At 39.4% G+C, this 130,542-nt stretch overlaps 1 protein-coding gene across 2 annotated transcripts; it reads left to right on the top strand.

Annotated features, from left to right (window-relative positions):
* The first annotated feature begins 56,829 nt into the window (after window positions 1–56,829).
* Window positions 56,830–118,749, top strand: IL6ST (interleukin 6 cytokine family signal transducer). Of its 2 annotated transcripts, XM_049863784.1 has the most exons (16): window positions 56,830–57,061; window positions 85,664–85,742; window positions 91,056–91,361; window positions 92,277–92,397; window positions 95,434–95,600; window positions 96,110–96,264; window positions 98,401–98,560; window positions 101,196–101,278; window positions 102,001–102,211; window positions 102,772–102,954; window positions 105,409–105,510; window positions 105,700–105,846; window positions 106,177–106,317; window positions 107,475–107,571; window positions 112,479–112,560; window positions 113,435–118,747. In XM_049863784.1, the coding sequence occupies exons 2-16, from the start codon at window positions 85,679–85,681 to the stop codon at window positions 114,173–114,175; spliced, it is 2,760 nt and encodes a 919-aa protein (XP_049719741.1). In that variant the 5' UTR covers window positions 56,830–57,061; window positions 85,664–85,678; the 3' UTR covers window positions 114,176–118,747. The 2 variants fall into 2 exon arrangements, with proteins under 2 accessions (XP_049719741.1, XP_049719749.1); XM_049863792.1 differs by lacking the exons at window positions 56,830–57,061; window positions 85,664–85,742; window positions 91,056–91,361; ... (2 more) ...; window positions 96,110–96,264; window positions 101,196–101,278 and having other exon boundaries at window positions 98,501–98,560; window positions 113,435–118,749.
* Window positions 118,750–130,542: the final 11,793 nt, after the last annotated feature.

Below are 130,542 nucleotides of genomic sequence, written 5' to 3'. Positions count from 1 at the left end.
GACAGTACTAAAATCTAAACGGGCTAAATGCATCCATAAAGAGACAGACACAGGCAGAATGGATTAAAAAAACACAATCTATCTATATGCTGCCTACAAGAGACACACCTTACACTTAAAGGCATAAACAAACTGAAACTCAAAGGATGCAAAAAATATATCAAGCAAACAACGATCAAGAAACAGCAGGAGTGGCAACATTAACTTCTAACAAAATAGATTTTAAAGTTAAATCCACCACAAAGGATAAGGAAGGACACTATATAATGATTAAATGGACAATATACCAGGAGGATATGACCATTTTAAATATTTATGCACCCAGTGACAGGGCTGCAAAATACATAAAACAAACTCTATCAGCATCGAAAGGCTCCACAGTTATAGTGAGAGACTTCGACACACCACCTTTGGTGAAGGACAGAACACCCAGAAAGAAGCTTGATAAAGACATGGAAGATCTAAATGCCACAATCAACCAACTTGACCTCATAGACATATACAGAACACTCCACCCAACGGCAGCCAAGTATACTTTCTTTTCTACTGCATATGGAACATTCTCTAGAATAGACCACATATTATGTCCTAAAGAAAGCCTTAGCAAAATCCAAAACATTGAAATGTTACAAAGCATCTTCGCTGACCGTAAGGCCGTAAAAGCAGAAATCAATAACAGAAAAAGCAGGGAAAAGAAATCAAACACTTGGAAATTTAACAATACCCTGCTCAAAAATGACTGGGTTATAGAAAACATTAAGGATGGAATAAAGAAATTCATAGAATCCAATGAGAATGAAAACACTTCCTATCAGAACCTTTGGGACATAGCTGAAGCAGTGCTCAGAGGTCAATTTGTATCAATAAATGCAAAAAGAAGAAAGGGCCAAAATCAAAGAATTATCTCTACAACTTGAACAGATAGAGATCAACAAAAGAAACCCTCAGGCACCAGAAGAAAGCAAATAATACAAATTACAGCAGAATTAAATGAAATAGAGAACAAACAATTGAAAGAGTTAACAAGACCAAAAGCTAGTTCTTTGAAAAAATTAACAAAATTGATAAACCATTGGTCAAAATGACAAAAGAAAAACAGGAGAGGAAGCAAATAACCCAAATAAGAAATGAGTTGGGTGATATTACAACAGACCCAACTGAAATGAAAAGAATCATATCAGATTACTATGAAAAATTATACTTTAACAAATTTGAAAGCCTAGAAGAAATGGATGAATTCCTAGAAACACGCTACTTACCTAAACTGACACAAACAGGTAGAACAACTAAATAGACTCATAGCAAAAGAAGACATTGAAAAGGTCATCAAAAAGCTCCCAACAAAAAAAAGCCCTGGCCGGGACGGTTTCACTGCAGAGTTCTACCAAACTTTCAGAGAAGAGTTAACACCACCACTACTAAAGGTATTTCAAAGGATGGAATACTCCCAAACTCATTCTATGAAGCCAGCATAACCCTGATACCAAAACCAGGTAAAGACAGCACAAAAAAAGAAAATTACAGACCTATATCCCTCATGAAGTTAGATGCAAAAATCCTCAACAAAATTCTAGCCAATATAATTTGACAACATATCAAAAATATAATTCACCATGACTCAGTGAGATTCATACCAGCTATGCAGGGATAGTTCAACATTAGAAAAACAATTAATGTAATGCATCATGTAAATAAAACAAAAGATAAGAACCACATGATCATATCTCAATTGATCCAGAAAAGGCGTTTGACAAAGTTCAACACACACTCATGATAAATACTCTCAGCAAAATAGGAATAGAAGGAAAATTCCTCAACACAATAAAGGGCATTTATACAAAGCCAACAGCCAACATCACCCTAAATGGAGAGAGCCTGAAAGCATTCCCCGTGAGATCAGGAATCAGACAAGGATGCCCTTTATCACCACTCTTATTCAACATTGTGCTGGAGGTCCTACCCAGAGCAATCAGGCTAGATAAAGAATTAAAGGGCATCCAGATTGGCAAGGAAAAAGTGAAAGTATCTCTATTTGCAGATGACATGATCTTATACACAGAAAACCCTAAAGAATCCTCAAGAACACTACTGAAACTAATAGAAGAGTTCAGCAGGTTATCAGGATACAAGATAGCATACAAAAACCAGTTGGATTCCTCTACACCACCAAAAAGAACATCGAAGAGGCAATCACCAAATCAATACCATTTACGGTAGCCCCCAAGAAGATAAAATACTTACAAATAAATCTTACCAGAGATGTAAAAGACCTATACAAAGAAAATTACAGGACACTACTGCAAGAAACCAGAAGAGACCTATGTAAGTGGAAAAACATACCTTGCTCATGAATAGGAAGACTTAACATTGTAAAAATGTCTATTCTACCAAAAGCCATCTATAGATACAATGCAATTCCAATCCAAATCCCAACGACATTTTTCAATGAGATGGAGAAACAAATCACCAACTTCTTATGGAAGGGAAAGAGGCCCCAGATAAGTAAAGCCTTACTGAAAAAGAAGAACAAGGTGGGAGCCCTCACTCTACCTGATTTTAGAACCTATTATACCGCCACAGTAGTCAAAACAGCCTGGTAGTGCTACAACAAAAGATACATAGACCGATGGAACAGAATTGAGAATCCAGACATAGATCCATCCACATACGGGCAGCTGATATTTGACAAAGGCCCAAAGTCAGTTAAATGGGGAAAGGACAGTCTTTCTAACACATGGTGCTGGCATAGCTGGATATCCACCTGCAAAAAAATGAAACAAGACCTATACCTCACTCCATGCACAAAAACTAACTCAAAATGGACCAAAGACCTAAATATAAAATCTAAAATGATAAAGATCATGGAAGAAAAAATAGGGACAATGTTAGGAGCCCTAATACATGGCATAAACAGTATACAAAACATTACTAACAATGCACAAACACTGGAAGAGAAACTAGATAACAGGGAGCTCCTAAAAATCAAACACCTATGCTCATCCAAAGACTTCACCAAAAGAGTAAAAAGATTACCTACAGACTGGGAAAAAGTGTTTAGCTATGACATTTCTGATCAGCGTCTTATCTCTAAAACCTACACAATACTTCAAAAGCTCAACAACAAAAAAGCAAATAACCCAATTAAAAAATGGACAAAGGATATGAACAGGCACTTCACTGAAGAAGACATTCAGATAGCTAAGAGATACATATGTAATTTTTTCCACATTCGGTTGGATCGCCTTCCTTGGGAATAGGCATAAATATGGATTTCTTCCAGTCAGTTGGCCAGGAAGCTGTCTTCCGTATTTCTTGGCATAGATAAGTGAGCACCTCCAGTGCTGCATCTGTTTGTTGAAACATCTCAATTGATATTCCATCAATTCCTGGAGCCTTGTCTTTCGCCAATGACTTCAGAGCACCTTGGAATTCTTCCTTCAGTACCATCGGTTCCTGATCATATGTCACTTCTTGAAATGGTTGAGTACCGCCTAATTCTTTTTGGTATAATGGCTCTGTGTGTTCCTTCCATCTTCTTTTGATGCTTCCTATGTCGTTTAATATTTTCTACATGGAATCCTTCACTATTGCAACTCGAGGCTTGAATTTTTTCTTCAGTTCTTTCAGCTTGAGAAACGCCGAGTGTGTTCTTCCCTGTTGGTTTTCCATCTCCAGCTCTTTGCCCATGTCATTATAATACTTTGCTTTGTCTTCTCGAGAAGGCTTTGAAATCTTCTGTTCAGTTCTTTTACTTCATCAATTCTTCCTTTTGCTTTAGCTGCTTGACGCTCAAGAGCAAGTTTCAGAGTCACCTCTGACATCCATCTTGGTCTTTTCTTTCTTTCCTGTCTTTTCAATGACCTCTTGCTTTCTTCATGGATGATGTCCTTGATGTCATTCCACAACTCATCTGGTCTGCGGTCGCTAGTATTCAATGCATCAAATCTATTCTTCAGATGGTCTCTAAATTCAGGTGGGATATACTCAAGGTCATATTTTGGCTCTCATGGACTTGCTCTGATTTTCTTCAGTTTCAGCTTGAACTTTCTCATGAGCAATTGATGGTCTGTTCCACAGTCAGCCCCTGGCCTTGCTCTGACTGATGATATTGAGCTTTTCCATCCTCTCTTTCCACAGATGTAGTCAATTTGATTTCTGTGTGTTCCATCTGGCGAGGCCCATGTGTATGTAGTCGCTGTTTATGTTGGTGAAAGAAGGTATTTGCAAAGAAGAAGTCGTTGGTCTTGCAAAATTCTATCATTTGATCTCAGGCATTGTTTCTATCACCAAAGCCATATTTTCCAACTACTGGTCCTTCTTCTTTGTTTCCAACTTTTGCATTCCAATCACCAGTAATTATCAATGCATCTTGATTGCATGTTTGATCAATTTCAGATTGTAGCAGCTGATAAAAATCTTCTATTTCTTCACCTTTGGCCCTAGTGGTTGGCATGTAAATTTGAATAATAGCAGTATTAACTGGTCTTCCTTGTAGGCGTATGGATATTATCCTCTCACTGACAGCGCTGTACTTCAGGATAGATCTTGAAACGTTCTTTTTTGACGATGAATGCAACACTATTCCCCTTCAAGTTGTCATTCCCAGTATAGTAGACTACATGATTGCCCAATTCAAAATGGCCAATGCCAGTCCATTTCAGCTCACTAATGCCTAGGGCATCGACGTTTATGTGTTCCATTTCATTTTTGACAATTTCCAATTTTCCTAGATTCATACTTCGTACATTCCAGGTTCTGATTATTAATGGATGTTTGCAGCTGTTTCTTCTCATTTTGAGTCATGCCACATCAGCAAATGAAGGTCCTGAAAGCTTTACTCCATCCACGTCATTAAGGTCGACTCTACTTTGAGGAGGTAGCTCTTCCCTAGTCACCTTTTGAGTGCCTTCCAACCTGGGGGGCTCATCTTCCAGCACTATATCAGGCAATGTCCTGCTGCTATTCATAAGGTTTTCACTGGCTAATGCTTTTCAGAAGTAGACTGCTGGGTCCTTCTTCCTAGTCTGTCTTAGTCTGGAAGCTCAGCTGAAACCTGTCCTCCATGGGTGACCCTGCTGGTGTCTGAATACTGGTGGCATAGCTTCCAGCATCACAGCAACACACAAGCCCCCACAGTACGGCAAACTGACAGACATCACATGCAAGCAAAATTTTGCTGAAGATCATTAAAAAACGGCTGCAGCAGCATATTGACAGGGAACTGCCAGAAATTCAGGCTGGTTTCAGGAGAGGATGTGGAACCAGGGATATCATTGCTGATGTCAGGTGGATCCTGGCTGAAAGCAGAGAATACCAGAAGGATGTTTACCTGTGTTTTATTGGCTACGCAAAGGCATTCGACTGTGTGGATCATAACAAACTATGGGTAACACTGTGAAGAATGGGAATCCAGAACACTGAATTGTGCTCATGAGGAATCTTTATGTAGATCAAGGGGCAGTTTTTCGGACAGAACAAGGGGATATTGATTGGTTTAAAGTTAGGAAAGGTGTGCGTCAGGGTTGTATTCTTTCACCATACCTATTCAATCTGTATGCTGGACAAATAATACAAGAAGCTGGACCATATGAAGAAGAACAGGGCATCAGGACTGGAGGAAGACTCATTAACAACCTGCGTTAAGCAGATGAAACAACCTTGCTTGCTGAGAGCGAAGAGGACTTGAAGCACTTACTGATGAAAATCAAAGACACAGCCTTCAGTATGCATTACGCCTCAACATAAAGAAAACAGAAATCCTCACAACTGGACCAATGAGCAACATCATGATAAACAGAAAAGACTGAAGTTGTCAAGGATTTCATTTTACTTGGATCCACAACCAACAGCCATGGAAGCAGCAGTCGAGAAATCAAAAGACGCATTGCATTGGGTAAATCTGATGCAAAGGACCTCTTCAAAGTGTTAAAGAGCAAAGATGTCACCCTGAAGACTAAGGTGCGCCTGGCCCAAGCCATGGTATTTTCAATCACATTATATGCATGTGAAAGCTGGACAATGAATAAGGAAGACCAAAGAAGAGTTGACGCCTTTGAATTGTGGTGTTGGTGAAGAATATTGAATATACCATAGACTGCCAAAAGAACAAACAAATCTGTCTTGGAAGAAGTGTGGCCAGAATGCTCCTTAGAGGCAAGGATGGCGAGACTGCATCTTACATACTTTGGACATGTTGTCAGGAGCGATCAGTCCCTGGAGAAGGACATCATGCTTGGCAGAGCACAGGGCCAGTGGAAAAGAGGAAGGCCCTCAACAAGGTGGACTTCATGCTTGGCAGAGTACAGGGTGAGAGGAAAAGAGGAAGACCCTCAACGAGGTGGATTGACACAGTGGAGCTCAAGCATAACAACGATTGTGAGGATGGCGCAGGACTGGGCAGTGTTTCGTTCTGTTGTGCATGGGGTCACTATGAGTTGGAACCAACTCGATGGCACCTAACAACAACAACAACAAAGAGATACATGAAAAAATGCTCATGATCATTAGCCATTAGAGAAATGCAGATCAAAACTACAGTGAGATTCCATCTCACTCCAACAAGGCTGTCATTAATCCAAAAAACACAAAATAATAAATGTTGGAAAGGGTTGTGGAGAGACTGGAACTCTTATACACTCTTGTTGGGAATGTAAAATGGTACAACCACTTTAGAAATAGATTTGGCACTTCCTTCAAAAGCTAGAAATAGAACTACCATATCATCCAGCAATCCCTTTCCTTGGAATATATCCTAGAGAAATAAGAACCTTTACACAAACAGATATATGCACACCCATGTTCATTGCATCACTGTTTACAATATCGCAAAGATGGAAGCAACCAAGGTGCCCATGAACAGATGAATGGATAAATAAATTATGGTACATTCACACAATGGAATACCATGCATCTATAAAGAACAATGATGAATCCTTGAAATATTTCATTACGCTGAGTGAAATTAGTCAATTGCAAAGGGACAAATATTGTATGAGACCACTATTATAAGAACTCGAGAAATAGTTTAAACACAGAAGAAAATGTTCTTTGATGATTATGAGAGTGGGGAGGGATGGAGGGAGAGGGGTATTCACTAATTAAATAGTAGACAAGAACTATTTTAGGTGAAGGGCAAGACAACTCACAATACAGGAGAGGTCAGCACAACTGGACTAAATCAAAAGCAAAGAAGTTTCCTGAATAAACTGAATGCTTTGAAGGCCAGCATAGCAGGGGCAGCGGTCTGGGGACCATGGTTTCAGGGGACATCTACGTCAATTGGCATAATAAAATCTGTTAAGAAAACATTCTGCATCCCACTTTGGAGAGTGGTGTCTGGGTTCTTAAACGCTAGCAAGCAGCCATCTAAGATGCATCTGTTGATCTCAACCCACCTGGAGCAAAGGAGAATAAAGAACATCACAGATACAAGGTAATTATGAGCCAAAGAGACAGAAAGGGCCACATAAACCAGTGACCACATCAGCCTGAGACCGGAAGAACTGGATGGTGCCCGGCTACAACTGGTGACTGCCCTGACAGAGAACCCCTGAGGAACAGGAGAGCAGTGGGATGCAGACCTCAAATTCTCAGAAAAAGACCAGACTTAATGGTCTGACTGAGACTAGACGGACCCCAGTGGTCATGGTCTCCAGACCTTCTGTTAGCCCAGGGATAGGACTATGGGATAGAAAATGATCCTGGTGAGGAGTGAGCTTCTTGGATCAAGTAGACACATGAGACTATATGGGTAGTTCATGAGATGAGAGACCAGAAGGGGTCAGAAGCTGGCTGAATGGACTCAAAAATAGAAAGTGAAATGAAGGAGTGTGCTGTCTCATTAGGGGGAGAGCAATTGGGAGTATATAGCAAGGTGTATATAAATTTTTGTATGAGAGACTGACTTAAAGCACAATGAAGTTTTTTTTTTAATTATACATTTAATTACCATATGACCTGGTGATTCCATTCCTAGGTATATACCTGAAAGAACTGACAACGGGGAATCAAGCAGACACTTGTATACCAATGTACATTGTGGCATTATTCACAATAACCAAAAGGTAAAGACAACCTAATTGTCCATCAACTGGTGAATGAATAAACAAAATGTGGTGTATATATACATCATATAAAAGGAACAAAGCACTGATACATGCTACAACATGGATTAAACTTGAAAATATTAAAAAAAAAAAAAAAATTGCCGTCAAGTTGCAACCTATAGGACAGAGTAGAACTGCCCCATAGGGTTTCCAAGGAGTGGCTGGTGGACTCCAGCTTCTGACCTTTTGGTTAACAGCCCAATGCTTAACCACTGTGCCACCAGGGTTCCATTTGAGAACATTAGGCTAAGTGAAATAAGCCAGACACAGAAAGACAAATATTGTAAAATTCCATTTAAGTGAAATCTCTAGAATAGGCAAATAGAGATGGAAAGTAGGTTAGAAGTTACCAGGGGTTGGGAGAGGGAACAAAGTGGAGTAACTGCTTAATGGGTACAGAGTTTCTGTTTGGGGTGATGAAAAAGTTCTGGAGATAAACGGTGATGACAGCTGCACAAAACAGTAAGTGTACTTGAAAGTGGTTAAGATGGTAAGTTTTGTTATGTATATTTTTCCACAGTGTAATTTAAAAAAAGAAAAAAAAATTGCCATTCAAGAATTACATATCCAACAAAATTTTTGGTCAAATACAATGGTGAAATTAGGACATTTGCAGATAAATGAAAATTGAGGGCATTTGTAAAAACCAGACCAATCTTAGAATAAATATTAAAGGGAGTCCTTTGGACAGAGAACAAAAACATCAGACAACAACCTGAGAATAGGACACAGGACAGCACCAGCCAGATATCAACCCAGATAAGGAATAATCAAAAATAAAACTAAACTGAAAACAGGAAACCAGAGACATCACTCTGTAAATAATAACATCAAAACAAAAAGGGGGAATAAATGGTGTAGTTATACAACTTTCATATGGAGAGGAAGTCAAGGGAATAGCAAGAAATAAAAGACTGCTTTAAACTTAGGAAAATAAAGATAAATTTCAAACCACAAAGAAAGTTAACAAACTACCCACCAAAATAAAAAAGAAGAAAAATACAAAAACTCAGGAAACACAAAATTAACAACAAAAGAAAATTAACAAACAGAACTCAGTACAGAAAATTAAGAACAAAGAAAACCGTCAACACCAAAAAAAGAGAAAAAAGCACAGCAAAATGGCTGCAATAAGCTTACACCTATCTCTAATTTACTGAATGTAAATGGCTTAAATGCACCAGTAAAGAGACAGAGAGTGGCATAATAGATTAAAAAAACGCTGCCTGTCAATATGCTATCTACAAGAGACACACCTTAGAGACAATGACATCAATAAACTAAAACTCAAAGGGTGCAAAAATACATATCAAACAAATAATAACCAAAAAAGAATAGATGTGGCAGTATTAATGTCTGACAAAATAGACTTTAAAGCAAAATCCGCCATAAAAGATAAGAAAGGACATTACATAATGATTAAAGGGTCATCCACCAAGAGGACATAACCTTAATAAATACATATGCACCCAATGACAGGGCTAGAAAATACATAAAACAAACTCTAACAGCATTGAAAAGAGAAATAGATAGTGCCACAATAGTAGTAGGAGACATCAACACATTGTTTTTGGGAAGGACAGAACAACCAGAAAGAAACTCAACAAAGATACAAAAGATCTAAATGCCAGAATCAACCAACTCAACCTCATAGAAATATACAGGATATTCCACCCAACAAAAGCAAAGTATACATTCTTTTCTAAAGCACATGGATCATTCTCCAGAATACACCACATTTTAGGCCTCAAAGCAAGCCTCAATAAAATCCAAAATATCAAAATAGTTGAAAACATTTTCTCTATTTAAAAAAAAAAAAAGCATTTTTGCTATAAAGTAGAAACCAGTAATAGGCAGACCAAGGAGAAAAAAATTTAGAAAATGGAAATTTAATAACATCTTGCTTAAAAATCACTGGGTAATAAAAGAAATCAAAGATGAAATAAAAAATTCCTAGAATCAAATAAGAATGAAAACACAACTTATCTAAAACTTTGGAACACAGCAAAAGCAGTGCTCAGAGGTCAATTTATATCAACACACACACCAAAAAAGAAGGAAGGGCCAAAATAAAAACATTATCCCTACAAGTCAAACAAACAGAAGGAGAGCAACAAAAGAAGCCCACAGTCATAAGAAGAAAGGAAATAATAAAGATAAGAGCAGAAATATATGAAACAGAGGACAGAAAGACAATAGAAAGAATCAGCAAGCCAAGTTGCTTCTTTAAAAGGATGAATAAAATCAACAAACCACTGGCCAAACTGAAAAAAGAAAAGTAGGAGGAGAAGCAAATAATCCAAATAAGAAATGGGATGGGTGGTATTACTACAGAACCAACTGAAATAAAAAAGATCATACCGGAATACTATGAAAAACTGCACCCCGACAAATTTGAAAACCTAAAGGAAATGGATAAATTTCAAGACCTACTACCTGCCTAAACTGACACAAACTGAGGTAGAAAAACTGAACAGGCCCATAATAAAATAAGAGATTGAAGAGGTAATAGAAAAACTCCCAACAACGACAACAACTTAAAAAAAAAAACAAAAACCCTGGGCCAGATGGCTTTGCTGGAGAATTTTGCCAGAAATTCAAAGAAGAGATCACACCAATACTACCCAAACTTTTTTAGAGCATAGAAAAGGAAAGAATACTCCTAAACACATTCTATGAAGCTTGCATAACCCTGAAACCAAAGCCAGGCAAAGATATGACAAAAGAAGAGAAAATTATAGATCAATATCCCTCACAAATACAGATGCAAAATCCTCAACAAAATTCTAGCCAACAGCATATCAAAAAAAAAAAAAAAAAATACATCATGACCAAGTCAGATACATACCAGATGTGGAAAGATGGTTCAACATTAGAAAATCAGTCAACATAATCCATCTACATAAATAAAAAAAAAAAGAAAAGAATCATGTGGTCATCTCAATTGACACAGAAAAGGCATTTGATAAAGTCCGATACCCATTCCTGATAAATACTGTCAGCAAAATAGGAATAGAAGGCAGATTCCTCACCATAATGAAGGGCATTTATACAAAACCAACAACCAACATAATTCTCAGCAGAGAAAGAATGAAAGCATTCCCCTTGAGAATAGGAACTAGACAAAGGATGCCCTTTACCACTACTGTTATTAAACATCTTATGGGAAGTCTAACGAGAGCAATAAGGCAAGAAAAGGGAATAAAGTGCAATTGAATTGGTAAGGAAGATGTAAAACTATCCCTATTCGCAGATGATATCATCCTATACATAGAAAATCCCAAAAATTCCATAAGAAAGCTACTGGAACTAATAGAAGAATTCAGCAAAGTAGCAGGATAAAGATCAAAATACAAAAATCAGTTGGATTCCTCTACACCAACAAAGAGAACTCTGAAAAGGAAATCGGGAAAACAATACCATTTACAATAGCCCCCCAAAAGATAAAATACTTAGGAATAAAACTAACAAGGGGCATAAAAGACCTATACAAAGAAAACTACAAAACACTACTGCAAGAAACCAAAAGAGACCTGCATAAATGGAAAAACATACCATGCTCATGGATAGGAAGACTTAATATTGTGATGTCAATACTACCCAAAGCAATCTTTACATATAATGCAATCCCAATCCAAATTTCAACAGCATTCTTTAACAAGATGGAAAAACTTATCACCAACTTCGTGCAGAAAGGAATACGGCCCCAGATATGTAAGGCATTATTGAAGAAGAACAAAGTGGGAGGCCTCACACCACCTGATCTCAAAACCTACTATACAGCCATGGTAGTCCAAAGAGCCTGATACTGGTAAAACAACAGATACGTAGACCAATGGAACAAAATTGAGAACCCAGATGAAAATCCATCCACCTATAGACAGCTAGAATAAATCTGTCCTGGAAGAAGCCACAATGCTTCTCAGAAGCAGGGATAGCAAGCCTTCATCTCATGTACTTTGGCCATGTCATCAGGAGGGACCAGTCTTGGAGAAGGACTTCATGCCTAGTAGATGAAGACCCTCAACTAGATGGATTGACAGTGGCTGCAACAATTGTGAGGGTGGCACAGGACTGGACGGTGTTTCATTCTGTTGTACATAGGATCACTATGAGTCAGAAACAACTTAACAGCATGTGTTATGGGTTGAAATGCCCCCAAAAAACTTGTATCAACTTGGATAGCCTATGATTCCCAGTATTGTGTGATTGTCCACCATTTTGTCATCTGATGTGATTTTCCTATGTGTTGTAAATTCTACCTCCATGATGTTAAGGAGGCAAGATTAGATGCAGTTATGTTAATGAGGCAGAGCTCAATCTACATGATTAGGTTGTATCTTGAGTCAATCTGTTTCGAGATATAAAAGAAAGCAATGAGCAGAGAGACAAAGGGACCTCGTTCTACAAAGAATGAAGAACCAGGAGGCGAGCATAACCTTTGGACCCAGGGTCCCTGTGCTGAGAACCTCCTAGACCACGAGAAGATTGGTGACGAGGGCCTTTCGCCAAGGCCAATAGAGAGACGGCCTTCCCCTGAAGCCAACACCCTGAATTCAGACTTCTAGCCTCCTAGACTGTGAGAGAATAGATTTCTCTTTGTTAAAGCCGTCCGCTTGTGGTATTTCTGTTATAGCAGCAATAGATAACTAAGAGAGCATGTAACGACAAAAATGGACTGCTAATCTTTGATGAACTACCAAAGTCCATTAAGCGTAGAAGAGACAGCCTCTTTAACCAATGGTGCTAGGGCAAAACTGGATGTCTATCTGTAGAAAAATGAAACAGGACCCATACTTCACACCATTCACAAAAACTAAGTCAAAATGGAACAAACACCTAAATATAAAACCTAAAACTATAAAGATTATGGAAGAAAAAATAGGGACAACATTAGGGCCCTAATATGCGGCATAAATAGAATATTAACATGACTAAATATGTACAACAGCAGAAGATAAACTAGGTAAATGGGAGCTCCTAAAAATTAAGCAATGAGGCTCATCAAAAGACTTCTTCAAAAGAGTAAGAGAACCTATAGGCTGGAGAAAAATTTTTGGCTATGACATATCCATCAAGGGTCTAATTTCTAAGTCATAAAAACCTTCAACACCTCAACAACTAAAAGACAAACAATCCAATTAAAAAACAGGCAAAGGATATGGACACTTCACCAAAGAAGACATTCAGGCAGCTAACAAATGCATGAAGAAATTCCCTCGATCATTACCTATGACAGAGATGCAAATCAAAACTACAATGAGATACCATCTCACCACAACAATAATGGCAATAATCGAAAAAACAAAATAACAAATGTTGGCAAGGTTATGGGGAGATTGGAACACTTACACACTTCTGGTAGGAATGTAAAGTGGTGCAACTACTATGGAAAACAGTATGGCACTTCCTTAAAAAGCTAGAAATACAAATATCATATGACCCAGTAATCCCACTCCTAGATATATATCCTAAAGAAATAAGAGCAGTGACATGAGTAGACATATATACATCCATGTTCATTGTAGCACTATTCACAATAGCAAAAAGATAGAAACAACCTAAGTGCCTATCAACAGATGAATAGATAAAGCAAACTGCGCTACATACACACAATGGAATACTACACAATGATAAATAATAATGACAAATCCAACAAACATCTCACAACACGGATGAATTTGGAGGACGTTATGCTGAGTGAAATAAGTCTATCATGAAAGGACGAATATTGTATGAGACCACTATTATAAAAACACAAGAAAGAGTTCACAACAGAAAAGCAAAAAGAAAAAAAGAAATTCTTTGATGGTTACCCAGGATGGGAGGGAAAGGGAGGGAAAATTAATAACTAGAAAGAAGACATGTGTTAATACTGGTGATGGGGAAAAAAAATAATAATATGAGAGAAGTCGGCATAATGTGACCAAGGCAAAGGAAGACACTGAGAAGAGAGCATTACTATGACATAGATAATCCTGCAACAATATTATTAACAAACAATAATCTGGGAATGGATACATAGGTATATGTATATGCTAAAGAGGTGTGGGAGGGTGTAAGGGAGCACACCTACCTGCAGATATAGGTTTGGTTATAGATATTTCTACATGTATAATTGGAGGTTGTTGTTAGGTGCTGTTCAGTCGGCTCCAACTCATAACGACCCCACCTACAACAGAATGAAATGTTGCTCAGTCCTGTGTCATCCTCATGATCATTGTTATGTTTGAACCCATTGTTGCAACCACTGTGTCAATCCATCTTATTGAGGGTCTTCCTCTTCTTTGCTGACCCTCTACCAAGCATGATGTCCTTCTCCAGGAACTTATTCCTCCTGATAACATGTCCAAAATATGTGAGATGAAGTCTTGCCATCCTTGCTTCCAAGGATCATTCTGCCTGTACTTTTTCCAAGACAGTCTTGTTCATTCTTCTGGCAGTTAATGATATATTAAATATTCTTCTCTGACACCACAATTCGAAGGCGTCAATTCTTCTGTCTTCCTTATTTATTGCCTAGGTTTCTCATGCATATGAGGCAATTGAAAACACCATGGCTTGGATCAGGCACACATCAGTCTTTACAGCGACATCTTTGCTTTTATAACACTTTAAAGAGGTCTTTTGCAGCAGATTTGCCCAACACAATGTGTTATTTATTGACTGCTCCTTCTGTGGGAGTTGATTGTGGATCCAAATAAAATGAAATCTTTGACAACATCAATCTTTTCTCCATTTATCATGATGTTATTTATTGGTCCAGTTGTGAGAACTTTTGTTTTCTTCATGTTAATCCATACTGAAGGCCGTAGCCTTTGATCTTCATCAGTAAGTGCTTCAAGTCCTCTTCACTTTCAGCAAGAAAGTCGTGTCATCTGCATAACACACTTTGTTAATGAGTCTTCTTCCAATCCTGATGCCCCATTCTTCTCATATAGTCCAGCTTCTAGGATTATTTGCTCAGCATACAGATTGAATAAGTATGATGAAAGGATACAACCCTGACTCACACCTTTTCTGACTTTAAGCCGTGCAGTGTCTCCTTGCTCATAGGTACTGCATGTATATTAATGTAGACAATAGAGTACACAAGGGGCACAGTCATGGAAACTTCTTAGACATAACCAAACACCTCGTAGGATGAAGCTTCTAGATCCAAAGGCAAGGGACCATTGACTCAGGGAACATCTAGGTCAATTGGCACAATATAGTTCATAAAGAAGATAATCTGTATCCTACTTTGGTGAGTAGCATCTGGGGTCTTTAAAGCTTATGAGTGGCCATCTAAGATACAACTATTGGTCTCTTCCCATTTGGAGCAAAGAAGAGTGAAGAAAACCAAAGACCCCACGGAGCAGTTAGTCCAAATGATTAATTGACCACATGAACCACAGCCTACACAACCCCAAGAACAGAAGAATTAGATGGTTCCTGCCTACACTTACCAACTGTTCTGACTGAGATCGCAACAGCAGGTCCTGGACAGAGTGGGAGAAAAACATAGAACAAAAAAGTCAAATTCACAAAAAATACCAGATTTCCTGGCCTGAGAGAGACTGGAGGAACCCCCGAGACCATGGCCATAAGCCACCTTCTGACCTAGTACTGAAGCCATTCCCGGAGACTGCCTTTCAGCCAAACAATAGATAGGCCCTTAAAATAAACAATAACACCCAAAAGGAAATTGTTCCTTAACCCAACCCAGTAACCCTTAGAACACTCAATTATATGAGATCAAAAGGACAACATTTGCCCAAAAGGAAATACGAGAAGGCAGGAAGAAGTAGAAAAATCAGACAAAAGGAAACGGGGAAACCAGGGTGAAAATGGAGAATGCTGACACATTGAGGGGAATGTAACCAACGTCACGGAACACTTTAAGTACAAACCATTCAGTGGAAGAGAGACCTCATTATCACCAAACAAGTGAAATATGCAAAGACCTGGAGTTAGAAAGGCAAAAGGGAAGAACATGCTCAGCATTTTTCAAGCTGAAAGAGCTCAAGAAAAAATTCAAGCCTCGAATTGCAATATTGAAGGATTCTACAGGGAAAATATTAAATGACACAGGAAGCATCAAAAGAAGATGGAAGGGATGCACAGAGTTACTATACCAAAAAGAACTGGTCAACATTCAGCCATTTCAGGAGGTAGCATATAATCAAGAACCGATGGTACTGAAGGAAGACGTCTAAAGCTGCACTGAAGTCATTGGTGAAAAAGAAGCCTCCAGGAATTGATGGAATACCAATTGAGATGTTTCCACAAACAGATGCAGTGCTGGAGGTGCTAACTGCTCTATGCCAAGAAATTTTCAAGACAGCTACCTGGCCAAATGACTGGAAGAAATCCGTATTTGTGCCCATCCCAAAGAAAGGTGACCCAATAGAAGGCAGAAATTATCAAACAATATCATTAATATCACACACAAGTAAAATTTTTCTGAAGATCACGCAAAAGCGATTGCAGCAGTACATCGACAGGGAACTGCCAGAAATTCAAGCTGGAGTCAGAAGAGGATGTGGAATGAGGGATATCATCGCTGATGTCAGATGGATCTTGGCTGAAAGTAGAGAATACCAGAAAGATGTTTACCTGTGTTTTATTTATTATGCAAAGGCATTCAACTGTGTGGATTATAACAAGCTATGGATAACATTGCCAAGAACGGGAACTCCAGAAAACTTAATTGTGCTCATGTGGAACCTGTACATAGACCAAGAGGCAGTCTTTCAAACAGAGCAAGGGGATGCTGCATGGTTTAAAATCAGAAAAAGGTGTGTGTCAGGGTTGCATACTTTCACCATACTTATTCAAACTGTATGCTGTGCAAATAATACAAGAAGCTGGACTATATGAAGAAGTGGCATCAGGATTGGAGGAAGACTCATTAACAACCTGCAATATGCAAATGACACAACTTTGCTTGCTGAAAGTGAAGAGGACTTAAAGCTCTTACTGATGAGGATCAAAGACCAAGCCTTCAGTGTGTATTACATCCCAACATAAAAAAAAAAAGAACAAATATCCTCACAACTGGACCAATAAGCAACATCATGATAAATGGAGAAAAGAGTGAAATTGTCAAGGATTTCATTTTACTTGACTCCACAATCAACGCCCATGGAAGCAGCAGTCAAGAAACCAGAAGACGTATTGCATTGGGCAAATCTTCTGCAAAATGCCTCTTTAAAATGTTAAAAAGCAAAAATGTCACTTTAAGGACTAAAGTGCACGTGACCCAAGCCATGGTGTTTTCAATCGCCTCACATGCATGGGAAAGCTGGACAACGAATAAGGAAAACCAAAGAAGAATTGATGCCTTTAATTACGGTGTTGGCAAAGAATAGTGAATATACCTTGGACTGCCAGAAGAACGAACGAATCTGTCTCAGAGGAAGTACAGCCAGAATGCTCTTTAGAAGCCAGGATGGCGAGACTTCATCTCACACACTTTGGACACAGTATCAGGAGAGACCAGTCCTTGGAATAGGGCGTTATGCTTGGTAAAGCAGAGAGTCAGCAAAAAAGAGGAAGACCCTCAGCAAGATGAATTGGCACAGTGACTGCAACAATGGGCTCAAACATAGATTCTGAGGGTTGTCCAGGACCAGGCAGTGTTTCATTCTGTTGTACATAGGGGGCTATGTATCAGAACTGACGCGATGGCAGCAAACAACAACAACAAAATTGAATGGGATACTAATTTGCTCTGTAAACTCTCACGTAAAGCACAATACAAAATTAAAAAAAAAAAGAGAACCTGGATGGCACAAGCGGTTTGCCATCAGCTGCTAATCTACAGGTTGGCAGTTTCAAGCCACTCGGCAGCTCCACAGAAGAAAATTCCTGGTGAACTTCTTCTATAAAGGTTCCAGCCAAGGAGACCCTCAGGAGCAGTTCTACTGTACGACACCTGAGGAATCCGGGAGCCGGAGGCCATGGACTCTGCGATCCGTGAGGCGGGGCCGAGTCTATGTCAGGTAACAACATCAAGCAATCATACTACACATACTGTAGAGGAATTTTTCTAAAGATGGAGTGGCCTTTTGATTTCCTCAAAGTGAACTAACTGGAACCATTAATTAATAGCCCTTCTTCCCTATAATGTGTGTGTAAATGAATGAGACCCATAAGCAAATATTTGTTGAGCACTGTCTTAGCTACCTAATGCTGCCATAACAGATACATCACAGATGGGTGTCTTTAAAGAACAGAAATTTATTTTCTCACAGCTCTTGAGGCAAAATGGCCAAATCAGGGTGTTGGCCATGTTGATTTCCCCTAAGGGCCTCTCTCCTTGTTTCTGGTGACTACAGGCAACCTGTGGTAATCCTTTGCTTGTAGATGAGCCTCACACCACATTTGTCTTCACGCTATGTATGTCTTTCTTTTTATTCTGCTCTTGTTGTAACTCAGAAGTAATTAGGTTTAGGGCCTACCATACTCTGGAGTGACCTTATTAACATAAGAAAACTCCTATTTCCACACAGGATCACATCAACAGGTATAAGGGCGAGGAATTCAACACATTTGGGTGGCGGGGCGGGGGAGTACAATTCACTCCATAACAAATGGCCTAGAGGGGAGCCATTTAGACAGTTACCGCAGGAATCAAGATGGAGTGCCTATCGCTCAGAGAAAGTTGGGAGCAGGGAAGGAGAGAGGTGAGGAATAGAATCAGGGCAGGTGAACTGAGAAGCAACCAAAAGACTTTTTTTTGGTGGGAACTTGACAACATGATGATGAAATAAATTGAAAGAATAAGCATTCAAGAATTTCTAAGAAATTTTTGAACAAGAAAGTCATTGCACTACCGAGTATTAAAACACAAAGCTAGAGTAATTAAAAGTGTTGTATTGGTGTAAAAATGTAATCTTTTAGGTAACCCCAACACAGAACTTAGAATATATAAAAATTCAATTTATGAATGATAAATTATATTTTACAAACTAATGTGGGATGAGGGCTGGATTTCTAAGCATAAAAGCAATAGAAGAAAAATATCAAAGAAGACATATTTTTTTACCACATAGTTATTTAATCATTTACAAAATAAAAATCATAAGCAATGACCAAAAGCAAATCACAAGCTATGAAAAATATTTGTATGTGACATGCCTAAGATTAATATCCTTAATACAAAAAGAACTCTAACAAACCTATAACAAGAAAATACTAACCTGAATTGCAACTAAGCAATGGACATGAATGCACAATTCACACGCATACACACACACATATAAAATAATTGTCAAAAAATAAATAAATAAAGGATGTTTACCATGACTAGTAATCAAAGAATGCAATTTACTGCAACAATGAGATATGCCTTTTCAGCTATCAAATTGGGACACTATTTTATTAATGATAATAGACTAGCATTCATTGAGTACTTGCTATGTGCTAGGCACTCCTCTAAGTATTTACTTATAACATGGCATTTAAACTTCATACTAGCTCTATGAGTCAGGTACTATTGCTATGCCCATTGAGAAACTGAGGCACAGAGCTGTTAAGCAGCATTTCCTAATCCACAGTGAGGAAATGTTAGAATTGGGATTCAATTCTAGACAGCTTGATTCAGGAGCCAGGCCCTGGTGCCAAACCATTAGTCAAGGTTCGGTGCCAGGGAAGATGCGGTGAAGCAGACTCCACCCTATGATGCTGACTGGGGAATAAATTGGTAATGTGTTTTGAAAATCAATTTGACTCTCATTGCTTAGGGGGCACTGAGTTTCTGTTAATGGTGGAAAAGGACAATGGCGATGGTTGCACAATGTGATGAAATAATCAATGTTACTGAATTATACACGTAAAAGTTGTCAAATGGGCAAATGTTTTGTTATATATATTTTTTACCAGAGTAATAAAAAAAAAAAAGCAATTTTACTCTAAGTGTAAAGAGTCTTAAAAGGATTTGTAACCCTTGATCCAATTACTCCACTTCTAAGAAATCAATCCTAAGGATATTCGAGATAGAAATAGAAAATCATGAATCATGTTAAGGATATTTACTATAGCATTATTTGTAAAACTAAAAAATTAGATGCAAACTTAAGTGTTCACAAAAGGGAAAGCATTTAAATAAATCGTCATATATCCATAAAGTAAAATTACACATTTTAAAAATATTTAATGACATGGGCACATGCATTAAAAAATATATAATGCTAAATGAAAGAAGCAAGCTATAGAACACTATATATATAATATGGTCTCAATATTTTAAATATAGAACAAAAGACTTGAAGAAACATGTCAAGATGTTCACAGTGATTATCTCTGGGGGAATTAGTGTGAACTTTATTTACTCTTTACGCTTTATTTCCTCTTTATCTACCTTCTATGTTTTCTACAAAGAAATCTGCAAGATTTCTTTCATAATCGAGAAAATGACAATAAGTATTACATTATCTTTTAATGGAATTATTTGGAACATTCTTTTGAATGACTTTTACTCCTTTCTGCAAGTAAACTCCAATCACGTCAGGCAACATTTCTTTTCCCCCTCCCTGAGCCATATTAAAGTCAGCCCCGTTTTACAGTGATCTTTTCCACATACAAATAGCCTGAAAGCAAGCCTATCTCTCTCATATACAATCTCATCCTTTCAAAGCTAAGAGCAGCAGCAGTGGCCCTTGACCATTTCTGTCTGAGGCAGAGCTGCAGAGGGAAAGGGAGCGTATTGGAGTACTCTGTCCTGGAAATAGAAGAGAGGGGTCTAGGGACCACCTGGACTGCCCAAGCCATGAGCAAAGAACATCTGCAAACTGGAAGAAGATGAAGTATACTAGTCTTCCTTCTTAAAATAATTCCGTCGTGTTTGATAAGCACAGCCAAGGTCTAAGTAAGAGATGTTCACACTTTCTGGTTGTTTTAATGGTTATAGCATGTTATAGTGGAAGTGGAGCCAAAAGATAGGGACTCAAGTCCTAGTTATCAGCTGTATGGCCTTGGACCAGCCACTTAATCTCTCTGAATCTCAATATTGTCAATTCTCAAAAAGAAATAATAATAATAACACACGGCCAACCAAGTCTAATGTACTAAAATGTGTGGAAGTCATTTAAAAATGAAAATATCCTGCATAAATATGAATTATTATCATCACAATTAGGCCTTTCTCCTGTTTGGAAAGGAGTCCCTGGGTGGCTCAAAGAGTTAAGCACTCAACTATTAACCGAAGGGTTGGCAATTCAAAGCCATCAAGAGGCACCTCAGAAGAAAAGCTTGGCACTCTGCCAAGTGTCACAGCCTTGAAAATCCTATGGAGCTCAGTTCCACTCAACAGCACAGGCCTACTCTGTAACACATGGGGTCACCATGACTTGAAATTGAATTGACACAGCTAGCTTGGTTTATTGGTTTCCTGTCTAGAAGGCCCATCCATGTCATTGGTATAATAAAAAATAGGTTGCCTATATTCAAGGAAAGGGCAGAGTTTCTTTAGACCACAGTCCTCTGAAGCTCCAACTATCTCCCTCCCAATCTGCTAGGCTCTCAGGAATGTGACGGGATATAAGCACCATTACTGACCTGTACCTTAGCTACCTCTTGCCCCTTTCAAAAGCTGCCTCCTTCACGTGACCTGAATAGACTTTTCGCTTGACCTGAAACAAACATTTCGTTTTAACCTCGTGAACTTTATTTGCTCTTTTAGTCATATGTTTGTCTGGTCAGGTCAAATAACAGTTTGTGAATATCCAAAGCCTCACTTCTTCAAAATGTTACTACACACATTTTCTTTGATTAACAAGTGAAAAGAAAAGCACTAATAAATAATTACACCATTGACTATATATGCTATTTAACCAAATGGTCTTGCCTCATCAAACCCAGGTCAAGCAGACATGAGTAACTCTGGCCTGCAAATGAGGCAAAAACTTGTGAAGCATTTTCCAAAGTTCTAGCAAATTCAGTAGGCCTGCCTCTGAAAGTTAACAAACAAAATGTGAAACTTTAATAACCTAATCAACAAAAGGGTATATACCTGGGATTTCAAAATGCCAAGATCTCAGAAAGGTTCTATGAGACCTTAGGAAAGTCTCTGGCCCTTATTTTTTATCCAACTGTACAATGAGGACTAGATGACACCTAAGGCAACTATCTAGCCAAATAGTCCATGATTGTTAACTGTCAATGTCCACTTAGTTCTTGGCCAAAATTCCCAAGGGGAGTCTCTACCTAGGCCAAATGCATATGAAATGAAATCAGTTTCTTTCCTTCCCCGTGAGCATCTTTGGGAAGAGGTGATTCAGTGGTAGAATTCTCACCTTCCACATGGGACCCTGGGTTTGATTTCTGGCCAATGTACTGCATGCGCAGCCACCACCCATCTGTCAGTGGACGCTTGCATGTTTTACGATGCTAAACAGGTTTCAGCAGTTTCCAGACTAAGATGGACTAGGTAGAAAGGCCTAATGATCTATTTCCAAAAATCAGCCAATGAAAACCCTATGGTTTGACCCACAACTGATTATGGGGATGGGGCAGGACCAGGTAGTGTTTCATTCTGTTGTGTATGTGGTTGCCATGGGTTGGGGTCTGACTCAATGGCAGCTAACAACAACAACCACCCTGGACTCAGGCTCATTGGGTTCCCTACTCTGAGTCCCGTTCTTTAGAGAGAATTCTAGCTTTTCTCTGGTTGCCTTTCCTCCACACAGAGATCAAGGAGTCTGCAGGGTCGATAGGCTGTGCCTACCAGGAACCTGCCCCACATTACCCCTCTAAACCATGTTCCTGATACCCAAGGCTCTGAATTTCCTTCCCCAAGAGCCCAGGCCAGCTTCCAGGGCATCTGCTGAGATACTATCAGGTGGCAGTTGCCATCACTGGCATGTGTATGGAATAGGGGGGTAGGGCTTGGTCACTGGGCTGAGTGCAGGAAGAAGCTGGGCAATGGAAGGGCCTGGGGGCCGGGGCTGGGCCCTGGCTCTTTGTACCTCTAACCTCTAGCATAGAACTCTGAGAATTCTACATTTGAACCTGCACTTGTAGGTTGTTATAAATGTATGTTTGTCAAGATAGGAGGATAGAAACTGTTTTCATTTAACAGATTGTTAACTTGGTGTGCAACATTTTGGTATTTAAAATATGATAGGTGGGCCTTCATTTATACTCTCTTTGAGCGCCCTGAAATGTTAGGGGCAGACCTGGTGGTGGGTTGTTTCAGCTCCCTCTGGATTTCTTTTTCAACTTCATCTCTGATGAATTAGCTAGTGTTAAACATGTAATTAAAAGCCCTGTTGGTACAATGGCTAAGTGCTCAGCCGCTAACTGGAAGATTGGTGGTTTGAACCCATCAACCACTCCATGGGAGAAAAGGCCTGGTAATCTGCTCCCGTAAAGAATATTAGTGCCTAGGAAACGCTATGGGGCAGTTCTACTCTATCCTATAGGTCCCTATGAGTTGGAATCCACTTGAAGACACACAATAACAACAACAACCAAGTAATTAAGTCCCTGGGTAATGTAAACAATTAGTGCCCTGGACTGCTAGGTGCCTCAGAAGAAAGGGCTGGCTCCAGCAACTTCTGAAAAATCAGCCATTGAAACCCTCATGTGGAATTGACTTGATGGCAACTGCTTTTGTTGTTTTGTTTTTGTTGTTGTCTTTAACCAGGCACTAAAGCTAAGGAGAGATCAGTAGTAATATTAGTCTGATTCTACCCAAGATCAGGTTCCTGAGCCATCACTGTACCTTGACAGGAATCCTATGCCATGATTCCTGTATAATAGTATTAGGTAATAGTCCAGGATTGCTATATACCAATTGATGTTCTAAGTACTTTACATTTACTACAGCAAATCATTTGATCCTTCTAGCAACTAGTGTGAGTCGTAATCGACTTAACAGCACTGGGTTTTTTTGGGTAGCAACTAGTAAAATAATATTATTACCATCCCCATTTTACAGATGGGGAAGCCGAAGCACAGAGATTTTAGGTAACTTGTTCAAGGCCATCCAACTAATAAGAGGCAAAGCTGGAATTCAAACCAGACAGTTTGACGCTAAAACCCTGCTCTTAACCATTATGCTATAACCTCCGCAAATAAGAGCTAATACCTACTGAGCACTCCCTATGTGCCAGGTCCTATGTTCAATCCTTTATCCTGTTTAATCCTTGCAGTAACTTCTGAGGTTGGTACAACTCTTTCCCCATTTTACAGGTAGAGAAACAGTACTTCAGGAAGGTTAGACAATCCATCCAAAGTTACACCCCTAACAAGCCATGTCAGAGGATTTGAACACAAAGTACATGCTCTTGACTAGTATAGTAACCCATTATGCTTTGTTGATGTCAATTTTCTTGAAGGCAAAGGTTCAGATCGTAACAGCACAGACGAAATTCATCTATGTTCAAGTAAGAAATAAGCTGTTTTCAGCAATACGGCAATTTGAGGAAGTTAAATCGATTCAGATGTCAGGTCATGTTTCACATCAGGAACTGCACGTGCATTTTTAGTTCCTGTGGCTTGATATGAAATCTCAGAGTGAATCATTACCTTCACATTCTGACTTTAAGCATGTCTTCAGTCCCAGTAAGAGCAATCGACTCCTAAGAAATTTATGAGCTCTTTGGAACAGGTGAATGCCGAAGCAAGCTAACCCCTTGAACAATTTTCAGTCTAATCCAACATGATCTGAGGTCTCTGATCATGTAATAGATTCTGCCATGAGAAAGAACTTCGACTCTGTATGAAAGTTTGTCTACTCGCAGGCTTTTCCCATGATACCAGAGTTCTCTTGCTTTGAAATATCACTCAAATTCTCAATCGATATGATTGAAAGCTGAAAATATAATATCCAGGATGTCTGAAAACGCACAAGTCATCCTACCTCCGAAGAACTTACATATAAAGGTTCTATCAGAGCCAAATGGGTCACTAAGGGACAAAATGGTTTAGGGAACTGGCCTCACTCTTTGCTCCAATTGTGATGAACTAGCACAGTCTGATATGTATTCACAAGTGCTAATATTGTATGAGGAAACCCTGGTGGCATAGTGGTTAAGAGCTATGGCTGCTAACCAAAAGGTCAGCAGTTCAAATCCACCAGGCGCTCCTTGGAAACTCTATGGGGTAGCTCTGCTCTGACCTATAGTGTCTCTATGAGTCAGAATCAACTCGACGGCAATGGGTTTGGTTTTCAGCTTTGGAACATTGTATGGGAAGCCCTGGTAGCTCAGTGGCTAAGGACTTGGCTGCTAATCAAGAAGTCAGTGGTTTGAACTCCACAGGAAATGATGTGGCAGTCTGCCTCCATAAAGATTTGCAATCTTGGAAACCCTATGGGGTAGTTCTAGTGTGTCCTATAGGGTCACTGCAAGTCAGCACCGAGTCCATGGGAATGGGTTTGTAATACTGTATAGAAGGAGCCCTGGTGGCGCAATGTTTAAGCACTTGGCTGCTAACCAAAATGTTGGCAGTTTGAACCTACCAGCTGCTCTGCAGGAGAAAAGACCTGGTGATCTTCTCCAGTAAAGATTACGGCTTAGGAAACCGTATGGGACAGTTCTACTCTGTAACACATGGGGTTGCCATGGGTCAAAGTGACCCCACGGCAACAGGTTTGGTGTTTTGGTTTTAACATTGTATGAAGGACCCAATGAATTCCCAGGGAGCGGGCTCAAAGACTTGGCTCAGGGTGGCTTTGGGGTGTTTTCCAGCCCTTTTGTCTAGTGCAGGGCTTTGTTTGCTTATCTTCACTGTCTTTGAAAACATTGTTTGATTATGGGCAGAGCCTGCCTAGAGCAGGTTAAAATATAAACACATAGTTGAAGCAAAAAAAAAAAAAAAAAAAGCTTTAATTCAGGGGAGAAAACAACTGCATACCTTGGTGTGATTTCCCGAAAAATATACCTCAAAAGAAAAATATACAACCCCTACCCTCAGGCTCCTCCTTAGTTAATGGCTAACATTTCTATCTCCACACTTTTAATTCTTTAGCTAAACAAAGTCCTATGCCTGTTGCATTTCTTGCTAGACCCAGGTTCTCTTTATTAGAAAGGACCTGAATCTAACTCAGTTATATTCAAATTACCAGTTCAAACTCCTACAGGTTAGGTTAGGACAGTGGTTCTCAAACTTTAAAGTGTATCAGAATCACCTGGAGGGGATTTTAAATCAGAGATTGCTGGGACACACCCCAAGGGTTTCTTATTTAGTAGATCTGGAGCGAGGCCAGAGAGCTTACCATTTTAATAAATCTTCAGGTGATGCTAATACTAACCCATTAACCCATTGTCATCTAATTCATTCCCACTAAAAGGACATACCCTATAGGACAGAGTAGAACTGCCCCATAGAGTTTCCAAGGAGCACCTGGAGGATTAGAACTGCCAACCTTTTGGTCAGTAGCCAAGGCTCTTAACCACTACGCCACCAGGGTTTCCATGCTAATGCTAGGAACTAGATTAATGGTTCTCAAGCTTCTTTCTCACACTCGCACACAAACCGGGGAGTATAACATTTGGGATAGAACACACTCTCCTCTGTAATAAGGGCTCACCAGAGCAATGATTTGGCTGCACATTAAAAGTACCTATAAGGGAACATTGGTGGTATAGTGGTAAAGAGCTACAGGTGATAACCAAAAGGTTGGCAGTTCGAATCCACCAGGCGCTCCTTGGAAGCCCTATGGGGTGGTTCTACTCTGTCAAAATTGACTTGATGACAATGGATTTTTTTGATTCATGAGGCCTTAAAGGCCCCTAGGTAGCGCAAATTGTTTACAACAATCTACTAGCCAAAAGGCTGGCAGTTCAGACCCACCCAGCAGCACCGTGGAAGAAAGCCCTGCTTCTGTAATGATTATAGTCAAGAAGACCCTATAGAGGCATTCTGCCCTGTAACACATGAGTCAGAACCTGCTCCACAGCAATGGGGTTTTTTTTTTTTCCCCCTTCCCTTTGGTTTGTGGGTCTTTAAAAAAATATCAGTCAGGATTCTACCCCAGACCTCAGTATCCCTCAAGATGAGCTCCAGGAATGGGTATTTTTGAAAATTAATCCCTTAGTTTTAATGTATAGCCAGTGTTCAGAACATTTGCTAGCCTATGAAATCATCTTGGGGTTGGAGGAAGAGTCATAGTTTGACAACTTTTTCCCAGGTGCTTTTGATACATCTTCCTGGAGTGATACTCCTTCTGATGAGGGTAGGAACCATATGTGGTTATTTGGGCTAAAAAAAAAAAAAGTGGTAAAAGGCTTAAAACAACAATTTTGGATTAACTAATTTCACAATTTTTTGTTTGTAAAGAGCAATGAGGTGTCTATGATTCCTGTGCCCATTTTGTAACCAGGTTGAAAACCATAGCTGCCTATGATTCAGCTAAGAAAGCCCAAAAGTTAGGCCTGGACAAGACATTCCCAAAAGTTTAGTGGCCAGGGTCATTCATATCTAGAACTTCTTTGCAATTATCATTTTCCTTTCTCTGTCATTCAATGCAGGTAGGATGGGCAGCAAGTTAAGAAAGACTGTAAGATAAAGCAGTAAGATAAATGAGCTGGAATAAAGAATTGGCTGTTTTTCAGGCTTTTCTTCTATCCCCACTCTCATCCCCACACTCTCCTTCTATATTTGCTGATACCCAGGCTGGAGGAATAAATGTGCATTTTATGCTCAACTGCTAACCTACTGGAGCCCTGGTGGTTAAGAGCCCAGCTGCTAACCAAGAGGTTGGCAGTTCAAATCCACCAGCCACCTTTGGAAACCCTATGGGGCAGTTCTACTCTGTCCTATAGGATTGCTATGAGTCGATGGAAATGGGCTTGGACTAACCTACTAACCTAAGTGCTGGCAGTTCGAACCCAGCCAGCAGCTCTGTGGAGGAAGGGCCTGGAGATCTGCTTCTGTAAAGATTACAGCCAAGAAGACTCACTGGAGAAGTTCCTCTCTGTAACACGTGGGGTCACCATGAGTCAGAATCAACTGGATAGCAATGGGTTTGGGGTTTTTTTGTTTGGACCAGAGGAAACGCTGAACAGCTCTAGCTAAGTCAGGAGACCTGTAGCACCCTAAGAACTTTTGACACCTGAGGCCTTTTGACAATAATGTGACCCCAACTTTGTAGAGCCCAGGAAGAGGCATGTGGGGAGGAGAGGCAGGGTCTGGGTGGGTGTTAATAGTGAGGACTCGTTGGCTCAAGGTCAGATGCTGCTAGACAATGACCTGTATACCAAAGGTCTCCATTTCAATATAAACACTCCTTAAGTGACTAAGAATAAGGCATCTAACTTCCTGGAATCTCAAGTATCCTTACATGCACAATAAGAACATGCTAATCTAGCTACCAGAGGTATTGTGAAAACATATCCTTACATAATTATAAAGCAAAAGAGCCAAAAATGCTTCACGTTGCAGCTATATTCTTTGGGTTAGACAACACTGCCATTTTTAACTTCGTAATATTTCTAGGCACCCAATTTCTTCTTCAGGAACATCCAGGAAATCTAGAGCTCATGACTATAGCTTTAATATATATAATTCACCCATGTGCATAACAACCAGTCTATAAATTCTTGTTGACTAAATTATGGATGATGAATCAATTGATTAAAACAAGACATTTTGAAAATCAGATATACTGCTAATAAATAAAATCACAAGCTGTGACTCTAAATAAATAACTCAGTGACTATTTCCTAAATTGAATTAATTGTCATTATCCACAACAGTCCTGCATTAGGGATATTAAATATGTGAAATGCATAATGAATTTTTAAATTAATCAATTTATTCATGGCTGGGTTGGAGGCAGCAGAAGCAGAAAAGGTGGCTATCATGTTCATGAGACCCAGGGCTCCTTGCTATGCTGTGACCAGAAAAATGTACTTCCCAAACCCCCTACCCTGCTTTAATTTTTCCTGTTTTCTATAGCATTTAGCACTTTCCAACACAGTATGTAATTTACTTACGCATTACGTGTATTATTTATTTTTTGTGTCACTCTCCTACTTTAGGAAACCCTGGTGGCATAGTGATTAAGGACTATATCTGCTAACTAAAAGGGTGGCAGTTCGAATCCATCGGGCACTCCTTGGAAACTCTATAGAGCAGTTCTACTCTGTCCTATAGGGTCGCTATGAGTTGGAATCAACTCGACAGCATTGGGTTTTTTTCTTTTGTTTTGTTTTTGTCTCCCCCTCTAAACAGTAAGTACCATAAGCATAGGAATTCTGTTTTGTTCATTGGTATATCCTAGCTTTTAAATGTCTTGCTGGTGCTCAGTCAATACTTATTGGATTAATGAATGATTTTTTACTCCCTGAGGTCACAAGTGTTACACCTAATTTGAAAACCCCTCATATTCTATGAAAGGGAGAGCTGTAGGGATCTTAGGGATGATCTAAGTCAGTGATTTGCAAAAGGTCATCTAGTAAGTGACAAGAGTTTTCACCAGTCCTTAGAGAAAATGTGAATTTTCTAATTGCCATTCTGAGATTATGATGTTCTTCCTTTTTTGGTGTTCAAATGTTCTTTTATTTCATAAAATGATGGTGATAGTAGAGGAACTGGATGGGGTGTGTGTGTGTGTGTTTAACGTTCTGATTTGGCAAAATACAAAGTAATTTCAAAGTTAGCCACAAAGCACCCAAACACAATTTTTCATTTTTTGTTTTTTTAATTGTGTAGTTTGTGAAATCTCTGATATAGGAAACCGTTGGTTTAGTCCAAGGTAAAGAAACTGAAGCACAGAAAGGGGAAGTGACTTGTCCAATGGCCAATTACCTAACCATTTGTAAGGCTGAGATTTACATTCAGCTTTCCTAACACTCAGTCTGAAGTTCTTTGCACTATGTCAATTTTTAAGTAGGCAATTCTTGGCAGTAGGCCAGTTTTTCAACACAGAATTAATTTTTACCACTAACCCTACTGGATCTTGGAGTTCAAGTCTGTACAGTAACATATCAGTTTTCTTCCCCATTTTTTCATATGGTTTCAACTACTTAGTAATCCGAGAGTCTACTGAATTACAGGGCCCGGGGGAAAGCTCATAAATTGGAAAAGTATGCAGATTTTGGGTGACTAGGTTAGCCCGTGTATAATGTGTTTTCTGAGAAAGCAAACCCAACTGTATTATATACAGACACAAGAGGATATAGAATCTAGCGCACAAAAAGTAATGTCTTAATGTACTCTGCATTGGTCAGAATACATTTAGAATATAATGCTCAGTTCTGTTGTTAATAGCTGGCAACAATGTTGGCCCTCCAACTCATGGTAACTCCATGCACAGTGGAACAAAACACTGCCTGATCCTTCACCATCCCTGTAGTCAATTGCAGATCAGACCATTGTAATCCATAGGGTTTTCATTGGCTGATTTTTGGAAGTAGGTTGCCAGGCCTTTCTTCCTAGTCTGTCTTAGTTTGGAATCTCTGCTGAAACTTGATCAGCATCAAAGAAACACACTGGTCTCCACTAACAGATGGGTGGTAGCTGTGTATGAGGTACATTGGTCAGGAATCAAACTCAGGTCTCCTGCATGGAAGGCAAGAATTCTACCCCTGAACCATCAATGCCTCGTATGTTTTGTTCTAGATACCATCATCTGACGAGATAGACAGAAGCTGGAGTGATTTCAAAGCGGGCAATCAGTCTGAGCAGCAATCTGGAAATCCTATCAGATAAAGAACAATGGAACTAACTGTACATTTAAGGTTAAAGAACACAAGCGTTAGGATGGGCATGATAACTGAAAGTTCCAGTATGGGAACAACAGATAAACATAGCAGGAGGCATATAGTGACCCACTGTAAGAAAATGTTCTAACTAAAGCTCTTCAACAACGAAACTAATTGCCCAACCCCTAAAGCTCTGGCCTCCCTAGCACTAAGGTAGTAACTCAGTTGCAATAGCCATCTCTCAGGGATGTTGTAAAGAGGATTCCCACAATGAATAAAAGCCTGGAACAGTTAGGATCTCTCCAACCCCAAAATTAGTATACCATATTTGAACTTTCGAAATGTTGCTGTTCTACTAAATTGACTCCAAATTGTGCTTATCCCGAAGGATTGGAACCATATGTGGTCATTTTGGCATGAAATGAAAAGTTTAGTAAAAGCCTTAAAACAACAAAGTTCAAACAATTTTGGATTAATTAAAATGTCACAATTCTTGGTTTTACAAAGAACAATGAGATGTGTATGGTTCTCATCTGGATTTTTGCTTGGGTTTATAACTCTGTGTAGGGTTGGGAGGAAGTGGCCTAAGTAAATTCTTAAACTGCATCCCAAACACTGTTTCTTAAGAAACAATAGTTTCTTAAGAAAGAACCACAAAAGAGGTTCAATCTGATTCCGTGAATAAGATTGGAGGTGCCTAATACGTAAGATCATTTCAAACCTAGTCTTTGGTAACTTTTAGGTAGAAAAAGCCAAGAAAAAGAAACTAGATTAAGAAAGAAAAACAGGAGTATTCTTTCACTATTTTTCTTTCAGAAACTGCATGGTCTTCTATTATGATTGCCAGATGTAGTTAATTTTCAGTAAAAACTTTTAGTTCTGAATGAGCCAGAAATTCTTGGCAACCAACACTATTTATTAATTCTGAACTCTGTTTCACTCTGAGCTACTTTATGGCCAAAAAAATATATAGTTTAGCCTATATAAAATACATTTCATATGTTCATAAAAATTGTCAGCCAATATGCATAAGACATAAAAGGAGTTACTTAACAACTGATGCTTTACTGTTTAGTAAAAGTGAATTATACTATTAAGAATATTAAACAAAAAAGATATCAAAAGCTATGAGTAGAGAACAGTTTCCATATAAATTAGGAGCCATGCCCCTAACACATATCAGTCAGAATCCAGGATGAGTGAAATATGGTTGATAATGATGGCTTTTTTTTCCACGCTTGGATTCTTATACACAGGACAGAGAAGAAATCTCTCATTTGGAATCATACATTTTACTGATGAATCCTGCTTTGCTGGCCTAGTTTTAGTCGTAGAGAAGAGTCCTGAACTTGACCTCAAAGTACCCTGTAGTAAAGTGATCGTGTAATAAATATGTCAAAATGTCCAGGACACTTTTGAGTGAAAGAAGGATATAATTACATCAGCCCAACAGGCATAAACAGGAACTGTCGCCATACCTGTAGGAGGCATGTGGTTGAAACTCCAACATATATTCAATCCCAACTGATTAGTCTAAGACAGCAGTCCTCAAAGTTTGGCCGTGGACCAGCAGCACCAGCACCACATGGAAACCTGTTGGAAATGCAAATTCCAAGGTTGGTCCCAAGCCTACTGAATCAGAAACCTGGGGTGAGGCAGCAATCTATTTTTTTTTTTAATTAATTTTTATTAAGCTTCAAGTGAACATTTACCATTCCAATCAGTCTGTCACATGTAGGTTTACATACATCTTACTCCCTTCTCCCACTTGCTCTCCCCCTATTGAGTCAGCCCTTTCAGTCTCTTGTTTCGTGCCAATTTTGCCATCTTCCCTCTCTCTCTATCTTCCCTTCCCCCCTCCAGTCAAGAGTTGCCAACACACTCTCCAGTGTCCACCTAATTTAATTGGCTCACTCTTCATCAGCATCTCTCTCCCCCCCGCTGACCAGTCCTTTTCATGCCTGATGAGTTGTCTTCGGGGATGGTTCCTGTCCTGTGCCATCAGAAGTTCTGGGGAGCATTGTCTCTGGGATTCCTCTAGTTGCATTCATATCATTAGGTATGCAGCAATCTATTTTTACAAGACCTCCAGGTAATTCTGATGCATGATTATGTTTGAAATCCACTGGTCTAAACCATTCATAGTATTCCATTTCCTTTATTAGTGATCGGTTTAGGAACAGGCAGGCCTAAAGCCAGTATGGGCCAATGAAATACAAAAAGAGACTAAGTTGAGATTTCTGGGAAAGACGAGACAATCTCTTTTCTGTGCGACGTGAAAAAGGGAGCATATTGCCTGAGGTTGGAGTCCCTGGGTGGTGCAAACAGTTAACATACTTGCTGCTAACCAAAAGGTTGGTGGTTCAGGTCTGCCCAGAGGCACCTCAGAAGAAATGCCTGGCAATCTATTTCCAAAAAATCAGCCACTGAAAAACCTATGGAACAGAGTTCCACTCTGACAGACATAGGGGCACCATGAGTCAGAATCCACTCAATGGCAACTGGTTGGTTTTGTCTGATTTTGGAACTGACTCTGTGGACTGCAACAGGGAAAAAACCTGGGTCTCTAATGATGCTATTTTGCTTCTGAATCAAACAATCCTGAAGCCCACCCTACCTCTGGACTATGTGAAAGAATAAATTTGTTTAAGTCACTTTGGTTTCAAGTAGCTGAAAGCATCCCAACATGCCAGTGCTCGTTCTCACTTGTTCTGGATCCTTCTTTGCACTATTTGCTCTCCCACAATGTTCTCCTCTCGTGCTTCCCCTTTTAATCCTTATCTGTCTTTATTTAGTCAAATCACATCCATGCTTGGAAGTCCAATTGACTCCTTCATAAAAGCCAACCTGACCACTCCACCCTGAAGTGCTTCCCCCTCTCCAGAGCTCACTTTCAATTACTTTATGAGCCACCAATCTGCTTTCATCATACACTGCCTTCTCTCATGTCTAAGTGCCTTACCATGTATAATCACCCAGCTCCTTGGTATGCAGCACCAAGGAGGCTCAGCAAATATTTGCTAGAGATGGTGATTCCAGTGGCCTATGGAGATAAGGAACATGGCGGGTGTCAGTTGCCGCACTATTAGCAACCTTCTCCCTTCCCAGATCACAGATGTTGCTTGGCTATGACTATCACACAAAACCCTGCCTTAATTACAACTCTAATTCTCCTGTGGCCCAACTGGAATTAGACAATTTATGACATTATCTTAGATGTCTAGTGCTGTTATAACAGAAATACCACAAGTGGATGGCTTTAACAAAGAGAATTTTGTTCTCTCACAGTTTAGGAGGCTAGAAGTTTGAATTCAGGGCGCCAGCTCCAGGGGAAGGCTTTCTTTCTGTCTGTTGGCTCTGGGGGAAGGTACTTCTCATCAGTCTTCCCTGGTCCAGGAGCTTCTCAACACAGGGACTCTGGGTCCAAAGGACAAGTTATTTTCCTGATGTTTGCTTCTTGGTAGTATGAGGTCCCCATGCCTCTCTGCTTGCTTCCCTTATATCTCAAGAGAAATTGGCTTAAAACACAACCTAATCTTGTAGATTGAGTCCTGCCTCATTAATATAACTGCCTCTAATCCTGCCTCGTTAATATCATAGAGGTAGGATTTACAGCACATAGGAAAATCACATCATATGACAAAATGGCGAACAATCATACAATACTGGGAATCACGGCATAGCCAAGCTGACAGATATTTTTGAGGGACACAATTCAAACCATGACAGACATCCATTAGGCAGAATCTCCAGGAGCAAAAGGCTTCTTCTTTCCCCCCTTTTCTTTCCCTGGAAAAAATACATAGGTTACCAGAAAAATGTTGGGCCAACCTCACAGAACAGGACATTATTTCACTCTGAGACCTCTGTGTGGTGGGTCGGAAATGGAACTGCCAGACCACCATCAGTACCCAACCCCCTTCTTTGCTTATGTTCTCTTTGGAAACTGGATACCATCAGCGGGGTTGTGTCCTGTGGCAGGAGGCTAAGAATGTGAGGATGTACGTGACTCAGAAGGTGGCTCTGTCTTCTAAAAATGCAGTATAGCTTAGTGTTTGAGGTTGTGGCTTTTAGACTCAGGCCACCTAAATTTGACTCTTGGCTCCACTGCTTACCAACTGTGTAATCTTGGGCAAGTTATTTGACCCCTCTGACCCTCAGTTCCCTCGTCTGTAAAATGAGGTTAATAATCGGATCTGCACGAAGAATAAATAAGACCACGCATGTAAAACACTTCGCCCCATGCCTGGCATATTGTCAGCACTCAATAAATAGCAGTTATTGTTACTAGTGACCCAACCTCTCTGTGGCTGTGCACCAACTTTCCTCTTCCCTGTGGTTGTAGGAGGTGAAGGGCTTTAGGATGTCGGTGCTGAAGGGCCTTACCTTCATAGGCCGAGCAGTGAATGAATAGTGAAGAGAAGAAACTGGAATCTGTAGCTGCACTAGAGAGAGCAGGCTTTTCCCTGATGAATGCCTGTCTGGCACCTGCAGCTTAGCATCTGAACATAAAAACTGCCAATATCCTCCTCAACGCAAAACCCCACCTCCACCTCTACCCTGCCTCACTATCATGGATTGTTGTTATCCCTTGTGTGACCCGTAACGACCCCATATGATAGAGTAGGACTGCCCCATAGGGTTTCCTAGGCTGAAATCTTTACAGAAGCAGATTGCCAGGTCTTTCTCCCACAGAGTCACTGGGTGGGTTCGAATCACTGACCTTTTGGTTAACAACCAAGTGCTTAACCATTGCACCACTAGGACTCCTTCTATCTTAGTTACCTACAAAGCTAGGAAGCTCTGTGGTTGATATTAACTCCATACATTTGCCCAGCATTTTACACTTAACAAAGCTCTTTCCCATCTGTTCTCTCATTTGGTCCTCATACTGTCTTTGTGCAGTAGCCAGGGACAGCCTTTCTTATTTCCGTTTTACCAATTAGGAAAGTGAAATTCAGAGTAATTGTGTGATTTGCCAAAGGCTGCATAGTCAGGAAGTTACAGAGCCAGGACTCAAAGAGAAATGTTCTAACTCCCACTTAGTCATCTGCCCACCCCCATCATGGCCCATGTGCCCTGCACACAGAATGAGATTTTCCAGAACAAAGCATAATATGTGTTGTCTACACATAAACTAATTTCAGCCAAACGGCCGAAGTAATAGCCAAAGACCTCTCACCTTCCTCTTCAGGATCCTTTGTTTAATGTTTAAGTGTATATAAAATTCCCAAGAAAAGGGAGGGACAGGACTGTCTTTCAGCTAGTCATCTAAAAAATATTTATTTTCATTCCTTAACCTTAAACAGCAACAAAATCCTATTTTTGCCCATGTTTATTCAAACCAAAGGTTCCATATCTGATTATCTATACTGATTATTTTCCTTCCCTTCACATTCGAGGAAGGAGCCTGAAGTATTTAGGAAACTTGAAAAAGGAAGACAAGATCAAATGAAAAGATGTGGCAAGCTTACGTCAAAACTGAAAATGTGAACGAATTGTTAAAGACAGATTCTAACTACTTGCCTGAAGTAAAAAAAATCTTAACAGTGTGAATTGTGTTGGGCAAGTCTTGCAAAAGTTTTGTTTTCAAATTGGCCAAGAACTAAAGATGTGCTCATCAGTGACACAATCACGCTTAGTCTCATACTTGCTAACAACTGTAAGTAGTAAAAAGAGCCTAGGCTTCACTGTTTTACAGTCCTGGTTTAGAACCCTGGCTCTGACATGCATTTACCAGCTCTGTGTCCTTGAGCAAATTTCCTAGCCTCTTTGAGCATTGATTTCTTTTTCTGTAAAATGGGAAAGTAGTTCCAACTTCTCAGATTGGTGAGAGGATTAAGTTAGCTGATTTAAATAGAATATCTGGCACTCAGTTGTTGATTGATGAATGGCAGGTATTGTTTCTTATACAAAGCAGTTGACAAGAACTATACCACCACAAAGTTTTCTAAACAATACCCTTGTTGTTGTTAGGTGCCTTGACTCATAGCAACCCTATGTACCACAGAAGGAAACACTGGCCCGTCCTGGGCCATGCTCATAATCATTTTTATACTTGAGCCCATTGTTGCAGCCACTGTGTCAATCCATCTCATTGAGGGTCTTCCTTTTTTTTGCTGACCCTTTTCTACTTACCAAGCATGACGTCCTTCTCTAGGGACTGATCCCTCCTGACAAAATGTCCAAAGTATGTATGTAAGACGCAGTCTGGCCATCCTTACTTCTAAGGAGAGTTCTGGTTGTGCTTCTTCCAAAACAGATTTGTTCATTGTTTTGGCAGTCCATGGTATATTGAATATTCTTTGCCAATACCTGTCAATTCTTCTTCGATCTTCCTTTTTCATTGCCCAGCTTTCATATGCATACGATGCAATTGAAAATACCACAGCTTGGGTCAGGGCACCTTAGTCTTCAAGGTGACCTCTTTGCTTTTCAACACTTTAAAGAGGTCTTTTGCAGCAGATTTGGCCAATGCAACACATCTTTTGATTTCTTGACTGCTGCTTCCATGGTTATTGATTGTGAATCCAAGTAAAATGAAATCCTTGACAACCTCAATCTTTTCTCCATTTATCATGATGTTGATTAGTGGTCCAGCTGTGAGGATTTTTGTTTTCTTTATGTTGAGGTGTAATCCATACTGAAGGCTGTGGTCTTTGATCGTCATCAGTAAGTGCTTCAAGTCCTCTCCACTTTCAGCAAGCAAGGTTGTGTCATCTGCATAATGCACATTTTTAATGAGTCTTCCTCCAATCCTGATGCCCCATTCTTCTTCATATGGGCCAGCTTCTTGTATTATTTGTTCAGCATACAGATTAAATAGGTATGGTGAAAGAACACAACCCTGACGCACACCTTTCCTGACTTTAAACCAATCAGTATCCCTAGTCTCTGTCTGAACAACTGCCTCTTGGTCTATGTACAGATTCCTCATGAGCACAATTAAGTGTTCTGGAATTCCCATTCATCACAATGTTATCCATAATTTGCAATGATCCACACAGTCGAATGCCTTTGCACAGTCAATAAAACACAGGTAAACATCCTTCTGGTGTCCTCTGCTTTTACCCAGGACCCATCTTACATCAGCAATGATTTCCCTGGTTCCGCGTCCTCTTCTGAATCCAGCCTGAATTTCTGGCAGTTCTCTGTCGATAAATACTGCTGCAGCTGCTTTTGAATGATGTTCAGCAAAATTTTACTTGTGTGTGATATTAATGATACTGTTCGATAACTTCTGCATTTAGTTGGATCATCTTTTTTGGAAATAGGCATAAACATGGATCTCTTCCAGTCAGTTGTGCCAGGTAGCTGTCTTCCATATTTCTTGGCATAGACAACTGAGCAGTTCCAGCACTTCATCCGTTTATTGAAATATCTCAGTTGATATTCCATCAATTCCCAGATCCTTGTTTTTCACCAATGCCTTAAGGGCAGCTTGGACTTCTTCCTTCAGTACCATCGGTTGCTGATCATATGCTACCTCCTGAAATGGTTGAATATCGACCAATTCTTTTCAGTATAGTGACTCTATGTATTCCTTCCATCTTCTTTTGATGCTTCCTGCGTCATTTAATATTTTCCCCATAGAATCCTTCACTATTGCAACTTGAGGCTTGAATAAACAATACCCTTAGGGATGGTGTAATGTAGTGATGTCAGAAAAGTGACAAAATCCATTGGTGATTCTCAGACTAAACAATCTTTCTCTGGCCTCCAATCAAGCTCAGCCAGTTACTGAAGAATCTATTATTTGCAAATAGAAGGTTTTGGATTTCCATGTGACAGGATAACTTTGGGAATTAACATCAGACTCAGTCTGCTCCAGTCACTCGTTCTAGGTCACATTAACTTGGGACAGTGAAAAGAGCCTGGGATTGTGGATTGTCCTCTCAATTCTGCTATTAACTAATTGTTTAAATCAGGGACTAATTTGTACCAGGTAAGTCCCAATTTTCTCATCTGTAAAATAAGAAGGTTGGACATACAAGTCTGTTTCTAGGGTGTCTACCAATTCTCAAAAGCTATGATTCTGGAACCTGGAAACCATCCAAGAGTCCTACCTTGACTATTGGTGAATGGGTGGCAAGAACTAGAAAGGTGAAAAAGTCCATCCCGTCAATACCAAGGGTACCAACTAAACAAATTGCAATGTGAGTGTGTGTGTATGTGTAGAATAAGGGTCTGACATTTATATTTTCATTGTTTTTCTGAGACCCTAAGCCTTGGATTACCACCTAAACTATCACAGTTTACTAGTCAATCTGTAGGAGTGGTTAAGGGTTCGGCTGCTAGCAGAAAGGTTGTCAGTTCAAACCCACCAGCAGCTCTGTAGGAGATAAGACCCAGAAATTTGATTCCTTAAAACTTACAGCCTAGGAACCTATGGAGCAGTTCTACTCTATCATATAGGGTCACTATGAATCAGAATCGACTCAATGGCACACAACAACAGTCAATCTGTAAGTCTTCTAGAGTCAACTTAATAGTGATAATAGTAACAATAATATCTCTTAACATTTGTAAAGTATTTTTTCAGTAAAGCAAATTTACATACATTATTTAGATTTCATAATAACTTGCTGAACAAGACTGAACTCCCATTTTACAGATAAGGAAATGGAAGTTCAGAGGAGGCAGAATCTGAAAAAAAAAAACAAGCCCTTTGTCGTCGAGTCGATTCCAACTCATAGTGACCCTATCAGAGAGAGCAGAACTGCCCCCCAGGGTTTCCAAGGAGCAGCTGGTAGACTCGAACTGCTGACTACTTGGTTAACAGCCAAACTCTTAAATACTGCACCATCGGGGCTCGAAGTGATCTGTAAAAATGTATAAAGGTAAGAAGTAATAGAGCCACCTGGTTTTCTGTCTCCACATGGCGTGATTTCTCTCAGACCCATCATCATAAACAACACTTACCAACTGTTGAATATGTGAAAGGTGCTTTGCCTGGCTATTTCCTTCCACCAAGACCAGAAGAACAGAGCCAGCAGTCACACACCCCTTGATCAGTACCTTGCACTCTCCTCTCAGCACATAATACAATCCCTGGGAACCTCACTTAGAGGATAACACACAAAATGCCAAGCCATCTAAAGGCACAAAAGAGCAATTAATAACTTTCTGTATTGGGTAACATCCTCTCTTCTGGAGTGCTAGCTTTCCAAATGCAATCATCTAATTTCCTTCAAGGCAGCTTAATAATGTGGCCTGTTTCCTTACGTGAGAGAGACTCAAGAAGCATATTGGAACTCATTACTTGTCTCAAAGAAGAGAAATATTTTGTTTGGCACAACGTTGATTGTTAATCCACAGGTCCAACGCAACTATTCTACTTAGAATAAGCACGAATGAGTTCAGGCCCGCAGATCCAGGATCTAAAACATTCTGGCTGAAGCCTAAAGAAATTGGCTGTCTTAAAAGTGAAAATTCCAAACACTTTGCCATTTGGTTAGCAGGTGATAACTGTATTTTTTCAGAGAGCCAACGCCAGGGCCACTCAGGGTCATATGATGGTAGCTCCTCAGGGTCATGCAATGGTAGCTCCTTCCATCTGTGATTGCCCATAATTCTGATTCATCTTTTCCCATTCTTCTGTCTTTACACCTAAGCCAGAACGTTTCTTCCACAGGGAGTGTGTGTTGGTGTCTAAAAGTTTTCCACTGGGCAATGGTGGGGATAGAGCAAAGTATCCTGCTGTGAAGTTTGAGCTGACCCTCTGCTTATCCTCTCCCCACACTAGCTAAACCCTAGTAGCCATGCAGACAAGGGATTTGAGGCGCAGTTGTAGGAGAAACAAGAGTAGTGGAGACAAGAGAAGCAGCCAGGCAGCTGCTTCCTTCCAGGAGGATACTCAGAAGTATACCCAGGCTAATTTAAAGTTACTACACGCTTCAGCCATGCCTATTGCCATTATCTGTATTTTTTGTTTATGGAATCTATCGGAAGATTTCATTGAACCGTTCAAAGTATTATGAGTGTAGTCATAGTCATTAAAATGGGCTTTTAACAATATGGGGAAGTGTTTAGGCCATAAGGGTAACTGAAAAAAAATGCATATGAAATATTCTTAGAAAATAAGATTTGAAGGAAATATACCAAAATATTAATACTTCTAGGCAGTAGATGTGTGGGTGCAGTGGACATTTCTGCCATTTCCTGCCCAGTGTATATTCTCCCTCTAGGAAATAGTCCCCTGTGTTTACTTTGGGGAAATACCTTACACTTGTTATTAGACAAGAGTTTTGGGTAAGCTACAGAGTTTGAACCCAATGGGCTGAAGCAAGTCATGTTCTCTCATTCCCCTTGCCACAGTCTGCGCGTGGACATGTAACCTAATTGCAGCCAATGAGGTATGACATGTTTGCTGGAACTTTCGGAGAAGACAAGCTTTTACTCTTCTCCTAGGGGAATGGTGATGTTAGATTTGAAACTGCTGCAGTCATTTCACCACTATGAAAGCAGGAGCAGCCAGATGGCCACTGGGTAGAGCCCTCAGCTCCAGCCACCCTGTGGAAGCAAAGTAGAGAAATAGAAAGAAGCCAAATCCTTGGTGGCATCATTTGAGCCATTGTCAAATCTTGCTTGACAGTTTTTAGACTTCTGAGAAATGGTATTTGGTTATTTTGTTACTGGCAGCATAAGGAACCCTAACTGATTTAGAAACTGGTAACAAGACTGTATTTTGAATTGTATATATCTCTTTACCTTGTAATTATGAATAGCATCACAAGTGATATAGTGTTTGAGAACACAGTTTTAGGGATCAGGCTGCCTGGGTTCCAATCCCAATGCCTCTATTCAGTAGCAGTGAGACCATGGGAGACCATGGGAAAATTGCTCTACCCTCTGAGACTCAATTTTCCCATTTCTAAAATGGGAATAATAATATTACCTACTTCATAGGGTTGTTGTGAGAATTAAATAAGGATATAAAGCACTTATAAAAATGCCTGACACATAGTAAACACTAAGTTAGTGTTTGTTATTATCATTCTGATTTTCACACACAGCAATCCTTATTCACAAAAATCACTGCCTTAGTGCCCCCAAATCATAGGGAGCAACATTACGAAGCATTGTGGGTAGAAAAGGAGGTAACCCAAAAAACCCCATTGCAATCAAGTCGATTCCGACTAACTCCAATTAATCGAGAATTTTATCCCAAACCTTTCTATCCCATTATACTTTTGGGAAGCGCAAATTACTGAAAATCATTAGAAGGCATTTGTGAGATATGGGTGAGATGGCCATGTGGCACCATGAAGCAGCATGATTTGGGGAACAAATTCAATTCCAGCTCAACAAATTTCTAACCGTATGGCCTTGGGCAAGTTGTTCAAACTCTCAGAGCTTTTGCTTACCCATATGTAAAACAAGAAAGACAACACCTTTCACACTGGTTTCTTTTAAATATTAATTGGATATAAATGCCTACTGTGAGTTCCTGTCACATAGCTGAAACTCAAGAAAAGGTAATACTTACTTGTTATTTGGAAACCCTGGTGGCGTAGGGGTAAAGAGCTACGGCTACTAACCAAAAGTTTGGCAGTTCAAATTCACCAGGTGCTCCTTGGAAACTCTGTGAGGCAGTTCTACTCTGTCCCGTAGGGTCACTATGAGTTGGAATCAACTCGACGGCAATGGGTTTACTTGTTATTCAGGAATTGAATATCTGTCTTTGACCAGTTAGAGAAGAACAACTTGACTTACTCCTCTTTGGGGAAAAAGCACTTTATCTTTTTGGACTGAATTACAAAAACACAGTCTAAATGGTTTAGATTTGCGTTGGACCATATAGGTTGGACCATTTAGTCCATCTGTTGTTAGACACTATGGGAGATAAAAGACATACTCAGTTTCCCTTCTTTCATCTCCTACCATTACATGTAAACACACAAAAGTTATTATGCGTTCTTTCATTTCTTTTTCCACTTTATGCATGCAGAAAAAGGTGGAGAAGCGTATGAAAAAATATTCATGATAACGATATTAAGAGGGAAGAGGGTGAAGGAGGCAGCAACACATGAAGAAATGGCCAATGGGATGCAGTGGCACATCTGGGTATTGATGACCTTCTTGCACACAGCTATACAAGGCAGAACCAGATCTGGACACAGGGAGGGAAGTTCAGTGCCAGACGGTATTTTTTAGTTTCCCCGCTCATTTACCACAACAGAGAACATGGGCTAAGTTGAACGTCACTGAGAAATTTTATACATGACCTCCAAGGCTCAATTCCCAAGTCAGTCAACCCTTGGGAAAATATCTAGATTTAAGCTTGGGTCCCCGGTACTTGCAAGCCAGTTTTTAGCTATGGCTGATCCTTTCCCTCTTCTTATTGTTTACACAGCAGGAATCAGATTAGAGACGCAAACCGTCTTCATTCTGATTTGGAGTTTCCTATCTTTGACTGTCTTGGCAAATATGAGAAAAGGTAGAATAGATTTGGGAGAGCAAAAACTTATTCTAGTATATCAATATATTTCAGTAAACTATTTATCCAAGAATGTGTTTTTTCTTCCTGCACTTTCCGTTTATCAACCCTCCCCCATTGCTTTAGAAACATCACAGCACTAGCACAGATTAACAACATCAAATCAAAGCTTAGGTCCAGGTATAAGACAGAAAGATTTGGGAAGAGTATTTGCTGACCAGTTTTAATAGCCCCTCCCACTAACATCAACCTCCCACCCACCCTCAACCCCTGGCTAGATAAAGGTAAAAAACAAAACAAAAAAACCCATTGCCATGGAGGCAATTCTGACTCATAGAGACCCTACAGGACAGAGTAGAACTGCCCCATAGAGTTTGCAAGTCTGCAAATCTTTACAGAAGCAGACTGCCCTGTTTTTCGAAGAGCGGCTGGTAGGTGGTAACCTTTCAGTTATCAGCTGAGTGCTTTAACCACTCTGACACTGGGGCTCCTAGATAAAGTTAGGGAGGGAAAAGGTAGAGAAATGGAGTATAAGCAAGAGAATTCAAGGAGGTGAAGATTTAAGAAAGGGCCCTGCACCATGCCCCTTACCTGGGAGTTAACTCTGAGGTGGGAAGAGGGGACAGAGTCTCATGATAATGTTGGGAATCTGTTATCATCTGGAATCCTCAGAGGCATCAGCCTGGTAAATGTTACCTAGGCTACATAATGTGAGAGCATTAAGGTAAAGATGGCCACATAGGGAAAGACTCAGGCAGCCCTTCTGAATCTCTAGCAGCCTCAGGGAGACACATGAGAAGAGGTAAATTGTCCCTGTGCTCCCCAAAAGGGTACAGAATTTAACTGACATGGAGCCCAAGGAATCTTGTAGTCATGAAAATGATACAGGAAAGTGGAAAGTGTCATGAATTATACATCCAGAGGGGACTAATGTAGGGGTGATGGCACCCCAGAACCACATGGGTATTGTTCATCTCAGCAGTCTCCGGGGTATATCAAGACTGAGGACAGAACTTCTCTCCTACTGACCCAGAAGTTAGCTGTCTCTGGGAAAAAAAGAGAGATAGAAAATCCTGAAATGAGCAGGTTTAATTCTGAAATCGTTGCAAAAACTCAGAATTGACTAATATTACCTCATCTTTCATCAGGGAGACTAGCGTTTTCAAAGAGAAATGAAGATTGAATTTTCTTTTCTTTTAAGGGCTACATATATGTGTATATATCTATAGCATCCTTGAGTATGTTCTAGTTTCATACCACAGCCCTACTGATATGTGTAAAAAAAAGGGGGGGGGATGTTATTGGGAGAGACAGACATAGAAACCATTGATCAGTCTTCCAGAGGGATCTAACTCAGACCTAGAGAACCTCCAGGACCACCCCAACAGCTACTCAGTCTGTCACTTAAGGCTGTGCGATTTTTTCTCATTTCTTCTTTCGCTGTCTCTCTCTCTCTCATTCTATCAAGACCAGCTTTCTCTGGCCATTTTACCCTGGAGCTCCAGCACATTCCAGCTGCTCTACCACAACCAACTGACCAACCTTCTTCAGTGATTCTTCAGGAGATACAAAAGAAATATTACAATTCCCTTTAACTACTTTTGACAGTTTTAGGTGTACTTTGATTTGATTTCAAGCATGGTTTGACATTCATAAGAGTTATAGCCTTATACGGGAGTCCTGGTGGTGCAGTGGTTAAGCTCTCGACTGCTAACCGAAAGGTCAGCGATTGAACCCACCAGCTGCTCCCATGGGAGAAAGATGTGGCAGTCTGCTTCCGTAAAGATTACAGCCTTAGAAACCCAATGCGGCAGTTCTATTCTGTCCTATAGGGTCACTATCAGTCAGAATCAACTCAACAGCAAATGGTTTTTTGGTTGGTTTGTTTTTTAGCCTTTTGTTGTGGTTAGGTGCCGTCAAGTCTGTTCCTACTCATAGCAACCCTATGCACAACAAAACGAAACACTGCCCGGTCCTGAGCCATCCTTACGATCGTTGTTATGCTTGAGCTCATTGTTGGTGCCACTGTGTCAATCTATCTTGTTAAGGGTCTTCCTCTTTTCCGCTTATACCAAACCAAAAAACCAAATCCAGTGCCGTCGAGTCGATTCCGACTCATAGCGACCCTATAGGACAGAGTAGATCTGCCCCATAGAGTTTCCAAGGAGTGCTTGGCAGATTCAAACTGCCGACCCTTTGGTTAGCAGCCATAGCACTTAACCACCAGGCCACCAGGGTTTCCTTTCCACTTATACATCAGGATAATGCAGTGGTTAAGAGCTATGGCTGCTAACCAAAAGGTCAGCCGTTCAAATCCACCAGCTTTTCTTGGAAACCCTATGGGGAAGTTCTACTCTGTCCTGTAGGGTCACTATGACTGAATGGACTCAGTGGCAACGGGTTTAGCATACCTCAGGATATTGGGTGTTGGCAGTCACAGAAATGAGGAGACAAAAGAGTGAAATTCTCAAATAGAGGAAGGTAACAATGACAGCTTCTCAAAGTGAATTTAATATCTTCCTCTTCAATGAATCTGTTCCATTCTTGTTCACCGTCCAACAACTTGTCCAAGCTATAAAACTTGCACTCATCCCTAATAACTCCCTCACCTCACTCCTTATATCAAATGATAACCGAAGGAAATAAAATTACATGTAAACATTGAATGTCTAATCTGTGCTAGGTTCCATGCTAGTTACCTTCACATGTTATCTCATTTAAGCCTTCCAGCAACCTGAGATGCAGGTATTAAATTCGACCATTTTTGCAGATGAAGAAACAGAGTCTCAAAGATGCTAAGCAAATTGCCTAAGAATGCACAACTTGGTGGCATGAGGCTTTGATCTCAGATCAGTCCAAACATCTCTCTTGTCATGTCCCACTATTGGGTTTGCCTATCCTGTCTCCCTGGAACCACTCAGAATAGGATTTTCCTTTCCCTTCTAAAATGAGGAGCTACTCTAGTTCAAGCTTGAGTATAAACTATTGAAGTAGCCTGTTAACTGGACTTACCATCTCCAGTCCTTTGCTCTTCCAGTTCATCCTCCACGGGGTTGACAGGATTTCCCTTGTGAAACAGAAATCTGATCACAGCAGCTTCCTGCTGAAAAAACTTCAATAATTCCCTACAAAATGAAGGACAAACTCCTGTACAGGATGGCATCTAAAGAAGGCCTCTAGCTGCTTATTTTATTTCATCTCTCACCCATGAACTCCTTGCTCTAGCCTCACCAGACCTCTTGATCATGTCTTGTCCTTTCACATTATTGCTCCTTCTTCCTCTTGCTATTCCCTCTGCCTAGAATTCCTTTCCTCCCTTTTCTTAACCAGTGAGTTCTTATTCATCTTTCAGCAATTTGCTTCAATGTTGACTCCTCTGGCAGGGATCTTCCAAATTCACCAGGCAAAAATATCCCTTCTCCAGAACTTCCGTGGTGCTTTGTTTACACAACTAATAAAGCATTCATGACATTATATGTGTTGAGAGAGACTAATACACAAACAGAAATAGAATGAGCTGTGCTGGTATTTAGCTTAAGGAGAAAGGAACTTTTCTGATCTGCAATTTTCCCCGATTATGTTGTCCAAATTATGGATAACATTGTGAAGAATGGGAATTCCAGAACATTTAATTGTGCTCATGAGAAACTTGAACTTAGGCCAAGACAAAGTCATTCAAACAGAACAAGGGAATATTGTGTGGTTTAAAGTCAAGAAAGGCATACGTCAGGGTTGTGTCCTTTCACCACACTTACTCAATCTGTATGGCATCAGGACTGGAGGAAGGCTCATTTACAACCTATAATATGCAGGTGACACAACTTTGCTTGCTGAAGGTGAAGAGGACTTAAAGCACTTACTGATAAAAATCACAAACTACAACCTTCGGTATGTATTACACCTCAACATAGAGAAAACAAAAATCCTCACAACTGGACCAATAATCAACATCAAGATGAGTGGAGAAAAGATTGAAGTTGTCAAGGATTTCATTTTACTAGGATCCATAATCAACGTCCATGGAAGCAGCAATCAAGAAATCAAATGACTGCATTGCATTAGGCAAATCTGCTGCAAAAGGCCTCTTTAAAATGTTAAACAACAAAAGTGTCACTTTAAAGACTAAGGTGTGCCTGACTGAAGCCATGGTATTTTCAATTGCCTCATATGCATGTGAAAACTGGACATGAGTAAGGAAAACTGAAGAACTGACACCTTTGAATTATGGTGTTGGCGAAGAATGTTGAATATGCCATGAGGTGCAAGAAGAATGAACAAATCTGTCTTGGAAGTAGTTCAGCCAGAAGGCTTCTTAGAAGCAAGGATGGTGAGACTTTATCTCACATACTTTGGACAAGTTATCAGGAAGGACCAGTCCTTGAAGAAGGACATCATCCTTGGTAAAGTAGAAAGTCAGCGAAAACGAGGAAGTCCTTCAATGGGATGGATTGACACAGTGCCTGCAAGGATGAGCTCAAGGATAATAATGGTTGTGAGGATGGCGCAGGACCAGGCAGTGTTTCATTCCGTTGTACATAGGGTCGCTACGAGTTGGAACTGACTCGACGGCACCTAACAACAACATTTTGCCTGGTTTCCTCCGTTCTTTTTTTTGCTCTGTGATCTAGAAGCCTTTTCTAAATAAGCAATTCCTTTTCTAGTGTTAGAGGCCATCAGAAATTATTTGCATTCTTTTGTTGTGAGTTTCTCACGGTCTGGAGCAGTGAGAAGTAAGAGAAAACTTTTGGGAAGAAATAACTCCTAAAACGAGTAATGAAAGATGATGAGCATGTCAGGGGAAGAGAATGAAGAAGGCAGTAGTAAGCCAAGGAACAGTATAAACTGCCTTTTCTTAGCATGGAAGTAGGAAACACTGTATTGGAAACTGGCCCAGTAACCATTAGTAAGTTGATCGACTCAACGGCATTGGGTTTGTTTTTTAATATGAGGGTCTAGAATTGGATGACATCAGAAGGTAAGCCTGGAGAAGTAGAGGTCAGGTAGTGGAGGAATTTTATGATATACAAAAGGGGCTTGGAAGAAATTTAAGGAGAGCAAGGTGATCAGATTTGCAGCAATGTGCATGATGGATGTGAGAGTTTGAATGAATAATTTCTTTTATAAGGACCAGCACAAAGCTGGTGCCTATGAGGCGAATGTTAAAGATGCCCCAAATGCCCAACTTTTCCAAACTGCTCTACCACTCCATCATCTCTAACATCAACTATTCTCCCTCCCCTCAGTACTTTCCCTCCCATCTTTGGGCTCAGTAATCCACTGCAACATCTCAAAGAACTCAAGAACCGTACTTACAGTTAAGTGGCTTATTGGGGAAGTAATAGGGTACAACTCAGGATCAGGATCAACATGGAAGTAACAGGAATAACTCAGGACACAGTTCGTCAATCAGGACAGTTTCTTCTTGTCTTCTGCAGCTGGGCCTTACTGGGGACCTTCTTGGGCAGGTGTTACAAAGCTCCTAGCTCCATAGGTTGGCAAGCCACACTGTAGCAGTCTTGCACTGGTCTCCTGGTTCCTGCCATCTCACATCACTATGGCATTTATTATTGCTGCCCCATCATCTCTTGCCGTCTTCCCTGTTTCAGCTCCTCTCTCTCTGTGTCTCCGTTTAAGCCTAGCTGGATGACAAAAATGACCAATCCCCTCAGGGATCCATAAATGTTATTTGCTTGGCTCCACCCCCACAAGGGTGCCATGTACCTTATTTACATTAGCAAGTTATCCAATCCACTTGGTGGGCCACAAGCACCTAATTTACATAGTACCATTCATCATTTGGTGGTAATTACATACTATGGCTAGAAGGGCCGTATTAAGTAATTTGCTATACTACAGGGTTTTTTGCTGGGTATTTACTGCTGTATTTATCAAACAAAACTCAGTGACTCAACACAACAAGCATGTTATTATAGCTCACATTTTTGTAGGTTAGGACTCAGCTAGTCAATTCATTGGAGTCACTATCAGTATTCACCTGGCTTTCCTCACATGCCTTATGCCTGGGCAGGGACAACTGGAAGGCTTGGTCCAGCTGGACCATTCTGCTTTTCCATATTGTAGTCTCAGGGCCTCTCTATAGGTTCTAACAAGATAGTTGGACTTCTTACTTGATGGCTCAGAGCTTCCACAGATGAAAGTGAAAGCTACCAGTCCTCTTAAATACTGGACCCCAGACTGGCATAGAGTAACTTTGTTGTACTCTGTTGATTAATACGGTACTCAGGCCTGCCCAGTTTTAAGGGGAAATGGACCCTATCTTTCCTTAAAGCAGTGTCAAAGAATTTGTGGCCATCTTTAATCCAACACAGAGTGTGAAAATGTGAAACTGGAGGTAGGTAGAGGTAACGTAGTTCTTATAAACCCCAGTTCCTAAAATAGTCATGCACAAGTTCACCCAGAACACTGTCTTAACACCTTTCTGATAGCACCATGACACTGCTGTCCTTGTTGGTTTACTTGTCTGTCTTTCTCATTAGACTTCATGGTCCTCAAGGACAAGATGTATATCTTGCTGCGATCCATATTTCAGTGCCTGGCACATAGCTGATGCTCAATAAATGTTTATTGAATAAATTTAATAAACTGGAACAATTGGGATGCCCTTAATTCCAGAACCTTCAACACGTCAGAGCAGTCTCCTTCTTAATGTAATTTGTTTCTTCAGATCTCCATTCCTATTGACTTTAGGAAGTGCTTGATTTGAATGTGTACAACTAACATTCACTATAAACATTTATATAGATAGCTTTCACTTCTTGCCTGCTGTATTAATTTTCTATCACTGCAGAACAAATTACCACAAAGTTAGCAACTTAAAACAACACACATTTATTATCTCACAGTTTTTGTGGTTCAGGCATCTAGACTCAACTTAGCTGATCCGTTTCAGGTCTCACAGGCTGCAATCCAGGTGTTGGCTGAAGACGCTGTCTCATCTGAGGATCAACAGGGGAAGCATCTGTTGTAGCTGGCCAAGTGCGGTTCCTTGAGGTTCTAAGACCAAGGGCTTTATTTTCTTGCTGGCTGTTGGCCAGAGGCTACCCTCAGTTCCTTGCCATGTGTCAGCCCACACATAGAAGTTTTATTTTCAAAGCCACAGGGGAGTTAAAAATGCCAGTAAGATGAGTGCTACACATGGGCTAACCATGAGTCAGAATTGACGTGATGGCAACTTTTTAAATTATAAAAATAAAAATGTTTATTTTTAGAATTTTATATAATATGATCATATACATTTCCTCACACTCAAGGGTAGGAAGGTAAAAAGGTATGAACAACTCTAGGGCTGAGGCATGCAGTTCACCTGAAGAGTCTGTCCGCTGTACTTGCTACCTGCAAAATAATGATTCTTGTAATTTGAAATATGTGCTATCTTAACTTTGTTTCCAGCTTCCCTTGAATCTGGCATTAAATTCCATCTATTATTTGTTCATCTTGGAAGATGGTCACCCTATAATTCTAAAAAAAAATTAGAGGAGAAAATTTTCAGGAAATTCCAACTTTCTTAGGAAGTATATTCATTTAATTTTTGCCTTTTCAGTAGGCACTGCCTTCTTCACTTGATGAGACAGACACCCATGTGTCCAAGTCATTATTTAATACAGTTAGTATTGTACCTTTACGCAAATCCTAGGTAGGGGGCTTGGAATTAGTGGTCATATAAGGCCACTATATATATATCTTTTTTTTTTTTTACGAAAATCATCTTGGTATTTTTCACTACTTGGTTTGAGCATAAATGTTAGATTAGAGCCTGGGGACTGATTTTATAACTGAAGAATATTCTTTTCCAGGGAGACATGGCCAAACAAGAATCAACAAAGAAAAGCCCTTGCTTCTACACAGGTTATATCAGAGTCAACAAAAGCAAGGTGTGTTCAGACTCCCCATGATGATATTCTGGAGCAAGTCTGGGCAAGCCCGAAGCTGCGTCCTAATGTTTTACTTCTTTATACATGTATGTGTCAGGAATAGGATGCACCTAACTCTTTCAACTTCTGCACTCGCCTTTTCTTCTCTGGAGCTAAGTTGCCCTATGAGCAGGGTAACACATGGCCATTGACCAGCACATGGCCATTTTAACAAGGTTTCCCAGAGGTTCAGGGAAATCAGAAGCTAGATCCCCTCTCCCCTACGTGTCTGTCAGTTTCTTGTACTTTGGGGGCTTGTATGTTTCTGTGATGCTAGAAGCTATGCCATCAGTATTCAGATACCAGCAGGGTCACCCATGGAGGACAGGTTTCAGCTGAGCTTCCAGACTAAGACAGATAAGGAAGAAGATCCCAGCAGTCTACTTCTGAAAAGTATTAGCCAATGAAAACCTTATGAATAGCAGCGGAACATTGTCTGATACAGTGCTGGAAGATGAGCCCCCCAGGTTGGAAGGCACTCAAAAGAAGACTGGGGAAGAGCTGCTTCCTCCAAGTAGAGTCGAATATTGAATATACCACGGACTGCCAAAAGAACGAACAAACCTGTCTTGGAAAAAGTACAACCAGAATGCTCCTTAGAAGCAAGGATGGTGAGACTGCATCTTACATACTTTGGACATGTTGTCAGGAGGGATCAGTCCCTGGAGAAGGACATCATGCTTGGCAGAGTACAGGGTTAACGGAAAAGAGGAAGACCCTCAATGAGGTGGATTAACACAGTGGCTGCAACAATGAGTTCAAGCATAGCAACGATTGTAAGGATGGCGCAGGACAGGGCAGTGTTTCGTTCTGTTGTGCATAGGGTCGGTATGAGTCGGAACTGATTCGACGGCACCTAACAACAACAACAGACCCCCTCTCCTTCAATCTGCATCTGTGATTAGCCTTTATGTGGAACAAAACTTGTTTCATTTCAAACTCTTTTACTCTAATTAGTCATTAAAATGAAATAAAATATGCAAATACTAATAACATTAAGAAATTTCTGCTAACTTCTCATTTTTAAAATCATAGGCATAAAACTATGCTGTTTGAAGTCAGAAGAGTAGTCACCTATGGCGGGGGAGAAATAAAAGGGATTGGGAGGGGGTTTCTAGAGCTGGTCATGTTCTGTTTCTTGATCTAGATGCTAGTTACACAGGTGTGTTTGTGAAAATATATCAAGCTGTAGTCTTATGATATATTTGTTTTTTTGAATATATATTATTCTTCAGAAAGTGTTTTAAATGGCAGTCAAAAAACTATTGCCATTTTGTTGCGTGAAATAAATCTTTCCTACTTTCTAGCTTGGAAATTAGAGCTCCTAGGTGGTGCAAACAGTTAAGCACTCAGCTATTAACCAAAAGGCTGGCGTTTCAAACCCACCCAGAGGCACCTCAGAAGACAGGTCTGGCAATTTGAAAACCCTGTGGAGCAGTTCTACTTTGTATACATGCAGTCACCATGAGTCGGAATCAACTTGATGGCAACTAACAAAAACAGGCTTGGAAATTTAGTTATAACTTGATTTAAATTCATATTTCATCCCAAATACATTTTATTAAGTGGATTATAATGTGGCTTAACCTGCTTCATTTTGAGATTTACATTTAATTAATGACTTTTAATTAATTTTTTTTTTTTTTAGGTTTACAGAGGTGTTAATACTTACAGAAAAGCTGTATCTAGGTCTCCACTGAGTTTTTTTTTTTTTTTTAATTTTCTAAGGTATTTAATGCTAATAATGAGAAATGTAAAACTAAGGAATTGAATTTAGTGGGAGTGGGACCAAAAACATAGGAGAAGCAGTTAACCTTTTAAAAGAATAGGGCACTTTCTTTCTCTGAGGCAGGGGGAAAAAGGGAGAAGATAAATATATAGTTGCCTCTTAAGTTGGAGAAGAAGGAGTCCTGGTGGCACCGTGGTTAGGCACTCTGCTCTGCTGCTAACTGAAAGGTCAGCAGTTTGAACCCATCGGCGCCTCCGAGGGAGAAAAGATCTGGTGATCTGCTCCCATAAAGATTACTGCCTAGAAAACTATGGGGCAGTTCTGCTCTGTTCTATCAGATTGCTGTTGAGTTGGGTTCAACTGGAAGGCATACAACAACAACAAAATTGGAGAAATGTTAAGAATGCTCTTGACTTTCCCAGGAAATAATGAAACAAGGTTCTGTACTAAGAATAAATGTTGGGGTGGGGCTCCTGATAGTTCAAGGAAAAGGGAAGTAACTTGGAAAAATAAAAGAGTGTAGTAGGAAATAGAATTGACAAGAGAAACATGCCTGAAAGTCAAGGAAATCGAAAATACTAGTGAGAGGAAGGAGCCCTGGTAATGCAGTGGTTAAAGCACTCAGCCATTAGCCACAAGGTCAGTGGTTTGAACCTACCAGCTGCTCCATGGAAGAAAGACGTGTCAGTCTGCTTCTGTAAAAGATTTATAGCCATGGAAGCACTGTGGGGCAGTTCTATTCTGTCGTATAGGGTCACTATGAGTGGGAACTTGATGGAAGTGGGTTTGGTTTTTTGGTTTAGCGAGAGTAAAGTTAAAATGTTTGATAAGAGGGTTCCAACAGCTTAGGAAGATAAAGGAAGGTAATAACTGATGAACTCTTCCAAAGTCTGGAAGTCACACTGAGGACAAATTGCAGATTTAATGAGATCAAAGTCACAGGAGCGGTAGAGGGGTAGGTGGCTATGGGTACAGAGGAGGATAGTCACAACTCTAAATCATGGAGGTGGAGCAATTTCATCTGATGAATAGGTTGAAGGTGTGGCTACAACCGTGGGCTGCTGATGTAAAGTTGAAGATCATTGGAAAAGAGAAAGATGAGAAATTGTGAAGTCAGGGCGCTGAGTCATCAACCTGGATGCTGAAATTGTTAGATTGATGCAGGATATGATGTTAGCTCCAGGGCTGACGCAGAGTTTCAGAGACACAACTGGGCACCAGTGAAGAATAAATGGCTATCATCGTCAGGGCCAGATTTAAGCAGATACCAAGGCAGGCAAAGTTTGCCTTCAACATTTATCACCTTTGTTCAGTAGCATTTTTCCCCCGGCTTTGTACACCTACTCCCAAGTAACCTCAGTGTTTTTATGTTGCACCCTACAGGTTCACCACTCTCTGCTTCTGGCACATCTAAAACCGCCAAATGGCCTGAGGTCATTTAGAGGAGCTTCCCAACTGATATGTCACTTCCCCCACTTACATCTGCATTTTGATAGGGATTTCTAGTGACAAATCCTTAAGCTAAAAGTTGTCATTGCTGAGCCAATATTCTGTGGAGGTGTCTGTAAAGCAGGGCTTTGAACCCGTTCGTCCAGGTTTCTAAAAAGTTCCCCGTTGAGAATTTGCATTTCCGCTCCAAATATACTGAATCAGAATCTATATTTTAACAAGGTCCCCCAGGTGATTCTTACATATAATTTCCTGGGAACTTGTTAGAAATGCAAATTTTCAGCAGGGAGTTAAACGGAATTGAAGCCCTGGTGCAGTCATTTAATTTCAGCAGAGTGGGGAAGGCCTCCTACTGTCCTGAAAAATTTTTCTCCAGTCTTGATTCACCCCTTTAGCCTGGGACTTTGACCACCCCTACAAATGTGAGTTTCTTAGGGGGAGGGGCTGAGCTGAGCCAATTATAAAAATATCCACAAAAGGGCTAACTCAGTCTTTTGCTTTCCTGATTAGTATGCCAAGGCAGGTTAGTGTGCTGTGAGATATTGAGCCCCTTCTGTCAACCGCCTGTGCCATAGAAATATTATCATTTTCAATATAAGCCGCGATGCTAAAAGGTTTGGGAAACATTGACATAGTAGGATTCAGTAATGCTAATAGCTGACATTTAGTATTTACTATGTGCCAGGTGGTCTGAGAGTGGTACAAATGGTTAACACACTCCACTGCTAATCAAAAGGTTGGAGGTTCAAGTCCACTCAGAGGCATCTTGGAAGAAAGGCCTGACGATCTACTTCCAAATAGCAGTCATCAAAAACCCTTTGGAACACAAGTTCTACTCTGACACACATGGAGTTTCCATGAGTCAGAACTGGCTCAACAGTAGCTGATGGTATGTGCTAAGCACAGACCTATTTGATTGGTACCATTATTCCCATTTTGCAGATGAAGAAGCTGAAAAGACTTGCCCAAGGTCACCAAGATAGGAAGAAGTATCCGCATCAGGATTCAAAACCAGGCAGTGTGGACCAGAGGGTACATTTAACCACTAGACATTGCAGCTTAAAAAAACCGTTGCCATCAAGTGGATTCCAACTCATAGCGACCCTGTAGGACAGAGTAGAACTGCCCCACGCAGTTTCCAAGGAGCGCCTAGTGGATTCGAACTGCCGGGCTTTTGGTTAGCAGCTGCAGCTCTTACCAGTAGGCCAACAGGGTTTCCTGCTTTAATATAAACACCCCTAATAAGCAAAAGAGATGAATACCCTCGACAAGCTGGACTGACAACAGTGGCTGCAACGATGGGCTCTAGAACAGCAACGATTGCGAGGATGGTGCAGGACTGGGCCGTGTTTCTTCTATTCTATTACCAGAACCGACTCCACGGCACCTAACAACATTAAGTGGAAAAGCTAGAATTCATGGGGTCACAATCTGCAGTTCTGATATACGGCGATGACGACGGGAGCAGCAGGAGCTCAACAGAATATAGCTTTGTTTCTCCTCCAACACTGTCCTTGGGTTTGCCCCGGCCTCCGCTTATGTTGGAAACATAGTGGGTGCATTTTGCTGTGTCTTAAAAATTACCTGATAGACAACTAACAGATAATAATTTGATCTGTTTTAGTCTATCTGAATCCTCAATAATGAGGAACCTTATAATTGTCTTTTAATTTATGGGCATAATTTGTTCAAGTCCATCAAACCACGATTGCCTGCCATTCTTCCACAAAAAGCCTGCCTGGCCTTGGATGTGTTTCTTTACGCTCACGAACACACACACAAAATACATTAACAAAAAAAAATTTCATCCTGTTTTGGAAAAACATATATACCAAAGAGAGCCTGGAGGTTTATTTCCCAGGCTTTGAAATGGGAAGGGGTGAACTACAATGAAATTGGTTTTTACTCAGTATTTTTATCATAGATTGAGAGGTGCAAACCGCAAAGAAAATCCTGGCGGGTCACCAGCTCTGGCATTCATTGATCAATCACACCCAAACTCATTTACTTAAAAAATACATATCGCGGTATTATAAAGTTCGTTTACATTAAGACTTGGCCCAAAGCCGCCGCCACAATCTGTGGCAATCTCGTGTGGAGTCACGACCACCGAACCCTTCACTTTCCCCGAGGCGCTCCCACGCCTCTCTCATCCCCACGGAGCCCCTCGGGAAAGGCCGCGAAGCCAGGCCGAGGGACCGCGGCCAGCGAGGAGGGCGGAAGGCACAGGCAGCACCCAGGCCTCCGCTCAAGGCCCCCTCATTCCACGAAAAGTGGAACATTCCGGCCCCTCCACCCCTCCGCAAGCAGAGGGGAGCTGGGGGGAGTCCTTCGATCTTGTCTGGGAGAGACGACGCCGGCGCTGCCACCGGAATCCCGGACGCCAGGAGTCGCGTTACGGGAATCGTAGCCCCTTGGCGTCCCGCCCCCTCCTGGTCGAGCGGCCGCTGAGCCAATGCTGGGGCGAGCCGGGTCTCGCAGAGGCCAATCAGCGCGCAGGCCTAGAGCCCGGGGGCGGGCTCCGCAAGGGAGCCGTGGGGCGGGGCCAGAGGGGCTCCTAGCCCGGGCGTGAGAGGAGGACGGCGCGCGGTGTCTTCGGGGCGAGCCGGAGCCGGGCGATTACCCGAGAGGCCCGCGGAGCCGCGCCGAGGCCTTCCCGGCGCAGCGGAGGTGGGGAGCCGCGGCCGTCCGGCCGAAGGTTCCAGCCTGGACCGGCGCTGAGAGGAACGTGCGCCGTGGAGGCGCGGAGGATCGAGGCGTCGCGGCCTGAGGTGAGGAGGGGCCGGGGCTCGGGGAAGGGCTGTGTAGCGGGAGGGCCAAGGCTCTGCCGGGGTGGACGGGCTGGCGGACCTGGCAATAGAGGGGCCAGTCTTCCGGAGAGAGGGGGGCACCAACCGCGCGCGCCCCGAACTTGTCAGCCTCAGCCTGGAAATCCCCGCATTCCTTCCTCTCCTTGCTCCCATACCTCCGAATTCTACTTCCCCAACTTTGTCACCTTTGTTTCTCAGCACTAAGTACAAACCTTTAAACACACACACCCTTTTTCTAAGACTGTGTCCAGCCCCCAGCCCCCGCCTCAAAAAAAATCCGTTCTGAATCATAAACCCTAGTTACCAAACGCTTGAAAACCAAACCTGTTGCGGTCGAGTCGATTCCGACTCATAGCGACCCTATAGGACAGAGTAGAACTGGGTCATAGAGTATCCAAGGAGCAGCTGGTGAATTCGAACTGCCGACCTTTTGGTTAGCCGCCTGAGCTCTTAACCGCTGCGCCACCAGGGCTCCGTTTGGTTACCAAGTCCCCACTTCCTCCCATTCACTCCCCCTTTCCATTTCTTAAATTCCACCAGCCCCGCACTTTACCCTTCAGTTTCTACCCAGAGGTTAATTACCCTTACCCAAAACCATCTTTTCAGCCTCATAGTGTAACGTTTCAACATTGTTCAAAGTTCACAATGCTTAAAACATTCTTAACTAACTTTTTTTTTTTTGTGATCTATTACATGTATCGTTCCTAAATAATCTCACATACCACCGTATCCTAAGGGCCCAAGGTTAAGGCAACGAATCGGCCTGTCTTTAAAATGACACACACACACACACACACACACACACACACACACACACACACACACACACACACACACACACACACACACACACACACACACACACACACACACACACACACACCCCCCCCCCCCAAGTTTAAAGGTTATTATAAGCAGCAAGGCAGTTTTCCAGTGGATGAGGGGCATTTTATTCATAACACCAAACTGGAAAATATCACAGGTTAAAAATAACACTTGCAACTTTTGTTCTATTATTTTTTCCTTAAGGAGGAGGAACCCATTTTGGTTTAATTTGTGTAGCATTGGGCATTTCAGCAATTACGTTGATTTAAAGTAATTATTATTAAAATACCCGGATGAATCTTACAAAAGATTGGTCTTGTCAGTGTTTAATCTTGTCAATGCTGTAAACAAACCCTTTAGACTGTGTGTGACTGCCAATTTCAAGTTGGAACAACTCTTAATTTGAAATTACTGACTCAGATCATTATGTGAGCTTTGGGTCTAATAATTCTTGATTTCATCAATTCAGGTTAATTTCTGTTTAGAAGTGTATTTGAATTACAAACTGGAATGTTAAAACCATTTGTGCTTTTTAAAATATATCTATTTTGGAGTAATTTTGAACAAGAAAGAGAAAGTGTCAAAAAGTTTGTAGTGAAAACTTTCCCTCATCTCAAGTCCGTATTATTAACAATATGGCATGTGTTTAATTTTCTCATTGGTGATTAAGAGAATTACAAATACTACCAGCTAATTTAATACAACGTTGTCTTATGTAACTAAAATTGTATTGTGTTCTCATTTTTATTTATGAATTGCAGTGTTTTCAGTTTATTTAAATCTTTTCCCAAAGAAATTTGCACTGCAGTTAAATGTTGGGTGAATTTTGATTGTACTATACCTGTGAAGGAAACCCTGGCGGCTTACTGGTTAAGTGCTACAGCTGCTAACCAAGAGGTCTGCAGGTCAAATCCACTGGGGGCTCCTTGGAAACTCTACGAACATTTCTACTCTGTCCTACAGGGCCGCTGTGAGTCAGAATCGACTCAACGGCAGTAGGTAGGTTATACTTGTGAAATAGGTGTTATTATACCCACTTTATAGAGAAGGGAACAAAGGCTCAGGGTCCCTGTGAAACCTAGATCTGTGTGACTCCGTATTCTGTGTGCTCAATCGTTTTGTCATGCAGACCATTTCTCATAGAGAATCCAGTGTTGCAATTTGGTTGGGGAGTTTAGGGGCCACCCGTAACTCCTGCAGTGGAAGGACAGGTTTTTTCTCTCAGGAACTGTATCAGAGTTCCTCATTTTAATGAGAGAATTCCCTGGCCCTAATACATTTGCAGCCTGTTGCCTTCTCCCCTTCTTTGATTGTAAAGGCAGTATGATCAGAGTTGAGGTTTCTACTGAGTTTTATTACTTTAAGTAGCACAGACTAAGTGCCTAAGCACTGGCTGTCTGAACTCACAATGATGCATGAGATGTTATCAGGACTTTCAATGAGTTTATAGAAATTGGGTTGACAGTCGTATGCATGAGAAATCAGAAGGATGCAAGCAGTTTTAATTAAATGCAGAGTGATACAGAAAACTGCTGTAGAAATTTAAATTAGTGAATGATCATTTATAGTTTGGAATAATCAATGGTTTTACCAGAGGTAAGCCTTGAAACTTGGGTAGGATTTGGATAAGTGGAAAAATGAAGGTAGCCCATTCCAAATACAAGATTAACATGTGGAAAGGGTCAGAAAATAAGCAAAGTATAGTAGTTATAACAGTTAATATGTACTTAATGCTTATTTTGTGCCAGTCACTGTTCTTAGCACTTTACCCATGTTGAAATTCACTTAATCCTCATAACCTTACAGGGTAGGTATTTTGATTGTCCTCTTTTTACACATGGAAAACTACGGCACAGTGAGGTTAATTAAGTTGTGCAGTGTTACATGACTTGTAAGTGTTGGAGCCAGAAAACATGCCTATATAGTCTGGCTCCAGAGCCTGAGCTCTTAACCGTGATGCATGCTCCTTATTCATGTAGTATACTTGAGTGATAGTAGAATAATATGGCCCTAGTAGAAGGCCTTTTAAAACCCACTTTTAAGTGTCTGCTGTCTGCCTCATAGTGTATGTGAGATTATTAAGACATAAAAACAAATTACAGTGTGGTGTTATGAATCCTATTAGGGAACTGCATACTGCACCTTGGGAGCAAAGATGTTGGTAATAAACCCCCCCAGTGCTGTCGAGTCGATTCCGACTCATAGCGACCCTATAGGACAGACTAGAACTGCAGCATACAGTTTCCAAGGAGCGCCAGGCGGATTCGAACTGCCGGCCCTTTGGTTAGCAGCCGTAGCACTTAACCACTACACCACCAGGGTTTCCAATGTTGGTAATAAAGTAGGGAGAAATTTCAGAAGAGATGTTGTTTCATCTGGCTGTTAAATGGTTAATAGCGTACCACAGAATCATACCCCCCTACCCCCACCCCCACCCCCCACCCCCCAAAGGTATCTAGAGGCAGGGAGTAGTATGTAGAAGCACAAACTCCAAAAGAACAAGATGTGTTACAGAAAGTCTAGTAGTTTGCTGTGGCTTGAACATAAAGTCTGTAGGAATGAGTAGTAGGGAATGATGACAGGTAAGACTAAATTGTGAATGACATGGTGAGGTCAAATAAAGTGAGAAGATTAAATATTTACTTTGCAATTAGGAAACTACAAAAATAATTTCAGCGTGATAGGAGTAGATTGTTGGCTATACTTTCGAAAAGTTTTATGGTGGTGTCACTTGAGGGGGAGACCTGAGGAAAAGAATATTTTTAGGAGAAACTTGAATATTGGAGAAATGGATTGGACCTGTAAATGGGAGGCAAAATTTTAGGTCCTTGAATGCCTAAAATGTTCGGCATTATTATTGACCCTTTCAGAAGCCTTTGAGGAAATGAGTAGAGGGTTTAAAGTAGTGTTTTAGAGAGATTCATCCACCAATGTGTTCACAATGACATGGAGGGAGGAGAGACTGGAAGCAGGAGAGCAAATAGTGAGGTAATCAGTGCCTAAATTAGATTGGTGATGGTAGGAGGTAGGAAGGAAGGGACAGATGTGAAAAACATTGTGAAAAAAGACTGGATAAAATTTGTGACTGAGAAAAGATAGAATGTAAGGGAAAGGTAGGAGTCAAAGACGGGCCATGTTGACTTCAAGAGAGTGAGTTGTTTGTAGGTGGGAGGGGAAATGCTGTGATTAAAAAGTGTGCGTTTATGTATACGTGTGTTCATGAGTGCGTTGTATTGTTTTTAGGTCTGTTAAATTTATTTGACTCAGAGGCAGAATATTCAAGAAGATAACAGGTAGCTGGAATTAAAAGAAAAGTCCAAGGCAGAATTCTTGAAATTATTTTGATTGAAGGTGATGGTTGAAATCACGTGTCTCTAAAGAAGTTGGTATCTAAAGAGAGTAGAAGCCAAATGCTTTATTTTGGAGGTACATTCCTAGCCTGGAGATAAAAGTTGGCAGAGAATTTGGTACAGGAGACAGGAAAATGGGTAAAAGAAAGAGTTCAACCACATGTTAGGGTTACATAGAAACCTGGGAATGTGAGAAATTCAGGAAGTACAGGGAATAATGTGAAATGCTGAGAAACTCTTGTGATCGTTGTTATAATGGTTGCGGTGTCTTTCATTCTGTGTCTGTCTGGTCTATCTTACTGAGATTCAGTGAAAATTAAGTTAGCTAACTGAGCATGAAAAAAAGAGCTCCATCTGTTAAAGTATGACTAGAGTATAGATTACTTCTTTAAAGCTGCAGGAGTACATATCCAGAGCAGGAGCTACATTCCTTTCACACAGGAAAGCTGAGGTCCCTGTTAAAATTTGAATATTTTATCTCCAAAAGTTTATTTTCTCTGTACTCAAACTAAGCATTTTTATCCTTTGCTCCAGGGTAGATTGGTTTCCTCATTACTTCTGAGTGGTGCATATCACAGTGGTGCCTTATGCACAGTTGTTTTTCTTCGGGTGTTCTATTTTATGTACACCCCTGTGTCTTCACCCTCTATCCCTTTCTCCCCATCCACAGCACAAAGTAAACTCTTCAGAGCTGTGTTTCAGATAATACAGCTCTGATTGGTAAACTGCCACGCTCTGGCATTTTGGCATTGGTAATCATGATTTGACAATTGAAGATGATGTATAGCTCAGCAGCTTCTCTGCCTTTGCACATGCTGTTTTCTCTGTCTAAAAAAACCTGTACCCACATTTCATAACTGGGCTCTCCTGCGCCCTGTCTGAATTGGTATTGTCTGTGCTTCTGTAGCACTGTGTATATTATCCTTCTCTAAACTTTGAGGTTCAACTCTATAATGTTTTATTAGGCTATAGTGAGAACATGGATGCTCATCAAAGTCGTCATTAAACTTTTTCATATCTCAGAAATAGTCAATGATAATTCATAAAGGCATGTTCTTTATTTTTGTCCAGTATTCTTATAATTTTGTTTTCACGTTTGGGTCTTGAATCAGTAGGGAATGTGTCCGTGTCTGTGATGAAGTAGGGCTGTAAATTTATTTTCCTGCTTGTGGAACTAGTTGTCCCAATACTATTTATTGAATAGTCTTTTATTTCCCCGGTGCAATGAGATTCTTCCTCTATCAGATATTAAATTCTTACTTATATTTGGGTCAGTTTCTGGTCTTTTTATTGTACCATTGATTGACTTGTCTGTTCCTGTGCCAGTGCCATGGTTCAATTATAACAGCTTTATAGTAGAATAAGTATTTCTTTTTTTGAAAATTAGCTTGTGGCTTTTCTTTCATGTTTTATGCGAAATTTAAAATTGGTTTGTAAAGTTCCTTAATAAACCACTTTGCAATTTGGATTAAAATTGTATTACATTTATATATTAATTTGTGAAGAACTATATGTCTACTATATTGGGTTTCCTTGCCGTATGATATTTAGACCTTAATAAAGCACTTCAGTAAAATTTTATAGTTTCATCATAAAGACCTTGTATACTTTTTTGTGAAAATATACATAACAAAACAAACCCATTCAGCATTTTCCACATGTACAGTTCAACGACATTAGTTACATTCTTCATATTGTGTTACCATTCTCATTATCTCTACCCATACTGTTTCACTACCACTAACTTAGACTCCCTAAACATCTATGTGTTTTAGAGTTACTGCTGTCAATTTGATCTCACGTACGTAATTCTTTAAGAGTGCACTGCTCAAGGGAAACATTCTTTACTAATTGAGCTAAGCTGTTGTTTAGTTTAAAGATGACTTCATGGCATAGTTTCAGTTCAAGGCTTAAAGAGTATCTCAGGGCAATAGATTTGGGGGTTCCCCTGTCCCAGTAGGTCTAGTAAGTCTGGTTTCTGTAAGAATTTTTTTTTTTATTGTACTTTAGATGAAGGTTTACAGAGCAAATTAGTTTCTCATTAAACAATACAAATACTGTTTTGTGACACTGGTTGCCAACCCCACAACATGTCAACACTCTCCCCTTCTCGGCCTTGGGTTCCTCATTACCGGCTTTCCTGTCACCTCCTGACTTTTCATCCTTGCCCCTGGGCTGGCGTGCCCATTTAGTCTCATTTTGTTTTATAAAAAAACAAATATGTTGCCATCAAGTTGATTCTGACTCATAGTGACCCTACAGGACAGAGTAGAACTGCCCCACAGGGTTTCCAAGGAGCACCTGGTAGATTCAACTGCAGACCATTTAGTTAGGAGCTGAACTGTTAACCACTACGCCACCAGGGTTTTATGGGTTTGTCTAATCTTTGGCTAAAAGGTGACCTCAGGAGTGACTTCATTACTGAGCTAAAAGGGTGTCCGGGGGCCATACTCTCGGGGTTTCTTCGGTCTCTGTCAGACCACTAAGTCTGGTCTGTTTTGGTGAGTTAGAATTTTTTGTTCTACGTTGTTCTCCAGCTCTGTCCAGGACCCTCTGTTGTGATCCCTGTCAGAGCAGTCAGTGGTGGTAGTTGGGCACCATCTAGTTGTGCTGGACTCAGTCTGGCGGAGGCTGTGGTAGTTGTGGTCATTTAGTCCTTTGGACTAATCTTTCCCAGTGTCTTTGGTTTTCTTCATTCTCTCATGCTCCAGATGGGGTGATACCAGTGGAGTATCTTAAATGGCCACTCACAAGCTTTTAAGACCCCGGATGTTACTCACAAAGTGGGATGTAGAACATTTTTTTTATAAACTATGTTATGCTAGCTGAGCTAAATCTCCCTCGAGACCATGGTCCCCAGCCCTCAGCCTGGTAATTCGGTTCCTCAGGGAGTTTGGATGTGTCTTTGAAGCTTCCATGACCTTGCCTTGGTTGAGTTGTGCTGAATGTGCTGACTTCCCCAGTATTGTGTACTGTCGTAGCCTTCACCAAAGTTAACATTGGTTTCTGTAAGAATTTGAAATTCTGTTCTACATTTTCTCTCTTTGTGATCAGGATCCATCTGTTGGGTCCTTGATCAAAATGTTCCATAATAATAGCCAGGTATCATCCCATTCGTCTAGTCTCATGGCAGTGGAGACAGTAGTTCTTGGAGGCAATTAGACCTGCAGCCCATTTCCTTCTTTACCTGAATCTCCTTCTTCTTCTGCTGTTTCAGGCGAGTAGAGACCAATTGCTGTATCTTGGATGGCTGCTCACAAACTTTTAAGACCTAGGCCATATCATTGAACTTGGAGGTAGAACAGAGACTCTAAAAACATTAGGCCAATTGACCGGACAGACCCTTGAAACCATGACCCTAAACCTTCGAACCAAGAAAATTTATCCCACCGGGTATTTCATTGTACGTAAGTAGTATCAACAGCTGCTGCCTGTCTTTTTTATTTATCATTATTATTAATTTTTTTTGGCTGCTGTTGTTGAAAAATTATTCTTAACACCATATTTGCCATTTTGCCCTTTTTCTTGTGTTTATATATTTTCTACTAGCTTTTTTTCACTAGGTATATATCATTTTCAATGCTATTGTGAATAGGATTTCTTCTATTACATTTTCCCTTTGGTATGGTTTCTAATTGGTGTATTTTTAACTGATGTATACCAGAAAATCAAACCCATTGCCTTCAAGTCAATTCCAACTCAATAGCAACCTTATAGGACAGAGTAGAACTGCCCCATAGTGTTTCCAAGGAGCGGCTGGTAGATTTGAATTGCTGGCATTTTGGTTAGCAGCTAACTGCTTAACCACTGAGCCACCAAGGCCCCAACCTGGTATATATTTCATCCTTTGAAATTTATCAAAACTTGTTCTATGTAAGAAGACTACACAATGCAGTAATAAGGCAGATTGTTAGACTAGACAAAATAAACAAAATCCAACCATATGCCGTCCTATCAACAAGAGATCCACCCCAAATGTAAGGACCAAAACCAAACCAAACCCACTGCCATCGAGTCAAATTCCAACTCAGAGCAATCCCACAGGACATAGTAGAACTGTCCCATAGGATTTCCAAGGCTGTAATCTTTACGGAAGGAGACCGCCACATTTTTCTCCCACAGATCAGCTGGTGGGTTCAAAATGCCAACCTTTTGGTTAGCAGCTGAGATGTTAACCACTGCGCCACCAAACCAAAAAACCAAATCCATTACTACTGAGTCAATCCTGACTCATAGCCACACTATAGGACAGAGTAGAACTGCCCCCATAAGATTTCCAAGGCTATAATCTTCACAGAAGCAGACTGCCACATCTTTCTCCCATGGAGCAGCTGGTGGGTTCAAACCACTGACCTTTCAGTTAGCAGCTGAGTGCTTAACTACTACACTGCCAAGGCTCCTTACTGTACCACCCGGGCTCCTTAAAGATAAGGACACAAAATGTTAAAAGTTAAAAGATGAAGAAGAATACATCCTACAAATACTGAGCATAAATAAAGCTGGTATAACTATATTAATATTAGAAGAAGTAGACTCTAGTCATCAAGTATTATTAGAGATAAAAATGAACATCTGACAATAAAATATATAACAGTTCTTCACTTGGATAAATCTAATAATATAGCTTAAAAATACATTAAAAAATAACATTCACAATCAGAGTTGGAGATTTTAACACACCTTCCTCAATGATAAGCAGGCAGAAACATCAATAAGGATATAAGAGTTTAAACATAATTGATCAATCGAACCTCACTGACATACATAGAGCACTTTGCCCAACAGCTGAAGAATATACATTCTTTTTTAGGATGCCCAATATATTGCTTTTGCTCCATTATAGGAGAGCTGTATTTTGTGATGTTTTGTTCAACTACTATATTAAACTCTCAGTATTAATTGTTTGTCATTTGATTGTCTTTTTTTCTTGAAAGGTGGTTACACTCTCTGCCAGTTTTTCATTTTCCGTTTATATATCTCTCGACGTAGCATCTCACAGAACTCACAAATCGCGTCTGGGAAATAGCTTACGCAGTTATGGAGGCTGGCAAATCCCAAATCTGTGTGTCAGATATAGGCTTCTCCCAACTCACATGGCTACAGGGGCCGACGAATCCAAATTAGTAATAATAATTAAACCTACAGATTCTTTTTAAAGAAGAGTTGGAATTATTCCTTGAACTTTCAATATGCATGTATTCCTTGGGCCATAATTCCACTGAAGAATTTATCCTATAGATAATTTTTTGTTTTTCTGCCTAACAAAAAACAGCTACACTTATAAATGGGAAGTTTTTGCTCTTTCCAAAATGAGGAGATAGGTAGTTCCAAGAATCGTTGTATCCATTGTCGGCATAGTCCCACTGAATTTTCTGATATCCAAAGACAAAGTTGTAAAGTTAACTTCCAACAATTTGTATATAAGATAAAAATGGGAAGAAAAAGAAGGAAAAAATGGTTAGTGCGTGTAAATCATCACACAGAACAGAAGCAAATAGAAAATATGCAAAGCTACTACAGTCCTCATTTTTGTAATCCTATGAATAATTTTTATGTAAAAATTTTTAGGTACAGTGTTATGTTCCTTATACAGAGATGCTTATGATAATATTGTTTATAAATTGCAAAAATTGGAAACACTTAAATGTTAAAGGGACTGATTAAATTACAGTGTATCCATACACTGATGTATTATGCACCATTTCAATATAATGAAGGTAGTTTATCCAGCAAATACTTATAGAGTGCTTACTATGCTAGGCAGTGATTCTAGATGCTAGGAATATAGCAAGAAACAAAATGGACAAAACTTTGTGCCTCATATGCTTACATTCTATTTTGGGGTCACAGGCAATAAGGAAAGTAAGTAAATTGTATGGTATTTTATAACGGGTTGGCAAACAACAGCCTACAGACTGGATCTGCCCTATTGCCTGTTTTTGTAAATAAAGTTACTGGAATGCAGCCGTGCCCGTTTGTTTCTGTATTGCCTATGACTGCTTTTGCAGTTCAGCAGCAGAGTTGACTAGTTGCAAGAGAGACCATAGGCCCAGAAAGCCTAAAATGTTTACTATCTGACCCTTTACAGGTAAAGTTTCCCAACCCATTTTAGAAACTGCTGTGGAGAAAAATAAAACAGGAAAGGTAGGATAAGCAACACAAAGTGGTTGTATCCAGTATGGGGCTATTATGAGTAAAGCTGCTGTGAACATTTGAATGTAAGTCCTTCTGTAGACCTTTTCATTTCCCTTGGTTATATACTTAGGAGCAAGGGCGGATAATGCAATAAGCAAGGAAGCACAGGCTTACTTGTATTTACTTACTAATCTGTAATGAACAATTTCAGCACATCAAAGATGTTCACTTCATATTTGAACGTAAGCACAAGTAAGCCCGTGCTTACCTTGCTTACGGGGGTCATCTGCGCCTGTCAGGGGTTGTTAAATATGAAAAGAGGTTTTGATTCTGTAGGAAGGAAGGTGCTGTGAGATTGAGAGAGAGACAGATACCAGCCATACCTAGAAGCAGAATCTTTGATGTGCTGAAAAAAAAATGACATTGTTCATCGCAGATGATCTGGTAAGCAAGGTAAGCGCTGGGGGAACGCTGAGTTAGCAGGCAGCTATCAGATTGCTCTCCAGCGTGGCTGTGTCATTCTGTATCCTGCCGGGGCAGTTTTCGTTTACAGCTTTTATAACGCAGGGGGCTGAGAGTGTCTTTTCATGTGTTTGAATTGCTTGTACTTTCTTTTCTATAAATTACTTATTCAAATCTCTTTGCCCCTGTTTTTACTAAGTATTGGTATTTTTTAGTGACTCGTAGGTCGTCTTTTTTTTTAGGTAGCCTGCATATATTAGGGAATATCTTTGGTCGTGCTATGAAGTAACATTTTTTTCATCTTATCAAGTATCTTTTGAGGTTACTTATGATTATTTTACAGAGCCCTGGTAGCACAGTGGTTGAAGTGCTCATCTGCTTACCAGAAGGTCAGCAGCTCAAACCCACCAGCTGCTGCACAGGAGAAGGATGTGGCAGTCTGCTTCCATTAAGGTTTGCAGCTATGGAAACCCAGTGGGGCAGTTGTACTCTGTAGGGTCGCTGTGAGTCAGAATTGACTTGATATCAGTGGGTTTGGTTTTTGGTTTTCTCGATGGTCATTTTTGCCATATAGAAATTTGTTTCTCTGAAGTTGTTTTCAATCTCAGTATTTACTAATAGTGCAAGGTTTCACATAGTAAACACGATTGAATTGGAAATTGAAACCTGGTTTCTGTTCCTCATGCCACCACTGATTTATTTTGACTGTGTGTGTCTGTGTTTTTATTTGCACTTTGTATGAAGGCTTACAGAACTAGTTTCTCATTAAACAGCACAGTTACAGTACAATTAGTACTATGTCATAAAAAATATATTTACAGTATATTGTTTTACGACGTTCGTTAACAATCCCATGACATGTCAACACTCTCCCTTCTCAACCTTGGGTTCCCTATTACCAGCTTTCCTGTCCCCTCCTGCCTTCTAGTCCTTGCCCCTTGGCTGGTGTGCCTCTTTAGTCTGGTTTTGTTTTGTGGGCCTGTCCAATCTTTGGCAGAAGAGTGAACCTCGGGAGTGACCTCATTACTGAGCTGAAAGGATGTCCAGGGGCCACACTCTCAGGGTTTCTCCAGTCTCTGTCAGGCCAGCAAGTCTGTTCTTTCTTTTTGAGTTAGAATCTTGTTCTACATTTTTCTCCAGCTCTGCCTGGGACTCTTTGTTGTGATATCTGTCAGAGGATTCAGTAGTGGTAGCTGGGCACCATTTAGTTTTACTTGACCCTGTCTGGCGGTGGCCGTGGTATATGTGGTCCGTTAGTCCTTTGGACTAATCTTACCCTTATATCTTTAGTTTTCTTCATTCTTCTTGTGCCCAAAGGGGTGAGACCAGTGGAGTATCCTAATGTCCACTCACAGGCTTTTAAGACCCCAGATGCTACTCACCAAAGTAGAATGTAGAGCATTTTCTTTATAAACTATGTTATGTCATTTGAGCAAGATGTTCTCCAAGGCCGTCAGCACAGCAATTCCATCCCTCAGGAAGTTTGGATGTGTCTGTGGAGCTTCCATGACCTTGCCTTGTACAAGTTGTGCTGGCTTCCCCAGTATTGTGTACTGTCTTACCCTTCACCAAAGTTACCACTTACCTATTGTCTATTTAGTGTTTTTTTTATCCCCACCCTTCCCCTCCCTCATACCCATCAAAGATTGATTCTTTTTGTGTGTAAGCCTTTTCATGAGTTTTTACAGTAGTGGTCTCATACAATATCTTTCCTTTTGTGATTGACTTATTTTGCTCAGCATAATGCCCTCCAGATTCAACCATGTTTTGAGATGCTTCACAAATTCATTGTTCTTTATTGTTGCGTAATACTCCATTGTGTGCATGTACCACAGTTTGTTTATCTGTTCATCCGTTGATGGGCGTGTAGATTATTTCCTTCTTTTTGCTATTCTGAACAACACTACAGTGAACATGGGTGTGCATGTGTCTATTCTCGTGACAACTCTTATTTCTCTAGGATATATTCCTAGGAGTGGTATTTCTATTTCTGGCTTTCTAAGGAAATGCTGTATCGTTTTCCAAAATGGTTGTATCATTTTGTATTGCTACCAGCAGTGCATAAGAGTTCTGATCTCCCCACAGCCTCTCCAACTTTCTTTATTTCCTGTTTTTTTTTTTTGGATGCAAAAAGTGCCAGTAATGCCTGGGTGAGATGGTGTCTCGTTGTCGTTTTGATTTGCATTTCTCTAATGGCTAGTGATCCCGAGCATTTCCTAATGTGTCTGTTGGCCTCTTGAATGTTTTCTTTGGTGAAGTGTCTGTTCATTTCCTTTGCCCATTTTTTAATTGGATTATTTGTCTTTTTGTTGTAGAAGTGTCAGATTTTCTTGCAGATTTTAGAGATTGGACCTTGTCTGATTTGTAATAGCCCAAAATTTTTTTGCAGTCTGTAGGTTCTCTTTTTACTCTTTGGTGAAGTCTTTTGATGAGCATAAGTGTTAAATTTTTAGAAGATCCCAGTTATCTAGCTTATCTTTTGGAGTTTGTATGTTGTTAGTTGTGGTTTGTATGCTGTTAATGCTGTGTATTAAGGCCTCCAGCGTTGATGCTATTTTTTCTTCTGTGAACTTCATAGTTTTTGCTTTATATTTAGGTCTTTGATTCATTTTGAATTAGTTTTTGTGTATGGTGTGAGGTATGGGTCCTGTTTGATTTTTTTGCAGATGGACATCCAGTCTCGTCAGCACCATTTGTTAAAAAGACTGTCTTTTCTGCATTTGGGCCCTTGTCGAAGATCAGGTTACTGTAGGTGGGTGGATTTACATTTGGGTTCTCAGTTCTGTTCCATTGGTCAATGTACCTTGTTGTTGTGCAAGTACCAGGCTGTTTTGACTACCCTAGCTGTATTGTGGGTTCTGAGGTCAGGTAGTGCAAGTCCTCCAGCTTTATTCTTCTTCTTCAACAGTGCTTTATTTCTCTGGGGCTTCTTCCCTTTCCATATAAAGTTAATGATAAGTTTTTGCATCTCTTTAAAGAATGTTGTTGATATTTGGATTGGGATTGCATTGTATTTGTAAATTGCTTTGGGTAGAATTGTCATTTTCACAATGTTGAGTCCACCTATCATTGAGCATGGTCTGTTTTTCCATTTATGTAAATCTCTTTTGGTTTCTTGCAGTAGTGTTTAGTAGTTTTCTTTGTATAGATCCTTTACACCCCTGGTTAGATTTATTCCTAAGTATGTTATTTTTCAGGGGCTATGGTATTGATTTCCTAATTTCCTTTTCATCGTTCTCTTTATTGGTGTATAGGAATCCAACTGATTTTTGTTTGTTTTTCTTGTATCCTACTATTCTGCTGACTCTTTGTATTAGTTCCAGTAGTTTTCTCATGGAGTCTTTTGGGTTTTCTACGTGTAGTTGATTTCCTAATTTCCTTTTCATCGTTCTCTTTATTGGTGTATAGGAATCCAACTGATTTTTGTTTGTTTTTCTTGTATCCTACTATTCTGCTAACTCTTTGTATTAGTTCCAGTAGTTTTCTCATGGAGTCTTTTGGGTTTTCTACGTGTAGTACATCATCTACAAATAGGGACAGTTTAACTTCTTCATTACCAATTTGCATGCCCTTTATTTCTGTTTCTTGCCTTACTGCTCTAGCTAGGACTTCCAGGACATTGTTAAATTGGAGTGCTGATAAAGGGCATCCTTGTCTTGTTCCTTTTCTCAAGGAGATTAAGAACAATGTTGGCCTGTTGGTTTTGCATAGATGCCCTTTATTACGTTGAGGAATTTCCCTTCTCTACTTATTTTATTGAGAGTTTTTATCAGGAATCAGTGTCGGACTTTGTTGAATGCCTTTTCTGCATCAATTGAGATGATCATGTGATTCTTTCCTTTTATTTACATGGTGGATTATGTTGATTGATTTTCTAATGTTGAACCACCTTTGCATACCTGGTATAAATCCTACTTGGTCGTGGTGTATTATTTTTTTGATATAATGCTGAGTTCTATTGGCTAGAATTTTGTTGAGAATTTTTGCATCTATATTCATGAGTGATATTGGTCTGTAATTTTCTTTTTTTTTTTTGGTGGTGTCTGCCTGGTTTTGGTATCAGGGTTATGCTGGCTTCATAGAATGAATTCAGAAGTACTGCTTCCTTTTCTGTGTTCTGAAATAGTTTGAGTAGTACTGGCATAAGCTCTTCTCTGAATGTCTGGTAGAATTCTCCAGTGAAGCCATCCAGGCCAGGGTTTTTTTATGTTGGGAGTTTTTTTTTTTTTTTTTAATTACGTTTTCAATCTCTTCCCTTGTTAATGGGTCTGTTCAGATTTTCAGCATCATTCTGCATTAGTTTGGGTGGGTAGTGTGTTTCTGGACATTTGTCCATTTCTTCTAGGTTTTCAAATTTGTTGGAGTATAGTTTTTCATAATGCTGTTACGATCCTTTTTATTTCAGTTGGGTCCGTTGTAATGGCTGCCATTTCATTTCTTATTTGGGTTATTTGTGTCCTCTCCTGTTTTTCATTTGTCAGTTTGGCCAGTGGTTTGTTGATTTTATTGATCCTTTCAAAGAACCAACTTTTGGGTTTATTGATTCTTTCTATTGTTTTTTTATATCTCATTTATTCTCCTCTGTTCTTTATTATTTCCTTTCTTCTCGTGGGTGTGGGCTTCTTTTGCTGTTCTCTTTTCTGTTTGTTCAAGTTGTGTAGTTAATGTTTTGATTTTGTCCCTTCTTTTTTGTGTGCATCTATTACTATAAATTGACCTTTGAGGACTTCCTTTGCTGTGTCCCAAAGATTTTGGTTCTCATTTGATTCTAGGAATTTTTTGATTCCCTCTCTGATTTCTTCTATTACTCAGTGGTTTTTAAGCAGGGTTAGTCAGTTTCCATGTTATTCTTTTTTTTTTTTTTTTTTTCCCTTGCTCTTCCTGTTGTTAATTTCTACTTTGATGGCATTGTGGTCAGAGAAGAAACTTTGTATTATCACAGTGATTTGGATTTTGTTGAGGGTTACTGTGTGGCCTAAGATGTGGTCTATTCTGGAGAACGTTTCCATGTGTTGGAAAAGAATGTGTACTTTGCAGCTGTTGGGTGAAGTGTTCTGTATATGTCTATGAGGTCAGATTGGCTGATTTTATCCATTAGCTCTTCTGTATCTTTGTTGATTTTCTTTCTAGATGTTCTGTCCTTTACCGAGTGTGGTGTGTTGAAGTCTCCTACTATTATTGTGGAACTGTCAGTTTCTCTTTTCAGTACTGTTAGAGTGTGTTTTATGTATTTTGGAGCCCTGTCATTGGGTGCGTAGATGTTTATTACGGTTAAGTTTCCATGATGGCTGTCCCTTTAATCATTATATAGTGCCCTTCTTTGTCTTTTTGGTGGATTTTGTTTTAAAGTCTATTTTTTCTGACATTAATATTGCCACTCCTGCTCTTTTTGGGTAGCTGTTTGCTTAATGTATTTTTTTTTATCCTTTTATTTTTAATAAATTTATGTCTTCATTTCTGAGGTGTGTCTCTTGTAAACAGCATATTCATGGATCCTGTTTTTCCTATTTATTCTGTCCCTCTCCATCTGCATTTAGGTTATTTACATCAGTGTTATTGATAGGTGTGAGTTTATTGCTGTCATTTTGTAGTGCTTTTCTTTTGTGGTGCTAACATTTTCTTTGTTCCTCTTACTCTCCTGTGCTGAATTCCTTTTGTTCGTGGATTTCTATTTCATTTCTTTTGTTTTTGTAGATTTTGTTTTTATTGAGACTTTTATGTTTTTCTTCTTTATTTTCATGAGTAGGTTTGTTAGCTTTCTTTGTGGTTACCTTGAAATTTACCCTTATCTTCTTATGTTTGAACCAGTCTATTATTATTTGGTATTGCCTTGCCTTCTTCTCCATTAGAAAGTTCTATACCTATACTGTTTATTCCCTCTTTTGTTGTTCTGACACTGTTGTCATTTACAGTAACCTCTCTGGTTCCCTGTTGTAATTCTTTTGGTTTTGGATAGTCCTTGAGAGTTCATTTCCTAGGTTGGTATCTGGCTGGTACAATCTTGTGTCCTGGATTCAGGCTGTGGTCTGATGTTGTTTGTTCTCAGACCGAAGGACTCCCTTTAGTAATTCTTGTAAGTTTGTTTTGGTTTTTACATATTCCCTTAATTTCTGTTTATCTGGAAATGTTCTAGTTTCACCATCATATTTGAATGAGAGTTTTGCAGGATATGTTATTCTTGGTTGGCAACATGTCATCCCATTGCCTTCTTGCCTGCATGGTTTCTGCCAAATAAGCAGAGTTTAGTCTTTTTGTTTCTCCTTTGTATGTAACTTTTTGTTTTTCTCAAGCTGCTATCAGGAATTTTGTCTTTGGTTTTAGGAAGTATGATTATGATATGCTTCAGTGAATTTTTTAGGATTCGTTGAGCTTCTTGGATGGTCAGCTTTGCATCTTCCATGGTATTAGGGACGTTTTCTGTCAGCAGTTCTTTAATGATCCTCTCTGTGTTTTCCATTTCCTCCCCCCCTCCCACCCCGGTCTGGAACTCCAGTCACTCTCAAATTTTTGCTTTTGATTGTATCCCACATAATTCTCATGGCTTTTTCATTCTTTTTTTCTGATGTTTCCTCAAACAGAGTTGTATCCAAGTATTTGTCTTCAATTTCACTGACCCTGTCTTCCATCATTTCAGACCTGCTCCTCAGCCCTTCTATGACACTGTCCATTTCTGAGAGCTTGTTGTTTATCTTTGGATTTCTAATTGTTTTTTTTTTTTTTGTATGATTTCTAGTTGTGAATTTATTTTTAGCATCTTGTTCCTGTATTTTTTTCCAGAATTCTTCCATTTTTTTGTCTGTATTTTCCATGAATTTGTCTGCTCTTTCCATTTTGTCTATTTTTTCCTCATTTTTGTCTGTTTTTTACTTCAACTCTGGTATAGCTCTGAATGTTAGAGATTTGAATTCAGGTAGTCCTAGTGCTCTTTTTTCTACTGGAAAGTCATCTGGTGTTTTATTTTGGGCATCTGCTGGAACCGTGCTGTCCTCTTTTTTATGTGTTTTGATATTACCTGCAGTCTTTGTGACATTCAGTAGTTATTTTCTTCGTTTATTGATTGTAGATCTGTTTGTTTCATCATGCTTTTTTGTTTTATTTGGTTATGCTTGAGTAGGCAGATTGTGCATTTTTGTTATTCACCCATCTGTATTCATGATACTTTTCACCTCCTTATGGGCAGGGCCAGTCGCTCAGCTATGGTGCAGCAGGGCAGGTCCAGCTGAAGGGGAGGGGCTGGGATGGGTAATTTGTGACATGTAATAGGGCCGACAGGGCAGGCCAGGAGTCAGTGCTGGGCAGGTTCCAGTATGCTGTGCCTGTGCTTCTCGGGGGTATGATGTTCAGTGCACGGTGTAGGTAGCCAGGAAGAAGGGGAGGTTGTGATGTGTGGAGCTAAGATGGGTATGGGAAATAAGAGAGAGAAACAAGAGCCAAAAAAAAAGAGTGCTAAGGGAGTTTGCCTTTGGAGTGGAGAGATGAGAAACCGAGAAATGGAGGAAAAAAGGGGAAAAAAATAACTAGATGAAAATATGAAAAAAAAAGAAAACAAAAGCCCCCAGGGAACCCACTGGCGCAGCTGCGAAGATAGGGGATGTGGCTTCCAGGCTACGCAGTATAGCCTGGCTAGAGGGGGGTATAGATGTCACACAGCACCAGATATTCAGGAGACAGGAAAAGAAGGTAAGTACAGAGAGACGAGAACTAAGAAATGAAGAAAGAAAGGAAAAAGAGAAAGAAAAAAGAAATGCCACTGGAGATCCCACCCATGCAACTACGCAGACTGGGGAAGTGGCTTCTAAGCCGTGCAGTGCAGCCCGGCCAGAAGGGGCTCCCAAGCTGCAAAAAAGAAAAACAAACAGAACAGAGCAAAACAAAACAAAACAAAAAAAAAGGCCTTGGGGATCCCACTAGTTGGTGTTGCGGGCCAAGGGAGTGGTTCCCCAGTTGAGTGGTGCTTCACAGCCTTTCAAGAAAAAGCAAAGATGGCACACCGAGCCAGGTGTTTGACAGAAAGGAGGGGGAGGTGGTGGGAGGCATGGAAGAAACCAAAAGAAATGGAAAAAAAAGCAACACCAGCAACAGACAAATGGCATTCAGGGAGCAGACCAGTGTGAGCGTGTATCGCTGGTTACTCGGTGCTCTGTCTCCTGTTGGGAGCTCTGTGAAGCAGCTTTCCCTGCCCCCATCCACCGATCTCATACAGGAGTCCAAGATGGCAAATCTGTGCTGCGTTAGCTGATAGGGAACCTCTGCACATATCTCTCCTTGCTCACTGTTCTGTGTCAGTTTCTTATTCCATTCTGTGCTGGGCTGAATTCTTTATCTCTTCATTTGACACTTCGGATTCCAGGATTGAAGATTGTCTCTGTTCTACTTAGCTTTTTTGAGTCTTTGCTGTGGAGGGATGGTGTGGTGCTTCTGTCTGTGGCGCTGTATTGGCAGGAAGTCCCCTTGCTTGTGTGTGTATCGTCTCTATAATGAAAAACTTGAGATTTTACCTATATTCTGAGTAAGTAGCTCCTTTCTATCACTAGTTTATTCAAGTTAAAAAAAAAAATTCTAATTCTTTAGCTACTGGAGTCTTAGGAAGTCATACTACTTTTCTGGCCCCCAGGCTTCTCAGTAAAATGAAAGATTCATAAGGCACAGATGCCTCATTTCATGTTCTAACTTTAGCTAATTGCAAATAATTCCCTGGAGCACTTCATTGAGGATTCTGGAAGCATGTCTGGTCTCCATGGGAAAGGACGCAGTAAATACTTGATATGTTTGCCACGCAAAGACAGAGTGGCAGCATTTGTGCCCTGTATTTTCTGGCCCTGGCTTGAGTAGTTTCTTTTATCTCCTCCATCTCTAATATTTTTGAAACTAATAAAGGGGTCCCTGTTATCTGAAACCCCACACTTATAAGGTTGTTTAGGTATCTTAACATGAAAATAGCCACTAATAAACTGACCAGTTATAAGGGTTTCCCTCACCCAAGCCTTCCTTTCCCACTTAATACTGGCATCTGTCCCTGCCAATCACATCTTTATTGATTAGTTTCTTTCTGATTTTAAGGTGCAGATATAATGCCAGCTGATTGAAAGGGCACCTCAAAATAATTTGAGCATTAGTCGCTAAATGATTCTTTCTGAAATAGTACTAATAGGTTATATTTAGTCAGCCAAAGTCAAAAGTCATTTTGAGGAGTTGAACTTGGTTTGGGTTTTGAACCCTCATTCTTAAGTTAATGTTTCATCGTTCACTATGCTTACTCTGTTTTTTGGTAGATTCCCCTTATGAAGTTAAATAAGTTCCCTTTTCTTAATTTGCTGGTGGGTTTTTTTCCCCCTAAAAAGGAATGAGGGCAAAGTTTAATCATGAATACTGTTTCTGGATTCTTGGTATCATATGCTTTTGTGCATTTAACCTGTCAATATGGTTAGTTATAGCAATAAGATTTTTTTTTTTTTTAAAGAAGTACATAATAACAGATTTACAGATTCCACCATTATCTGGCTGCAAACCACACTGCCACATTAATAGATTTTTATAATATTAAACCATCTTCGTATTCTGAGAATAAATGTAGTACTATACGTTATTTACGGGTAACTACATATGTAATGGAAGCATAAGTTCTACATGGGAAAACAGCAGTTAAACTGGGACTGGAGGAGAAGAATGGGACTGTATTTGTTCCTTTTTTTTTCCTATAACAGGAAGTTATTACATAGACATTTGTTATATTTTTAAAATCTCGTTGACTGAAAAACTTAAATAGATTAAAAAAAAAACAAACTCTGGGCCAGTGCTTCTCACCTAGTGGCACATTAGAATCACCTGAGGAACTTTTGAAACTATGAACACGCCAGGACCCTACCCCTGGAGATTTAGGTTTGTTAGGTGGAACCCAGGATTATCTGTAATTTTGAAAAGCCGCATGTGTAGGGAGAACATGAATGACGCTATGGAGATAACAGCAAAATCTAGAATGTGAGAAATTCTATAGGACAGCTGACCTAATTCTTTCAAAAAATAAACATCGGAAAAAAAAGGAAAGGGGAATGTGTAGATTAAAACAGACTCGAGACAAATCACTCAAATGCAGCATGTGAACTTAATTTGGGTCCTGATATAAACAAACCAATTGTTTAAAACAAATTTATGTAACAGAAAAATTTGAACATTGATTTAGTATTTGATGATATTAGGGAATTATGAATATATTTTAGATGCTTCTATGGTTATGTTAAAAAGAATATATATTATACTCTATAAAGAAGGAACTTTTCTGTTACAATCAATATGAATATCAGTATAAATTGTTTTTAAAAATTATTTTGCATATTGAAGATAATTGTAAAAAAAAAGTTCTGATTATACAATATGTTTAAAAAAATTGTAGTTTATCAGTTTCATGTATCTGAATTAGAATATTATTACTTAAGGTTGTTTTGAGTCTCAAATTAAGTAAACTAGTCATTAAGTTAATGTGCATGGTAGTTTCAGAACTAATGTTATGTGCCATAGAAAGCTAGCAGATTTAAATGTTTCTAACAGTAAGTGGACACCCATCCAAGAAATCACTCCCCCACCTCATTTTTTTTTTTTTTTTTTTTTTTATAATAACTTTTATTAAGCTTCAAGTGAACGTTTACAAATCCAATCAGTCTGTCACATATAAGTTTACATACATCTCACTCCCTACTCCCACTTACTCTCCCCGTCTTGAGTCAGCCCTTTCAGTCTCTCCTTTCTTGACCATTTTGCCGGCTTCCCTCTCTCTCTATCCTCCCATCCCCCCTCCAGACAAGAGTTGCCAACACAATCTCAAGTGTCCACCTGATATAATTAGCTCACTCTTCATCAGCGTCTCTCTCCCACCCGCTGACCAGTCCCTTTCATGTCTGATGAGTTGTCTTCAGGGATGGTTCCTGTCCTGTGTCAACAGAAGGTCTGGAGAGCATGGCCGCCGGGATTCCTCCAGTCTCAGTCAGACCATTAAGTTTGGTCTTCTTATGAGAATTTGGGGTCTGCATCCCACTGCTCTCCTGCTCCCTCAGGGGTCCTCTGCTGAGCTCCCTGTCAGGGCAGTCATCGATTGTGGCCGGGCACCAACTAGTTCTTCTGGTCTCAGGATGATGTAGGTCTCTTGTTCATGTGGCCCTTTCTGTCTCTTGGGCTCTTAGTTGTCATGTGGGCTTGGTGTTCTTCATTTTCCTTTGCTCCAGGTGGGTTGAGACCAATTGCTGCATCTTAGATGGCTGCTTGTTAGCATTTAAGACCCCAGACGCCACATTTCAAAGTGGGATGCAGAATGATTTCATAATAGAATTATTTTGCCAATTGACTTAGAAGTCCCCGCAAACCATGTTCCCCAGACCCCCGCGCTTGCTCCGCTGAGCTTTGAAGCATTCATTTTATCCCGGAAACTTCTTTGCTTTTGGTCCAGTCCAATTGAGCTGACCTTCCATGTATTGAGTGTTGTCTTTCCCTTCACCTAAAGCAGTTCTTATCTACTGATTAATCAATAAAAAAAACCCTCTCCCACCCTCCCTCCCTCCCCCCCCGTAACCACAAAAGTATGTGTTCTTCTCAGGTTTACTATTTCTCAAGATCTTATAATAGTGGTCTTATACAGTATTTGTCCTTTTGCCTCTGACTCATTTCGCTCAGCATAATGCCTTCCAGGTTCCTCCATGTTATGAAATGTTTCAGAGATTCGTCACTGTTCTTTATCGATGCGTAGTATTCCATTGTGTGAATATACCACAATTTATTTACCCATTCATCCGTTGATGGACACCTTGGTTGCTTCCAACTTTTTGCTATTGTAAACAGAGCTGCAATAAACATGGGTGTGCATATATCTGTTTGTATGAAGGCTCTTGTATCTCTAGGGTATATTCCGAGGAGTGGGATTTCTGGGTTGTATGGTAGTTCTATTTCTAACTGTTTAAGATAACGCCAGATAGATTTCCAAAGTGGTTGTACCATTTTACATTCCCACCAGCAGTGTATGAGAGTTCCAATCTCTCCGCAGCCTCTCCAACATTTATTATTTTGTGTTTTTTGGATTAATGCCAGCCTTGCTGGTGTGAGATGGAATCTCATCGTAGTTTTAATTTGCATTTCTCTAATGGCTAATGATCGAGAGCATTTTCTCATGTATCTGTTGGCTGCCTGAATATCTTCTTTAGAGAAATGTGTGTTCATATCCTTTGCCCACTTCTTGATTGGGTTGTTTGTCTTTTTGTGGTTGAGTTTTGACAGAATCATGTAGATTTTAGAGATCAGGCGCTGGTCGGAGATGTCATAGCTGAAAATTCTTTCCCAATCTGTAGGTGGTCTTTTTACTCTTTTGGTGAAGTCTTTAGATGAGCATAGGTGTTTGATTTTTAGGAGCTCCCAGTTATCGGGTTTCTCTTCATCATTTTTGGTAATGTTTTGTATTCTGTTTATACCTTGTATTAGGGCTCCTAGGGTTGTCCCAATTTTTTCTTCCATGATCTTTATCGTTTTAGTCTTTATGTTTAGGTCTTTGATCCACTTGGAGTTAGTTTTTGTGCATGGTGTGAGGTATGGGTCCTGTTTCATTTTTTTGCAAATGGATATCCAGTTATGCCAGCACCATTTGTTAAAAAGGCTGTCTTTTCCCCAGTTAATTGACACTGGTCCTTTGTCAAATATCAGCTGCTCATACGTGGATGGATCTATGTCTGGGTTCTCAATTCTGTTCCATTGGTCTATGTGTCTGTTGTTGTACCAATACCAGGCTGTTTTGACTACTGTGGCTGTATAATAGGTTCTGAAGTCAGGTAAGGTGAGGCCTCCCACTTTCTTCTTCTTTTTCAGTAGTGCTTTGCTTATCCGGGGCTTCTTTCCCTTCCATATGAAATTGGTGATTTGTTTCTCTATCCCCTTAAAATATGACATTGGAATTTGGATCGGAAGTGCGTTAAATGTATAGATGGCTTTTGGTAGAATAGACATTTTTACTATGTTAAGTCTTCCTATCCATGAGCAAGGTATGTTTTTCCACTTAAGTATGTCCTTTTGAATTTCTTGTAGTAGAGCTTTGTAGTTTTCTTTGTATAGGTCTTTTACATCCTTGGTAAGATTTATTCCTAAGTATCTTATCTTCTTGGGGGCTACCGTGAATGGTATTGATTTGGTTATTTCCTCTTCGGTGTTCTTTTTGTTGATGTAGAGGAATCCAAGTGATTTTTGTATGTTTATTTTATAACCTGAGACTCTGCCAAACTCTTCGATTAGTTTCAGTAGTTTTCTGGAGGATTCCTTAGGGTTTTCTGTGTATATAATCATGTCATCTGCAAATAGTGATAACTTTACTTCTTCCTTGCCAATCCGGATACCTTTTATTTCTTTGTCTAGCCTGATTGCCCTGGCTAAGACTTCCAACACGATGTTGAATAAGAGCGGTGATAAAGGGCATCCTTGTCTGGTTCCCGTTCTCAAGGGAAATGCTTTCAGGTTCTCTCCATTTAGAGTGATATTGGCTGTTGGCTTTGCATAGATGCCCTTTATTATGTTGAGGAATTTTCCTTCAATTCCTATTTTGGTAAGAGTTTTTATCATAAATGGGTGTTGGACTTTGTCAAATGCCTTTTCTGCATCAATTGATAAGATCATGTGGTTTTTGTCTTTTGTTTTATTTATGTGATGGATTACATTAATGGTTTTTCTGATATTAAACCAGCCTTGCATACCTGGTAGAAATCCCACTTGATCAGGGTGAATTATTTTTTTGATGTGTTGTTGGATTCTATTGGCTAGAATTTTGTTGAGGATTTTTGCATCAATGTTCATGAGGGATATAGGTCTATAATTTTCTTTTTTTGTAATGTCTTTACCTGGTTTTGGTATCAGGGAGATGGTGGCTTCATAGAATGAGTTGGGTAGTATTCCGTCATTTTCTATGCTTTGGAATACCTTTAGTAGTAGTGGTGTTAACTCTTCTCTGAAAATTTGGTAGAACTCTGCAGTGAAGCCGTCCGGGCCAGGACTTTTTTTTGTTGGGAGTTTTTTGATTACCGTTTCAATCTCTTTTTTTGTTATGGGTCTATTTAGTTGTTCTGCTTCTGAATGTGTTAGTTTAGGTAGGTAGTGTTTTTCAAGGAATTCATCCATTTCTTCTAGGTTTTCAAATTTGTTAGAGTACAATTTTTCATAATAATCTGAAATGATTCTTTTAATTTCATTTGGTTCTGTTGTGATGTGGTCCTTCTCATTTCTTATTCGGGTTATTTGTTTCCTTTCCTGTATTTCTTTAGTCAGTCTAGCCAATGGTTTATCAATTTTGTTAATTTTTTCAAAGAACCAGCTTTTGGCTTTGTTAATTCTTTCAATTGTTTTTCTGTTCTCTAATTCATTTAGTTCAGCTCTAATTTTTATTATTTGTTTTCTTCTGGTGCCTGATGGATTCTTTTGTTGCTCACTTTCTATTTGTTCAAGTTGTAGGGACAGTTCTCTGATTTTGGCTCTTTCCTCTTTTTGTATGTGTGCATTTATTGATATAAATTGACCTCTGAGCACTGCTTTTGCTGTGTCCCAGAGGTTTTGATAGGAAGTATTTTCATTCTCGTTGCTTTCTATGAATTTCCTTATTCCCTCCTTGATGTCTTCTATAACCCAGTCTTTTTTCAGGAGGGTATTGTTCATTTTCCAAGTATTTGATTTCTTTTCCCTCGTTCTTCTGTTATTGATCTCTAGTTTTATTGCCTTGTGGTCTGAGAAGATGCTTTGTAATATTTCGATGTTTTGGACTCTGCAAAGGTTTGTTTTATGACCTAATATGTGGTCTATTCTAGAGAATGTTCCATGTGCGCTAGAAAAAAAAGTATATTTTGCAGCAGTTGGGTGGAGAGTTCTGTATAAGTCAATGAGGTCAAGTTGGTTGATTGTTGTAATTAGATCTTCCGTGTCTCTGTTGAGCTTCTTACTGGATGTCCTGTCCTTCTCCGAAAGGGGTGTGTTGAAGTCTCCTACTATAATTGTGGAGGTATCTATCTCGCTTTTCAGTTCTGTTAAAATTTGATTTATATATCTTGCAGCCCTGTCATTGGGTGCGTAAATATTTAATATGGTTATGTCTTCCTGATCAATTGTCCCTTTTATCATTATATAGTGTCCTTCTTTATCCTTTGTGGTGGATTTAAGTCTAAAGTCTATTTTGTCAGAAATTAATATTGCTACTCCTCTTCTTTTTTGCTTATTGTTTGCTTGATATACTTTTTTCCATCCTTTGAGTTTTAGTTTGTTTGTGTCTCTAAGTCTAAGGTGTGTCTCTTGTAGGCAGCATATAGATGGATCGTGTTTCTTTATCCAGTCTGTGACTCTCTGTCTCTTTATTGGTGCATTTAGTCCATTTACATTCAGGGTAATTATAGATAAATAAGTTTTTAGTGCTGTCATTTTGATGCCTTTTTATGTGTGTTGTTGACAATTTCATTTTTCCACATACTTTTTTGTGCTGAGGCGTTTTTCTTAGTAAATTGTGAGATCCTCACTTTCATAGTGTTTGACTTTATGTTAGTTGAGTCGTTACGTTTTTCTTGGTTTTTGTCTTGAGTTATAGAGTTGTTATACCTTTTTGTGGTTACCTCATTATATACCCCTATTTTTCTAAGTAAAAACCTAACTTGTATTGTTCTATATCGCTTTGTATCACTCTCCATATGGCAGTTCAATGCCTCCTGTATTTAGTCCCTCTTTTTGATTATTGTGATCTTTTACCTATTGACTTCCATGATTCCCTGTTATGTGTATTTTTTTTTTAATTAATCTTAATTTGTTTGTTTTTGTGATTTCCCTATTTGAGTTGATATCAGGACGTTCTGTTTTGTGACCTTGTGTTGTGCTGATATCTGATATTATTGGTTCTCTGACCAAACAATATCCTTTAGTATTTCTTGTAGCTTTGGTTTGGTTTTTGCAAATTCTCTAAACTTGTGTTTGTCTGTAAATATCTTAATTTCGCCTTCATATTTCAGAGAGAGTTTTGCTGGATATATGATCCTTGGTTGGCAGTTCTTCTCCTTCAGTGTTCTGTATATGTCGTCCCATTCCCTTCTTGCCTGCATGGTTTCTGCTGAGTAGTCAGAACATATTCTTATTGATTCTCCCTTGAAGGAAACCTTTCTTTTCTCCCTGGCTGCTTTTAAAATTTTCTGTTTATCTTTGGTTTTGGTGAGTTTGATGATAATATGTCTTGGTGTTTTTCTTTTTGGATCAATCTTAAATGGGGTGCGATGAGCATCTTGGATAGATATCCTTTCGTCTTTCATGATGTCAGGGAAGTTTTCTGTCAGAAGTTCTTCAACTATTTTCTCTGTGTTTTCTGTCCCCCCTCCCTGTTCTGGGACTCCAATCACCCGCAGGTTATCCTTCTTGATAGAGTCCCACATAATTCTTAGGGTTTCTTCATTTTTTTTAATTCTTTTATCTGATTTTTTTTCAGCTATGTTGGTGTTGATTCCCTGGTCCTCCAGATGTCCCAGTCTGCATTCTAATTGCTCGAGTCTGCTCCTCTGACTTCCTAGTGTGTTGTCTAATTCTGTTATTTTATTGTTAATCTTTTGGATTTCTACATGTTGTCTCTCTATGGATTCTTGCAACTTATTAATTTTTCCAGTATGTTCTTGAATAATCTTTTTGAGTTCTTCAACAGTTTTATCAGTGTGTTCCTTGGCTTTTTCTGCAGATATCCTAATTTCATTTGTGATATCATTAAGCATTCTGTAAATTAGTTTTTTATATTCTGTATCTGATAGTTCCAAAATTGTATCTTCATTTGGGAAAGATTTTGATTCTTTTGTTTGGGGAGTTGGAGAAGCTGTCACGGTCTGCTTCTTTAAGTGGTTTGATATGGATTGTTGTCTCCGAGCCATCACTGGGAAACTAGTTTTTCCAGAAAATCCGCTAAAAAAAAACTGCAGTCAGATCCCTATCAGAGTTCTCCCTCTGGCTCAGGCTATTCAGATGTTAATGAAGCCGCCTGGGGAGGGTGGGGGAGGGAACAGAGAGATAGGAGAGTAGCACCTCAGAATATAGCCAGAGTTGCTTGTCTTGCTTGGAATGACTCTTATATCTGAGATTCCCGCGGGCGCGTCGCCTATGTGTGCTGTCTGTGTGGAGATTGCCCCCGGGGGGTCTGGCCCGCTGGAGTCACGGTCAGATCCTCCGCTTCCAGCCCCACGCCCAGCGTCAAGGCTCCCCTACTGGGACGGTGCACTCTCGACTCCAAAATCAGTCGCTGCCTCCCGGGGACTTCTCGTCCCTCCAGCCGCGTGGCCGTGCCGCCTCCGTGAACCAGGCCCCACCTCATTTTTAAGGATAGAAAGTAAACTTTAGCTGTACAGAGACATGAAGTGTGCTATTCATAACATTTTGTATTATCGTCAAAGTCTGGATTATATTTTTAAATATAATTATCTTTTAATATACTGAGTCTATTAGTAACTGAGGACCAAATCGTAATACAAATTTCATCTAATTTTAAAAATTTATAGCCTTTTTTTAGTTTTCTGACTTTCTTGGTGCCCTCTCAATTAACCTTAAAGTATAAATTATGTTTTCTGGCAGTCTTTTACATAGCCATAACTTCCATGGGAATAAAGGAAAACATTCTGAAGACTTGTTTTCTGCATTCTCATAGGAATTGTACCAGCTTTTAGAAAACAACTACATAATGGAAACAAGAGCTTTAGAAATTGTGTCTTAACTTATTATGTGTGTATATGAGAGAAAAAAATGTTAAAAATAATATTACATGTATCTTTTACAGAAATATCTATACAAGATGTTGACTTTGTGGACTAGGATAGTGCAAGCTTCATTTATTTTCCTCGCCACTGAATCTATAGGTAAGGTTCATGAAACTTGGTAAGTGTGTCTTCTGTGTTTTCCTCCAAGCTGTTGGTGAAATTAACATAGCATTAGTTACCTATTAAGGAGTTATCTATTACTGCCTCAAAAATGACCCCAAAACACAACAATAAACAATAATTATTTACTATAATTTTTGTTTTAATGTTGTTTTAACATTAAAACAATAATTACTATTTTTCATGGGGTCAGGAATACAGACAAGCACAGGCAGACTGGTTCATCTTTGCTTTACAATGTCCGGGCCCTTAGCTGGAAGATTCAGACTTTGGGCTACAATCATCTGAAGGCTTATTCACTTATGTGTCTGGTGTTAATGTTGGCTGTAGGCTGAGAGCTTTGCTGGGACTGATGTCCATAACACCCCTACGTGGCATCTCCATGTGGCCTTGGCTTCCTTATAACATGTGGTTGGGTTCCAGGGGCAAATATCCCATGTGAGAAAGATATCTAGTCAAGTCACAAGCTCTACTTTAACCACCTAGCCTTGGAAGTCACATAGCACACTGCATTGGCTGGAGCAGACGCAAGTACCCACACAGATCTTAGAGGAGGGAGTATAGACTCCAACCTCATAGTAAAAGGAGTATCAGTCACATTTTAAGAAGAACATGTGGGATGGAATAAATAAATGTGGCCATCTTTGGAATATACAGTCTGCCACCAGGACACTGAGGTCAGGAGACATCAGCATACTACTCAAGACTTCCCTCTTGGTTGACTTTCTTCTTAGCCAGTGTTTTTTGTGTATGAGTAATCAAATAAATCTATTAGTTTGAACCTATGAAATTTCTGTTTTTGTAGATTGAAAATAGTTAAATATCAGAAATTTCGTAATGTTCAGTCTGATAACTGGTCTGGTATATTCTGATCCACATTTCTTCATCTTGCCGACATGAACGTAAAATATAACTTTATGAAACAAATTTCTTAAAATACTCTCTACAATTTTATCTCAAATAGCCTGATAACCCTATAAAGCTAGATTACCGTATTTTTACTCAAATAACGCATGCCTTCTGTGTTTGCCAGCTGCACCCTCCCCCTGCAAGGTATTTTCGTAAGTGCTGCTATGCCAATTTTTTTTTTTTAACATGTTGCTATTCCCTATAATTACTTCAGGGAAAGTGACACAGGAATGATTTTACCAATGAATAAAATGAGGTCTGAGAGTTGTAAGTACTGGTTCGCTGTCACAGGGTAAGTTATTAGCAGAGATCCTCCACAAGATCAAGTTCCATACTATTGGAAACTGAGAGTAAGATATGCACTGAGACTTAAAATAATCTAAATCAGACCCATTGCCATCGAGTCAATTCCAACTCATAGCAACCTTGTAGGAGAGTAGGACTGTCCAATAGGATTTCCAAGGCTGTAAATCTTTGTTATGGATAAAATAGCAAAGAATGGGAATTCCAGAACACATAATTGTACTCATGAGGGACCTTTACATAGATCAAAATGCAGTTGTTCAGACAGAACAAGGGGATACTGAATGGCTTAAAGTCAGGAAAGGTGTGCATCAGGGTTGTATCCTTTCACCATACCTATTCAACCCATATGCTGAGCAAATAATACGAGAAACTGGACTATATGAAGAAGAACGGGACATCAGGATTGGAGGAAGACTCACTACAACCTGCATTATGCAGGTGACACGACCTTGCTTGCTGAAGGTGAAGAGGACTTGAAGCACTTACTAATGAAGATCAAAGACCACAGCCTTCAGTATGGATTGCACCTCAACATAAAGAAAACAAAAGTCCTCACAACTAGACCAATAAGCAACATCATGATTAACAGAAGATTGAAGTTGTCAAGGATTTCATTTTACTTGGATCCACAGTCAACACCCATGGAAGCAGCAGTCAAGAAATCAAACGATGCATTGCACTGGGTAAATCTTCAGCAAAGGACCTCTTTAAAGTGTTGAAAAGCAAAGATGTCACCTTGAAGACTAAGGTGCGCCTGACCCAAGCCATGGTATTTTCAGTCCCATCATGTGCATGTGAAAGCTGGACAATGAATAAGGAAAACTGAAGAATTGACACCTTTGAATTGTGGTGTTGGCGAAGAATATTGAATACACCATGGACTGCCAAAAGAATGAACAAATCTGTCTTGGAAGAAGTGCAACCAGAATGCTCCTTAGAAGCAAGAATGGTGAGATTGCATCTTACATACTTTGGACATGTTGTTAGAAGGGATCAGTCCCTGGAGAAGGACATCATGCTTGGCAAAGTACAGGGTCAGCAGAAAAGAGGAAGACCCTAAATGAGGTGGATTGACACTGTGGCTGCAACAGTGAGCTCAAGCATAAAAACGATTGTAAGGTTGGCACAGAACTGGGCAATGTTTCGTTCTGTTGTGCGTAGGGACACTGTGAGTTGGAATCTACTCGACGGCACCTAACAACAACAAATCTTTATGGAAGCAGACTGCCACATCTTTGTTCCATGGAGCGGTTGGTGAGTCGAACCTCCTACTTTTCTATTAGCAGCTGAATTCTTAACCACTGTGCCACCATAGGAAGTGATATTAACAAGCCACATCATAAGTCTTGAAACAAATTCACCTTCCGACTCTGGGCCTAATGGGCCCTGTGAGATCCCAGAGTTTCATTTGGGAGTACAGTTTTGATTGCAAAGACATTTTAATTCCTACTGCAGGATTTGAGAAATACGGAGTGTCTTAGTTATCTAGTACTGTTATAACAGAAATACCACAAGTGGATGACTTTAACAAAGCGAAATTTATACTCACAGTTTAGGAGGCTAGAAGTCTGAATTCAGGGTGCCAGCTCCTAGGGAAGGCTTTCTCTGTTGGCTCTGGGGGAAGGTCCTTATCAGTCTTCCCCTGGCCTAGGAGCTTCTCCGTGCAGGATCCCCAGGTCCAAAGGAAGGGCTGTGCTCCCGGTGCTGCTTTCTTGGTGGTATGAGGTCCCCCTGTCTCTTTGCTTGCTTCTCTTTTATATCTCAAAAGATATTGACTCAAGATATAATCTAATCTTGTCAGTTGAGTCCTGCCTCAGTAACATAACTGCCTCTAATCCTGCTTCATTAACATCATAGAGGTAGGATTTACAATATATAGGAAAATCACATCAGATGACAAATTGGTGGACAGTCACAGAATACTGGGAATCATGTCCTAACCAAGTTAACACACATATTTCGGGGATACAATTCAATCCATAACATGACATAAAAAAATAATTGTTTAACTTTTGAAAGTAGTTTTAACTTTGGGCCCTCTAGCTTGGACCAAGAGGGAAATTGGAAGAATCTGGCTGATAACTGAGGTTGAGTATGTGAAGACGGAGCCCAGTGGTTAAGAGCTCGGTTGCTAACCAAAAGGTTTGCAGTTCAAATCCCCCAACCGCTCCTCAAAAACCTAATGGGGTGGTTCTACTCTGTTCTATAGGGTCACTACGAATCGGAATCAACTTGATGATAACGGGTTTGGTTTTTTTTTTTTTTTTTAAGTAGGTGAAGGTATCTCAGCTTTCTTTATCTGTAAAATAAAGTGTTAAAGTAAATAATCTTCAAGGTTCTTTTCAGTTTCAGATTCTGTGATTCTTTGCCTTTCACCTTAACTGCTAGAACTAGTCACTCCTAAGAGAACCTTGCAGATCTTATTAGTGTGACTAGATTACCTTTCTATGGAAAGCAGTAATGATGATGATAGGCTACTATTTATTTTTATTGAATAGTAGGCATTATACTAGGTATTTACCATAAGTAATTTTTAATATTAACCTTTCAAGATAGTTACTATTAACTTCATTTTCCAAGTGAGAAAACTGAAGCTCAAATAGAATGGAACCCAAGGACGTACTGGTGAATGGAATTCCCTGGGGAAAACTGCCATAGGTTTGTGAACAGTGACACTGGAGAAAGAGAATAGAGTCATGCCAAATACTTGGCATGGTGATACATTATCTTGATGGTAATAGAAAACTGTTCAATAAATTAAAATAGGGAAATAGTATAATCATGTTAGAGCCGGTAACTCTGGTAGCAGCATGTAAGATAAACTGGGAGGCCAGACTGTGATTTAAAATGATGGTCTGAGCTTCAACAATCAAAATAAGGTTGTCAAGAAAGGGTTGGTAATGTGATATTAAGAATGTATAACCAACAAAACTTTGTGCAGTATTATAAATTGGGGACTGGAGGAGGCTAATTGGAGATTTTGAAGGTGACTATAGAGTATCTGGAAACCCTGGTGGTGTAGTGGTTAAGAGCTGTGGCAGCTTACCAAAAGGTCAGCAGTTCGAATCCACTAGGCACTCATAGGAAACTCTGGGGCAGCTCTACTCTGTCTTATAGGGTCACAATGAGTTGGAAGCGACTCAACGGCAACGGGTTTGTTTGTTTTTATTATAGAGTATCTGGCCTAGATGACTGGATGGGAGTGGTGGTATTAGCAGCGATAGAGAAATTAAAAGAATAAGTCTGAGAGGAACCATGATACATTTAGCTTTAGACATGTTCAGTTTAAGGTACCTGTAGGCTATCACAGAAACCCTAGTGGTGTAGTGGTTAGGTGCCACGGCTACTAACCCAAAGGTCGGCAGTTTGAATCCACCAGGCGCTCTTTGAAAACTATGGGGGGAGTTCTCCTCTGTCCTATAGGGCCCATATGAGTCGGAATCAACTTGACAGCAACGGGTTTGATTTTTTTTTTGATGGGCGAGAGGTTAGGGCTAAAGATAGGGATTTATCAGCATGAAGTAGGTGGTAGTTAAAGCATATATTTGTATTTTATTATTTTTAGCCAGTCTGATTCTTTGTTTTTTAATTGAGATTTTATCTCATACATTTATTGTTAAAACTAATGTATTTGCCTATCTTGTTCTAGTCTTTGTTTTTTATTGCTCCTTTGCTGTTTCCTTTGTTGTCCAGTATGAATGATGTATATTGTCTCTTTCTGCCCCTTCCTAGTTCCACCTCTCAAGAGCATTCGGGACTGGAGAGGGGGAGAGTTTAGTTTAGATCCTGGGTTGAATCAAGAGGCAGGGTAGGTGATGGGACAGGTATGAATCATGTTGCAGACAGTTTGTGTTTTCTACAGTAAAGTTAGAATAATATACTATGGGCTGAAGCCTAAATAGATTTTTCTTAACCTAGCTCCATTTGTCTTATAATTTACGTATTTCTTTACAAATTTAGCCATTAAATTGTCAGTATTTGTTTCCAGTTGTGTGTTTTCTTCTTTTTCTGCGACTGGCTCCCAGCCAGATAATCATTTTGTACCCTGTTTTAATGTTTTCTATTGTTCCTTCTCAGGTGTTCTTCTAGATCCATGTGGTCATATCAGCCCTGAATCTCCAGTTGTACAACTTGGTTCTAATTTCACTGCAGTTTGTGTACTAAAGGAAAAGTGTATGGATAATTTTGATGTAAATGCTGATAACATTTTCTGGAAAACAAACCATGCTACTGTTCCGAAGGAACAATATACTATCATAAACAGAACAGCATCTAGTGTCAGCTTTACAGATATCTCTTCATTAAATACTCAACTCACTTGTAACATTTATGCATTCGGGCAGATTGAGCAGAATGTTTATGGAATCACCATCATTTCGGGCTGTGAGTTTTGTTGTTTTTTTTTGGAGGGGCGCAAGGGGTCCTATTTCAGAATTTGTCATGACGAGTGAACTGCATTTTCATTGTTGTGTGTTGATCTTTATGAAGTGCGATAATTTGTGGCCTCAGTGACATTTGGACACATTCATTAAAAAAAAAAAAGCTTAGAATTAGGAACTACATTTGCATTATTAATATACAAAAGCCTAGAGAATAACATGAAGCTTTCTATGTGGCCTTGAAAGTCAAGTATCTGTCAGTTTTTTAGAAAAACATTCCATACCATGAGGCCCCCCCAAGAAAGTATTCTTGAATTGAAACCTGTGAATGCGTTCATAGTAACTTTCCGCATCCACTTAATTACTGAGAAATTGCACGTGTAAAGCAGCTACCTGAAAGTGCGTAAATATGGGAGAAAGTCCTTCTGATTAGTCTCAGTAAATAGAGTAAACTTTCTATGATCCAAAATATAGAATCAAATTTGTGGGTCACCCAAACTTTGCGATTTTGATATTCGTTTTCCCTCCAACAGAGTTTGGGAAACAATAGGAAGATAAAAATATAAATTAACCATTTTTGCTTTTACTTAATTACTACTTAGTAACACATGTAAATATTTTTAAAAATAAGCTAAATGGGCCAATCAGTTGATACTATCATATAGCTATAAATGAATGTTAGTTTTTTCTAGAAAATTAATTTGAAACAAACTAGTAAATTACAATTATGATACAAAATACATATTACTACCTAAAAAGTTTGAGTTTATATAGAAAATTAACTCCTTAGTAACCACTATTTCATTATGTCCATACCTTTTGCCTGGGTTTGTGTTTTGTATCTAATTTTATGTTGTAAATGTCTTGTGAGGCATATAAAACTTTGGAGTTTTTTTTAATGCTAATTATTCTCTTTTAGTGCCTCCAGAAAAACCTAAAAATTTGGGTTGTATTGTGAATGAGGAAAAGAATATGATGTGTCAGTGGGATCCTGGAAGGAAGACATACCTGGAAACAAACTATACTTTAAAATCTGAATGGTAGGTTATTTTAAGTTTATTGTATTTTGGATTTATTAAATCATTTTTGCTGAGGTTTTTATTTTGTCAAGAGGTAATATTAAATGCAAAATTTTGGACGTTTTACTTAATTTTATATTTTGGCATATTCCAAATATATATATAAGTAGAAAGAATAGTATAATCAACTTCTATGTACCCATCACCCAGCTTCAGTAATTACCAGCTCAAGGCCAGTCTTATTTCATATGTACCCCATCCCAGATTATTTTTAAGAAAATCCCAGGCATGGTATCCGTTCATCCATAAATATTTCAAGTGTTGTCGTCGAGTTGATTTTTCGCTCACAGCAATCGCATGTGACAGAGTAGAGCTGCCCCCATAGGATTTCCTGGGCTGTAACCCTTACAGAAGCAGATTGCTGAGGCTTTCTCCTGAGGAGCCTCTGGGTGGGTTCAGACCACTAACCTTTACTTAACAGTTGAGCACTTAACCACTGTACACCAGGGCTTCTTAAATATTTCAGTATGTATCTTGAAGAGAGCAGGACTCTCTAAACCACAATACCATAGTATACCTCAATATACTTTAATATCCTTAAATATTCAGTAAATTTTCACATTTCCCCTGCTGTCAGTCTCGTAATTTTTTTAAAAAAACATTATTTTGAATCAGGATCCAAATAAGCTGCATACATTGCAAATTGCTGGTATGTCTTGTGAGTCTCTGTTAATCTCTAGGTTCTTTTTCCTTGTATTTTCGTTGTTATATGTTATACATCATTTAACATAGCCCTCTGCCCCTATATTTCCTAAAAATTGCTGTTAGATCTAGAGACTTGATTAGATTCAGTTTTTACTCTTTTTTTTCTCCAAAAAGATTTCCTAAGAGCAGTGTGTACTTCCATCAGGAAACACATAATACCTGGTACTAAGATGGAAGCTGTGCTTTCAGCTACTGTCAGCCCGATCTATTCAGTATAAAATTCCCCATCCATTTGTTGGGTTGTTTTGGGAAGATTGTTGTTTTTTTCCAAATGTAGAAAAGTTAAAAGAATTTTACAGTAAAGTAAATTTTGTATATATACCCACCACCTAGATTCTACAATTAATATTTTACTGTATTCGTTTTATCGCATACAAACTTACCTATGATCCTTCTGTCCATCTACCAATCATCTTTTTTTATGCATTTCGAAGTGAATTGCTGACATTAGTATAGCAAACCCCTAAACACTTCAGCATTTATAACATTAGCTAGAGTTCAATATTTGTTTACAAAGTTTTTTTTAGGTAAAATCTACATACAGTGAAATACACAAATCTTAAGTGTATCATTCAGTGAGTTTTGACAAGTGCATACACCTGTGTAATTCACACTCCTGTCAGGATATCAGACATTACCAGCTTCCCCAGAAAGTTCTCTTAAGCCCTTTCCCCGGTCGTTCCCTGCCCCCATTCTGCCCCCGCGAGGTAACTGCTCATCTTTACCAGGTATTATTTTTGCATGTTCTAAAATGTCATACAGATGGAATCATAAATTATGTTCTCTTTTGTGAAAGGGTTTTGGGGCTCAGCAGAATGTTGAGATTTAATCATGTCATTACTTTCTATTAATTTTTTTTACCTAAAAATTTGAACAATCGTCAGTGATCATTATTTCTTTATGAATTACAAAGTGGTGGTATTTTATCATTTCCTTTTCTATTTTTTGGCTGAAATACTTGAGAAAAACTTCCCTTTATCAACTATTGGTTACCCTGAGGTACTGTTTATATAACAAAGGCCAAAAGTGTTAATATTTTCCCTTTATTAACCAGTTTTATAATGAGTTGGTTTCCTGGCATCCCCCAAAGTTGAATAACAAGAGGTTTTCCCCTCATTATGAATTCACATTTAAACAGGTTTGATATGTTTCAGTGCGTTATAGTTATTATTTTTATTGCTGCTTAAATTGTTTTATCTTTGGTCAGTGGTTGATTGCTGCATCCTTTTGACACAACTTCATTAGTTGTTGATAGTTTTCTTGATTTCTGATATGATATTCCAGCTTCATTTTCTACATTTCCTTCTCCAGACCTAGAATCAACTATTTTCCAAGGAGCCCTGCTCCATTTAGTGTGAAATAACGGAGACTACAACCAGGGTGCCAGGGGAACTGATTGCTACTGGGTTATCATCGATTTTAGGCTTTTTCAGTGGAAAGAGCTGGGAAATATTTGTTTTCTTTAAAAATATCATGAACTCATACTGTTACTTCCAATTTGTAATCAGGACCACAGGTTTTTGCTTAATTTTCTCTATCTTACATCTGTATTTCCTTTTGCCTACAGTGAAAATTGTAGCTCCCAACGACACCAACATAATTATTAATTTGCTTTATCCCACAATAAACCAATGGCTGCTTTTAAGATTAAAATTACTTTTTATTTATCCTTCCATTTTTTTTAAGTAGTGTATGTACATAAATATTTTAATTGGGATACAACTATAACACAGTGAATAAATATAGTAGTATCACTTGAAGCTTTTTATGTTGCTCAAAATCAGAACAGCGGTTGCCAGGGTGGAATGGGGTTGGCTGGAAAGAAACAGCAAATTTTCTAGGGTGATGAAAATTCTTACCCCTACCCTTCTGTCACTCCTAACATATGGTGCTTGGAAAAAGCTTATTATGCTTAGAGAAAGACATTTCTGGCGCAGTAAGGATTCTGTTTTCGGAAAGGGGAAAAAAACAGGGCTAGGAGCACAAGGAAATAGATAAAAATAATATTTGGAGAGCACGGGGGCATAGATCATGAAATTCTAAAATGCAGTATTCTTAAAGTAAAAATTTGAAAATAATTTTGTCTTAAGATACATATATCACACTTGGTTTTAAAGAGAAACTGGTTAATTTTTAAGAAATTGCACTTACCTTTTTTTTTAGTGATGAACAGTTTATTCCAAACTTCGCTACAACAGTCTTCATCTCATGAGACCCTTTTCAAGTAGCTTTTTTCACTCTAATTTTTAAAAGTCTATCTTTAATGACTGACTCTTCTAATTTTATATTTAGGGCAACAGAGAAGTTTGCAGACTGTAAAGCGAAGCGTGACACCCCAAACTCATGTACTCTTGATTATTCTCCTGTATATTTTGTCAACATTGAAGTCTGGGTAGAAGCAGAGAATGCCCTTGGGAAGATTACATCAGATCATATCAATTTTGATCCTATAGATAAAGGTAATTATAAATTTGAATTTGGGAATTTATTAGACTATACACTGGTTTATAATTTAAAATAATTTTCAGATTTTAATTAATATAGAAACAAGCATTTACTTAATCTTACTTTTTACAAAGGCACTTTATCAAGAACATTAGAAATAGTTTGGAAAGAAGAAAAATATCCATAATCTCACACTCACAGCAATTTTCATTTTGAATGTTATGCTCTAGTATTTGTCCAGTTCTCAACCATTGTGTGGCGTTTTTTTTCCTAATTTGATATATTATGAGCATTTAATTGTTTTTTCATATCCGGAAAAGATTAACAAATGGAATAAACTGACAAAACTAAAGTTTTCTTTAGAAATTTTCCTTTCCATTGTAATAGCATGACATAGCATTGTTTTCAGAGTAATTAGTTCATTTTATAAGAAAAAATGAGTATTGTGAAATAAAGAAAAATACAGAGTATATTTGAGTTTGTATGTGAAGTTTTAAAAGTAAAACATGGTTTTATTCTTCAGTGAAGCCCAATCCACCACATAATTTATCAGTGAGAAACTCAGAGGAACTGTCCAGTATCTTAAAATTGGCCTGGATCAACCCAAGTATTAAGACTTTTATAGGACTGAAATACAACATTCAGTATAGGACCAAGGATGCCTCAACTTGGAGCCAGGTAAATCAAAAGTTATTATTTATTTCAGTAATCTTTCTTGTAGACCTTCTAAGCTAAAAAGTTTTCTGAATCATTTTCTAAATGTCTTAAGTTTCTGGTTACATGAGATATTGTGATTGACCCTTCTTCTAGATCTTTATTTCAAAAAAGAGCAAACAAGAAGACATCCGGAGAGAAAACACAGTCTTGCTATATACAGGCGCCTTCAAGTAAAATATGGAAGGGATGTAGGGTGATAAGGAATATCATTTTTGATTAAAGATGAAAGGCATGCAAGTAATAAGCAAATTAAGTGAAGGGCAAAAATAAAGAAATTATATAAATAAACTAGAGCAGGAGTTGGTCCAAATCTAGCGCAGCCTAGTTTTTATAAAGTTTTACTGGGACACAGCCACACTCATTTGTTTATGTATTGTCTTTGATTTTTTTCTGCTACAATAGCAAAGTCGAATAGTTGCAACAGAGATCATCTGACCCACAAAGCCTAACATATTTACTGGTTGCACAATGGTTAAGTACTCAGCAGCTAACCAAAAGGTTGGTGGTTCAAACCCACAAATGACTCTGTGGGAGAAAACACTTAGTGATCTGCTCCCATAAAGATTACAGCCTAGAAAATTCTATGGGGTAGTTTTCTCTGTCTTGTAGGGTCGCTGTGAGTTGGAATTAACTCGTCAGCACATAACAACAACAGTAGCCCTCTACAGAAAATGTTTGTCAACCTCAGAGATAGATGAAGGGCTTGGTGGGAAACTTTTAATACTGGAAGGAAAAAAAGTTAAATTAGAATGGCGTACCCAAAGATAAGGAGACCTGGTGGCGCAATGGTTAAGCACTCAGCTGCTAACCAAAAGGTTGGCGGTTCGAACCCATTAGTGGTTCCGTAGGAGAAGAGACTTGGCAATCTGCTCCCGTAAAGATTACAGTCTAGGAAACCCTGTGGGGCAGTTCTACTCTGTCCTATAGGGTCGTCATGAGTCAGAATTAATTCGACAACGCACAACACCACCACCCAAAAATGATGCTGTTACCCAAAGAAATTCTTAGAGCTTTTCAAAAAGCTAACTGTAGCATTCAGCTACCACTACTATTCTTTGTCATGACTCCATTCGTCACTAAGAGTACATAGGTTTTTGTTTTTGTTTCTCTGGTTGCACTATTGTACTCAAAAGGAAACTGAGCCCATGACCTTACTGCTTCTGTCCTCTGTCCCACTAAAGGGCTCAGAATACAGTAAGAAAAAGTAACCAAAACAAAGTTGGATTAATATTTCACTTTGTACTGAGTGGATACATACCTGAGGTTCTTCAAAATATTTTTTCTTATCACAGGATCTTAATTCAGTGGTACAAAAAAGACTGACTCCTATTTGTACCCAATATTGAAATCTCAGAGTAGGAAAAAGAACTAAAGAAAGATTAGGCTGGATATGTTCCTTTTGCCTGTCCAGATCTACATTCTACCCTTTTCCACCTTGCTGTCTATCTTGGGATACTGACCTGTATGGATTCCATCAGTGGGTTTCTATCCCTTCTAGCTTCCAGATGAGTTTGGATAATGGGAGGAGGAGGCCTGGCAGGAGAGAGGAGGGATAGAAGGGAGTAAGATAGCATATTTGTTTCCCCTTCTCCCTCTCTGGAGCTGGCTGTGTCTCAGATGAAGGTCACTGCTCCTGTCAAGGCAACCTTGTCTGTCTGACACTCTTCTTCCAGGTTCTGGTACCTCCCGTCACCCCTTTGGGCTTAGAGTAATAACAGTTCCCTGTTGTTAAAAATCCCAGAGTACTCTAAGGAGGTTCCCCTACATTTTGCCCATAGTCCCTTTACTAAACCTTCCTTGAATTAATTGCAGTGTACCATCTTTTTTCTGTTGAGACCCTGAGTATTATAGGTCCCAGGAAAGAGAGAAAAAAAAAATAAATGGAGAATGATAGATATTTCCATACTTCTCAAACATAGTAACTTCACTGTTTTTTTTTTTTAACTGCTTTTTGATTTGTACTTCTTTCTTTCAGAGTTTGAGATTAATTTATTAGTCTTGTTTTATTAAATTGATCTCTAAAATCTTGTACAACATATAAAACCTATTATAAGTACCTTTTTTTTTTTTGTCGTTGGTTGATTTGTTTTGGTTCAGATTCCTCCTGAAGATACATCATCCACCCGGTCTTCCTTCACCGTCCAGGACCTTAAACCTTTTACAGAATATGTATTTAGGATTCGTTGTATGAAGAACGATGGTAAGGGATTCTGGAGTGACTGGAGTGAAGAAGCAAGTGGGATCACATATGAAGCTAGTAAGTAAATTAAGTATATGAAAAAATAAATTGTTGGAATTCTGGCTGTGAGTTGTGTTTGGTTTTAGTAATATTGAGTTTAGAGTACACCACATTGTTTCTTATTTTTCGATCATTTTATTCAAACTTAAACCAAAAAAACTAAACCAAACCCAGTGCCATTTAAGGACACCAGGATATAAAACTTAACATGCATTATTGATTTGATACTTAATTCAAGAAAATTATCATGGAATGGTATGTTAGATATCATCAGAATACTATTGAATTGCTTAAAGGTTGATAAGTCTAGAACATTTTATAAAGGGAAAGGGCTTACAGATTATCCCTAACCAGAGAATTATGTCTTGAAACATAATCATATTATGTAGCAAAATATACTTTAGACCCTCACTATCAAAAAAGATATTTGTTATATGTATACACACACGTGCACACACACACGCACACCCCTACTCCTCACTTATTGACTATCTTGTTATCCAACATTTTGCATTTGCAGCAATACTAAAAAATCTGCCATCCCAACTATTTTGTTCTTTAACAACAACGTACGTCTGGCAGTAACAAACACCAAGGTACGAGATAAGTAGTGCTGGCTGTGATAGTTAAGGTGATGTGTCAGCTTGGCTGAGCCATGATTCTCAGTGGTTTGGCAGTTACGTAGTGATGTAATTTGACAGTTATATAATGATGTAATTTGACAGCTATGTAATGACGTAGTCATCCTCCATTTGATAATCTGATGTGGCTATCCTCCATTTTTACGTGACACCCTGGTCTTTGGAACCTAACCATGTCTTGATAAGTGAGGGGTGGGTGGGTGTATATATATATTTTTTTGTTTGTTCCTGTTTTTTCCTACCAGCACTTGATAGTCCCTAGGAAAGGGCTGGTTGGTTGGTTGATTTTCATTTTTTCCCATAGATAATATAATACGTGTAGAGTAGGATCCAAAGAGCACAAAAGAGTGCACAGTCTTAATATTCCTTCCCCAAAGCAACTAACATTACTAATTTCTTGTGTAACCTTCAAGATATAATTTTATGACATACAGGTTTTTGTTTTTGAACTTTTTTTTATCACAATTCCAATTCTTTAGGTCTGAATGACAGCAGCTTTGGCTTAGAAACCCCTCCCTACCATCCATATCCCTTCACCTCCAACTCTACTAGATACTTAGAGTGTTACATGAATTGAAAATGTCAAAGGCAGAAAAGTGTCCTTCCCCCATAGAAATTTTCTTCCACTCTTGTAAGTGCCAGGAAGCAAAGCAATCCTGCTACTGCCATTCTGGGCTCCTCATCCAGATGCCTTTGTCTTGACCAGGAGTTCTTAAATAGGGGTGCTTAGGCCCTTTAGAGGTATATGGGTCAGTTTGGGAGAGCTCAGGAAACATTCTAAATGTAGGTGAAATACTGTGCTTGGTGCCTTTGTTCATTTTTTGTGGGGAGGAGTACATAATCTTTTTCCAATGAAAGAACTCTGGAGCGCAAAAAGCTATGAACCACTGGACTAGGCATTTCTTCAACTTAGTGAATGAAGCCTCTAGGTTCTCTGCTATGTTAGGACATATGTTAGGGAATATTTCTGGCCCATAAAGTTTCCTTTAGAATGTTATGGTCTTTTGAGCGCTGCACTTAGTTCTTTATTTTATGGCACTTTGTATTTCTTTGAACCTCCTGTACCAGCCTTCCTGGTCTGCCTGTCTTTCCTCCTTCCTCTGTTTTTTCATCTATAATTGCCTTTTCATGATCAGCACAGCACTGCTTAAGTTTCATTCAGATCCTTTTTTCTTCTGTTAAGTACCATATCTTGTGATGATATTTATAAAAATTTTGAAAACTCAGTTGATACTACAGGAATTTTAAAAGCCCATTTACTAGTACTTGATACTATATTTTAAAAGTGCTTTTTCACGTGGTTGGTGATTATCACAACAATCCTGTGAGTTTGTTTTAATTGTGGTAAATATATATGTAACAACACATTGGACATTCCAACAATCTTCAATTCTGTAGTTCTGTGAGTTAGTGTTAACTGTATCCTATTATCCCTTGGTTCTAACTGAAAGGTCGGCAGTTCCAACCCACCAGCCACTCCGTGGGAGAAAGATGTGGCATTCTGCCGCCATAAAGACTTACAGCCTTGGAAACCCTGTGGGACACTTCTACTCTGTTCTGTAGGGTCATTGAACAGAATCGACTCAACTGCAGTGGGTTTGGTTTTTTGTCCTGAAGCATCCCAATATAAATCAATAAACTTACACATTTACTCTGTTTATCTTGATTTGTTTTATATTCTTAGATCTTATATACATTTGGGAGCTTTCAGCATTTATTTAAATGATTTGTCAATTTGATTTTTTAGTGCAAGGAAATAATGATGCATGTTGTGGTTATTGCTTAGGATATATTTGTATGCTTACAATTTTGAGGTTAGGAAAGTGTTCTAGTACAATGTAAATCATCAAACTATTACCCTGACTGAAAGAAGACCCAGGCATAACATGCTGGGATGGGAAAAGGAAAATACTGGTAAAAGACAACAATAGTAGGAAAACAACTTCCAGGATTTTTTTTTTACTGTTAAAATTTTTTTATTTTAAAAAGCTTTTGTCTTTTTTTATTTTTAGAACCATCTAAGGAACCAAGTTTCTGGTATAAGATAGAGCCATCCCATACTCATGGCTATAGACCTGTAAAACTCATATGGAAGGTAAAGAAAAAATGACATGTTTAAATTCTTTTAGCTCTTATAATACTTTTTTATATGATATGAGTAGAGTCTTTTTTTTCTCCCAAAGCTTAAATTTTTATTCATTTTAATATCAGCAAAGTTCTTGTTAACTATGTTTATTAATTAAATAGAAACAAGCTTTTATATATACTGCATAGAAATCAGATATCAAACTATAACACCTCATAGGGATCTCAGCACAGTTTTAGAAGAGTATAAGTTGTATAAAAAGTATGTTTTAGTACTTTATTGAATTTTCCAGGGCACCTCATAGAAAAGAAGTTTTGGGTAATCAGTCTTTTGAACATAAAGAGCAACAAAATGTATGCTGATAACTAGAAAATATAAAATTGTCACATACTTCATAAATGTGCTATAAGTAGATCATACTAAGAAGGTAGAGAAAAATGCTTAATAAAAAGATAAAATAATTGAGGTCCACACAGCCACAGTACAGAACTGCATATAACAAATAAGAACTAAGAGCTAACAGAACGATGTCCCTTCTTCTCTTTCAGCTGATCAGTATGTAGTGTATTTACTGTAGTACCAAGTCCACAAAGAGGTTGCCTGTCCCTTCCAATTAAATACCTAGAGGTTTGACACAATTGGTGACAATTCTTAGTGAAAACAAAGAAAAACTAGTTAGCTTTATTCACGATTTATGAAATAATTTTTTTAAATAAGCTATTTTATTACAGACGTTGCCTCCTTTTGAAGCCAATGGGAAAATCTTGGATTATGAAGTGACTCTTACAAGATGGAAATCTCACTTTCAAAATTACAGAGTTAATGACACAAAACTGACAGTAAACCTCACAAATGATCGCTATATAGCAACTCTGACAGCAAGAAATCTGGTTGGCAGATCAGATGCGTCCGTTTTAACCATCCCTGCCTGTGACTTCCAAGGTTTGTGCCTGTGAGAGAGCCAGGCTTAGTGCCGAAGAGGGTGGTTAGGAGTGGGCAGGGCTCCAGTGAAAAAAGAAGAGTAGCCTAAGACTGTCCCTCAGCATCAGAGAGAATTATAGTTTCAGAAGTCAGTCGGCAGCCCAATGACCTGTTTCATCACTATGTGGCTCACTTAAATCTTGCAGTAAGATGCTTAATTCCTTTTAGCACTTTTCTGATTACTTACCTGGATTTTAAAAAATACTTAAAGTTCTGATAAGTTTATATTCACATGATTTAAATATATTGTTTAGCTTTCAAAGACAAAAAGTTTGCAGTTACAGACTTACATGTACAAAACAGTTGAAGAATTTTGAGAGAACAAGAATAAATAGTTGAAATAAATGAATTCCCTTATATGGAAATTATAATAAAGTATTTTCGGTCATGGAAATGTTAATATTATATGCTATAAAAATTGTGGTAGCAGGATCAGTCACATGGTTATGGAAATGACTATAAAATGTCAAAATTTCAAATTAAAAATTTTTTTTTACCATTTGTCAATTTTTTTTTTAAAGCTGCTCACCCTGTAACGAATCTTAAAGCATTCCCCAAAGATAATAAGCTTTGGGTAGAATGGACTGCTTCTAATGAGTCTGTAAATAAATATATACTTGAGTGGTGTGTGTTATCAGATAAATCGCCCTGTATCCCAGACTGGCAACAAGAAGACGGTACCATACATCTCACCTATTTAAGAGGTAAACCCAGCTGAAAGCATTAAGTTGATATCATTTTTCTAACTGTTTAGGGAGATTTCTCTCTTACATATCCTTTTCTGGTTTGTAGACATTGTGGTCCATTGAAAACACTTCCAATTTATCATAGCACCTCTAGTTACTAGATGTGTGACTCTCAGCAAGTCACGCTTAACCTCTCTGAACTGCAGGGTCTCTTCATGGATAAAATGGGGCTAATATCATCTTCCTTTATACCTTAATTTTGTTTTGATCTTCAAAGAAATGCTCACAAACTGTAAAGTAATATAGAAATAAAAGATCATCCAGCCTCTGTCACTAACTAGTTTATGTCTTCTCTGTATCTGATTTAGCTTCCTCATTCTTCAGGTTAGGAAATAGTTTCCTAGAGTCCCTGGATGACTTATTTAACTTCTTACAGGTGTTGAGTAGGGGAAGCAGAACTAGAGCTCAGATTTCCTTAAGTCTTTTAAGTGAAAGTTCTAGGACAGAATGATGTTGATCCCAACTCATAACAACCCTATAGGACAGAGTAGAACTGCCCCATAGGTTTCCAAGGAGTGGCTGGTAGGTTCAAACACCGACCTTTTGGTTAGTAGCCAGGCTCTTAACCACACACCACCAGGACTCCAGTGGATGTTACAGAGCCTCCAGATGGATCGCTCTGTGTTTATGTCTGTGTTTATATCATTTTAAAGCCACTTCATCAGTGGCTTTAAAATGATACAGCAACTTTAAAGAGAAAACAGAAACAACTTGTATGTGCTTTTTTATTAGTAAAAGAAATAATCATTAGAATTCAGCTGTGAGTAATATGATTAATCAGAAAAAACCTCTAAGGAGAGAGATACCTGCCATAAAGTTTATGAGCTTTATTCGTAAAAGAAACTGTGTGGCCTTTATTAGCCTATTATTTGATATGCAATTCTAATGAGCTTGGTTGTCTAGTTTCACAACCTTACGAAATTAAATGCTTGGCAAAGCTAACTTTCTTAAAAAAGCGTAGCATAGGTTCTGGAGCCTTTAGGGTTGGAGCAGGTGGCCCCAGATACTTCAGTAGCCCTGATAGTGTCATTATTACAGAATATAAAAATTTCTTATCTTCTTGATGATCATAAATAATCAAGGGATGGTAAAATTACTCTGTTTAAGAATGCAAAGGCACATATAACTTCATGAATAATGGCTAAGGGAATGAGTTTTTGTTGAAGGTACAGTAAAACCTGTGAAAACTGGAACCTGTGGAAGACAGAAACCTGTCAGAGAAGGAAAACGCAAATATTTCGCATTAAAATAAGTGATAGAAAAATGGTACAACTGCACCCTATCAAAGGAAAAAACATGCGAGACCAGGAACAACAAGGCAGTTCTGCAGAGTTCCAGTTCTCACAGGCTTTACTATGTAGACATTAAAACATTAGCATAATGTCTGTTTTCACCTTATTTTCTGATGTAGACCAAACCCACTGCATTAAATCAATTCCGACCCTGTAGGACAGAGTGGAACTGCCCCGTAGGGTTTCCAAGGCTGTAAATCTTTAAGGGAGCAGACTGCGACATCTTTCTCCCGAAGAATGGCTGATGGGTTCGAACCACCGACCTTTTGGTTTGCAGCTGAATGCTTTAACCACTGCACCACCAGGGCTCCTTTCTGATGTAGACAAATAAAATGTATAAAAAGAAAGAATATTTTGCTGTTGCATACGAAAAAGATAGATTAATTTGGAGGAATTATATTTTGATAATTTTTTTTTTAATGTGTTACTTTCTAGGGGGTGGTTGTTGTTAGGTGCTGTTGAGTCATCTCTGGTTCGTAGCAGTCCTGTGTACAACAGAGTGAAATGCTGCCCAGTTCTGTGCCATCCTCACAATTGCTCTGACCATTGGTGACCCTGCTGGTATTGAAATACCCATCGCATAGCTTCCAGTGTCACAGCAACACATAAGCCACCACAGTACAACCAACTGACAGACAAGTGGTAGTTTTCTAGTGCTACCCTCCCCCCTTTCTATGGGAAACAGCACTAATATTTTTTTCCCAGTCACAAATCAGGGCCGTTCATGCTTTTCCTAGGTCTTATTAGTGGAACTTGTTTATTAAGCAATTCTCAGATAATTAGGATCGTGAAATTATAAGGCCCAGGATAATTTGAGATCAGTGTTGTATAACCTGGTAAATGTAAACCCTGACTATAGTTGCAGTAATTACTTGTATTAACTATATACAAATATTTTTCTTTTATCTACTGTACTGGTAATAAAAGTAACCTGTTTTATTTATAGTTTATTAAAAACAGTTTTACTCTGTTGAGTTGGAATCCAGTACAAAAAAGGTAATGCTTTTTTTAATGTTTTAAAAGAAAGATAAATGGTCATGAAACTATGAAAATCAGTAATGGAATGAATATGACTTTTTCATTGTAGAAAAAAATGCTTAGACTACTATTCTTACTTTAGGGAACCTAATGGAGAGCAAATGCTATTTGATAACAGTTACTCCAGTGTATGATGACGGGCCAGGAAGCCCTGAATCCATAAGGGCATACCTTAAACAGGCTGGTAAGTCCAAACTCACTTTCTTTGAAAAACATTAAGAGTTTTGTATTAACAAAGACATTTTATCAGTTTTACATAAGGGTATGTTTCGTTATGTTCAGTAATTTTATAATGAGGAAATTTTATGTAAATCTAATGATTTACTGAATTCTGATGGTTTTCTGTTAGCAAATAACATTTATTCTGTTACAGCACCGTCAAAAGGACCTACCGTTCGGACAAAAAAAGTGGGGAAAAATGAAGCTGTCTTAGAATGGGACCAACTCCCTGTTGATGTTCAAAATGGATTTATCAGAAATTATACTATACTTTATAAAACTGCACTTGGAAATGAAACCGGTAATAAAGCCATTATCAGTTATTAAGAATCAGATTTTTTTTCTAACTTTTAAATACCGGTTTAAATCTCACCTTTTTATATTATGCTTCTTAGTGTACCATATTATCCTCGGAAGAGAGTCACCTGAGAATATGCCTTATTGTTGCTTTCATGATCCTATTAAAGAAATACTGTTTTATGCTTAGAAGAACATTGTTTTAGGGCTATGAAAGTTGTTTTTTGGTAAAATATTTTAATTCATTTTTAATTCTTGTATAATACCAAACGTAGTCCAGATGAAGCAGAACATTGAGTGGTTGAATAAAGCCCACTTACTTAATTTCTTCCAGCCGTGAATGTGAATTCTTCCCACACAGAATACACGCTGTCCTCTTTGACGAGTGACACGTTGTACATGGTACGAATGGCAGCATACACAGATGAAGGTGGAATGTATGGACCCGATTTCACTTTTACTACTCCAAAGTTTGGTAAGGAATAATGAAATTTGATCTTTTTTCCTTCTTTCCTTTTTTTTTTTTTTTTTTAATTTAACCACACTAGGCAATTGGTCTCTATTCGCCTGGAGCAACAGAAGAAGAAGGAGAGTCAGGAATAGAAGGAGGATGTAGAATGTGTGGCTAACTGCCTCCTTGAACTACTGCCTCCTTTGCCCTGAGACCAGAACTGGATGGTGCCTGGCTGCCATTACTGAACATTTTGACCAAAGATTCTATAGCAGAATCCTGATCAAAATGCCGAACAGAATTTCAGATTTTCATGGACTCCAGACTTTGTGGTACCACGGAGACTGGATGAACCCCTGAAACTATTGCCCTGAGATAATCATTTTTAAACCTTAAATCAAAAATATCCCTGAAGTCTTCTTAAAACCAAACAGTAGTTTAGCTTAACTAGTAAAGAATGCCTGCCTTGAGCATTGTGCTCTTTTAAGAGCTATCTATATGGGATGAAACTGACAACAGCAACTCGAAAGATAAGATAGGAAGCTTAGGGGGCAGTGAGTTTATGTTAATGGAGGAGAAACTGCTCAGAAAAGGAGGGTGAGGAATGTAAACAGTGTCACTAAATTATAAAGGTAGAAACTGTCGGTGTGTGTTTTGCTGTGTATTTTCTCAATAACAACAAAATAAATAAAATAAAATAAAAAAAAGATTGTTTCACAGCTTTTCCAATTTCTGCCCAGTACTCATTTGTTCTGATACAGTTTGTCAGTCAGTGAGTGTTAGAACTGAAAGATAAGTTTTTGCTAAGATCCCACTGAGTGCACATCATAGATCATAGATGGTTAGGTTTGGAAGCTCTAAATTACCAGGTAGGTTATCTCTCCAGTAAGCGGAACAAATTTTATTCTCCCAACCAACATTTATTTTATGCTTACTATGTGGGTATTTTTTTTTATTTATTTATGTGGGTAGGGACTGTGTAAGGCATAAATGGCTAAGATGAGATTTACCAAGAAGAGAGGGGAGTGGGGAGAAAAGATGGCATTTCATCTTTTCTATAGGAATCTGGCCATTGGGTTTTTTTTTTTTTTTTAATAGGAATCTGGCAGGGAAGTTGTATTATTTCTCTTTAGCATATGTGTCAACAGTTATTTCCCATCTCACCACTTTCTCTTTTTTAGCCCAAGGAGAAATTGAAGCCATAGTTGTGCCTGTTTGCTTAGGATTCCTATTGACAACTCTTTTGGGAGTGTTATTCTGCTTTAATAAGCGAGACCTGTAAGTAGTCTTATTCATGTATTTGTATTTTTTCAGCTTTATTGAGGTATAGTTTACATATAATAAAATTCATCCATTGTAAGTGTGTAATTTCCTGAATTTTGATAGTTGGATACAGATGTGTACTACTACAGTCAATTGCTCCAGGCAGTCACTGATCTGCCTACTGTAACTGTAGTTTTTCTTTTCTTATAATTTCATGTAATTGGAACTAAATATCTTTCACTTAGCATAACATTTTTGAACATTCATATTGTTGCATTACTAATATTGTCCCCTTTTTATTGCTGAATAGTATTTCACAGTACAGATATATCAAAATTTGTTTATCTGTTGATAGAAGTTTAGCTTGTCTCTAAATTGTGGTTTTTATGAATAATGCTGCTATGAACATTAACATACCAATCTTGGTTTGATCATATGTTTTCATTTATCTTGCATAAACACCTAGTAGTGAGATTTCTCCTCCTAGCTATTAAGTGTATGTTTATCTTTGTAAGATACTGCTGTACTGTTATTCAAAATGGTTGGGTGATTTTACATTCCCACGAGCAATGTATGAGAATTCCATATGTCCACTTTTTAGTAGATGTGTAGTAGATGTGTACTGCTATCTCATTGTGGTTTTAATTTCTATTTCCCTGAAGACTAGTGATGGGATCTTTTCACATGTTGTTGTTGTTAGGTACCTTCGAGTTGATTCTGACTCATAGCCACCCTGTGTACAACAGAACAAAACACTGCCCCGTCCTGTGCCATCCTCAGAGTCATTATGCTTAAGTTCATTGTTGCAGCCACTGTGTCAATCCATCTTGTTGAGGGTCTTCTTCTTAATTTACCAAGCATGATGTCCTTCTCCAGGGACTGGTCCCTCCTGATAAGATGGCCAAAGTATGTGAGACGTAGTCTTGCCATTCTTTCTTCTGAGGAACATTCTGGTCGTACTTCTTCCGAGACAGATTTGTTCGTTCTTTTGGCAGTCCATGGTATAATCAGTATTCTCCTTTAGCACCACAATTCAGAGGCATTCGATTCTTCAGTCTTCCTTATTCATCATTTAGCCTTCACATGCATCTGAGGCGATTGAAAACACCATGGCTTGGTCAGGCGCCCCTTAGTCTTCAAGGTGACATCTTTGCTTTTCAACACTTAAAAGAGGTCTTGTGCAGCAGATTTGCTCAATGCAATATCTCTTTTGATTTCTTGAGTGCTGCTTCTATGAGTGTTGATTGTGGATCCAAGTAAAATGAAATGCTTGACAACTTCAGGCTTTTATCAGTTTATCTTGATGTTGCTCATTGGTCCAGTTGTGAGGATTTTTGTTTTCTTTATGTTGAGGTGTAATCCATACTGAAGGTTGTGGTGTTTGATCTTCATCAGTAAGTGCTTCAAGTCCTCTTCACTTGTAGCAAGCAAAATTGTGTCATCTACATATCGCAGGTTGTTAATAAGTTTTCCTCCCGTCCTGATGCCGGGTTCTTCTTCATATAGTCCAGTTTCTCAAATTATTTGCTGAGCATATAGATCAAATAGGTGTGGTGAAAGGATACAACCCTGACGCACACCTTTCCTGACTTTAAACTACGCAGTATCCCCTTGTTCTGTTCACATGACTGCCTCTTGACCTATGTAAAGGTTCCTCATGAGCACAGTTAAGCACAGCTTTTCATGTGCTATTTATATATCTTCTTTTGTGAAGTGCCTGCTGAAATCTTTTGCCTATTTTTAAATTGGGTTGTTTGTCTTGTTAATATTGAGCTGTAAGCATTTTTATGTATATGTTGTGATTACAAAATGTTTGTCATTTTTTATATTTTTCTCCCAGTCCGTATCTTTTTGTCATTTTTTATATTTTTCTCCCAGTCTGTATCTTTTCTCCCAGTCTGTGACTTTAGAAAAACAAAAATGTTTAATTTTGGTGAAATTCATTTATCAATTTTTTATCTTGTGGTTCCTGCATTGTGTGTCCTGTTTAAGACATCTTCGCCTAACCCAGTGTCAAAAATGTTTTCTCCTACAGGTTTAATTGTTTTAGCTCCTGTGTCTGGGATCCGTTTTGAGTTTTTGTGCATGCTGCATGGTGAGAGTAAAGGTTCATTTTTTTTTACAAGTATCTAGTTGTTCCAGCATCACTTGTTGAAAAGACTATATCCCTCCCCACCACTGAATTGCCTTGATATCTTTGTTAAAAGAAAAAAGTCTATGTAAGTCTGTATTTCTGGACTCTCAGTTCTCTTCCATTGATCTATACATCTGTTTTTACACCAGTTCCGCGCTGTCTTGATTACTGTAGCTGTATAGTAAGTTTTGATAACAAATAGTGGAAGTCCTCCAGCTGTGTTCTCTTTCAAAGTTATTTTGAACAGTTGCTTTGCCTTTTCATATAAGTTTCGATATCAGTTTTTCAATTTCCTTAAAAAAGAAAACCTGCAGAGTTTTGGATTTTATCTTATCTAGATTTCTTTAATTTCCCTTTACAGTGTTTTGTACTTTTCAGTGGACTGGCCTTGCACATCTTTTGTTTAACTTTTTCCTAAGTATTTTTCAGTGCTGCTCTAAACGGTGGCACAGTGATTAAGAGCTCAGCTGCTAACCAAAAGGTCAGCAGTTCAAATCCACCAGCCACTGCTTGAAAACCCTGTGGGGCAGTTCTACTTTGTCCTGTAGCATCACTATGAGTCAGAATCGACTCGACAGCAGCCGATTTGGTTTTGGTTTTTTTTTTCTGTATTATGAATGGGTTTTAATCTTTCTAATTTTCCCTGTTGGTATACAGCAAGCAGTTGATCTTTTTAATATATTGATCTTGTATCCTGAGACCTTGTTAAATTCACTTACTAATGATAGTAACCTTTTTTGGTTCCTTTCTACATACATGATTATGCTGCCTGCAAGTAAAAACGGTTGTCCCAATCTTTATACTTTTTAATTCTTTTTTGCCTTTAGTTCAAATTTTTATGCTTTTCTTATTGCACTGGCTAGGACTTCCGGTACGTGTTCAATAGAAGTGGTGAAAGCTGATATCTTTGTCATGTTTCTTTAGGAAGAAAGCATTCAGTCTTTCACTGTTACATACTGGTATTATCTGTAGCTTGAGAAAATTATATTTCTATTTTGTGGAGAGTTTTTATCAAGAACAGGTGTCGAATTTTGTCAGATACTTTTCCGGCATCTGTTGAGATAAGTGTATGTTTTTCTCCTTTATTCCATGAATATGGCGAATTTCATTGATTTTTTTTTTTCAGATGTTAAACCATCCTTGCATTCCTGCGATAATGCTCGATTCATTTTTATTCATATTTTGTTAATGATTTTTGTGTCTGTGTTCATAAGTGATCCTAGTCTGTCCTTTTTTGGGTCGTGTTTTTTTCCGATTTTGGAGTCAGGTTAATATTGGCCTCATAAAATGAATTGGGACGTGTTGCCTCCTCTGTTGTCTGGAATTGTTTGTGTAACATTTGTGTAGTATTTTCCTCTTTAAATGTTTGTTAGAATTCACAAGTAAAGCCATCTCAGCCTGGAGTTTTCTTTGTGGGAAGATTTTTAATTGAAAATTCAATTTCTTTATAAATACAGGGCTGGCAAAGTTTTCTTTTTCTTCTTTACTCTGTTTTGGTGATTTACATCTTTTAAGGAATTCATCCATTTTATCTCTACTACGTCTAGATTTTATAGTTGTTTTCTGCAGGAGAGTCAGTCTGCAAGGAACTTACTCTGTCATTCCCAGAAGCACCACTTCTCATTACTCGTTTTTATTTTTTATTTAACTTTAAATTTGCACTTAACATTCTCAAGATGATTCACTTACTACACACCTAGGACCTCTAACTTTGGCCTGGGAACCACACTAAAGTAAACATACTTAAATAAGATTTTTGTTTTTGTTTCAAATACGCTTTGTTTTCTGGAACAGCTTTAGGCTTACAGAAAAATTGTGCAGAGTACCAGAGAGTTCCCATAACCCTCCCCCTGCACAATGTTTCTCGTCTTACTAACATCTTGCATTTGTGTGGTACATTTATTATAATTGATGAACTGATATTTCTACATTATTATTAACTGAAGTCCATAGTGTCCATTAGGGTTCATTCTTTGTGTTGTACCCTCCTGTGGGTGTTGACAAATGCATAATGTCATGTGTCCATCATTGCAGTTGTTGTTGGGTGTCATCCAGTCAATTTCGGCTCACCCCGTGACAGAGTAGAACCTTAAGTTTTTGGTGATACGGAGATCCTGAATGATTTGCATATGTTTACTGTTTTTTGCCTCTTTTCCTTGTAAAAAATCAAATGTATTACATTTTATTTGGTTTTGGTGTTAAAATTTATTTTGCTATCTGGATTCTTTTTACTGGAAATAGAACTTTTTTTTGTTTTCTTTGGAAGCAGGTGTAACCACACATTTTGTGGTCTGGATATGGTTCTTAACAGTGGTTTTTCTTACAGCATTTGATTTCAGAGATTTTTTTTTAATTGAATACTGATTATTAGCTTTAGCCTTGCTAACATTTTTTTTCTTTACGAATGGATTAAGATCCTTACGCATTTATAACAGTATTTTCTATTGGATACAAGAAAAATAATTTTTTGTTTGCTTTAGGGGTAGAATGGAAACCCTGGTGACATAGTGGTTAAGAGCTGTGGCTGTAACCAAAGGGTCAGCAATTCAAATCCACCAGGTGCTCCTTGGAAACCCTATGGGGCAGTTCTACTCTGTCCTACAGGGTCGCAATGAATCAGAATTGACTTGATGGCAAGAGTTTTGGTTTTTGGGAATAGAATAGGTATTTTTGTTTATTTGAGTAATTGGTGTGGTTCTTAAGATTCTTAGGTGAACGTGTTTAGAAACAGACTCTGCATCGTTTATTACATGTGGTTCTACACATGCCATATTTCTTTTCTCTCCAGGATTAAAAAACATATCTGGCCTAATGTTCCAGATCCTTCAAAGAGTCATATTGCCCAGTGGTCACCTCACACACCTCCAAGGGTAAGATAAAACGCTTCTGAGTTATTTATAATGTGCAGGTGTATTAGATTGTGTGTATATAGTTCAACCAAAAGATTGTCGGTCTTAATTGAAAAGTAAATGAAAAGAGAATAATAGTATGCAAATGAGAATTTCAATCAAAATTTAAAAGAATGCCTATACATTCTAGGGGTCTATTGTCATCATAGCATATCTGTTCTGATATTCCTAATTCTATTCAGTAAACATTAAAAATATTTGGTTGATCTTGAAAATTGAGAACTTTTAAGTGCTAAAACTACTTTGTGCTAATAAGGAAGCATTTTGGATTGAATTTTAAAACCAAGTTTAATAGTCTACCATTTTAATACCGATATGAAATGATTGCAGGAAACCTACACTAAATTCTTTGAACTTAAAATATATGTTAAAGGAAAAATGATGACAAAATGATCATCGACTTGCATTAACAGATTAAAATGTGTACTTTTATATTGCTACAAAACCCCAGTCATTCAAGTTTGATTTTTTTCTTAATGTATTTTATGTATTTTCTGTCCAGTTAATACTAAACTGTTTAATAATTTTCTGTGTATGAAAACTGTTTTGTAGACATTGGTTTATCAAAATATTATTTGGAAGTTCTGAAGAAATATAGCCTGATTCATACTCGTTAGATTGATTTCACAATGTCTACAGTTTGAGTAGGCGACAGTGATCTAGTGACATAAGTAGGTTATCTCTGTACCATTGAAAGTTACTTAGAAGTTTCAGAGATGCATTAGCTCTGTGGCTTTAACTAATATTTGCCATGTATATATATCTCTGTCAAAAGTATTTCTAAAGTGGCATGAAGATATACTCTAGGTAATAATCCATTTTCTCTCTTCCTTAGCACAATTTTAATTCAAAAGATCAAATGTATTCAGATGGCAATTTCACTGATGTAAGTGTTGTGGAAATAGAAGTAAATGACAAAAAGCCTCTTCCAGAAGATCTGAAATCAACGGACCTATTTAAGAAGGAAAAAAGTAGTACTGAAGGACACAGCAGTGGTATTGGAGGGTCTTCGTGCATGTCGTCTTCTAGGCCAAGCATTTCTAGCAGTGATGAAAATGAATCTGGACAAAACACTTCTAGCACTGTCCAGTATTCTACTGTGGTACACAGCGGCTACAGACACCAGGTTCCATCGGTTCAAGTCTTCTCAAGATCTGAGTCCACCCAGCCCTTGTTAGATTCAGAGGAGCGGCCGGAAGACCTACAGTTAGTAGATAATGTAGACAGTGGTGACGGCATACTGCCCAGGCAACAGTATTTCAAACAAAACTGCAGTCAACCTGAAACCAGTCAAGATATTTCGCATTTTGAAAGGCCAAAGCATGTTTCATCAGTCAGTGAGGAAGGTTTTGTCAGACTTAAACAGCAGCAGATTTCAGATCATATTTCACAGTCCTATGGATCTGGGCAAATGAAAATGTTTCAAGAAATTTCTACAGCAGATGATTTTGGTCCTGGTACTGAGGGAGAAGTAGAGAGATTTGAAACAGTTGGGATGGAGACTGCGATTGATGAAGGAATGCCTAAAAGTTACTTACCACAGACTGTAAGACAAGGTGGTTACGTGCCTCAATAAAAGACTAGTTCCTGTTCCAACGTCAGCAGTAAGACAAGCTAAAAATACTTTATCTGTCATTTCAGATAAAAATAATCTTCACTCACTGAAGATGATCGTTTGCCCTTAAGGGCAAAAATACACTGTACTCTCACATGGGCTGTTGCCATTCCAGAATAACTAGGATTACTTTAAGCACTACATAAACTGACTTCATCCTCTGAATAGCTGAATGACTTTGTGCTGTTTCAGGATGTTTGCACTGAAGAAAAACAGAAAGCTTGCCAGGAATTCGTAAAGTAAAACTTCTCATTTTTGTTTTGCTACCTAGAAAACAGAGGCTATTTAAATACTAAGCAGCATAATACTTAATAATCAGAACCATACACATTTTGATAAACATAATCATCAAATAAAATTACTTAGGGAGAGTGAATATAAAAAATTAGAGGAGCAAAGTCTAGAAACCTCTACTTCAGCTGATAACATAATTTAAAAAGAGATCCATATGGTATGAGCCTAGCTTTTGTAGTCTGAGCAAAAAAAAAAAAAAGGGAATTCTAGAGCTTTAACTTGGCAGATAAAAATATTCTTTTTTTTAATATTACATAGTCACTAGTTTCACTAAACTTTTCCAAAATTGCTGTTGGCCATGTCTTTGCTAACCCATTTTCACAAACTCTGCAGAGTGCCCAGGTAGAGCTAGGAATGAATGCCACAAACTATCTTAAACATTTCAAAAATCTTCGCCACTTGTAAAGGCTTAAATTTTAACATACTTCTATACATGTACATATACAAAATTATTGACCCTTCCTCCTAACACTTCAGAGAATTTGGTTGAAAAAGCACTTTATACCATATATCTTCAGCTTAAAATGTGTTTTAATTTAATGTACTTTTTATTTTTAAGTAGGACAAGATTGAAAAATCTCTGGTAGGTGATTGAAGCAAACTAAGTTAGAGGCCTTGGGCGCTGCTCACGAAAACAAACAAATGAAACACCGCCCCAGAAATGTAAATATCACGGTTAGCAAATATCCATATTATAGAAGCACTTAATGAAGAGATAATATTTTAATATCTACAGTTTTGAGGTAGAGTGGGACTTAGTTCTATGCTATGATTTAGGAATATTTTAAATCTCTTCCTTCTAATATTGTTTTTCAGGGGAGAAGTGAGCCAGTCCTCCAGAGTTTAGCGCTAAACCCACTTTCGCATTCAGGCCATCCTTTGTCCACCACATTTGACATGGCAGGAGCTAAAGATAGTGGCCATTAACCACCAGTAGTTTAATTCTAGACTACTGCTATCAAATGAGTTTGGAGGAAATAGGTGTTGTTTTTCTATCATATTTAAGCCAGGCAGACTTAAAATATTTTGTAGAGGGTATTGAAGAATAAAAGACTAAGAAAAATTGGTAAGTATTTACAGTTGGAATGTAATTCTGTTTTTTATTCTCACAGTATATTGTTCACAATAGACTTCCTATTTTATCCTTTTTTATTCTTGCATTTATATAATGCTTAATACTTTCAGGAAACCCTGGTGGCATAGTGGCTAAGAGCTGCTACAGCTGCTAACCAAAAGGTTGGCAGTTCGAACCCACCAGGCGTTCTTTGGAAACCGTATGGAATAGTTCTGCTCTGTCCTGTAGGGTTGCTGAGTTGGAATTGACAGCAACGGGTTTTGTTTCTTAACAGTTTCAGAGTTCTTTCACATATACTATCTCCCAAATACCACAGATGCTTTATTTGAATATATCCCGTTTCTTCCTTTTGTCAAAACCAACATGAGATTGGAAGAGTGACAGAATTAGAAGCAGATGAGGAAAATTAGGCACAGAGAGTCCCAGGAGGGACAGAGACCCAAACTCACACTACAAGGTAATGTCATCACCATCATCTAAGGCAGTCATCAAAGGCTGGTCCAGGACAGGACTAGATTGATCTTGCTATATGTCATCAGGAAATTTTAATCTATTACATTTTTTATTCTCCAAAATAAGTAGCCATGCTACTGTCATCATGTTCTTAGTTATAACCTTCCTCATAACAAACAGCAGTATTACGAAGAACATTATAGTGTGAACATGTACATTTTGGGATGGGGGCAGTTATGTGAACTGGTGATCTAAGAGAATGAAAATGAAGGGTTGTTTAAGAAAGAACATCTTGTAAGCAGATTTGTATGTGGAACCTTATAGAACATGGTGCAGTGAATGATTGCCCCCCAGCCACAAGAGCACTTTAGACCTTTAAGTGGATACACGGTTACTGTGCAGAGTCATTCGTTCAGGAAGTGAATGTATATATTTGAGCACTAATATGTAATACACATCTTTGCCCTATAGAGAAAAGCAATCACGAAACTTGATTTAAATACAGAATTATTTTCCTGGAGCACGTCTTACAGTAGTCCATGTTTTGATGCATGCAGATTGTATTTTAGGTATGCAGAGGAACAAATCTAGTTTATTTGTATGAAAACTAGTCTACGTAAAAGTTAGTGGATTTATTACTCTTTAAATCTTTACTATCCCCACATTTTATCTTTGTTTGAAGTAAACTAGCATATAAGAAAACAGCCTCTTTCTGGATATGTGGATAAAGCTCATTCACTGCTTGTGCTGTCCCTGCCCCCCTGTAGGATTGGGGGAAGATAACCCAGTGGATGTGTCTTCCATGTGTGGCTATTGTAATTTGACAATTAGTTACTGGAATTTTGGTAGGCCAGCCTCATCCCTTAGAAAGACATATGCTGAAAACTCTTGAAAAACTATAAAACTGCAGACTTTATACTCATTCATATCTAAACTTTTAATCTTTTTTCTAACACGTAAATCACACCAAATACTTGAGTAGAGGCAGGGGGAAAACAAAATCATTTATAAGCTCTTTGTTCCCATGTATTCTCTACCTAATTGTTTTAAATTTGCCCTTCTTTCTTGATAAGAGGTCTTACCACATGAAGTCTTCCAGCAACTATAGCTTTTCCTGCGAGGTTAAGGATTAGTGACGCTGAAGCATACTTTAAAAACGTTTCTTTATTAAAGCTCAGATTTCAAGTAGAACATCCTAAATCACTTTAGAAATAGAAATCAGGTAAATATAATTTTAAGAGATTTTTTTGACCCATATAGTTAACTAGTTAAAATTATGACATCAATGTAGAATAGAATAATTGTATAGTAGAGTTCCCTAAAATCTTCCGTTCACTGGCCTATATTGACTAAGTAAGTCAAGCGGGAGAGCTCTCTCGCCATTCTTTTATATTTCACATCACTCTTGTGTGATTTTGCTCAGCTGGTTCTTAGGAGCAAATTTCTAAACCATGCTTAAACTAAATTGCAATGATAATATATTTTTAATCTAAAAAATGATTACCACTTGAGAAACCTCTGTTTTAGTAAAGGTTTATTTTGTTGGTAAAATGTCAAATTAATAAGCTACATAAAACTTCAAGTGAATTGTTCAGAAATATTTTGGGGTTATCTTTCTGTTGTACGGAGCATTAGATTCTATTGCCCAGGTAAGTTTAAAGTTTTTTGCACTTTTATGTAAGTTAGAGAAATAATGGAGCCATAAAATGGCAAGATATTTAGCCTAAAATTGGGCATTGTCATAGAGTTCAGAGAAGGTATAAACTAGCAAACCTACAGCCAATTTTTTGGACTGGTCCTTTACAGCAGTTCCTTTTCAGTCTTTATAAACACAAAGGTGGCCCATGGAAGCCCATAAGGGCTTCCTTGGAAACGGTTTTAATTCTTATTATTCTATTGAGATGTAAGTAAAAAATTGAAGAAGAAAAAAAAAAATTCCAAAGCCAAATGTAATACCTTTTGGGTTAATCTATTTTTTTTTTAATCATATGTGCCGTCTGTGTATTAGCATGATGTTCTAGTATACATTGGATCAAAAAAAAAAAAAAGACAGCTCAGGATGAGCTATTGTTATTTTTTCCTAAAATTTTAAGGACTTTTTGAGTCAGTAGTTCCTTCGACTGGCTAATTTATTTCCTAGTTCTTCATTAAAGTTGGTAGATACAGTGAAAATGCATTTGAGGCTGATGGTCATACATGTTCCAGATCTTTTATCCCTTGAACCAAAGTTTTGTCTGAGTGATAACTACGTGTTTCAAATGCTGTTACATGAATATGAAAATGTGATGTGTCAGAAACAAAGTGTTGCTTTAAAGGTGGATATTTAAAAATCCTTTAGTTTTAATGTATATGTATATTGAATAATATTCTCTAAAATAAATGTGAAACTCACTAGGACTGCAATGCAGTGATTAGCGTTAGGTGTGTCTCCTTTTCTACCCTGGCTGTGTCCCCTGTACTGGTAAATGCAGTACTTTCAAGCCCACTTGCTGTTTACCCCACCTAACCTAACTTCCTGTAGAAGGCTTGTCTAGAGTATTATATGTATTTTTACCTTTGCAGTGAATTGCATGTACTAAATGTAACCACAGCTATCATTTTTATGTTGACATAACTCTAAATGTTACCGTAAATATTCTTTCATGTATAAGGTCTGATCCCTTAAATTTAAGAAATAAATTCTTACTCAGATTTTTTGTGTGTGATCCTACCATTTCACTGTCATTACTGTGATGTGAAACCCTGGTGGCATAGTGGTTAAGTGCTACAGTTTCTAACCAAAACAACGGCAGTTCAGATTCACCAGCTCCTCCCTGGAAACTATGGGGCAGTTGTACTCTGTCCTGTAGGGGCTATGAGTTGGAATCAACGGCAGCGGGTTTGGCTTTTTGTTTTTTTAGTCATATAGGGTCACGTTGATATAATGGAATAAGATTCAGAAAAAAAAAAATTGATACACTATCTTGGCCTTAATAACATATAGCACAGATTCTGAAATGGCCGATTCTTCTGCCAGTTGTCCAGATTTACTAGATGAGTTCTGGAGTCCCAGACATCTTACCTTCTGGATGGATTTTTTTCCTACCAGTTGCCGAGGCAACAAGTTCAGAGGTGCTGCGCCATCTTGTGGCTTGTCTGAGCACAGACTCTGCTGGTGTCTCTCCCTGTCACAGCGAGGCAAGCAGCAGATTGACACACCACATCCCACTTCTGCCTTCTGAGTGTACGGGTAATCGTGTATGAAATTAGCTCTGTCAACAGTTCCATCTGAGGGAAGGAGGAACTGTGCTATTAGGTTGCAAACCTTCACATTGTGATTTTATCTAAAATACGCAATGAGCCAAAAAAAATCCACACACCAGCCAACAAACTTCATCCATCACATATGTAGTAGAAGTTATGGAAATGGTAGTTTGGCCTTGAGCTATGTATATCTTTTGTTGAAAATTTTATACTTGGTTATGGTTCTTTTAGGTTCAGCCTGACTTCTTAAAGCATGGTACTTCTTGTCTTATCCTAATGTGTTTGATGGATTCAGGCCATTCTGCTTCCAAAAAGATTATATAACTCCTGTGCAGCATTCTGTTTCCATAGTCCAGAGTCAGGGGAATAATTTCCTTATTCAAGATTGCTTAACCTTCAGTTTAGGCTCTTTTTAAAGTTACAGAACACATTCCTCCCACACTTTGAAAATACAAATGTAAAATATAGTACTGTATAACACATAAGGAGCACTGGTGGCACAGTGTTTAAGCGTTCGGCTGCTAGCTGAAAGGTTGGTGGTTTGAACCTGCCAGCCACTCTGCAGGAGACAGATGTGGCATTCCGCTGCCTTCAAGATTTACAGCCTTGGAAACCTTATGGGCAGTTCTATCTATTCCGTCCTATAGAGTCGCTATGAGTTGGACTCCATGGCAATGGATTTGGTGTCTTTGGTTTGGTATAACAAATATGTGTGTGCGCGCGCACACGCACATGCGATCTTACATGTATTTAAGCCCCATGCTTTGTCTAGTTAGTGGAGAGAACTGGGAAAGTGGGAGAAAGGAGAGCTGAGGTGGACAAAAGAAGAACACCTGGTGGTCATAGCTCCTGTCCCTGCTGCGCTCCCTGAGGTTGGCTCCTGGCCCCTCTTCACAGGAAGGCTGCGTAGTTTCTCAGCAATTTCAACAGTCCTATCTCAATTGAGGAAGAAAATTTCATCCGCCTTTATAGTCAAAGTTCAGCGTGTATTTTTATTTTCTCCCAACTGCTAGAGGTTTTAAACAAATAGGAAGGCACAGGTTAGTTTTAGAAATCTGTGGACGTTCAAAACCTAATTGTTTTGCCTGCAATCCTTATGTCATTTTTACCTACCAGAAATGTATAACTGGAATGCCATTTGTCATTCTGGAACATTTTTTATATTAAGAATTATCTTCCACTTAAATGGCTTTGTAATTATACATTTGTGCATTTGTATGAAATTGGAATCTTTCTGGGATAACATTGGGAGATACGTAGTGGGAATCTTCACGCAAAAATAAAAGTAGAGAAAAAAAGGTGCTGGGTGATCTTTTCAGGACAGAGTAGCTAGAGTAACTAAGCAGGCAGAAATGGTTTATCGCCCAGAGCACTTGTCCAAACAGTGAATAAGACCCACGTGTTGACTAGAAGTCTCACATCTCAGTGATGTTAGAACACTCTTGTTTTACTATCAGGTCCAGGATATCACTAGTAAGTACACATCCGGGTCCCATCCTTCTAGGAAATTGTTTTCCTGGTGGTTTGGCCATAGGCAGAAGAAGCATGTTGACTAGTGATTGCTTTTATTAATAGAAATTTCTGTCCTCTGGAATTGGAATTGGAATCGGAAACCCTGGTGGCGTAGTGGTTAAGTGTTATGGCTGCTAACCAAGAGGTTAGCAGTTCGAATCCACCAGGTGCTCCTTGGAAACTCTATGGGGCAGTTCTACTCTGTCCTATAGGGTCGCTATGAGTCAGAATTGACTGACGGCGGGGTGGGGGGGAACTAGAATTGTAAGGTACCGTGAGGGGGAGCTCATGATTTTAAATGAATGGCTGAAAGAGAATATTTAAATACAAAGGTTCTCAGAGGCTCTGAGATTCTGATAATAGAAAAGATAGTTCTGCACAAGCACTTGTAGAACGAAAAGGCAGCCCCTGCCCTTCGCTATAGATCAAAGTGTGGATTTGCTAATTGTTTACTCCAGACTTACTAACACCAGGGCTACCTGGCCAGCATCAGAGCCTAGGAAAAGATCTGAGAGAGTCCAAGTTCCACGTTTAGAGTTGTGACTAGAAATTGCTACCCAAGGAAAATCAAGGCCAAATTGGGGTGCTCAACAAAAGACAGCGATCCCCAGGCTGCTTATTTTGCCCGTGTGAGGAGCGACTGATTGCCTACATGTCTAAGGCTGGTCCTCATCAAGGTAAATCAGCAGACATTTCTGATCAGCTTCTGGGGCCACCCAGAGCAGGTTGTATAAAGGTGAACAAGTACATACCATTCATGGAGTGTTTATTTTGTGTCATCAAATTTTTGGAAATCTCTCAGATATCAGCACCATTTTACAGATTCCTAGGGCTCAGACTGGTTGAATGACTTGCCCAGAGTCATGTGGTTGATGAAGAGCAGAACTGGATTCTAACCCTAACCCACCTCCAAAGCTCATGATCTTAACCACTATACTGAACTGCTTTTAGCAAAAACCTTGATGATGGGCAGGCCGAGGGCCAGCTTACGGAGGAATGCACTTCTTTTTCCCCAGGCCTTTCTGACTTTCCCTCGTCTCTTCCTCCCACCACCATTGTGAACAGGCCCTCAAAGTGCCCAGTATCCCCACCTCGAGCCTTAAGCCCAGAGCAGTGTTTCTTAATCAGGATCTTTCCTCACACCTTCATCTGAGTTAAGAGCTGGGGCTTGCCCTCCCTTGCTAGCACATCCTTTGCTCTGAAGCCATATAGCAACACCAAGGCCTGTAGGGGAGGTGAATGTGCCCGGTTCCTGAGGATAATGCATTTTAACGTGATTCCTCACAACTAGACCAATAAGCAACATCATGATAAACAGAAAAAATTGAAGTTGTCAAGGATTTCATTTTACTTAGGTCCACAATCAATGCCCATGGGAGCAGCAGTCAAGAAATCCAATGACGTATTACATGATGCAAAAGTCCTCATTAAAGTGTTCAAAAGCAAAGACGTTACTTTGAGGAATAAGTTGCACCTGACCCAAGCCATGGTATTTTCAATTGACTTATATGCATATGAACGCTGGACAATGAATAAGGAAGACCAAAGAAGAATTGATACCTTTGAATCACAGTGTCGGTGAAGAATACTGAATATACCGTGGACTGCCAGAAGAATGAACAAATTTGTCTTGGAAGAAGTACAGCCAGAATACTCCTTGGAAGCAAGAATGGCGAGACTTTGTCTCACATTACTTTGGACATGTCATCAGGAGGGACCAGTGCCTGGAGAAGGACATCATGCCTGGTAAAGAAGAGAGCCAGGGAAAAAGAGGAAGACCCTCAATAAGGTTGATCAACACGTGGCTGCAACAATGGGCTCAAGCATAACAACCATTATGAGGATGGTGCAGGACCGGGCAGTATTTCATTCGGTTGTACATAGGGTGACTATGCGTCAGAACTATCTCCTCGGCACCTAACAACCACCACCACCTACAGTTTCATAATCTTGACCAACGAAAAGATCCTCTAATTGTGGAATCTGGCCCACTGCATCCGGTGGCAAAGGATATGAGGGCAAGAGACCCTTCCTGAGTATGGAACCACACTCTGTTCCAAGTGGTTGTGCCGTAGAATTTCTGGGCACTGCAGCCAAGTGCACAAACTGGACAGTATTTCCACATGGAGCTGCTTCCATTTGGCCTCCAGCTTCTCCTGATCATCTCCCTGCAAATCCACTAGGGAGCAGCATTGGCAACTGCGAAAAACATGCACAGTCCAGCTGCTTGGACCATTTTTCCCCACATTTGCTTTCCCGACTCCGTGGCCCTTCCCGGCCCTTCTGTGACTCTCTTTTCTGCTGCTCGTAGCCTCCTCCCCAGCTATACAATTTTTATCATTCCTGAAACATACAGTCCTTTGCACATGATTTCCTGTCACCTCCCAGCCTTTGTATGTGATTTCTTATCCTAAAATGTTCTCCAACTCCAATCCCTTGTTTAGCTGGAAAAGAATCAAACAGCTCTTCCTTGGTGGCACCTTGCATGATTCTCTTCCTTCCTCTTCCCCCACCCCACCCCACTCCACCCAGTTTAGGGCGCCCTCCGTCCTGAGGGCGCCCTCTGCAGGCAGGGAACCTGTCTCAGTCATCTCTGGGTCCCTGGTACTTAGCAGGTTGTTGTTATTTGCCTTCCAGTCAATTCTGACTCATGGCTGCCTCACGTGTTAGAGTAGAACTGCTCCATAGCATTTTCTTGGCTGTAATTGTAACAGAAGCAGATCACCAGGCCTTTTCTTCCACAGTACTGCTGGGAGGATTCAAACCACCAACCTTTGGTTTGCAGTCTAGCACAAACTATTTGCACCACCTAGTGACCTTTCAGCACCTAGCATAGTATTGAGAACATAATAAAACCCAAAAAAACAAACCCATTTCAGTCAAGTTGACACTATAGGACAGAGTAGAACTGCCCCAGAGGGTTTCCAAGGAGTGGCTGGGCTGGTGGATTTGAACTGTCAACCTTTTGGTTAGCAGCCATAGCTCACTATAGCTCTTAACCATTGCACCACCAGGGCTCTGAGAATAGGTGCATGGTAAATCTTGCAAATATGAAATGATGAAAGAATGAGTAGAAAGAACAGGTTTTTAAAGGCTTCTGTTATTATTAAAATGTGTCTTCCCTGCGTTTCACCCAGAATTGCCTAGTGCCCACGGGCAAAGAGTCGCCCTCCTCCCATCTCCAACTTGGAAGCATATGATTTCCATCCCCACCCCACCCCCACCAGGGGCAAAAGCTTTTTAAAGCTAAATATTTACTCAGTGAGTCAAAAAAGCAAAAATTCAGAGAAAATTAGAGCTCACTCAAACCTTGTGAAATAATTCTATCCAAATTGAAATCAAATGTGAAGCATTTGGACATGCGGTCTTTCCTTGTCACCAGAAAGGATTCCCTTTTTGAATCATCAGTGGAGTTTCCTGGAGCATATCCCAAGTGCTTCCATCTCGTCGTCTGACACACAGCACAGCTTGGCCATGATGAAGCTGTCCTTCAAAAAGGTATTCCAAGCCACAAGTATCCACTTGTGTAATATTAACATAACTTCCTCCCAACTATCTTATAAATGCATATTTATCATCTCCAAAATGGAACCTCCTACTATTTTGTTTTTTAAAGTGATCTTTAAAAAACTTGTTAACAATGAAATCTAATATATTTAATCGTGAGCTCATACCTCAGGAATAGTTATTAAATTTTGCTCTTTGCCTTTGGCTCCTTTTGTGTTGATTTCTTCTGGAGCTCTCCATACCTCTCCCAAACTAGCCTCAGGGAGGTCATTTTGGAAAAATGGGTCTTTCCCAAGCAGAACTTTTATTTGCAAAGTAATTTAGAGAGTCTGTAATATGAGAAACTTTGTAAGGACTTAACCATTAGGGAGTTCCCTCTTTACAGGGGAATGATTTCAGGGGAAAATACTCACTTTGTATCCAGGCAACATCTGTTCATCAGGCATGCATGCGTTCCTAAAAGAGAACTTTGTGTGGTGACAGACATGCACTGGTGAAGAAGAGGGGGACCAGTGTCTGCAAACTGTTTTCAAGCCAATGTTGCTTCACTCCTCTGGGTCAGATTAAACTATAATTCTTTTCTTCTTGGTGGCAATGAGATTTAATTTCCAGGACTGGCCAAAATAATTGCTTTTGAACTCTCTGAACAACATCCAGATATTATCTGCCCTGCTTTTATTTCACCCTTTGCCAAAGGTGTGATTTCCTCAAGCAACCAAGGACCCCTTCCCCAAGTTGTCATATCTCCCTTAGTCTCAGCGTGGACAGAGGGATTTATCTGCAATCCACAGATGAGCACTAGGGAGAGGTAATTGGACACTTGTACAACTCCTGGTGCAGAAAGGGGAACATCCAGGGTGACATCTTGTCATAGATCTCTGACCTCAGTTGGGGCAGTTTCAATAGAGACATCCAATCACAGCCCTTATACTGCGTTTGAGGTAACAGAGCAGGTCTCTTCTCCAACTGTTGTTGTTAGGTGCCATCGAGTCCATACCGACTCATAGTGACCCTTTGTACAAAAGAATGAAACACTGCCCAGTCCTGCACCATCCTCACAATCTTTGTTATGCTCGAGCCCATTGTTGCAGCCACTGTGGCAATCCATCTCATTAAGGGTCTTCCTCTTGTTCGCTGACTCTCTACCAAACATGTCCTTCGCCAGGGACTGGTCCCTTCTGATGACATGTCCAAAGTATGTGACACAAAGTCTCACCATCTTTACTTCCAAGAATTATTCTGGCCATAGGAGGCTCTGTCTGGATAAAGAAGTCAGGAAGGTGAAGGAGAGGTTACCCCACTTTTCATGTTGTAGATGAAGTGAGGCTCCAAGGAGAAACGTCCTGACATATTCAGGTTCTGGGTTCCTAGTCCTTGAAACCAGGCCCTACCTTCTCTTTAGGACGACCGGTTTCTGTTCTAGGGAGGCCACTCTGTTACTGCCTGGGGCTCGTGTACTTGAGCGGAGTCAACAGCAGCATGTTGGGCTGTGCCCCGAGACTCATGGGAGTGCTGTGCCTGGGACAGCTGGGTGGGTGGGGCCTACAGCAAGTTAGGTTTCCAGGAGTATGACTAGACTGAGACCCAACAAGTGTCTCTCCAGACTTCCACTAATGAGAAAGGGCTGAGAAATGCCTCATTTCCTCTTTTAAGAGAATTGTAGACAATTCATTTCCACTTTCCCAATATCTGCCTCCACCTTTATTGCAGCATCAACTGCCTAACCTCCCCAGAATACTGCCCTGGGACTGCTGGCCTGGACGGATGCCTCCTGGTTTACCACCAGTATCAGGGAAAATGGCACTCAGCACAGGGGGTAGAAAAATGTGGCACTCTTGCCCCAGACACTCCGCAGGTTCTCAGTAACAGGTTCATACCCCTCTCATGTTCAGCTCTCCTCAGTTACACAGATAGACCCACACAGAAACAAACAAGTAATATAATGCAAGGTTACCCATCAGAAGGAGCATGGACTTTGGAGGCAAACTTGGTACAACTTCTCTAACAGTTACCAAATCTGCAATAATAACAACAGCGAAAGCTATTATTCATTGGGCACCTACTATTGCCAAGCACTGTGTTAAGTACAGTGCAATCATTACATCATTTCATCTTCCCTTAATCTTATGCAGTAATCCTACTATTTCCCCCAGTGTACAGATAAGGGAACTGAGGCTTAGAGAGGTGGAAAAACTCATGCAAGACCATAGATAACTAGATAGCAAAGCCGGGGTTCACAATTAGACTTCACTCCAGTGCTCCTGCTTCAAATCACTATGCTTTACCTTAAAAGTGGGGGACCACCTCTTACACCACCATGCATCTCTCAGTTTGTTGCACTATGATGGTTTGCATGTCACTAGGATGCTGGAAGCTATGCCACCCGTATTTCAAATACTTCCAGGGTCACCCATGGTGGACAGGTTTTAGCAGAGCTTCCATACTAAGACTGATAAGGAAGAAAGGTCTGGTGATCAGCCAATGAAAACTCTATGGCTTATAATAGAACACTGTCCTATCAATATAGTGCCGGAAGATGAGCCCCTAGGTTGAAAGACATTCAAAATACACAGTGGATGCAACAATGGGCTTAAGCATACGAACAATCACGAAGATAGTGCGGGTCTGGGCAATGTTCCGTCCCATTTACATGAGTCAAAGCCAACTTGACAGCAATTGACAACAGCCCTTAAGGACTGGCCAGGTGAGTATTAAATGAAATAATCTTTGAAAAAAACACATAGAACAGTGCATGTTAAACAAATACATGTTCGGTACCTATCTGCTAAATCTGGCACTCCTACCAGGTTGCATCCTCAGCTCCTCCAGTTTCCATGTTCTCATGCTTCCTGCTGTCTGCACCTGCGTCCCCTCTTAGGTGGCTTACCTTCAACCTGCTGGAGCCCCTTGGCCTCCAAAAACCAAAAACCAAACCCACTGCCTTTGAATCAATTCCAACTAATAGCAACCCTATAGGACAGAATAGAACTACACTATAGGGGTTCTGAGGCTGTAATCTTTATGGAAGCTGACCACCACATCTTTCTCTGGAGGAACGGCTGGAGGGTTTGAATCACCAACCTTTCTCTTAGCAGCCTAGCACTTAACCACTGCACCACCAGGGCTCCTTGGCAACAATAAGATGATACTTTGATCTCTGGGCTTGGTTTCTGTCTCTAGCTCCCACTTGGTTCTGGTCTCAGATGAGGCTGGTCCATGGGCCAGGAATACTGAGAAACAGACCAACACGGGCATCTCTCAAGAAGGTTAACACAGGAGAACGAGGCTTTGATTGGGGCCTGGAAAAGGTGCTTCTGGCCTCAGACTGAGCAGAGTCCCAGTGAGCAGAGTCTGACCTCCACAGGTGGCTCAGGTGTGAGCCCCACCAGCCCAGGGACATAGGATTCAGAAGCACCAACCACAGTTTCAGTTCAGGAATCTGGGGGGGGGGTGATCTGCAGCCAACACTAATGGATAAGTGTGGGGCCAACAGTCCCCAGAAGGCAGCGTCATAGCCTCAAGCAGTTCCCCAGCAAGGGGTGGCAGCAGCAGCTACTGTAGCCCAAGACGGAAAATTTCAGCCCAGAGGGAAGTAAAAAGCTGTAGCTCTAGAGAGACCCTGTGTGCAATGAAGCACTGGAGTGTCAGAAACTTGGTGCTCAGATGGAAATAGACATTAAGAGATTTTTACTATACTGTTGTTATGGAATGAATTGTATCCCCCCAAAACATACGTTGAAGTCGGAGTGGAAATTATCAAAACCCCACTTCTCACTTCCCTGATACCAAACTGTGTTGATCAACCCAAAATCAATTTATTATCAATTTGGTTCCACTTCTTTTCTGACACCGATTGCACTGCAGCATTTCTCCCTCTGATGCTGACCACCTGGAGCTGCATCAGACCTCACCAGTTATGAAGCACAGTCCTCCAGACTGCCAACTCAGTGCTAGCCCTCAGATGCCAGCTGCAAGCTTCAGAGTCCCCATGACACCCTCACTTCTGCACTGTTGACTACAAATTTGGAGTTTTTCCATGACTCCTTCAGGATGCCGGCCACAGGCTTGGGGCCCTCTAGGCTCCCTCACTTCTGACCTTCTGGCTACAAATCCTCTACCCCCTCAGGATGCCAGCCATAAGCTCCAGGGTTCTCAGCCCCGCTTGCTTCTGACCTGCTGGCTTCTACTACTCCTTCGGGTTCCATAATTAGCTAGAATCATTCACAGAACTCAGAAAAGCACTATACTTCTGATTATAGTTTTATCACAGGTAAAAGGCTACAACTCAGGACCAGCATAAAGAGATGCATAGGGTGAGGTCTGGCAGGGTTCCAAAAAGGGCTGTGCTACCCCTCCCCCCAAGTGCATCAATGTCTTTCACCAACCAGGAAGCCCAAGGAACTTCCGTGTCCAGAGCCTTCATTGGGGCCTCATTACCTAATCATGATTGATTGAATTAGCCCACTTCACCTGAGGGAGGCTGGTATCAGGAGGTGGTTTCTCTGGGTTAGCCAGTCCCTACCGGAGTCATCTCATTAGCATGAACCCTTAGGTGTGGTCTGGAGGCCTGATCAAAGACAATTCAATCACTGGGAAAATTCCAAGGTTTTAGAGGCTATCTCTCACAAACCAAAGAGGAATACCGAAGAGAATACCCAGAGACTTCACAGGAAAGCCATGGGATGATGGAGTTATACTGCAAGCCAAGGAATGCCTGGAGCTACCAGAAACCAGGAGAGACAAGAAAGGACCTTTCCCTGGAATATTCGGAGAGAACGTGCCCTCCTGACACACTGAATTCAGAATATTAGCCCACAGCTCTATGAGACAATAGATTTGTTCTCATAAGCCACCCACTCATGGTACTTTGTTAAGACAGCCATCTGCAGGAAACTAATACAGCTGGCAACTCAAATAAAAGCTGACGACTAGGGCTGCCTCCACTGCATATTTCTAAAATATGCAAGAAGCCTTCAGTGTATTTTCCCCTTGCACATGGTAAACACGGTGCCTTAACTAACCCCTACTGAGACATTTTTCTCAAGGTAAGGTCATGGTGTTGACAAAATTGTTTTGAGTCTCCTGGAATCCAGATTTCTGTATTAACCCACCCAGGCTATCTGCCCTTAGGTGTCCCTTTTGAACCCTATAGGAACTGGTTTCCTGGAGTCACCTTTGGGTCAGGCAATAGCCTAATAAGCAGTTCAACAGAGACCATTTAGGCTTAGGGGTTGGAATTGTTTTGAAAATTATCTATGTGCAGCCTGCTTTGAGAAGCAGGAAACCCAGGGTCCAACCTGAGGCTGTTTCAGCGTGTATGGAATGTCATTGATGGCTGTTTCAATAACCTGCCTTGTGCTCTGATGTTATCTCTTGAGAGAGTAACATAACAAAGACCTATATAACCCACTTTCACTGTTGCCTCTTTGGAGCGCCTTCCCAACATGTGTGGGTGATGCAACCCAATTCAAATTCTATCTACTCAAAATAAATATATTCTGCTACACTAAGTTTTGGTGTTTCTCTAAGCATTTAGGTTTTTGACAGTGTCCAGACCGCTGGCATAAGACTGAAACCAAGGAAATTTCCCCATCTATTCTCCTTTTGGCCAACCCTAGGACCTAGTTCTGGGAACAGGATTTTGTCTGTGATCTCAACCCTAGGGGCTGGGGATTGGTTATTGTCTATATTCATGGATGGAGGGCTAGAACTCTGATAATTTTGTGTGACCTATTGTGGTAGGAAGAACAACCAAAGATGTTCATGTCCTAATCCCCAGAACCTGTGAATCTTTCTGGTTGTGATCAGAGGGAGATGTGACAGCAGAAGAACAGTCAGAGAGATGCAACATTGCTTGCTTCAAAGATGGAAGAAGGAGGTCATGAGCCAAGGGATGTGGGTGGCCCCTAGAAGGTGAAAAAGGCAAGGAAATGGATTTTCCCCTAGAGCCTCTAGAAAGGAATGTAGCTCTGCCAACACCAGTGAGGCCCATATTGGACTTCTAAACTACAGAACATTTTAAAAACAAATTTGTGTTGTTTAAGGTGCTAAATTTGTGATAATCTGTTATAGCAACAATAGAAAGCTAATACCAATTGTCTTGGTTATGTAGTGCTGCTATAACAGAAATACCACAAGTGGATGGCTTTAACAGAAGTTCATTCTCTCACTGTCCAGCAGGCTAGAAGTCCGAATTCAGGGCACCAGCTTCAGGGGAAGGCTTTCTCTGTTGGCTCTGGAGCAA

The sequence above is a fragment of the Elephas maximus genome, chromosome 2 (genome assembly GCF_024166365.1).
Source record: "Elephas maximus indicus isolate mEleMax1 chromosome 2, mEleMax1 primary haplotype, whole genome shotgun sequence".
NCBI lineage: Eukaryota > Metazoa > Chordata > Mammalia > Proboscidea > Elephantidae > Elephas > Elephas maximus.
Note: the sequence above shows the minus strand (reverse complement) of the source record. Positions and strands in the feature narration are given on the sequence as shown.

What these genes read in the sequence shown, in the direction of transcription:
- IL6ST (XM_049863784.1), top strand. Translation starts at nt 85,679, where the DNA reads ATGTTGACTTTGTGGACTAGGATAGTGCAAGCTTCATTTATTTTCCTC. An exon ending in TTTTACTACTCCAAAGTTTG is followed by an intron (nt 106,318 to 107,474) that starts GTAAGGAATAAT and finishes TCTCTTTTTTAG; the next exon opens with CCCAAGGAGAAATTGAAGCC. An exon ending in TGCTTTAATAAGCGAGACCT is followed by an intron (nt 107,572 to 112,478) that starts GTAAGTAGTCTT and finishes TTTTCTCTCCAG; the next exon opens with GATTAAAAAACATATCTGGC.